The sequence below is a fragment of the Spinacia oleracea genome, chromosome 2 (assembly GCF_020520425.1).
Source record: "Spinacia oleracea cultivar Varoflay chromosome 2, BTI_SOV_V1, whole genome shotgun sequence".
In the NCBI taxonomy this organism is placed as follows: Eukaryota; Viridiplantae; Streptophyta; class Magnoliopsida; order Caryophyllales; family Amaranthaceae; genus Spinacia; species Spinacia oleracea.
Window position 1 is genome coordinate 110375277 of NC_079488.1, and position 135103 is coordinate 110510379.

The window sequence follows — 135103 nt, forward strand, 5'->3', positions numbered from 1 at the left end:
ATAATTAAGTTTATGCTTGACACAAGAGGTGAATAAGAAACAAAATAAATTTATTTGTGTACCCCTTATTTGTTTTAACTATTTTAATAAATAAGACACCGAATGAGAAATGGTAAATTTATCCATCATCAATTCTAATTTGGAGAATACGAAGTAGCTATAAGATCTATTTTGATGATAATTGTCTACCAAATTTCATATGAATTTATGTTTAGATTATAAATCGTGCATCGCACGGGTATTATACTAGTATACATACTATTTTGGTCTGGATTTCATTATAGTCATGCTCTCTTTTAACAACACGACTATCATATTTAGGATATAATGATCTTTTCAATTTCGAGTCCGTCAATTTTTTTTAAACAATTAAAATTTTATCGTTCTATGTGTCACAACATATACGATAATACGAAGATAACATTCAAAATTACTTTTTTGGGTGAAATTTTAAATGGTGTTGTTATGTTATTTCACCAATTAATAATATAGTTATATACTACGTAGGAAATTGTTAAACACAATTCACATAGCTTAGTTCAATAATGATGAAATCGAAAGATCAACAATATTTACATATACGTAATTTTGTACTATGAATTTCAAAATTATAAATTTATTGAGCTATCAAATCTTAGTTGCAAGGCCTAATTTTACTTTTTTTTTGGTAGAGGGACAAATGACAATTGATGTATCCTTCTATCTGTAATTACGAGTACATACCTCCATTAACTTTAACCAAATAAGCCAACTTTTTCTCTCTTCACCCTACCTGAGGTCTGGTCTAATCTGAATGTTTTATGTGGGGGTCTTTTATCTTTTCTAGTCTAGTCCGTTCTAATAAACAATAAAAAATAAGATGAAAAGAATAAAGTCTTTGTCAACATACATTTCGTATTTTACACCACGATAGTAAATTAATACTTTTAACCTCCAAAATTACACTCTTAATCTCCAAAATCAAACTCTTAAACTCCAAAATTAGTGAAGCTGTGAAGGTGTATTATTTTTGAACCGAAAGTAAATTAGCCGTCCGACAAAATGCGATCAAGATATTTTATAATGAATATTCTTATGTGGACGATAGTAATTGGTACAGTTGGCAGAATTGTAGCCTTCTGATGGTGTTGACTATCTATGACTTTTGGTAAATAAATAAACATACTCCTAATTATTGGAGACGTGGCATTATTGTCACCGCATGATTTGGGAAAGAGCAAATCCATTGGTTGGACTAATTTGTACTCCCTCCGTCCCGGAATACTCGACCCGGTTTGACCGGCACAGAGTTTAAGGGACTTGAATTGACTTATTTAATTTAATAGGTAGTAGTTGATAGTGGGGTATTATTTTAATGTAGTTAGTGGGAGGTGGGTTAAGAGGTGGGGTTGGGGGAGAGTAGGGGTTGAATTTTTAATTATTTTTTGTATGGACTAGGGGGTAGGTGGGTTAATAGGGATGGAGTGAGAAATAATATAATATTGTTAGAATATTTCCATTTTTAGAAACAGGTCAAGTATTAAGGGACGACCCGATAAGGAAAACAAGTCAAGTATTCGAGGACGGAGGGAGTATGTATTTGGGGTTATAAAAATAAATAAATAAATAAAAGTGGAAATAATTGAGTCAATGATGAGTTGATAACGGTGTGGCTGCCTTGTACTGTACAGTTGTACTGATAGCCCTTGCCTTGTCCTTTTAAGACACTTTTTTATTTACTAATTCTACTCCATTATTTTCTCTTAGATTTGCATGGATGTGGTTTTTGTTTTCTTAATTTACAGATGGGTTTTTTCACATTTCATTCTCTTTATATTCAGGAATTATTGGGGCTTTGGGCATTCAGCTTTACATGCGGAATCTATGGCTTGTCTGCAGGCTTTACAATGGGCGACAACTTCATCAATGACTGACATAACAGTACATACTGACTCGGCGACCTTGGTCTTTTACTTGCAAGGAAAGGTTATGCCGGATATTCATGTTCGTTGGACAGTGAACGTCATTTTCAATATAGGTAAAAGTTTCAGGAGTTGCGTGATTAATATAAGGTTGATCGAGGTGATATACAGTCTGTGCATGACCTGGCAAGTAAGGCGTCAAAGGAAGGATTGAATTTCTCTTCACCATTTGTAGTTAGGCCTAATGGATAATTCGTTTTTTATCCTTTTCGCTCCTTTTCTTTATCTTTATCCAATGTAAAAAAAAAATATTCAGGAACCGTCTAGTCGATTTAGGTCATGTTCTATTCACCTTAACGCTTGAGTAATACTTCAAGATAAAGTCAACATCATATCATACCATATTAAGAATGATTTTGATACACAGAGCTTTATGCGTTAAATATAAAATATTACTCCGTATAAACTATATAAAGTAGAATTTTTTAGGAAAGACGATGTGATAGTCATATCGAATATTAGTTACTACTATGTACTTCGTAATACGTAGTTAAGTATTAAAAAATTGAACAAAAAAGCGGAGGAAGGAGATTTACTATGACGCTGATATTTTAGATTGTCTAGATTTCAAAATAGACTAACATTAAAGAACGGCGAGAGTATTAGTTTATAAAAATGATACGTATAAAATATTACTTTAGAAATTTACGACAACATGTACCAATTGATCGATGTTATTAACTTCTTGTAGATAATAGCTCGATCTCTTATCATTTTACACATTAAAACATCGGTGTTTTTTTATTGCGGCAATCTTTAAGAAACAGAAGGGTACTATAAAAATAATTTAAAACTTGAAACACACTTATAATAGTACTCCCTCCGTATTTATTTAAGAGATACACTTGCCTTTTCCGGCCGTATTTATTTAAGAGATACACTTGCCATTTTTAATAACTTATCAACCCCACCATCTAATTAAATAATCTATCCCCACCCCCATCCCCTAAAATGACATGGTCCCCACTTGTTTTACTTATTAAAATATCTACCCAACCCCACTTGTTTTATTACTTTATTTCATTCAATTCTTTTTCTTAATACTCGTGCCCTACCAAGTGTATCTCTTAAATAAATAGAGAGGGAGTACTACTTTGATAGCTTAATTCAACCATGCATGTGCTTCGTACGACATAAGAGTTATAAGACGGACACATAGCATTAATAGTCAAATTAAGATATCCTAATTACCCTAAGATTAAACTAATCCATTATTTGTATCGAGAATCGTTCCCAACTGTCAACCGTTAATTGCTTACGCATAAGGTTAAACAAAAGTAATTATGGTTAATTAAGATTAGACTTAATTAGAAAGGTGATTAAAAAAATAAAAAGTGGCATGCTTCATGTTTCGATCGAGAAAGAAAGAGTAGAAACAAAGTGATGTTGTAATTAGGTAATACGGCCGTTAATAATGTTGAAAGATCAATTATAAGTACAAATTAATGACTCAATTTTCAAGTTGCAAATCATTAACTAAAAGTCCCACGAATTTTTCAGAGAGCTTGTCTCTAATTATGAGTAGTTATTAGCTGGCCATTTTTAACCCCTCTTAACAATATAGTCTAATCATTTTTGTTGGCCAAGCATTAGGTGGGGCGATTTCCTTTAATATTTCTTAAAAAACGTCAAATTTTCAAAATGCGTCACTTTCTAACTTAATTCACACCATACCGTCTACGCCAGCATTAAAACTGGTTTTTTGTTTTTAACAAAGCGGCACTAAACCGCTATCTCAGGTAGCGGTTGACATAAGTAAACCGCTATCTCAGATAACGGTTTAGATATTCCCTAAATCAAAACTTACAGTGAGCTTCCAAAACAAAAACTTACCAAAACAAAAACTTACAATACCCCCGTTATGTATTAAAGAAAACCGCCATATGAGATAGCGGTTTTGTTTTAAAGCAAACCGCTATCTCTGCAATCTGAGATGTCGGTTTACTTTAAAACAAAACCGCTATCTCAGATGGCGGTTCAACGCTGAACCGGAAAAAAAAAATTACTTCTCTTTCTCCCTTACTGACGTGGACAGTATGATGAAAATTAACTTTGAAAGTAATGTATTTTGGGAATTATTGGATCTTTATGCAATATTGAAGGAAGTCGCTCGCATTAGGTGTGGTTGATGATATATAGAGTACAAATTTTCATTTTTACGACAAGTCGTGATTAGTGGAAATAACTATGTCACTACCATATCATAACGTAACTTGGCTATTGATTTGACATAAGATAAATATGACCTCGCCAACCGCGGAACATATAAAGTGGTTTATCCACTAATTCATTTTGCGTACACTACAAAAAATTATACCATTAACGATGGGAAACTCTGTCGTAAAGGTCAATAATTGTTGATTAACAACGGGATTTTATGTCGAGAACTCGTCATAAAAGGGGGCCGTCATTAATGGAAAATCCCGTCGCTAACCCCGCTAAACCGTCGTAAAAGACATTTGTGACGGTTGTTTGCGTCTTTGTTTGGTGGTTAGCCCCGTTACATAAGGCTTTTACGACGAAATTTTTGACCCGTCGTTATTAGGTTGTCGTTAAAGATTCAAATTCTTGTAGTGGTAGTAGATAATACTTAATTCAAAGTTTAAATGAATGTAAATCATACATTAAATTAAATATACTATAATAAAAGACTGAAGGAGGAATAACCTGTAATTGCCTTTATGGTTCATTTACAACAACAACAAAAAAAAAAGGAAAAATTGATATTGACAGTTCCAACTATGGCCGTTTAACTTTTAAAGGTCCCAACTTTTGATTATTCTAGAGTGGTCTCAACTTTAAGGTGTGTTTTCCAAGAATGGTCCTTTGGTTTATTAAACTATTAATTAAGTTGATTTAAGCATATCATACTGTTCCATTTACTTCATTTAATTAAAAAATATGATTATTGCACGAGAGATATGAGTGTTAATTAAGTTATTTAGCACTTAATTTTAACTAAGGGACCATTTTTGGAAAACACTCTCTATAGTTGGGACCACCCTAACATAATCAAAAGTTGGGACCTTTTAAAGTAAATCGGCCATAGTTGGGACCGATAATATCAATTTTTCCAAAAAAAAAATAAAAAAAAATAAAAAGGATATCGTTCACAAATCACAACCAACCTATCTTGTATGAATCTAGCTAAACAGCTTATTTAATTAATGTGACATTAAATATTAGTAAGATAATTGAAAAATGATTAAGATTACCTAAAATGTATATAGACATGGGCCGGTGGGGGGGTTGGATGTGTGGGCTTGTGGGCCTATTACGCTATTATAAGTGTTAGTTGTCATCATCATTCATACATATCACATATCAGATCGATCAAAGATAAAGCGATCCGTATATATAAAGTGTTTTCGGATTGTAGTTTCATTTTTCAAGATGTGATTCTTCATATACTTTAATGATTTCAATAAATGATTAAAACTTTGATTAAGATTAGGAGAACGGTCTATGAGGAAATTATTGCAATATATTCACCTACTAAGATCACAATTGTATCTAAAATCTTTTTTAGGGATACCGAAGAATCATTACATGCACCAATAACTGAACATGTATCTCCAACGCGATTTTGAATTTTTTTTAAAAACACTTTGTAGCGAATTTGATTTTTCAAAACACTTATAGCGTTTTTGATTCAGGTGTTGATGTAAAGATACAACTAAATAAGATTGACATCTTCTATTAGTATCGAATTAGATACTATTATGACAAAAATAACGTAAAGTTGAACAATATGCTCACTCTCTACATTAAATACTACAAAGTTAATTCTCTTCCAATAACGCCTCCACTATCATCATACATATTATTCATTAAAGGTACGCTATATGAGATTTCCGTAAAAGTTATAAAAGAAACATTTATACTGTTATGTGTAAAAGCGATAAGATTATATGTCTTAAATTATTGTCAAGTGTCATGTATTCATGTTCAAGAGTATATTAGCTAGGTATATGATGCCTATAGTAGACATTGCATAATCGTTCCAATGAATACTTTTGTTAACCTAACAAGAAGTATAATATTAATACATTCCTAAATGGACTAACACTTTGCAATTATCCAATAATATCATGACAAGTAGAAATGTAGAACTTTAGTTAATAATTAGCCAACTAATTAATAAAGTCGTTGGATTACTTCTCCCACAAGAATAAGGAATAGTTGAAGACCAAGGCTTGGGAAATGAGTTTATTCCATGTTCATACAAGGTTATTTGGCCGCCCTTGCAAAGATTTACGGCTATTGGGAAATCAAGAAAAAGTGGGATTATATTGCCACTCACGCTAGAAGGTTCTATTCACATCATAATTTATCATGCATGGTAAATTGGCCATGGTAATGGATGTACTGTAGTGGATCCATCTAGAAATTATAGGTAGCGAGTTATTAATTTAAATTAATAAAAAAATAACTAAAATTAAGTTCTTTTAATAAAAACTAGTATTTTATGCACGCGATGCGTGCGTGCATTTTAGAAACTTTATTGTGCCTATTATTTCATGCACATAATTCGCAAAGTCCATATTTTGCGACATTGAGGTCATACAATACTCGTAGCCTTACATGACGAATTTAAAGCTATTAAAAAAATGTAACATTATTTTGATACAACTAACATATCCCATTGGAAAACCAAAATTGAAGTACATACAAAATAGTAATTATCACTTTCTTTTTTTGCTCGCAATATATTTGTTTAACCACATGCACTCCTCCGCCCAATCGATATGCAACACATATCCAACCGTATACGAATGTTCAGGATTAAAAGCTTCAATTGGTGAATGTAGCACCCATGAAAAAGCTTTGTTTCCGAAGCATGCAAATACTTTTTCCATCACTCGATTACGTCCATTAGGCTGCATGAACGTTAAAAAATATATTCAAATGTAAAATCAACATGAGTTAATTTTTTTTAAACAATTATGTTGTTAGAGTATTAGATTGAAACCTGTTGAAGTACTGATTTTATTTCAGTAGCTAAACAACCTAAGAGGTGTTGTGCAAGATCGTGTAATATTGTGACTTTCAAATTACCACTTTTATCAAATATGGTAAGTCGAAGAAGCAACCTATAAAACGAAATTAAATCAATTTATTAATATAGATAAAAATCAATATATAATGTGTGTTTAAGTATAAAAAAGATTTAGATAATTACCTTGGGATAGTTACAGTGTTGGTGAGATTGCAGGATTGACATTTTTGTAGTCCTTGAAAAATGACAACCTTTTTAAGACAACGATTGCATGCCTCATATATGATGTTATCAACACTATCAACGCGACATGCATATGCAGCAACTCGACAGTATTGAACCTACCAAAAAAAAAAAGCAAAGTTAGACAATTAAGTACATAATATCGTATTTTGTTGACAACACTTAAACTTCAAGGTTAAAAACGATACCTTTCTCACGCTAGAGAATTGAGATAATCGGATACGGGGAGTGTTAGAAATGTCAATCGAAGACTTTAACGAAAAAGTCGACGAACGAAACCAATCTCTCCTTATATTTGCCAGTTTTTCCGATTTATACCTATACGTGAAAAAAGTTATGAGCATAATACTTAAGGTTATGTTGTACATGTATTTGGCGAAATTGTACATACCATGTAGATAAGGATGTTGTTTTTTCATTAACCGGGTTAACATAAACCCTAGTGTGGTATCCCGTGGAAAGATATGTACCTGTTTGTATTTATCAATTAGAAATATTATCACAGGTGGATATATACTTTAAACTACATATTACAAAGACATCATCTACAAAATAATTTAATTTGGATGATGTACCATAGAAGCTCTTGACATGCAGACCACATGCTACAATGATTGGACAAATGTCAACATGATTAAGATTTTCATCAAGAACGTGCACAAAATCATTCCAAAGTGTTAATTTAATAACAGTCCAGCTGCAAGTAGAAATGAAAACAATATTAAGACAAAATATTCGAAATACAGGTAAATTCGATAAGTAATTAACATTATAATAATTTAGCGGACTTACGTTGTATCCATTATTGCTACGTCTCGCTTGACTGAATCCACACCAATATTCTCAACTGGTGAAACGTATAGGACCAATCCCATTGCATCTAAAACATCATCAATGTTTCAATTAATAAACGACATATGCATGATAACTGAATATTGAAAAAAGGCAAACAAAAGTACCATAAACTCTATTGGTACAGTCGATGTGACAACTTAATCGGTTCAACTGAACCAAATTATAGTGGAATGAAGATATGGAAATGTCATCCTCCTCTTCACGTATCACATTTGTTTCTTCTTTAATGATCATCTGTTTCCAATTGGGGACAATTTTGTTTTTCCCTTCAGCAAATATCACTTGTACAGCAAGGAGTATATAAATGAATCCCTCTTGAAACCGTCCTACAAACTTTTCAATCGCGGGGCCGAAAATATTGCACTGTATGCCCTCACCCTACAAAAGGAAACACATGCAAAGTTATGATATAGTTCAGATTCAATGAAAATTTAAATGAAGCATAAGGTCATTTACCTCAACATCGACAAAAAGCATTTTCCATGTTTGCTTGGTTTTTCCTTTATGGTTGTAGTTGAAAATATCATAATTGCGAATCAGTCGGGCTCGTACATCATATCGTTGTACCCCGCTAGGATATAAATGCTCAAAAGTTGGATAATGGTACTCTGTCATCCTGTAAAGTTAGTTCAGTTCAAAATTAGAATTACATAAACCGAAATTCACAATGTATGAATAGGTATATCACATGAAAAGAAAGCTATGTACATGAATACATTTAATTACTCCGATATATAAAATTCACATCTCTCAATTCGTCTGTAGTTATATCATAAAGCAATTATTATTATAAAAACTACTCAATGTGAGTACAATACCGTTTATTATAAAACTGGGAAATAAAAAACAATACTTTAATTCCGTATCTCTAATCATAAGACAACAAAACTTCTTTGTACACAATATTTTTAGTGAATATGCCTTCACAACCTTGAACCTTTCCCTTTTCTACCACGATCTTTGTCGTGTTCTCAGAAATTCCTCGTGATAATGCCACATATAGCTGGCCGTGGCTAAATACATGATCGGGGAGGTATATCCCAACATGTGGAATAGTTTGTCCCTGAGACTTGTTGATAGTCAAGGCAAAACTCAACTTCACAGGAAATTGCTTTCTGACCATCTCGAATGGCAATTTAATATCTTCAGCAGTTTTCAAGGGAATTCTTGGCAAAAACACTCTGTTCCCCCTAGAATGTCCGGTTAATATCTCAGCATCAATAAAATTGTCCTTTAATGAATGGCAAAGCAGCCGTGTTCCATTGCAAAGACCATGTTTAGGATCAATATTTCTCAAAAGCATTAAGGGTACCCCAGGTTTCAGGGTGAGAGCATGGGGAGGCAATCCCGACGCAGAAATCGAATTCAAAAACTCTTGTTGGTACAAATTTCTCTTATCTTCAGGAACAGAATCAAACGAATAATACGTTTTTCCTTCTCCGAGAAACTTTTCGACAACCTTATTATTTATTCTATCAGCGTCTTCGTTCAGGGGTGTGATGATCGCCCTTTCAACTATAAAATTTCCATCACCAACGTGCTCACTTAAACTTGGAAAGATTTGGTCGATCAAAGCCTCGATCGTACTATCTGCCACTGTTGGCATAATCATGGCAGTTGGTAACCTTATCATCTGATCTGAAACAGTAGGTTCATTACCGTTCCCAACAGAGAGTAAGAAATTAGCAAAGCCGTTATCATCAATTGATCTCATATTTTCTCTCAAACGCAAAATACGAATATGTCTCCACATAGGGGACCTGACAAAAGATGCGTCAATCATTTGAGCTCTAGTTCCGTTTCGAACCACCGGTAAAACCTGTCTGAAATCACCACCGAACACAATAATTTTCCCCCCAAACGGCAAGTCATTCCCCATTAAATCCTTGAGTGATCGATCAACAGCTTCAAATTGATATCTGTGTGTCATTGGGGCCTCATCCCATACGATAATGGCAGAATTTTTTAGGAGAATTGCAGTTTTAGAACGTTTGGTAAATGAGCAAGTTGATGAGCTGTCTGGATTAAGTGGAAGCTGAAAAGTCGAATGTGATGTTCTTCCCTGGTGCAACAACGTTGCTGCAATTCCAGATGTTGCAGTGGGGATAGCTATTTCGCCTCTACTCTTTACAGTAGCAAGAAGGGCTCTGTATAAAAATGTTTTTCCGGTTCCCCCAGGACCATCGACGAAGAAAGAACAGCCAGCCTTTGAAATGACAGCATTCATTATTGTGTCGTATGCAACTTGTTGGTCACTATTGAGAGTGCCAACGCATGCCAAATCCTCATCTGGAACCGGAACAGAAAAGTACTCTTCCATGATAGAAGGAAGCTCGTCAATGTCATCAGTACATTCAGGTAAGCTTGGCAACTCCGTGTAGTCAGAAATCCTTTTTCTAAGTGGTCTTAATAACCTATCTATGTCTTGCAAAAGTTTGTTAGTGAGGAAAACAGAATTACTTGTTGTGTTTGAGGCTGGATAATCCTCAACCATGTAAGGGAAAAACTCATCCCAGAGTGCTCGTAATCCAGTTGGTTGACAGTATACCAATATGGTTGCAAATAACCGACGTAATGCAGATGGCATTCGTACTGAACATGCTTCTAAAAGACATTGACGAATGCTTTCGTCATTTTCGATTAGACCGAGGGCTTCAGCTGCAGCCCTGAATGTAGGGTGTGTGACGCCATTGATCGTTCTTAAATGTTCGAACGATGTACGCTCCCTCACATGATTGAGTAACATTCTCAAATAAAATCGTTCTCCTTCCGATGGTGAAGCTACATACAATCGACCCATAACTCGTTGTGTACTTTTTCTCTTCTGCCATTCACGTGAACTCGTTAACCATCTGTAATGCTCAGGAAATTCTCGATAAAGATATTTCCTTGCATTTGGATCGACTGAATTCATCTTGAAAAATTCAGTGAGCATCGTCTTAGAGTTTCTTGGGTTCGCTAACACGCTTGAGATTTGCTGGTTCCCTTCGAACCTCACTTGATGCATGTTTGGCAAATGAACCTGCAAACGATCTACGGCAGGACAGATTCTAGTCATGGGGAATTTGTAAAGTTTCCACATAGCTTCGGGTGCACAAATCCACCGTGCATCGACATATTGTGCAATCTCATCTCCGTTATGAACTTCCATTGAAACTCTATCTGAACCCTTATGGATGTACTTATACAGATATTTGACACACTTGATGCTGCTGCATATCTCAATATTGATGTGAAAATCGTACTTTAAGAGCAAAAATGGATTATATGGGACTACCCACTGATTATCTACACGAACTCGTGAATTCTCACGCAACGGTACTGCTGGACGATCTTGTGGACGACGGTAAAGAGGATATGAGTCATTGCCTTGCTTTGTATCATTGGAGAATTCCTTAGGGAATCCTTTCTTACAACTTCCTTGTTTCATACACGGGGATTTGTGGTTGAGAACACCACATGGGCCATGAATCATGTGTTTAAGAACTGCCTTATACAATTTTGGTTCTTGTTGTTCATCAGGAATCACTGCTCTCACAATCTTATCAAAGTCATCCGGAGTGGTTAGCTTGTCATTTTGATCAAGAATTAATAACATATGAACATGTGGAAGACCCCTCTTTTGGAATTCAATCACATATACATAAGCAACAACCGTTCCGAGGACGCCCCTTTCTAGAACATCCTTTTTCAACTCTTCAAGTTTAGCATGAAAAACCCGTGTCAGCAGATCTGGACGATCGTTTGGAACTTGTCCGGCCAACAATTCTGATTGTATCTCTGGCCAAGATGGATTGCATGTCATTGTAAGAAATATATCGGGCTTGCCGAACTTATGAACCAATGCCATGGCATCTTGATACCTCTGGTGCATATCTCTTGGACTTCCAACGAATGAAGACGGCAGTATGGTCCGTCGTCCAACATTTTCTGCAAATAGACATTATATAGACAAACTTTATTGCATGTGAAACAATGTATGAATTATTGAGTATAATCGATTAACTTAAATCAATATGGACCTGTGTTATGCTCTCCAGCATGTAAAGAATCCTCTAAACCCTTGTACAAATCAGCACGTATCTTATCTTGGTTGAGTGCAATCCACCTCAAATTATTGGCTTGCATTTTCACACAGTTATCGACAACAAATTGTTGCAGTAGACGACCGCCTCTTAAGATTAGAGAATCAAGATGTTGCCGCATCTATAACACAAAATACTTGTTTTGGTCATAAAGGTCTAAGTATATGATTTTTAGGATAAGGCTTAAAAAAGAGTTATTAGAAATATGCACCTGAAACATGTATGCATAGAATTCCCGGCACGTCAACTTTTTACCAGTGGAACTTCGACTGTTTAAATCCCAGCCGTAAGAACCATAAGGGAACAGTAGAGGATACTGCAGTGGGTCATAATAACCGGCAGTGTCTTTGATATAACTTAGTTGCCCAGTTACTGACTCTACCATGATGTCCCTATCCTTCAAGTTGGAAATGTCATCACCTCCAACGACAACTGCTGCTACTTGCGAAGCTGTCGGCATCGAGTATTGATGTTTATTTGTAGGTTGCTCTTTGATGACAAATTTGCAATCACTTAAGTCACTACGCTGAGCAAGATGGCGGAGATTGTGGACAAAAGGATTGTGAGCATTCAAAATATTCTTGATTCTGTCGATGACATCGAGGCGTAATGATGAATTCTCTGCTGCACGATTTTCATTTTCATGCTCAGTATCATAAATGTAGAGTTGAAGAAATCGAGGACGATCTCCTTCGTTCAAAGGTAAGAAACCTCCAATACGATGGTAAATTGAACCTTGTGCACGGAATGTGTAAACGCCTTGACGTGCATTTGCTAGTTCGTCATCTAAATGAACTCCCATTGAAGTGAATGAAAAGACGTGGTTGTACTTACGGATGTTTTGCCTAAAATGAGCCCCATATTCCGATTGATCAGAATATAAATCAAGCATATCAGAGGATAATGGAAAATCAGGTAAGTTGACCTTCCCACTTAAGCAACATAGTTCAGGAGATTCACAATGGAAAAGTCGTGCTTGGCAATGCGGACATGTTTTCATGGGTGGCAAACTGAATATAGGAACCCCTTGACTCTCTTGGTAATTTCTTGCACAATTTTTATAACCAGTTCTCCCTACTTTCCAGACCCTTATATCATCAGAAATGGGGTTTGATATGTTGTTGGTGTCGATTGCACGACTTTCACCGACATTGAATAATATGCCAGGCATGCGTATTTCATTTTCCGCCTCAACAAAGCGCGGCAATTCCCCATCGTCTGAAGTAGGGTATGGTATACGTGCATTGGTTGTACTGCTCTCGCCAACACAAAAGAATCGATTGGGCATGCCGCTTGAGTTTGATGTTGGGTCTGGGATGGTCACAGTGGTTGCGCTACTTTCACCGACACTAAAAAACCGATTTTCTAGATTTGCCCGAGTATCGAGTAAACGAAGTTCATCAATAGGTTGCACTGCATTATCAAATCATGTTTTTGATTGGTTAGGTAAGTTGTCATGTTTACATACTTAAAATGAATTGATTATGTTCAGATTTCTTACTTTCACGCCTTTCATATCCAGTCGTGACATTATGGGCACGATTTGTGATGTCTGCCATAGCCCTTCTAACTCCCAAAGTGTTGGGAGTATTGGTAACAATCACAGGCCCTTCCGAACTTGGAGTTTGAGGTTGGCTTTCAGGAGTACCTATAACATCTGATTGGTTTTCACATGCATAGCTGAGTCGCCTTTTTGCATTTTGACAATCTCTTTGTTCTGGAGTGAGTGATTTTCTCTGTTGTCTTTTTTTATCCCTCCATATCGACCTTTGATCTTGCATACATTGATCTCCGTTCTCGTCCATTATGAAACTCTAAAACTACACATTAATTTGGTTACTATAAGTTGTTTGTATTGTAATTTTGTTGCAATATAATAGAGATTGATAAATTAAATATTTTATTTTAATGCATTTTTTTTTCCTTTTTTGCTAAAACGAACGTATAATTTTAAAATAAATTGAATATTTTATTTTGTTTCCTTTCGCTTTTCTGTTTTACTTAAAGGAAAATTTATATTTAAATTAAATTAAATATTTTATTTGAATGTTTTTTATTCTATGCTTTTCCACTAAAATGAAAGTCAATTTTAAGTAATCAAACATAATTTGTGTGTTTTTTTTATTTTAATTTTCGTATTAATATTCTTATAATAACTTTAGATGATACTTCTCTCGCCATTTGGTTCCGTTTTTTCGGTTTAGTAAAGCTAAAGCCCATTTTATTCTAAAAGCCCAATCCTTTCTATACTTAAGAACGTAAACCCTATCTGATGTTTGTTGTTATCCGCCGTTCCTCTTTTATGTGGAACCTATTTTCATTTGTCTCCTTACTTTCTCTCTCATCGTTTATCAGATCTCCTTCCTCTCTCAAACGATCTCCTTCCTCTCTCATCGTTTATCAGATCTCCTTCCTTTCTCTCCTTAAAGAATGGCGATAAACCTCAAATTTGGTGAAAATATGCGCTCAAATGCCTATCCTTTCAAATTCCGATCAACATATTGCGAAAATACTCAGATCAAGAAATATAAGGTTAATCTCTCGCCTTACCCTCTCTCATCTTTTCTAATTTAACTAATTCAACTCAGATTAAGGGTTTTATGTAAATTACGCGCAAGTTTTTTTTTCTGATTGGAATGGGTATTTAGGATTTAATTTAGCGATTAATTGTTGATTAACTAACTGATTTTTTTGTTTGCATTTTTTGGTTTGCATGTCGTATCAATGTGGAGGGTAAGGTCGCTGGCGTGGCGGTGGAGAAGCGATGGCGAGGCGAGGCGCGGGGCGAAGCGATGGCGAGGCGCGGGGCGAGGCGATGGCGAGGCGAGGCGATGGACAATGGTCAGGTTCTGTTTAATATAACTTTGTTTTAATTTGGTGAGATTTGTTGTTACTATTCCAAGAGTACAATTATTTGTATGTTTCTTGAATTTAACGTTAATTTAACCATTATTGGGGTTCGTCAAATTTTTTTATCTGTTAATTTGAGAATTTGTTGGGGTTTGAGAATTTGAGAATTTAACCATTGTTGGGGTTTCTTGTTTTAAATTTGAGAAATTGAGAATTAAACCATTATTGGGGTTTTGTCTAATTTGGTGTTACTATTATCGGTGTCTAATTGTTTGTATCTGTTAAAAGTCTTATATGCACGCATATTAGTAATTAAAACTTAACTGTAGATTCGTTTGACGTTTCATGAATGTTCTAGAGCATGTAAAAAGTCTCCTCTCTTCTCCCAAAACACACACATACAAATACGCCTCGTAATGAGCACCAAGCAACCAATTAGTAAACTACTACAGTCCGGTAAGTAAAAATTAAATGTTTTTCTGCTAAAAACGAAAATTATAATTTAAAACAAAAGTAAAAGTTTTAATTAAAAATAAATTAAAAATGTTGTTTTGATGCGTTTCATTTTTATGTCTTTCTGAAATATTCATTTTCGTTTTAGTAGAATTCAGTAGTTGGCCCATTTTTAAGCGGAATATCAAAATTATTGTTGCTTAACCAAATTTTTTTGCAATTTTGGTTTGCATGTAGAGTCCCTCTATTGGTTGGAGAGGAAGGTGCACAGATGTTGGGCAAGACGCGTGATGGGCGATGGGCGAGGCGGGGAAGGCGATGGGCGAGGCGACCGAGGCGCTGGTCAGGTTATAATTTGTTTAAATTGGGTGAGATTTGTTACTACTTTGGGTTCGTCAATTCTTTTAAATTATAAACTGATTTGGTTGTTTGAATTTTATTTTATTTGTGTGATTTGGTGGTATGAATTTATTTAGATTTGGTGGTATGATTTGTTGTTGAGTCTTGATAAGATTGGGACTTTGAGAATTGAACATGTTTCGGCTTTTTTTTTGATGGAATTTGTTTTTTTGTTGCCTTTTGTTTTCTCTTGCTGCAGTATTACTGGCTCAAATTCCTATTCTAAATAATGCTCAGTTATCTTATATTTGTAAGCAATGGTCTATAAATTCAGTTTAGTTGGTTAAATCGTGGGCCATGACAATCAAATGTAACACCTAATATTTTGGGCCATTTATATCTTGGTGTGTACCTAATATTCTGCTCTACCCAAGCAGCATTATGAATTGGTGTTGTTTGTTTGTAGAAATATCCTCATTTTTTTGAGTTGAATGCGGAAATTAAGTACTTTAGTGAAAATCATGATATTATTTTCAGTTAGTGTGATTTGTAGGGGTTTAATTAGGGGTTTGATCCTGTTGTTTAGATAATTTTGTGTGTTTTTCTAGTGGATTGTCTTGATTTTCTTAATGTTATTGTTTATTAAAACACAAATCAAAACTAAATTACCTAAATTGATGTGTTAATCACATATTGAGCTCTAGATCAACCCCGTTATTGAGTACCTTGATGTCGTTGTCACTTTGTTGAGCCGAAACATGTAAATACAACTATTCTTGCGACTCGAACTCCCATTATTCACTCTGTAATTTTGGTTAATTCAAGAAGGGATGAGGGATTAGGTTAGTTCACTATGCATGGGTGAGATCATTGTGCGTGGGTGAGGGGAGGAGGGAGATGATGGGTTTTTAATACTGAATTTTGAAACAATGTGCGTGGGTGAGGGGAGGAGGTGAGATTAATATGCTTGGGTGAGATCATCCTGATGTAATTTTTTTTAGATGTATTTTTATTTATTAATTACTCACTATATTTTAATCGAATAAATGCATTTACTGATGCTCGCTACACAGAGGAATGAACTCCTTAAAACTAAGGCGTTGCAGAAGGATTCGATTATTTCAGGCTTATCTTTTTTGTTCTTGATTTACAATTGATGCCGATTTCTGCTTGAATTCTGATGTTTTTTTTGTTTAATTTAGTTTTGAAATATATTAGGGTTAGTTAGGGTTTAAGACATGTTTTAACGGACTTAATAACATAGCTTGAGTGCATGGGGTTATATTCTGATTTGAATTTGAATTTTATTGATGTTTTATTTGTTCATCTGATTTTGCTGTTTTTCATGAGACTATTGGGTGTTATTGGATCAAATGTGACTGTATGTTGTTATGGTGAGATTTGTTGATTTAGTTAGAATGAAATTTGATGATTTTCTTTTCGTTCCATGTAATTAAAAGCATGATCTAAAATCTGTAATAGTTAATTAAAATTTGTAAACGCATGTATACAACTTATTCAATTAAAATCTTAGATAACTTATTCAATTAAAATCTGTAATAACTTATTCAATTAAATTAAAAGCATGAAAAGTAATCTGTAATAAGTAATTAAAATCAATAAAAAGCATGCATACAAATATTATGTTTAAGAGATTGGTTGGCCACATACCTTATGCCGTTGTTATAGTATGCCTTGATGAACTTAACACCCAACTCAAAATCAAACTAAAAACCGAAATTATAACCTGCAAAAGAACAATTTATTTCAGATTTTTATAGAACACATGTTTAACTGAGTTACTTGATAATTAAAAATGAGAAGGGTATAACAACTTATTCAATTAAATTAAAAGCATGAAAAGTAATCTGTAATAAATAATTAAAATCAATAAAAAGCATGCATATAAATATTATGTTTAAGAGATTGGTTCGCCACATACCTTATGCCGTTGTTATAGTATGCCTTGATGAACTTAACACCCAACTCAGAATCAAACTTAAAACCAAAATTATAACCTGCAAAAGAACAATTGATTTCAGATTTTTGATTTACTTAATGAACAAACCCTACTTCAAACCCCTACTAAATTCTGCATTAAAACAAATGTAAGTCAATTATATTTAAAATCATAATTCTAATAACAAAAAATTATATTATCACAAACCTTCGTTGTTGAAATCTGCAATTAAAAATTAAAAAAATTATGAGAGATTATTTAACCAAATGCATAAATTAAGATATAAAATAATTAATTAAAATCTATAGAAGCAAGAATATAACCTACCTTATATTTTGAAATCTGCAAAATAAATAAGCACCACAATATTAGAAAAGAACATTTATTTTGTGCATACAGTCACAAATTTAATTTCTGTTCTTATTTTTTATAGTCTTGTATAAATAAAAATGATACTGTTATGCGTACAACATTCCTTGTATTTTTATGATATACACAGATTTAAATATGCCCATACAATTAAAGTTTATGATTTATTATTATAGAAAAATGGTTGAATTCTGTTTGTATTTTTTTTACAGAGGATTCATACGAAAAGTGTACTTACATGTGGGAGCGACTTCAAGAAGAAACAATGGTGATGTGGTTCTTTTGAGAACGGATTTCTTCTGGGAATCAGCGCGGTAGTAGATTTGCATTAAGGGAGAGGTTTCTTGTTTTATGGTTTCTGGAATTTTTCTTCTGATTTCTGGTTTAGGATCTGGTTTATGGAGGTTTTTTGTTTTCAGGGCTTCTGCAGTTAATTAGAAAAATTTATTCTTTTAGATTTGTAATATTTTTCGTTTCATTTGGTAACTGCAATAAGTGTAATATTTTATTTTCCTTATCTGTTTTTCGTTTCATTTGGTAACTGCAGTAGTTGTAATATTTTATTTTCCTTATTTTCATTTATTTCCTGATTTAATCAATCAATCAACATCAGCTTTGGTAATTGAGATAAAAAGGATTGATTTTGGGCGTCACTTAAGGTCTGGGGTGCAATTAAACTGTAGAACTGCGTTGGGGTATTTTAGTCTTTTAACTGGGGGACACGAAAAGCCAAATTACAAAATAGACCTCAGCTGTTCCTTTATAGAATAGAGATAAGTAAATTAAGCAAATGTTGAGGCCAAGCGGATCACGTGACTCCACTTACTATGCAGTATATACTCCCTTTGTATTTTATTAGGAGTCACATATTAACCGACATGCGTATTAATGAATAAAAGTTGAATCTAATAAAAATAATAAAGTAAGTGTGGTGGGGGGAGGGGGGAGTAATAAATAGAAAAAAGATGATGAAAAAGTATTTTAATTAAAGTACGTAGAGAGAGTGTATTGTAGTGGTGATCCCTAAAACAATTAGATATATTAAATAATTACTCCCTCCATATTTTAAAAAGATATACACTTTGACCAACACGCAGTTTTAAGAGAATGAGTTGAATTTATTAAAATAAGATGAAAGTGGGGTAGTGGGTGAATTTTTTTATTATAGTAAAAAGATGATGTGAGTAAGTGTGTGGACCACAAGAAAGAGAGAAATATTACTCCGTAATATTTTGGAAGTGGAGACCAAAAAATGTCAAAAAGAAAAGTGTATCTCTTTTTAAAATTCGGTTGTTTAAAGAAATTGTATCTCTTTTTAAAATACGGATGGAGAAGAAGATAGGGTACAAAAATTACTAAAAATGGAATTGTGACACCTATAAAAGTACGAAAGAGTACTAGCTTAGCCATTGTGGATGTAACGATAATTTATTAAGAGGTACTACCTCCGTTTCATAAAATTCTTTACGCTTTGGAAAATGTGTCCAAAGTATAAAAACTTTGACCGTAAATTCTCACCATTATATACATCAAAACGTTACGTGTAAGATCTTGTTAGATCGGTCTCGGGATGTATTTTCATAATATCAAATTTTTATAATTTTTTCACATACGAAATTGAATATATTAGTAGTTAAATATTGCATTGGAGTCCGTGCAAATAGTAACCGTAAAGATCTTTTTGAAACGGAGGTAGTACTAGTATGTGTCAACTATAAATTTTAGGTGTTTCATGTTTTCCTAACCTGTATATTGATATAATATCCGTATATAAACTATATAATTTTGGTCAACGTACCCACGCAATCCCATCCAATTTTCTTATACATAAGAATGGCAAATTTACTACTCCGTACTTAATTACTCCAAATATTTTTGAGGTAATTGTTTAATGGTGTGTAATGGTTGGTTAAAATTTTGCAATGCTTAATTTTGTAGTTTGTAGAATATTGAAAAACTGAAATAAAATTTTCATGCTTCCCTTTTTATTTTGTCACGTTTTCTTTAGCTAGTTTTGCATGATTAATTTAAGAGGTGATTTAATTATTATTTTTTAAAAAAGAAATTGTTGACATTTCATAATTTTGATGGTGGTTTCAATTCACATATATGATTGATTTATGAGTTGATTTATTGTTTTTCTTATAAAGAAAATTTACGACATTTAATTCCTAATATAACCGATTAATGAGAGTTGAGAGTTTGAAGCTCAATTATTTTCCCATCATGTATTCTGCTTTAATAATATCGATAAGTCAAGTTGAATTCGTTATTGTTCTACTAATGTAGAAGTTGCCATCCAAGTACGTTCCCAAACTGATTGTCATAAAAATCTTGCACACGATCTAGTGTAGAGTAGTTTGATTAAATTGTCGAATTAAATTAATGATGAGAAGTACGTACTTTAACACATAATGATTAATGAAGCTACATGTGTGCAGTAAGTTCATCCCCCCAAGACAATGCATGTCTGATCGATCACTAGATATAAGGCATCTAGAAGAAGAAGACGCACAAATTATGCATCATCTGTGATCTTGCATGTTCTACTACGTTCAAGTTCATGCACCTTGCATTAATTTTGTGATATAGTGTCTGTTTTTATTGAGGATAACGCATTTATCTTATATGATAGAATATCGTATGTAGTAGAGTTAGGTTATAACTAAGCTATTCCTATATGATATGAGTAGGACTGTAGGAGATCTAGTTTATATTATAAATAGAGGTGTATGTCCACACATAAACACATAATGCAACATTATATCTTCCCCTCAATACTATTTTAACAGAATATATTTTCGTAGATTTCCTAACTCAATATATAGACTTCTATCTTATAACTTAGTTATAACATAACTCTACTACATATAATATTCTATCATATAGGATAACTGCTGCGTTATCCTCAATATTGTTTTTGAAAGTTCTTAAAATTTTGAAATTTGTGTTTAAAGTTAGAAATTTTTTGATCATAAATTCTCACACTATTATATCCATTCAATATTTCTACTCTGTATGTTATTATGTGTACGCGATCTTATTGGATTTATGAACATAAATTCTAGTATGTTCATGTGTATGTTCATGGATCGTGCTTACTTTTGTGAATATACAATTTTAATTTATTTGTTATTAATGTTTGTGTATCATATATATCACATGTTAGCTGACCAAATTTGTCTCTGAAATAGGCATTATCTTCTTGGAGATGAAATTCGTAAATCAGTCCAGGGACTCTGTACGTTAAGATTTTTGCTTGGCATGCACTAGATTTATGTCGTTTTCTCTTTCTATTATTACTCAACATCTGAGCACCTTACCCCCAAAAATATTTGAGAAAATTAAGTTTTAAGTTATGATTGATTTGTCCTTCTGTTCAATCATGATTCATGAGGATAGCGCCTCTATTTATAACACATGATAAATAACCTACTAGTACGGTTGGAAATAAAAGATTTTGTAGAGATAATCTAAGAGTTAAAATTAAACGGTCTGTTAAGGCCTTATACGAAGTATTTATGCAATTAAGGTTAAAGGAAGTGAAAGAAGGTAGAAATTAAGAAGAAAAATCAAACAGACTTTGGAATTCGTTAAGTGGTGATGAAATCTATTTTCAATTTTTTTTAGGTGGTAAAATTAAAATTAAATGTTAGGTAAAACATACGGAGTACATTGGAACATTTCTAAGTATTACGAACGTAGTAGTACGAGTTATACTTGAATATGAACATTTTTGAAAACGAACCTAAACAATTTGTTCATGAACATTAATGAGTCAGACATGAAGTTGCTCGAGCTTAAATTTCTTATTTAACAGACAAGCTTTGACCGAGTTTACTAACATATATTAGCTCATTTGCACCGCTGAATATGGCTAATATCATAGTTTGTCTTTGAGAATTAAAGGTGTAAGAATATGTTCGTTCACGACTTATAAAACAAATTTTACTCCATATGGAACCCGATTTGACAGACCATATTAACTCGTTTCAACCCAGCCCGATAAGTAAACTCGTCACATGTCAAACTAAAACGGATCAGAAGGTCTAAATCGACACCAATATTTGTAGACATAATCAAAAGGCAGGTCAAACCGCTTCGAGCTCGGTCATAACAAAGAAATTCTCCCTATTATGTCGAGTTGGGCCAAACTTCGAACCAATTTTTTCTACCAAAATCTGTTATTATGGGCCATTTCAAGACTGATTAATTTTATAACTAATCTAATATATATATATAAAGGAGGCATATCTGCTGAAATATTAGAGCGCCACCTAGGATTACTAATGGTTCCGGCCAATGAAAAATAAGATTTCTAATTTATTTTTGAATTAAAAAAATCGATTGCCACGTAGATAATTAATTAGGTGCCACGTAGATATTTTAATTAATTAATTACTAATATGTACAACTCTATCTAAAATCAAACACTATAATAATTAAAAAATACATCTAAAATAAAATTCATCCAAAATTAAACACTAATCTAAAATAAAATAAATAAGATTCAATTTAAAATCAAAAATTAATCCAATATTAGAGCGCCACGTTGGAAATATAATGGTTTCTGCCAATGAAAAATAAGATTTCAAAATTAATTTTGAATTAAAAAAGTGGAGTGCCACGTAGATAAATAATTAATTGCCACGTAGATATATTAATTAATTAATTATTAATTTACGCATATACAATTTCATCCAAAAACAAACACTCTCATAATTAAAAAAATAAATCTAAAATGAAATTCAATGCAAAATCAAAAACTAATCTAATACAATTTAATAGAATCCGTGCATCGCACGGGCTAAAATCTAGTACTCAATATGAGGCCCAAAATCTGGCTAAAGATTTAAAATCGGACCTGGCTTGTAACGGGGCTAAAATTCTGCCCAAAACACGTTATTTTTAGGGCCGGCTTCAAGATGATTTTTTTTTTTTTTGTGTGTACCACCCGATTTTGTTACTCTTAGGGCTAATTGAGATTTGAGGCTAGTTCTGAGTGGATAGGTTTTAATCCTCTCCCAATTATTGTTGTGGGGATCAAATACGGGGTCCTCCATAGTGATTTTAAACTTCCTCCACCCACCAGAAGATCTGCAACTTTGAACTACTAACGCAAACACGAAAGAATTTCACAAGCTGAAATTACAAAAGAATTACGAAAGAAAAAAAGACAAACAATCTCAGGTAGTGTTTGGATACAAGCATTAGATTTCAAATTCTTCATTTGAAATCTAGAAATACAAATTCCAACTTTCAAATCCAAATGAGTTGTTTGGGAAATACCCAGAACGGAAATGATAAAGGTCGCAACATGCGACCTTTAAGCCGTGTCACAGTGGTGACATGTCACACCTATGTGTCATAAATGTATTTGGAAACTAAAATATTTAGATTATGTAACCTATTATACATGTTACAAAAATGTAGGAAAATCTTAATTTTCTAATTTACAAGTTGAATAATGTATACATTATTCAATTTTTATTTCAAAATAATAATTCTAATTTGTATAGGAAATTAGAAATAAATATTTTAAATTGTTTATATGATATAGTAAATTAAAATAAAAAATACATTTACTAATTTATACTTAAAAAATTAAAAGTACAGTAAATTAGAAAATAAAAGATTAGGAAAAGATATAAAAAAAATTAAAAGATTAAGAAACATATTTCGTCTATTGGTTTATTAATTGGGTTTGTTAATTCTTTCACCTTCATTTTTCCTGCATACCCTGACACGCCTCTCCCGCAAAAGAAAAAAAAATTGTTCTTCAATGGGAATTAGAAATTTGTGGATGAATTGGCTTGAAATTTTGGATCTATAATGTTAGATATAATCGAATTGGCTTGAAATTGTGAGACGTTAATGTTACATACGATTCTGCTGTCAAATTAGGAATCGATTTTTAAAATGTTACGGCAGCGTAATGAGTGAAAATCAATTTCCAATCCCTGCTGAAGGAATGGTTAACGGTGCAGGAGCAGTGAGGCTGCCACAGGGCTTGACACCTACCACTTTGACATTCACGCAACCGCAACCGTTAGACGGATTTCCGATGGTGCCGTTAATGCTAACAACCCCATTATCCACATTAATTCACCGGCACTATTTCATGTAATTGGGAATCGATTGTCATCGCATCTTTGTTTCCATGTGATTCTGCTTGTTAATTATTATGTTAATCATTCTTTTAGTTAAATATTAATATGAATATTCAATAGATGTTGCATAAACTATAACCGTATTAGCTTAAAGAAATTTTGTCCAGCTAAAAATCATACTTTCAGTTGCTGAGTCTATAATGTAAAAACAAATTAAGGATTAAAAAAACAAGTCACAGTTAATCGTTAAAATTAAAATAATATTTTAAACTAATGTATAATTATGAATTTATATTACATAAAATATATTATTATATTATAAATTAGTGTATTTTTTAAATTAAATTGATGAATTTTTTTAATTGCACAAAAATATAGTAGATAATAATTTTTATTTTTTTAATTTGTAAATTATAAGGTAAAAGGAAATATATATTTACTATAAATATAATAAATATTTGTTTCCTTTTTTGTATCGAATGCCTTATTTATATATTTTCATAGTAAAAATATTGAATTGATAGTAAAAAAAAATTGATGACGTGTATCCTACATGACACCTATTTGTACCAATGAAATGTAGACACGTAAGATTGCGACAACATAATGTTGTCGCAACTTGCGACCTATATCATCGTCCTACTCAGAATTGGTAATCCATCATTTCAGTTCGATATGTTGTCTGGAAAGAAGATGGAATTTCAATATCGGAGTTGAAAACCTTCAACAGCTTAAAACAAAAAACAAAAAACAAAAAAATCAAAACAAATTTAACAATTTCAATTACTATTAAAGAGTATTATAAACAAAAATTAATAAAGTTAGCCACACTTTTATTGTTCTCAATCCACGAACTCAATAAGCCATACATAAATCATATGATCAAAATTTGGAAAATCAAACCATAACTCTTTAATTAAGACAACAACTGTTTTTCCACTATGATGGAAGCATTACATCAGACCAATCCAACAACGAACAATAATTATACCACTTCAATTCCCATCTCCAGTGAGTTCGCAACACTCATTCACCCTAATTCTCACCCTAACAACAAAAAATAGTCAACTAATTTAAGTTTATACATCTGAAAATTGATTTCTCTTGTTTTTCACTTTGAATTTGATCTCTTCTTTTCCCCATTCCTCAATCTCCTCTTTATGAAATATCTGTTTTTTCTCTTGATTTTCGAGACAAAGGCTTTGAGCAATGTCGCAATTGAAGGAATGTCGGTTGTCGGTTGTCGCTTGTGAGGGTGGCGGTTCTAGAGGTGGTTAAAGAGAAATTTGATCGCAAAAGTGTAGTGAAAGGGTGGTGAAACGGTGGCCAGAATGTAGAGAGCGGGTTGGGACTTGAAAGAGGAGAGAGAAAACGAGTAAACATGGTACAGAGTACTCCCTCCGTCCCGGAATACTCGACCCGGTTTGACCGACACAGAGTTTAAAAGACTTGAATTGACTTATTTAATTTAATAGGTAGTAGTTGATAGTGGGGTATTATTTTAATGGAGTTAGTGGAAAATGTATAAAGGGTGGGGTTGGGTGAGAGTAGGGGTTGAATTTTTAATTATTTTTTATATGGAATAGAAGGTAGGTGGGTTAATAGGGGTGGAATGAGAAATAATATAATATTGTTAGAATATTTTCATTTTTAGAAACATGTCAAGTATTAAGGGACAACCCAATAAGGAAAACAGGTCAAATATTCTGGGACGGAGGGAGTACATGTAAAAAAACAAAAGGTAAAAAGTAAACATGGTGGATTGAGGAGAGAGACGGGTGAGAGACACTAAGAGACCAGGATTGGGCCAAATCCAATTCCAAATACTTTGCATTCCCAAACAGCTGATTTGGCCCAATTCCCGCATTTGAAATGAAAGTCTTCTATCCAAACAGGCCATCAAGTCATTCATGTAAAACATGAAACCTCTGTTTATAACTCTGTTCCCATTTTTCACAACAACTAATTACATACTTACCACCACAAAGTATCAATATCCATCTATGCAATCACAACACCAACTGAACTCGAATTTCTGCACTTTGACCCAGAATTCAAACCCTTCTTCTTACAACACCCCATCTTAATCACACTCTCTTCTTTCTTTTTACCATCACAACACCCAATTTTCTTTACAATTACAGAAGAACTCATCTTCTTACATTCTTCAGTCCCTCGTAAAAGCAACATACTGTTCAATATCACCAGCAAACACGTCCCAACATCTGTCACAACAGCAACTAACAACATAGAATACCCAGCTAAAGCAAATGCTAGAACTAAACCCTTTGTAGAGAATGATATGATTACATTCTCCACGATTTTTCTGGATGCTTTCTTGGATATTTGAATGGCTTCTGGTATTTTTCTGATGTCGTCTGACATGAGAATTACGTGTCCTGTTTCCATTGCGAGTGCAGAACCTGATAACCCCATTGAAATTCCGATGTCTGTTGTAGCTAAAGCGAGTGCGTCGTTGATTCCGTCTCCTACCATGGCTACTACTGATCCGTCTTTCTTTAGTTCTGAGATGATTTTAGCTTTGTCTTCTGGTAGTAGTTGTGCATGGATTGTGTCAAGAGCTTCCCCCAGCTGCATATACAACCATTTAATCTTTGTCATTTGAACGTTATTTGACTAGCTACTTGATATTGTAGTTGTAAGTAGACCTGTCAGACGGGTCGGTAGGGTCGGATTATAAAGAATTACTTTTGGGATGGTCACTTTCGGATTTTGATTTACCAATGCTTGTTTAAGACTTTGGATTTTCGAGTTTGGGTCGTCCCAACGGGTTGAGATATTTTAAAACGCGCTTTATATTTTCATTAATTTGGTTAATAAATACAAAAAATATACGCAAAAATTAACAAATTTTCATACACAAGCTAATATTTAGTCAAATTCAACCCTAAAATGACGTATTATTAAAAATCAAAATCATAATACACTTAACAATAGTCAGGGTCGGTCATGTGCATGTCCAAAGTGGGACACAGAGCAGGCCCCCAAGTTCAAAAGGCCCCAAAATAAGTGAAAACATTGTTTTTTTTTTAAAAAAAGAATCATTTTCTATAAATAGTAGTACAACAAAGTTATGGGCCTAGCTACAACAAGAAGTCTGCAACTCTTTAAGTAAAATAAGCAAAATATAAAAAATTATAGGGGCCCATTTTTGTAATATTGCCAAATTTGGCAAAGGGCCTCTTATTTACTTGGGTCGGGCCTGACAATAGTAACAACGTGTGTATTGTGCTTAGAGTTTCTTATAATCTCATTTATTACCGTAAATACAACGATTTTCAATCGGTCGGGTTTTACTTTTCGATTTGTCCCGGTTCGGATAAAATCAGGTTACGGGTCACAAAATCTTGTTCAATGTCCAGTATTTTCGAGTCGGGTTGATTTTTGACAAGTCTAGTTCTAAGTCTTCTAACAAAAAACTGTTTTTATAATTTGATTAATGTAGTTCTTGATCATACCTGAAACTGCACCTGTTGAGCCGCAGCATGATTATCACCAGTAAGCATAACTGTTCTAATACCTGATTTCTTTAACTCTTTGATTGCTTCCATGGCTCCTGATCTACAATCATCAGAAAGACTAAAAGTTCCAACCAAAGTTTCTCCCATGTATATAAATCCACTCGCTTTTTCTTCCATCTTATGCAACTCAATGTTATGATCTGAATATAATCACCAGAAAAATCGCGATTAAACAACAGTTCTGTAAACAACACTGTCAGGAAAAATGTGTAAACTCACTTTCGTTACATCCTGCTCGTTGAGAAATTCTGTAATTCCCGATGTAGACATGTGCACCCTCAATGTATCCGTGTATCCCTTCTCCTGGGTAATTATGAAAGTCTTCCACCATTTCAGACATTGGATCAATGGAATGTGATGCAGCGTAGTTGACAAGTGCTGATGCCATTGGATGGCTCGATTTACTCTCAATGCTCGAAACCCTGACATTTATCCAAATCTATTAGCAGAGTAAGGGAAGAAATTGAGACCAATTTGTGGACTATGAACAATGGTGCACGATGAGCATGTTGCACCAAAAGAGAACATATGTGCATAAGCAATAGAAAATGACATTGCCACAAAATAACATGCGATATATTATTTCCTTTTTCTGTTATGTAGATATTATTTCACTTTCTATTAAAATATAAATAATAAATACAAACTTTTATATAAGGTGGTCATAAGGTGGTCTTATACAAAAGGTAATTAGTTAAGCAATCAAAGCGGTCTTTTCGATAAGGCGGTCTTAAAGTTGTCGAATAATAAATATACTCATTTTCTTTTTACGTAATTAAGGTAATGTTCTTCTAAATATGTACTTGTATTCTTAAAGTGCACCGTGCTCATTGTGTACCATAGTCCACCGTCTAAATCACGAACTGAAACAGTGAGTAATATTAGGACCATAGGAGCAATTTGTGGACTGTGGACAAGAGTGCACCCAAAAGAACATATGTGCAAATGCAAAAGAACACGAGATATATTATTTCAATTGTTCACGTAAGGTAATGTTCTTTCAGCTATGTACTTGTGTTTTTAAGGTGTACATTGCTCACTGTGCACCGTCTAAATTGTGCAATAGGAGTGTATATGAACTAACCAGAAGAGTAACTTCTCAATGCTGATTATTTCATGCAGGGACTGAAAATGTGTAACAACAAAATCTCCAGTTGTGATTGTCCCAGTTTTATCAAAGGCAACAGTCTTGACTTTAGCAAGAAGCTCAAGGTAATCCCCACCTTTGAAGAGAAGCCCTGCTGTCGCGGCCTTTGAAAGCGCGCAGAAGATTGTGACCGGAGTAGAGATGACTAGTGCACAGGGACACGCACTCACTAGTACAACCAAGGCGAGATGAAACCAATGCGTTTTATCAGCAATTTGTAACACAACAGGAATAACAGCAATACTAGCAGACATCAGAACAACGACTGCAGAAAAATGCAGTAAGAAGTGTTAGAAAAAAGGGAATGAAAAATGGTTAAATAGAGTTGAGTGTTGATGTTTGACTTACTGGGAATGTACCACTTTGCACAGTCCTCAATGAATGTCTGGATTTTAGCTTTTCTGCTTTGAGCTTCTTCTACTAGATTCACCATCCTTGCTACTAAGCAGTTTTCAGCTAACATAGTGGTTCTTGCAGTGATGTAACCTAGAGGGAGAAATTTCAACAAGCAACAAATGTGAGATGCTCGTGTTATAATGGAAGCAAGAAAGATAATTAAGAATGCAAGTAGAGAACATAAAGATTTTGGCAGAGAAGATGAAAGTTTTTATTGATCTTGAAAGTACGGATTACAGTCTAACAGAATACAACTAGGTTGGTTACTTGGTTATGAGTTAAAGAGTTTATATGGTACTCTCTTGACAGATGCAGAAAAATACCGGAAAATAGGCCCAAATGCATAACCATAGTCTAGAATAACATATACTAAGCGAGATTCTCCTTGTGGGCCATTGGAGAAAGAGGATTTGACTGATTCAAGGCATATTCTAACAGCTCAAACAATATATTCATAATGTTGCTTCATAACTGATCAAAGTACATTGTTGTTAGTTATCAGTTTTGAACTCTTTAGGAACCAAGTTTCCTATTCTTGGTTACCAATTCTCAAATGAACGAGGTTGAGTAAAAGTAAAACTCATTTTAAACCAACAACCTGAACTAGAAAAATCAGACCAGATCAAGTGAACAAAGCCTAAGTGAACGATATGCAACCACATGAACATCTCGAGTTATACTGTTTAAAACTGAAACTATTTACTCAATTACTCGAATGATGCTCCAAAAAAGTTTCATACTAACCGTTCAAATTGATAGTGCCAGCCCAAACTGATGAACCAATTTCTTTGAACACAGGGAATGATTCACCTGTCAAAGCCTTCTCATCCACTTCACATTTACCCTCCACAACAACTCCATCAATAGGAATAACTTCACCTGCTTTGACTGCGATAATGGTTCCTAGATTCACAGTTGTGACATCAACTTGTTTACCAGTTTCAGCCATTGTTGCTTTCAGAGGTGTCATACTTGTCAGAGATGACATTACAGACATAGCCTGTATATTCGCAACATGAACAAATATAAGGCGAATCAACAATCAATATATATGATCTGAAATTAAGGTACAAATTGAGCTTTGTAGAGGAATTAAATTGATCATACATACCTTGTAACTAGCTCTTGATTCGAGCCACTGAGCTATATTGTACAGGAAGACGATAATTGCTGCATCTGTGTAGTCTTGCAGAGCTATTGTTCCTCCAACTGTACAATTTCAAACAGTATGAAAATCCAACTTCATTTGTACACTGTTAAAATCCAACTTCAATCCTCAGTCATGGAATCATGGCCTTTAATTAACACATAATGACTAGTACTAATTCATAACTATGACAATTGAAACGCGCTATTAGACCTTGATTAATACGCTGTATGCTTGAGACGAATAACACAATATAAACATCTACTGCCTTTGTTTCAAAATGTTATTACAATTGCTATTTGCACAAATGTTACAAAATAGCGAAAGTGTGTAAAAAGGTGGGTGAATATATAATTTGCACATAGCAGTCAAGTTAAAAGACTAATTTGCACATAACACTTAACTTAAAAAGTTAAAACGCTAATTTTCACATAACACTTCAGTTATAAAATATGGATAAAGTAAAATAGACGTGTAAAAATGAGGGTGGGTGTAAGCGGAGAATTGTAAATGTTGTGGGGTAAGAAGGGTAATATAGTAGATTTTTATGTTAAAAAATAGAATAAAGCACGATATAAATAAATCGAAAATTAACATTATAAAACAGCCTAAAACGGAAAGTGTAAAGATCATTTTAAAATGAAAAGACATTGAGTTAATTACCTGCAATCAGAACAATGACATTGACATTTAATGTGAGATTTCTGATAGATGCAATACTTCTCCAAATAATGTTTGGAATGCCAATGAGGACAACCAAAATGGCAATCCATTGCATAGGTTGGTAAACATATTTCAAAAAGGACAACAGAAGAAGTACACCACAGACAACATCCCACTTCCCTGGCCATTTTCTTGTGTAGCTACTTTCTCCTCTAGGTCGAACACTTGCTTCTAACCTTGCTCGATTCAGTGCTTGAACTGATGCACCCCCAACACCCACAAAAAAAAGTGTTAACCAAAAATTAGTGGATCATAATAATATCTTAGCTTGTTTAACTATCAAATTAATTACTGCGAATTTAACTAGTCTTTCGCCGTATAATGTACTACAGAGTACATGACTAACTCTGTTTCAAAATAATCTTTACATTTTTCGTTTTAGTCTGTTTCATAGTGTTCTTCACATTGTATTTTATACTATTTTGACATGAAAATTTACTATATTACCCTTTTTATCCCATAATATTTTCAATTTTCTACTCAATTTCTCTTACTTTATTCATTTTTTAAAATACACACCCACCTTTTTTCAAATTTCTCTTAAGCTATCAATTTTATTTTCAAAAGGTCTTGTATACACAAGGTGCACGATAAATTTATTATGCACCCAACATAACTTTTACCCAATTTTCTCTAACATTTATATTATTAAAAAAAAGTTAATAGATAAACATTTTAAAAGGTTAAATGATTAATTTTATACATTATTAGTGATTATGAAGAAATATCTTTTATTAAAATGAAACATTTTATTACTAAAAAGTAGATAACTTTTACATATATAAAAGTAACTTTTAAGTATTTTACATCAACTTTAACTTCGGTGTACAATATTTATCGTACATCCAATATAAATAAGAATCTGTGTTTTTTATTTATTCACCCACCTTTTGCACACACCCTTCCTCTTCAGTCTTAATATTTGTGCAAATAGCCAAATAGTAATTATAAAAATCATTTTGAAAGGGAAATAATATATAGGAGCATACCGAATCATAGTATACAAAAACTTAGGAATGAAAAACTACCAATTTGAGAAGGAGAAATGGTGTGAATATCATGAACAACCGTCAACGTCTTGGTCGTAACAACAACCGAAATCTCCTTAACACCCTTTAATGGCTTTACAATTCCTTCAACCAATGGAACTTCTGATGAACAACACAATCCCATTATCTCAAAATAGCTCTTCTCCCATTTCACATCATCTTCCTCTTGCTTTTTGGCATCTTTCTGTAATTAAAATTAATTAAAATCATAATCCACAACTATTAAAATTAAAGTCAACCATTACCCAAAACAACAAAAAAACAATTTTTTGGTTACTAGTTCTACCATACTAAGGTTCATATTATCGAGTTTTGATGTAATCAAGATTCGGTCTCAGGTCTTGAATTTACTAGCAATATTCATAAAATCTCGTGCAATAAAAGTAACATACAAGTTAAACTAAAATGGATCACCCCATGACATTTAAAAAAAACTAATTAGCAAGAACCAATTAAATTAAAGAGATAAAAGGAAAAATTAAGATAAATTACATTTTGCAAGTTTGGAGTTTGATGAAGTTGTGTGCTTGAATTGTTGGTCTGTATCAAAGGTTGCTCCAAATCAGTTGCCATGATTAATTTTTTTTTTTTTATTTTTGGAAACTTTTTGTTAATCTGATTATTTGATTGATAAGAGGGATTTAAATGTTTTGGGCCTTTGCAACATACAAAAACATTCCCAAACTATCTGCTAGGCGTTGACTTTGACTTTCTCTTTTTGGTGAAGAACGGTTCGTTAATTAGCATCTTCTTGTGAAATTCGTTGACTCACTCCTTTTTGTGTACGAGTATTTAATTCCCTCATTAATAATCGATATATTGTCATTTGTACAAATAAAAGTAAGTAAGTAACACAACTACTAGATCATCCTTTCGGTACTCATACTTGTTTGAAAGTTGGTGTTGTTAGGCATGCATTTAGCCTGAGTTATGTACACAAATTAGAACTCATATTGCATTAGAAACTTATAAATATACTATTAATTAACTAGGATTTCGGTTGTTTTGTCGAAAGACACTGGGAAAGCATAACATATTACATGCACTCGGATGCACGGTGCACCTCTCACATTAATTTTATATATAAAGAGAAAATAAACTTAATTTGATACATAAGTAGTATTTCCTCCATTCTTTTATAGTGACACAGTTTACCTTTAACTCTGTTCATATAATCTATTTTGACCATCAATATTGATTTATATTTGGGAGAAAAATATAGTCAGATATTGTTATAATCATCTCATTGTACAGATTTATATTATCAACATTTTATCAATTTATCCATTGATAATGAAATATATTAGTGATTAAAATATAATATTTATAAACGTGATAAAAGAAACGTGTCAATTAAAAAAGATCGATATGAAGTATGATTTGAAAGTAAAGAACATTTTGATGTAAAAGAAAATACACGCCAAAAGAATATAATTATGAAATGAAAATTAGTATTGTTTTACCATTTTGGAATTGCTACATTATTGCTCCGTTCTCTTCGTCTAGTCTGATCTGGTCTGGTATGGTCTAAACTTTTCTAATAATAATAATAATAATAATAATAATAATAATAATAATAATAATAATAATAATAATTATAATAACCCTAATTATATAATTATTATTATTATTATTATTATTATAATAATTATTATTATTATAATTATTATTATTATTGATATTATTATTATTATTATAAGTGTTATTGTTAAAAAGTATTGGTCTTGTCTGATTTAATATATAAAATCTGATCCAATAAGTAACAATGACAAGATTAAAAGAACATGACCTAAGTCTCGTGTCATTCTTGAATATTACTAAATTGTTTACGGAGAATTATCAATTACTCGTAAACAATAATTTATAAATAAAAAATATTTTTAACGAAACATTATTTGTATGTTTTTATGTGCGACTGAGAAATACGAGAGACAAGTGAAAAATAACAACATATCTTGTAGTAAAATTTCATACTTATGTGAAAGATAATTAGTTCAATTTAATCAATTAAATATGGTGTTATATTACGTACATAAATAAATTATTTTTAATATATATAAATGACAATATATAGATTATGATTGTTGGACAAGCTGCTAAATAAATTAGCTAGATAACACTCACAACAGAGCTTCTGCCTCTGATGACATTTTTTTGTTTTTGTTTTTGTTTTTGTTGATTTCAAAACTTACAATCGAACTAATGGAGATATCTGATCACTTTTTTTTTTTTTTTTTTTTTTTGTCATGATCAACTTTATGAGTTTTCTTTTTGAGTAAATGTATCTTGGGAGGACAGAATGTTATATATAAGATTGTATCTTTTTTTTTTTGCAGGGTCGCGATGAATATTTTGCTCTTTATATGAAGTCTTTACCGTTGTTTGAGAAACTACGTGAGATTATCGGTCGTGCTAATGGCTATAGTCAATGATACCGGAGATGAAGTGAAGGGTAACGCGGATGAGAGTGACAGCAATGATAATGACTTGATTATATTAGCTTAACATACTCAAGTTTCTGGTTCCGCACGTAGTAGAGGTAGTAAAACGAAAAAAGAAACAGAGAAAAGAGGAGATTGTAGATTGTCTAAAACACTTGTGTCTCTAATTGATGTTGAGAAAGAATCCATCTCAGTCATGTATAATTTGAAAATGTCTTTTTTGCGTGACGTTGTGATTGGTGAAAAGATAACCCAACTTTTTCAAGCATTGAGTAAAGTTTAATATTTGTCTCCTGGTGATATTTTTGAAGCTACAACGCCTATTGGTTGGATGATAAGGAGATGGATCTGTTTTTTAGCATGTCTGATGAGCTTAAAGTCATGTTCGTCAAATATTAATTAAAAAAGTAGTGGTAATGGAGTTGTTTAAGGTATTTAAACAGTGCTTATTACACTAGACTTTGTCGGTTATGTATGATTTCGATTTTCCCGTTTACGTGTGATCGACTTTAATTTTTCCGTTTATGTATGACTAAGAAGTTTTCGTTTACGCTATGTACGTCATTGACTTATCGGTTGTTAGAAAATTTATAATATTTTTATTACTTCCTCCGTTCCGGAAATATCGCACCATTTGTTTTTTACACTATTCACACTACGACTTTGGCCATTTTTTGTGATTTGTACGTAAGGAAATTTTAGTCATATGGAGCCTTGTTAGATTCGTATAGATATATATTTTCTAAAATATTATTTTTTATAATTTTTACTTGCATACGATTTGGTATATTAAGAGTCAAAGTAATGATTAAATGAGTAAAAGTCAACCATGGTGCGATATTTCCGGAACGGAGGAAGTATTAGATTGGTAGCTCCAACAAATTTAATGAAAGCAAGAGGTGGGAAAGTTAGAAGAATGAACATTCCCATTAGCACATTACTGCATACCAAAGACATTTAAGGAATGAGAATCTCATGTCCATTACCATTCTTTATTAACATATAAAGAAACAAAAGGTCTTGCGCGCATAAGGTGTACACTAAATTTATTGCACACCAAGATAACTTTTATGCATTTTTTTTAAATTTTAACCTAGTTTTTTATAAATTTTATATTATATAAAAAAAAGTTGATAGATAAACATTTTAAAGGGTTAAATGATTAATTTTATACATTATTAGTGATTATAAAGAATTTTTTTTTATTAAAATGAAAAAATTTATCACTAAAAAATAGATAACTTTTACATATATAAAGGTAAATTTTAAGCATTTTGAATCAACTTTTACTCCAGTGTACAATATTTATTATACACCACTTGTAAATAAGAATTTATTAGTACCAAATCTCATGTCTATTGCTTCATTACCATTAACATTACCTAATTTCATTCTCATTACTTTACTACCATGTACCAAACAGGCGGTAAATCTTTATACACTATCAATTCAAGTCAAATTAATACCCTCAATTATGATCCTAATGAACATGTTAATACCTTCAATTATATATATATGACCCTAATGCACCATAAAATAACCAACCCCCATTTATTTATTTTTCCCATTGACATTGATGTTTACTAGGCAGGGATACCAAGCTCTTGAAATTTCGGATTATAGCATAGGAAGAAAGTCATGTTAACAATCCATTCTTTAAACATCAACATTATTAATTAGCAAATTAAATGAAATAACTTAAAATATAAAGTATAGAGAAATATATGGATGGAGTATAACATTGGAAGAAAGTCGATTAATGTTCTGCTTATGTACTTTGTTTATCATAATTTTTTTTAGAAATAATGATGTCAACGAGCCGAGCCGAGCCGAGTATTTGTCTGTTCGAGCTAGGCTTGATAAGAAATTTCCGAATTCGAGCTCGAGCCGAGCTTAACCGAGCTTTCATTTTTCATGTTCGAGCTTGGCTCATTTAATTTTTCGTTGTTCGAGCTTAGCTCACGAGTAGCTTGTTTAAGTTCAACCTCGAGTCGAGCCGAGCTATTAGCAGACGAGGCTTAATAAACGAGCTTTTAACAAACGGGCCTTAATAAACAAACAAGATCGATTTTAAACGATCATATTAATAAGAGAATTATTATTTTTTAAAAATTATAAAACATAAAAACATAAAGTTAAGGGTTTTGAGCTTTAAGAATATTAATATATCCTTGATTGAAGAAATAAGAATAGTAAACATATACGGTTTTGGTAGTTTTGGTAGTATACTAGTATTTAGTCAATTTCTTACCCTTAATTTTAGCATAATTATATGAATAATATCATAATATGTAATTTCTTAATACTTTATTATATTTACTATAGAAACATTTTTTTAGAAATTTAATATAAACACCTTTTAAATGAGCTTATACACGAACACAAACGAGCATGGAAACGAACATAAACGAGTTGTTCGCGAGCCTAAACGAGCCGAACAATAGGTTGTTCGAGCTAGTATCATTTATTAAACGAGCTTAAATTTTTTGTTCAAGCTCGTTTATTTACTAATGAACGAGCTTTGACCGAGCTTTGATCGAGCTTGTTCACGAGCTGTTCGCGAGTGTATCGGCTCATTAACGTCCCTATTTAGAAAGTAAGATCAAGTGTCTTACAGGGCCAGAATCCCTTACAGATTAACCCAGCTCGGGTTAAAATGACTATGTGTATTAGTATATTGCTCTTTAGTTAACTACTACTACTACAACAAAAAAATGGTACTAGCTATATATGGAGATTCAAGTATTTACCTTAATTAGTACGTAGTAATTGAATATGGGCGAATTCCAAGATATGAAACAAAAGAGATGCATCTCTTTTGCCAAGTTCTACGGCTTATACCTACAACAAATGGCTTTGGATCCTCTGGAGTTCTAAAATAACTCTACACGGTAGAGTTTGATCAACAACAAATTAATAGATATAATGAAGGAAGAACACGAAGATAAGAAATTATGCTTTAGGCTAAATATATAAAATCATTTTAAGTATATATTAATTATTTAATTATATAGTAATAATAATCTTTATAAAAACGTACATGCTCCATATAATTAGCTCTATCCGATCCGGTACTAACTATATCTAAGCACAAGGGTAATTAAGGATACACCCAATTCAATCCTATCCTAACACTTTAAAACACACAAACTTCAATTTACTATTGCAGCAATAGTGTGCTGCCGATTTTACCCCCACCTTTCAACCTTAATTACTGAATTTGCCATGATGTTGGATGATGCCACGTGTTCCCATCATGTATCTGCCTTATTTGATCATCTTTGTTTCCCCTTTCTCTTTCCTCGACTCTGGCCTCTGGGATCTTCTTCCTCTTCCATTTTCAACAAACCCTAGCTCTCATCTCTGCAATCTCCTCCTCCCCCTTCACCTCTCTCCTTCCATCATCCTAGATTTCCAGATCGTCAATCTCCGTTCTTCTTCAAGAGGATGTTAGTTTATGGTGATCGAAGCCCACGTTCGAGGATTTTGAGAAGAAGTCCAACTATGGAACCATTGATACATTTGAAGGTGAAAATCGATTGTTTTCGGTAGTTTTGTTCTTGATTTTTCTATTTTAGATCAGTTTAACTCACTGTCTCCTTCCATTTTCAACCCTAGCTATTCGTTCTCATATGACGAATCTGTTGCTTCATAATTCGCCTCTTCAATAACCGGCACCCAGGTTCACTCCTTCTGAATCTCCTCACTATCAGTTCCTCTCTTTCTCCCTGGTATGATTCACCTTTCTCTGGATTTTTTGAATTAGGGTTTTATTTCTTGCTTTTAATTGTTGATTTGCTTTTAATTGTTGATTTTTTTGAATTATGGCTGGTTTAATTAAATTGGAATATTAAATTGGCGCATACTTTAGATTAGGAATTGTAATTTAAATTCATCTGGCAGAATCTCGGATCATACTCGATTTCCCATTTTAATTTAGAGAATAAAATTACTCTTCTTCAATGTCTCCCATCATCACCATAATTCTTGAGGATTTTGGTCACGGGTTTTTGTGAAGGCGGAGATATATGAGTTTGTATGATTGTAATTGGAGTTGCATTTATATGATTGTAATTGGAGTTGCATTTATATGATTGTAATTGGAGTTGCATTTATATGATTGTAATTGGAGTTGAGTTTATATGATTGGTATTGAGATTTCATGAAGTCTGTTACTTCTAAAGATAAGGTAATACATGAAGACAATTGTTCCATACTTACCATAAGATAAATATTGGTGCTTGATTTTATAAGATTCACTTTTATGCCAGATTAACCATTATATGTTGAGAGTTCTAATACAGGACTGTTCTGCCAAACCTTTTCATTAAGTTGGACCGTAGAAAATACTGTTTGCCATAACGGTGGGGGTGGAACTTGCGTTACGGAGTAGATTTTTGTTTTAAGAACCAGAGTTTGTCAAGGCTTATTTTGGGAAGCAGTTGTAAATTGCCAAATTTTATCTGAACTGCATTCTATGATGATTTTATAGTTATCAGAAACAACCTTTTTCTAAATTGACTAGGGTTTATTGCCTACATTATTATCTCCCTTAATTTATTTGAATCTCTGAGTACTCTATTATTGCTTGCAGGTGCTAATTATGAAAATTGTAAGCCATCCCAACATAGTCAATCTTATCGAGGTGATTAAATGATCCAGACACAGATCACTTCTATATGGGTATTTTTCCACCATTTTTTTTCGCATCACACTTCTGAATTTTTTTTTGTTGGAGGCTAAATGGATCTGTTTTTTTTATTTTGGCCTTTTAGTCAATGAAATTGTAATTTTCTTTGTTCAGTTCTTGAGTATGTGGAGGGAAAATGGGATTGTGAGGGTGCTGGACCACCTGGTGGATTAGGGGAAGCTATCACGGGACAATATTTACGAGATATTGTTTCTGGGTTAATGTATCTTCATTCACATGTATGTAAGATCACTTTAGTTCCATTTTAAATTTTGTTGCCCCCAAGGTCCATATTGTCTTATTTGTAATGCGCTTTGCAAAAAAATTCTTTTATGCTTGGTGCTATTTTTTTTCTATTCGTATGGTGTTGGGAATCCAGAAGAGTATATGGGGATTCGGACACTTTGTTTACTGCATTTCCTACATCAAAATCATCTTAAATGTTGTCCAAATGCCTCTAAAAGAGGCTCCTGATCATTCTAGGGTAAAGGAGGGTTGGATGTATGTAGCTTATTTATAAGATGGAAGATAGGTGGTTTACAATTGATCTGTGATACCCTTAAAAAAATTGATCTGTGATTCAGAACAAGAACTGAATTATTGCCTCACTGCCCTACCTTTTTTCTCAGCGCAAAAAAGTGTCTCCTACTTTACATTAAGAAAGAAGTGCAGAGAGTTTGCTAATTTATTTGTAATTTAGCATTAAGATGTGAAGTTTACTGCAGTTAATCTCTTTAGAAGTTAGAATCTTATGTAGTTCTCCTGGTGTTTTTCATTTGCAGTTAATCTAAGTCTATGATAGATTGATAGGTTGTAATAGATGATCAAGCTTAATGTAGTTCTATTTACATTCATAACTTTTTCCACGAAGGTTCAGAATAAGGAGATAAGAGGAATGAACAGGGGATTCTTCATGCCCATTATTAAATCTGTTATTCCAAACTTAGGGCTTTTTCTTTGGGTGGTGGTGTTATTCTGTTTAGGTTTCTTTTGGTTATAACTATTTACTTTTGACTTGTTCATTAATGCATATTATTGCTGAAAGAAACAATGAGTTTATTCTAGGAGTTTTTTTTTTCTTCTTCTTCTAAATTTGGCACTTGAACCATCTGAGTTGTAACTTCATTTTTTCACGTGGCTATTGGCATATATTGAATCTTAACAATTTTCTTTTCTTTTGAGAAACAGAATATAGTGCATATGGACATAAAGCCTCAAAATATTTTGGTTTCGCGTAATGGCACTGTAAAGATTGCAGATTTCAGTGTCAGCCAAGTTTTTGAGGTAACGGAATAGTATCTCATTATATTAAATATCAATTTATTTCTATTCTTGATAACTTTGTGCATGTGATCTTTTCCATTCATTATTTGGTTGAGGATACAATGATTTCATTTGATTCTGTTGCAAATGCAAATATATCATAACATTTCTAGAGACAACATGTTAGTACCTACATGCGGAGGTCAGAAGATATGGGAAGTGAAACTATAGTCAATATTTTTGTTGACAGTTGTAACTGGGAAGATATTTCTCATAACTTCTATGAATGTTATTTTTGTTTTTAAGTGACCATATACTGATATTACACGTTCTTTGTGCGCCTTTCTGTTTATCTATCAAGACTATTGTCAATTTGACATCTTTTTTCTTTTCTTTTAATTGTGTGTGTGTGCCCAATTTGTGGACGGTGGACAGTAGTCCACGTAGAGGTACGTGCACCACTTTCATTTTCGGTTTTTGTGCCTGACATTTTCGGTTTTGTTTCGGATTTGATCATATCTTATTATCTTTTATTGTCTGGGATTGTGTGTGTTTTATCAATTGTTCGTTGCTGGGAAATTGAATCATTGTTGCTTCTTTAGTGTTATTTAGCTTTATTGCTGGGAAATTGAATATTTGGGAGTCAGTGGTTTCAAGTGAGAGAAAGAGTAACAAGAAGAGGTATCAGTGAGAGGGAGTAAACCAGCAGTATGGTAGCCATGAGTAGGGCAACGTATGAAGGTGCAGATTATCTTTTAGACATGGAATTTTGTGTCTTTAAAATCACCGTATGTAGTCTAGCCTTATTTTACTAAAAGAACAAAGACTTTGGATCAAATATGTAGTAGTACTTTGAGATGTACTTTTATATGATCTAGGGAGCTCTATGATCGCTAATTCACCTGCCTCTATCGTTTTCAGGTGAGGGGTATTTTCCTGTTCTAATTTGTTTACAATGGTAATCTATCTTGCTAACTTTTTTGTAAAGGATAAATATGTATAAGAAACTGGTACATTGCAAAAGAAATAGTCTACCCTTTAGCAAATTCAGTTTATATCTGAACTTACTTTGAAGGAGAAAATTTTCCTATCTATGCTTTTGTTGAATGTTAATGTCTACTCTCCTTGGTTTTCTCTCTTTTACATTTTTCTTTGTGCTTGTATGTCTTCATTTTAAATCTATGGTTCTGGTGCAGATGCAACAATTATCAATCTGGAGATTTGATCAATTCAGAACGTGCTATTGATGGATCTTTGGTTTTGGTCAACAGGACTTGTCCGTTGTATCTCAATTTTCTTCCAGGGGAATAACACCTCAACCATTTTCCCATTTTTTGAAAGGAGGAGGAAATGGTGGGGTTATTCTGGTGCTTGTGAGATTTTGGACCCAAGTATTGCGTATGGTCCACTTGTGCCATCATAGTATGTCTCCTAATTCTTTTGAGAACTTCTTGATTGTGGCTTTTGTTTATTAGTTTCTTTCTTTTATTGTTCTTCTTCCTTTGATGTGCTTTACGGTCAATTATTGAACAAGTCTTGTATCCCCATCCCCCCTCTCAAAAGTATTTTTAACCTTTTACTTCAAAAGCTCGATTTTTGTGGGTTAAACCCAACATGTTGTCTACCTTGTACATATGGGCTTTGTCGTAAGTCATTCAGCCTTCACTGTTTGTAAATTTCATTTTTGATTTTATATATGTGAAAGGGTTGTCATCGAAAATCTGTGCCATTTGCTGAAATAGGACGGTGCCGCGCTTTGGTGCATAGGTTTTTAGAAGGTTCAGAAAGGCCCATGAGTTACAATATTAGGAGGTCATTCGCATGTTTATTTTACTATTTTCCATACAAAACTTCCACAGAAGTATATACTTAAATAATACGAAGTATATACTTTAAATGTTCTATGCTGTAATTACTTAGTTAATCCGCGTACTTGGCAAAAGAATTGCGAATTTGGAGTTGGGTGAGTGGTTGGCAGTTTTCATCGAAGAGCGGAAAAGAGTTATGTAGCAGTTGAATACTGATCTATTAATAATAATACCTAGCTATAAAGTACATAATTTATGTAGAAAGCAATCCACTATTGTCTTCTTTATAACTGATCTTATAACTGTGTGAATTCAGTTGCTTTTCTAATTTCCGTTATTTGATATTGCTATTCCACAGGGAGGAGAGGATGCTGCCAGTGTCAGATACATGTACACAAGGATGGCTGAAATCACTAGAGAACTACTAGGAAAGACACTGGAATCACTTCACAGTTAGTGGAACTATTTAGGTAGTGGATGAAGACAGTGCAAATGATGCAAGTGAAGGGACGATGTAACTCTCAGAATCACTGAACTACCAGTTCGGAAGTGGACTCAAGATTATAAGGAGTTTTAAAGAGAGACAGAGATCAAATGATGTAGCGAAATTAAATGATGCGGCGAATATTCGGTGCTAAGGAGTTCTTTGATTTTTTCAAAGATGCTTCTGATCAGGCATTGATGTACATTTCTCTATTTTCACCGATCGTGGAGTCTAGGACTTCTAACAGTCTGTGCCTCTCAATTTTGAGTTTCATAAAAAGGCTATGATTCTTTTTATTCTGTACTTATTGTGCAACTCCTTTAACACCTAAGAAAACTTCAGAAATATTTTCAGCAGTAATGTGTAATGAACATGCCTAATAAAGATGATTTAGTTATTTCACCAGGATTATGTGTGTTTAGTTTTTGCAGTCGTTTAGCCTCTATAGGCATAAGTCACACCTAGCGACATTTATGTTCAACTCTAATATGTAATATCATGTTTGGGGTTATCAGCTTTTCGCTGACAAGAGTCATTAGCAAAGAGGAAAGCTGATTAGAAATTCTTAGCATTGCTTCTATTTCATTATTTAGCAGTATGTGTTGGAAATATAAATGTTGTCATTGAGGATACTCAACATTGTGTCTGTCACATTAGAAAGGAAGGCTGAACTTTGAAGAGATTGCATTTCATCCTAGCGGTTTTAGATTTTGTTTATAGTTCTTGAATAGTGTGAATTTTTTTTAAGTACCTACTTTTCTGTGAGTTTTTACAACTTCCTAGGAAAAGGAAGTTTGTTTTAGTTCAACCCCTGCCTCTCGCTTTGGGTCTACTATGCTGTAAAGTTGAGCGGTTGTGAACTTAAGAAGTTTGTTCGAGTCTATTAGCTTCCTCAGTTCCTCTTTGTTTATATGAGATGATGTGATGTGCTGCATTTAGAAACTTAATTAAATAAACAGGCCATGAAACTTGAAACATAATGCACAACCTCTTGCACAAAAGATCGTGGCTCCCTTGTGGAAAGAGCTTAATCCTGAAGATTGGCATCTCGTGCTATTTTCAGATTTTAACTTGACTTGCACAGTTGTTGATTCGTCTGCAATATTAGCTGAAAATGCAATTGTAACAGCTCTACAAGCCTTATATATCAGGTGATTGAGTATGACATTAGTATGTGTATAATCAATCAATAACTGCAGGATAGACATGTTTCTTGCTTCATCATTGATCAACTAAGTAATCATGGATCTTTTTTTGCAGAGTCATATGTTGCCACAAAGTTAGGCGAGGAACTATCATGACTGTTCTTTCTCATGTTAGGCCGGTCGTTTTTAATTTTCCTAAACTTAGACATGTAAATTTTTTATGCTTAGCCATGAATTCTATATATGTAAACTACATCAAGTAATTAGTCATTTTTCTTATCATCTTCAGAGTACTATATTCATGTCTTCAACTATTTCTATAGAGTAATTTGGTTGTGATTTGTATAGTGTTCTGGGAGATAGTGTTTTATATCTTGGGGGAACGCGCGTTCCAACAACTAGTTTAGATAAGTATACGTTTTAGAATTTCAAAATCTTGATTTAGAAATAAAAAAATAAAAATAAAAATCTCAGGACACACCAAGTAATGACACGTGTCATTCCTGGTGTGTCTTTTAGTATATATAGTAATAGATAGATATCAGATTTAGACCTCCGTATATAAAAGGGCTAGACGTTAGTCCCTTTTTCATCCGAAAAAAAAGTAAGACGTCGAAGAATAAGAGTTAGTCCCTATTATAGCCTAAATAATATAGGGTTTGTTAATTAATTTTCAAAGAAGCCAACCCAAAGTAGGAAACAAAGTCCCCGAATCCCTTATATATATATAAGATATCAGATTTAGACCTCCGATCCGTGTATAAAGGTTAGTCCTTTTTCATCCCAAAAAAACGTAAGCAATATTTGATCGTCTTGAATGGATATGGATAGAAGAGGAATAAGAAGAAAAACAGAGTTGAATGATTTAATGGATGAAACATTGACAGAAATTCTTTTGCGAGTAGATGTGAAAACAGGGCATCGATGCAAGTGTGTGTCGAAGCGTTGGCTTGGCTTGATCTCTACTCGTTACTTCGCGGTGAATTACCGGCGTCGTCATCATCATCATCATCATCTTGTTGGTCGTAATGGTAATAAAGATGTGTTATTTCAACTTGTGGATATATTTATCTCCACGAAGGGATGAGATCTACACTGATGAAGTTGGTAATTGTTATTATTTTAAAGAAAGCAAGGTGCATGCTTTACATAATATTAACCACTTAGGTCTTAGGGCATGCTTGGATTGAGGGTAATGTATTAAAAGGGTAATAAAAGTCAAACTAAGGTAATTGAATGTGATGATGAGGGGATGAAGTGATGGCAAAGGGAACAAGCTAGTGTTGGCAAGAAGAAAAATAAAAGGGAAGGGGGAACAAATACCCTCATCATGGGGGGATTCCGGGGGAATAGTTACCCACCATCCCACTAGGGTGATTATTACCCTCATTTGGGGGTAATTACTTCCCCCTTCCTCCTTTCTTCTCACAACACCACCACTACCACAACTTCTCATCACAATACCACTACACCACCCTCGCAACCACCTCAATTCACCTTCATTGTCATTTTATTATGGTGGTTTGACTTTTATTACCTCCATAATCCATTACACCCAATCCAAGCGTGTCCTTAGAATCAATGGATTTCATTACCCAGCAATGGATTTAGCTATGATAGTATGTAACTATAATGCTATTTATATATGTAACCCGTTAACGAAGCAATCTGTTTACGTTCCCTCGCCTCCGTACGTGAAGAAGGAAATGTATTTGCAGTTCAGAGCCTGCATTTGTAGCGTTGATGATCCAACACTATACAAAGTCATATATATTGGGAGGAACATTGTTCCCAAGTATTATGATTTTAGAGGTCAATACTCGACCACGATAAATGGATCACTTTATTGCTGCACAAACACGATTTTCAGATATAATCCATGGCCTTTCAAAAACGACTACGGCTACGACTTCATTGATATTCCCGAAGATGCCAAGTTTGACTACGAGACTGTATGGGGCCGTACTTTATGCATAACAAATGTTGACCAACGACTTCGACTCTATCATTGCATGATAATGGGGCTTTCTACTCAAACATTCTCAATTACAAAAAAGGTATTTGGACCAAAACCCATTTTGTTAATCTTAATAAAATTAACTGGTCGAGAATTTTTTGCAATCGTCGCTGTTACACGATGTTTATCAAAGGATTCAATCGTTGTGATGGAGATGTCATATATGGTTTAAGTCTTAATCGCCTATTCGCCGTCGACTTGAGAACTAACAAGGTTGAATTACTTTTCGATTTCGAGGACCCTGATTTATCATCTGGAATTCAATTGTTCCCCTATGCCCCACTTCCATGGCCAACCAAAATTGCAACAACTTGAATGTAAAACGTTACGAGTATTAAAAGACGGAGGAAGTATTATTCATGAGGAAAAAATTAAAGCCTTCTTCACGGCGCAAATTTGATGATTCATGAGTTGCTTAGATGTGATAATGATATTGAAGTTGGGGAAGCGATTGTGCGATTGTTTTGATGACAATTAAGGGCGAAGCTATTACTTTGGGGAGTAATCAAAAAATTTCCATTTATTGGGCAAATAATACAAATTCATCTACGTACTGCCTAACCTGTAGTAAATTGCCATGCCACCATTTCCTACTCAGCCAACGACCTGACGTACATGATACATGCCATATGAATTCAATAGAAGCTCCTCCATACATGCCATGAAATCGATAGAAACTCCTCTGAAATGATAGTAATACATAGTTGAATTTATTTTTTATAATTGTTTGACAATTCAATTTGACGGGAGATGTAAAAATCTCAACAAGAACCCACAAAAAGTTATACTCGGTGAATAAAAATATTGCTTGACGTTCCTTATCCATTGCACTATTTAGAGGTTCACTAATGCACAAATTGGATACGTAGTAGTTACCAAGATTAAGGATCAGGATATTTATCGAAGAAAATGCATAAAGAAACAAAATGCATCAACTTGGACAGTATATTTTTTTTAAGCAAATCCAGTGTAGTTATTGATAATAAATGGTGATTGTAACTAGTCTACATAAAAATACATCTATATAAAATTGTTTTTTTTAACGTACTCATCATATATAAACATACGGCCACTTAAGACTTCGCATAAATACAATAAGCACCCTTATAGAATGTAGCAAATTAATTATGCAAGTACTAATCAAGCCGCCGGTGCAACGTCATCACCATCGTCATCATCATCATCGTTCTCATACGATTTCTTCGTTGTTGTTGCAAGGATGCTCAACTTAGTCTGGTTGTCGTCACCATTGATAATGAGACCGAGTTCTTCACTGCAGATGATAGACATCGATAATTATTCCTTCAATTTGAAAATCAAAACTGCTAGAATTAAAGATGAGAATTAATGAAGATGGATGTTGTTGGTGATGAATTATATTTTAAAATTAATTTCATGGTAACATATTTATAACACAAAGAAAGAATATTGAGAAATCTTGTAAATCTCATGGTGTCTTTAATTTAGTGAAGTCCCTATTGATAGAGATATGGTTTTAACTTTAGAGAAGAGTATGTGATGCAAAATGGTTGTATTAGGGCTCATAAAAACACAGGTTTCGATGTTGTATTAACTTTACTACTCAAGTGGCACGTGGGCCATAGGTATTGGTCACCTTATGTTGTGCACAATCTCACTCGTGTTGGCAACAGTCCATGCACACTCTCATGCACCTTTGTTACGTGTTCTTCTTGTGCTTTCACCAATATATTTGTGCTCATCAAAAGTCAAAACATTTCTAACTACTTTCAAGTCTTGGTCAATAGTCACCGTACTGATACTTCCTCCGTCCCAAATTAAATGTTACATTTGAGTTTATATGATCTATAATCTAAGACATATTTTTACCATTAGTTTTTCAAAATGACGTATTAACACAAATTATAAAATTTGATATGAAGTATATTTAGAAATATACATCAAAGTAAATCTATAAAGTTCTCAATTAATAATGTTCAACTTAGTATATTCATTAATTAATAAGCTACGTCGAATTTGACTTAGAAAAATCAAATGTGTTACTTAATTAATTCTATATTTTCAAGGAATATAAATTATTCATTCAAATAGAACTCTTGTTACTTGTCTTTTCGGCTGTTTTTGAGTACTTGCAACACTTCTGATTTTGGTGAGATCACTATTTTTTTTTAATTGTTTCTCCCTCCTACTAACCTCACTAATACAGTTCTTCGTTATGTGTCTTTCAAAAACAATTAAGACCATTAACTTCACCTGCACACTAGCTTATTAATTTTCATTCACAAACTTTATTGCAAACACTAGTGTTGCAAGTATAAAGGAATAGAATGTGGCTTTTTATGTGGCAGAAATAGAATATCATGTTTTACCATATGTGTGGCAACTCGCAAGTATTAAGAAAATGAGAGAATAGCATTTTATATGGTAAATATCATGTATACCATATGTGCAAACTTTTTTAAAATTTTTATGCAAATGAGCCATAAGAAAAATATAAATTACATAACGAAGGAGATGGATATTTGAACTTGTGACATATCATACACATGCCATTAAATACACTGTATTTTCATTTGTTAAGATGGTTCACATGGCATATAAACTTGTTTAGAAACACCTTTTAATGTATAGTATAGATTGTCAACTTATTTTTCTGTGTAGTACTCCGTAACTAGTAAGTGCCAAAGAGGCTATTATACTATATAATAATTGTCAAACTTTCCTACCAATAAAGTGTCAATTACCAGAGTTGTCAAGGTGATTAAATGAACATTGTCAAAGTTAATATGATAAAGCAAGCAATCGGGGTTAAAATGAGCTTTTAAGACATTGGACTTATATACAAGCAAATAGATCATCTATATTGATATTTGCCACAACTAGTCTAATCTGACAGTCTCCACTATTTTTGGACACAAACATTACGCCCTTCTAAATGCTGTTGTATGCCGCTGAAGCTCTTTATACAAAGGCCAATCCAGTTTAATTACACAATCTACTTTCAGAACTCGATCAAATGATTACAGTTACAAACCAACACAATCCTAGGTTGATAAAAATAATAATTATTGTATGTTCTATTTACAAAGATATCCTGTCAACTCAACAGAAAATCGGAGCATTGAGTAACTTTCGATTGCCACTATACTTGATCGGGACAAGGAAAGCAGGATGATTTGATCTGATTTAAGAGTGTTCCACCTAATCTGGATTGAAGGCTAACCCAGAAAAACTTGAGTCATCAGATCACCTGAAAAGGGGCACCTGTACTGTCTTTGCCATCATTTCTTACTCTTCAGCCAGAAGAACACATGAAACTTCAATCATCCTCTAAGCTGAAGCCACTGCATGAAGGTAAGATCAATTATCAATACAACCAGGCATGAAAATATGAAATGTCATGGTTAAGGCTCCGTTTGGTTTGGTGAAAAACGTTTTCATTGTAAAATGATATTCCATGGAAAATATTTTTTAAGGGAAAACACAATTCCAAAGTAGTTTTCCTTTGTTTGGTTTCTACAAAGAAAATGGGAGAAGATGGTGAATATTGAGGGGAAGAAAGGAGAGGGAGCTGAGGAAAGGAGGAAAAGTGGTATCCCTCCCTTTCAAATGGAAAAGGTTTTTCCACCTTTGATGGAGTTATGGAAAATTGTTTTCCATCTCTTGCCCAAACAAACAACGTAAAATGATTGAAAAGGGGAAAATCGTTTTCCATGAAAACGTTTTACGCCCTACCAAACAGAGCCTAAATGGTTACCTTGAACCAATAAACCACAATCTGTATCATCATAAGATCGAGAACTAACCTGATTTATAATATATATATAAAGCTCCTTCAATCAAAGAAAAAGAAAGGGACACGCAGTATAGATCTTCTAGGGTTTTGTTATGACAAGAGTACTTCTTGAGACTCCATCGGAGATGCCCAATATCGGAATAATGATTCTACAGTCAACCTTCTAGATGCACTGAGCATAGAGATGAAAAATCTACAACCATCAATTTTGTATTCCTCCAACGGGTTTCTGTGCCCAAAACTCCTCACATTCACCTGCATGTGGTATGTATAAGCCTTTGTTTAGCAGTAAAGGATAAATTAACAATGACCAGGAAAAGAAAATATGGGTACCGCTGAACTAAGCCTGTTCATGTTGACAAGATGATCCCTCCAGAAACAATCTAAAGTCTTGATTAGTACTGCCCTCTGCATTTGAGATATAAACAGGTATGGTACTCAAACTCCAATAAATGTAGTAACTACTGAAAATCGAAATTATAAAAGCTTTCCACATGTTCAGGCAGTCATGTAGTTCAGGATGATCAGTTCATTTTTTTTTTCTACATAAATAAGAAAATTAGTCTTAGACAGTCCTAGCTACATCGGTCAGCAACCTTATAATGTGAACTTGTGAAGAATAAGAAAAAGGCTAATGATAACAGAAAAAGATATCTTTCTCCAAAACTTTTATCATGTATGATGTATGGCATCCCAAATAATAATATAATCATGTATATGATAACATGGTTGAATATAAAATAGAATGCCATATGTAATCATGTACTATGATAACATGGTTGAACACCTATAAAATAGAGTGCCATATATATTTGTGGTTCATGAACTACAAAGAAGATATAACTCTTTCCAACCAAAAAAAAAAACCCGATAAAGAAGACAGACTAAGAGGAGAATTCATATCAAAGAATTAAAGAAAATAACCATAATTGACCAGGAACCTCAAAACTGATGCAAATACACTTTGGGTAATCACTTATTCAACAATCACATAGACATTGAACAGTAAAGTCTATACAGAATACATAAATACATACCTCGATTTCTTTCACATACGTATCGTCTAAACCTGATTCTTCTATGGCATTAAAATATGAAGCAATTAGGAAATCCCCGAGGTAATGACGCAAGAAATTGATGGTCACTCTGTGTTTTCCATCCCTGTTTTAGCATATCAGAACAAAGTAATCATACTCAGACTAATTAAAATAAAAAGTATGCACTGATATCATAAAACACTCTGCAGATGTACTCACGTAATTGAATCATCAGCGCATATGGTAAGCCATCGCTTGAAGGAAGAAGTCTTCTTTCGTATCCCTTTAAACGCATTTGGAGGTTTTGGCAAGTCTTTAGGCATAAAGCCATTGAAATGTACAGGAGCTGATGCATCTAATTCGGAGAGGGACTCCAATAGGACAACCTCTGTGATTTCTGCAAAGGACTCTGAAAAAATCCCAGCTGTTAGCAACTTAGCTTCAATGGTAAACATGGAAACATTTGTGAACCATTGGCCAAAAGAAAAAAGTTAACACCAGTATATAAACAAGCGCACCATTCAACAGATTTCCCCCAATATTGACCAACTCCTTTAAGATATTTCTCAATTTCCATTCACGGGGATGCTATCCACACATAAATAAAGACAGAAAAGGAAAAGGTTAGATTCCTCAGTCTGGCTCTTCATTCCATCAGACCATCAGTGAGCTCCAAACATCAATAATTATGTCATAAGTTGTATATTTTACAGAAATAAGGGTCATATATATAGTTAAGCATTCAAATAAACTAAATTTGAGCTGAATACATAGACTATTACAGAGGGGGTGGGAGAATTGTTTATATACTAATTACCTTGTGAGAATCAACACTACCAACTATTATTTCGTCTACCACAGCTTGCATGTACCTGTAACCAATTACAAGGAATAAAAAGGGAAGAAATTTAACATATACTTCAATCTGAATTGCGATCACCAACGACAATTATTTAAATTTTTATATTCAATCCGAATCACCTTTCCTCCATCATTAAATCACAGAAAAGTAATAAGGAGTATGAAAGCTTTGCAATCAAACGAAACACATACATCACAACATACAAGCTACACCAATCTTTTTAACACCATCCTTCCTAAATGCCTAATATTCTGACCGATATTACAACCTTTGTCAGACAGAATTTCCCCTTCAACTTTAGAGAAAACCTATGGTTGCACAACATCGAAACGCTGCCACCTTAGTCAGTATCTCAATTCCTTTATAGGACCGACCCAGGGAACTTCAAATACTCACTTAATTGACAAATATTTACCATTTGGTGTTACTATATCCTTGGTTGACTCCCTCCTAGGACTAAGTTGCCATTTCACGTACTTAGTATCTTTCGACGTTCGACTTAGCTAAACCCCTGTTATTCTAAGTTTTGCCTCCATCTCTCTATTTTAGCATTAACCCTACTCCAGTCTCTTTACCTATGCAATATCATCCACAAACAATATACAAAGATGAAGATCAAGGATTTTAAGTAGTTTGGAAGGATCATATCCACCAATAAAATTATATTTTAGGCAAAGTTTCCACCAAATAAAATTATAGGTTGATACGTTATTGGTGGATATGACTCACGGGCTTAATTCTCAATACAACTATATTTAAGTAAAAATTATAAGAAGTTAATATTTCGAAAGTATATAAATGAGACGAATCTAACAAGATCTCACGTGACTATAGTTTCTCTCACGTGTAAATGACAAAAGATGGAGAGAAGACACTGTTAATAACGTAAAAGTCCAAAGGGTGTAATTATAAAAAGAAAAATAAACGGAGAAAGTTTGGTTAGGACTCATGTATAAAAAGGCTCAAGGCGCACTTAGGCGATTTGGAGTTCCCTGTGCGCCTCATTGAAATGAGGCCAACCCAAAAAACAGTAAAAAATGTGAAAAAATGGTGTGCACATCGGGGGTGCGCCTCATCAAAACCGGCCTCACTCAGACCACAAAAGGCGCTGTTGCGCACCTTTTTATATACTGACTAGAACAATTTAAAAAATATCGAAAAATGGAAAGGATAATCACTTGAAAATTGAGGAAGAAAGAAAAAACATCGATGCAAGACAGCAAGAGAGAACCAAAGGATGTATGCACATAATTAAGGAAGTAGATACACAACAATTAGTTCTAAAATTGGCCATTAATTTGAACTTACTGAAATATATGCTGTGAGCAACTTTCAGCATCACCCGCTAAAATCAACTGCCTAAGGTCATAGACATGCTTTCTTTGGACCTGAAAATATATTAAGAGAATGTACTAAGGCCTACTTTATCCAGTTGATTAAAAGATGACACTACCATGGATGCCCTTTTATGTTGACAAATGGACCACAGATTTGGTTTGAAACAAAGAAGTAAATTACCCATATGGCCATATATTTCTAAACTTTTGTCTACTCAAAGGTCAAAGTGAAATAAGGATCAAAGGAGCTATATGAAGATGAAACTATAGGAAGAAGACATCTTTTTCAATTACCAAAGACCACCTTTCTTTCTAGTAATTTTAGCATCTAATTCTTCCGTAATATCGGCATTATTTAAAACTATTACTACGTTGTCCCAAGTAGATATAGATGAGAGGCATAAAGACTCCCAGTATGTTAATCAACTAAACTATGCCCAATGGGATAAAGAAAGCTATGAAAAATAAACAGGATGCTCGAGAAATTTTATTAAGGCCTTATCATTGAAAATTGGTTGTAAAACCCTTTTGAATTTACACATGAGATAAACAACAGACTGCGCATTCCAAGCATGAAAAGTCATATACCTCCAAGACTTCATCAAACTCAACCAGGCTCTTTCGGATGTTAAAGAAATACTTCTCTGCACTTATTTGCAAGGACAGAAGCTTTATCCATGATAGAGAAGCGAGAGAAAGTCAGAAATGTAGAAATCATAAAGGGGGGAAATAAAGAAGATGAAAAAATAGCCTGTAATAACCTGTTTAACTATGGTATCACCTTCAATTGGTAAATCCTCATCGTTTGTGATTCTTGATATCAATTGGACGGCCCATGCCGTGTCAAAATTGAACTTTTGAAATATTTCATCCTGCAAACTGTTACATTGAACAGAAATAAGCTAGTTATTGAAGAATCAAGAAAGGAAGAATTCTAAACCAAGGCGTTGAATTATCCACAACCAAGCTGCATCCATTCAAGCGCTATTAACAGTAAGTCCACCTCTTATAACGAACCTAATTTCTTAAGCAATAATTTAACCCAGGATATAGACATATAGTCTCATAGTAATTCTTAGGTAGTAATTATACATTTACGCTATTAGATCTGTAAATGCATAGTAATTATACCATACGGCATACGATCTGTAAATTACTAGTAAGCAACTAAACAAGTCAACAGATAAGGTGTAATTGCATTACAGAAAATATATAATCATGCCTGAAAGAAATTGTGTAGCATATTCTCATTAAAATTCTTTTCCTTCTAAAATTAAAGGTATCTCAAGAAATTCCCCTATCACACATTCATCAATATCAACCGTCAACCTAATAAGAGGTGTGAGAAGAAAGGGGAGAGGTGAAAGATCAGAAAATTGGTCATTAAGTACCTAATCATGAACCTTGTTGATCCTAGATCTCCTTGCCTTCCAGCTCTACCACGAAGCTGTTAAAAGCAACACACGAGAAAACAAAAATATTGTAAAGGAATAAACAAAAAGTGGAACTTTATTTAATTCCACACCAATAAATTTTGACATAAACGTCATGTCCTGCTAAGAAAATTCTTCCATTACCAGCCCACTGTCATGCAACGTATAAGAACTGAGCGCAACTACAACTAGTTAAGTCAAACTAAGGGAATCAGTATTAACGAGAATACATCTAGCAACACAATGTCAGTCAGTGATCAAATATGTTATAGCTGAATTTGAAGCTTTTCCATGTTAACTTGACGGTCATTTACCCCTCATACTACGTACTGAATACATCCGTATTACGTACTGCGAATTAGTATTGCAGAACACATTGGACTAATTTAACATACGGAGTAGTTTGGTAGCGAATTGTGTACTCGTACGCGTACTGAAGCATACTACGTATTTGGTGACGCTGGACACACACAACGTGAAGTCATTGAAGTAAAAAAAAAATCATGCAAAGGTCGCACATGATATTGTAACTAGAAAATATGGATAATTGACCCAGTGATGTTTCCTAATAGTGAGAAGTGGCTTTCTAGGTACATTTTGATACACTTTTTCAGAGCTTCTAGTGTATTTCAGTATCAGTTCAAACACATTCAAATGATTGTTTTCACTAACAAATGGAAATTAGATGGTGGTTGAGCAAAGGGCTGGATCATATACAAAAGGAAGTGTGTCTGTGTGTCTCTTTGAGGGAAAGGGTTAGTGTTGACTGAACTTAGAACCAGATGGTTGTTTGGTGCAAAACATCACAGAAGACAAAACTCAGAAGCCAAATTATATACAAGAAGGGTGTTTTAGGCAGGAGGGTACGAGCTAGTTTCTGTTTGTTTAATGATGTTTGGCTTTTATTTCTGTTGCGTGTTGCGTCATTGTTGTAGGGAGAGATCTCTAAGGGTAGCTTCTGTTCCAGATCACACAAAAATAACACAAATAATTATTGATCAAAATTGTATTGGTCCAGATCCAATTCCATACTTTCTTACTTATTCACACCCCCCCCCCCCCCCCCCCCCAAGAAAAAGATGGAGTAGTCAGATCCCATGTAGTAACTAACATAAGACAGCTTAAAGAAAATTCAGCAAGATGCACACCTAAGACTTTTAAAGATCCAAAGAAACGGGGAAATCTTGGACAACCTTTACAACAACAACAACAACAAAGCCTTAGTCCCAAAATGATTTGGGGTCGGCTAGCATGAATCGTCGTAGGAGATCGTCATTGTCACCAATCAAACCAGAAAGGAGCAGGAAGTAAAAAGAAAAAAACAAGGAAGAGAAAGTGAAATTAATGAAAGTAGGATAAGAGAAAATGTATATATATATATATAATAGAAGAAATATTGTAAGAAATAAAAATAAGTAAAATTTAAAATAAATGAATAAGTAAAATAAGTGCATTTCAAAATAGCATGTGGAATTAAAAAGATTTGAAAGAATTTTAAAAATAAAATAAAAGTAAAATACAAATAAAGAGAATAAGAAACATTGAAGTTGTGTAAGTCAAATGAAGTCATCAATGTATATTCTCTCCCTCCACTCTGTCCTATCCAACGCCATATTTTCCTCAATCCCAAGAAAGCTCATATCGTGCTCAATCACCTTCCTCCAAGTTTTCTTAGGTCTTCCCCTACCCCTTGCAATTCTATCCCTTTGCCACCCTTCTATCCTCCTAACTGGGGCATCATTTGATCTTCTGCTTACATGTCCAAACCATCTTAAACGATTTTCCATCATCTTAAACTCAATCGGTGCAACCCCTACTTTCTTCCTAATAATCTCATTCCTCAAACGATCCTTTCTTGTATGCCCACACATCCAACGTAACATGCGCAAATCTTGGACAACCTTTATTGGTACAAATTAGTTTGTTATTAGTAGTGATGAGTACCAACAAAGATTTTGTTAGTACCAATAAAGCAAAAGTCTAACTGGTAGTGATTAGTAGTGTATTTGGTAGTACCAATAACATAATAAGTTCGTACCGATGAAGGTTGTTAGCGTTCTTGATTTAGCCAACCCCCAAAGAAACTGTGATCCAAGTAAAATGAGTGAACGAGAAACAAAGCATTCCTCACTTCTCAGAGCACCAGGTGATGGCACCCAAAACCTTTCCTAATTGACAGGCTATCCCACATTCCCACTTTTCTTTTCTTTTTTCTAGGTTCTGCAAATACATATAGATTTCAAAATAAAGAAAACTTTTAAATTGATCACTCACCTGGTTATCGATTCTGCGAGACTCGTGCAAAGATGTTCCAATAACATGAAGCCCACCAAGCCTTTTGACCTCAGTCCCTTCATTCAAGCTGTGTAATACACAATCATTCAGAATCGCTTGGTAGGCTAGAGCCAGCGTAGGACCAAGGGGGTACATCTCAGACTCTTCTTCGGCAAGCCTCTGTAGCTCCCTTGAGTTGACTGACTCACTCATTTGGACAGACTCAGTGATCATAGACTTCACCTGCTGATATGTCCAGCCCTTACCCTCACTTTTCCCAACATACTTGGCTGCACAGTTTTGCAATTCGTTATTGAAGGCATAATTGAAATAAAAACTGAAGAATAAATAAGATAAATATTGCAATATTAGCAACAATGCGATCAGATAGATTCTAACCAATCAAAGACGCCCTCTCAAGCAATGCTGATGTCGACGGACCGATATCCACTTTTGACATTGCCTAAAAAAGTAGGAAAAGCACATTACACATAAGAAACTCAGTTAGCTGTTACGCACTACCAGTCATCAGACCAAACACTACCTTTAGTAAAGTAGATTCACCATCAAAATCAAATTCAGGAATATCACGTGATAACATTGGTAGCAGTTTCTTCTCTATTATTCCCTTTGCAAGCATCTAGACATTAACAAAAATGAATGAAACTGATTAGTATAAAGCTATAAATAGAAACATAATAATCACTTCTAAGAATTAAATTAGAGCTTGTGACACTTGTTATGAGGGTCACAACAGTCCTCTATGTTATATTCTTGATTAGATGAAGACTATTCAATGAAATATTACTACACTTTTGCTTCCGTTATGTTATATGCCCATGGATATCAAAATTCAATGTGTAGTACCACGACTTGACTTGCGGATATTCGTTAATGACCTCTGTAAATAAATTAACACTTACTTTTGGATTCCCCCCTAAAATAATGTCTGTGCCTCTGCCAGCCATATTTGTAGAAATGGTAATAGCATGTTTTCTCCCTGCCTGGGCAACAATTTCAGCTTCCCTAGCAGCATACTGAGAGATAAATCAGCAAGGGGAAAACAAACCTTGAGAAAATATTAAACCAGGACAATACATTTCAATATGAGCAAGTGAAGTTTTAATCAAATCATCTTACCTTGGGTCTTGCATTAAGTACATTGTGTGGGATATTTCGTTCCTTTAGAAGATCAGACAAATGTTCAGAGTTCTCGACACTGCATAAAGTATATATAAGAATATTCGTTCAGAGATGCACAGTGGTTCAACCAAAACATACAATAAAATCACCATCCCCTTTTGGCACTCACCTTACCCAAACTATAAGCAGGATAAGGGATATGCAGAAGTTGCACAACAATTTTCAAAAAAAATAGAGCTCTTAAGAAAAGAATAAGGAATAAAACTATAAAAGCCATACACAACCATGGAATTAAAACTCGGCCGTTCCGTTACGTAACGGCCGTTCTGTAACCTATTTTGGATTTGCCGTTCCGCGAAAACCCGTTACGTTACGGTTTGACAAAAATCACGTCTTTCTCTCCGCGTCGTCCGTTACGTAACGGTGACTCGCCGCGTTAGACGTTTTTTTCTCCGTTACACCGTTCTTTTACATAAATTCATCAAAAATATTTTTTTAATTAGTTATGTAGTTTATAAAACATGATATTTCGAGTGCTTATTTGTTCACAGAATATAATACTCACTCGTATTATGATAGATTTGGTTATATTGTGTTGATATAATACTTTTTAGACTAAAAATGTAATAATTAGGCTTAGAAATGTTATGTGGTTTTTTTCAAAAAATTCACACAGCGTCAGCCGCGATCCGTTCTATTCTTCCGTTACAAGCGGTTCCTGCGATAACGTGACCGTTACCGCGAACGCGACCGCATCCGCGTTTTTTTTCTATGTACACAACATAATAATATCATCAACTACGCCATGTATACAGAGCAGTCGGGAATTTCAGAATTCATTCTTGATCTCCACAGTCCACACAATATCAATGAACAAAATATTCAACAGGAAAACCACACATTGTACTGGAGAAGGGGAGAAAGTTAGAAAAGCAAATAGGACACAATTAGTATGCTTTTTTCCTAATAGGCAATCAAGATATCTGCTGTTACACTAGCTTCTATCTCAAATCATAATTACTTCCCTTACCATTAAGGGTGTTCATGGGTCCAAACCCGGACCGGACCAAAGACCGAAAATTTGATATTCAAGACCTGAAGACCAGACCGATCATGCTTGGACCGGACCCGGACCGGACCGAAAAAATTGGTCCAAAACCTGGACCGGACCGGTTTGGACCGGTTGTAGACCTATTTCAATATATTTTTTATTTTTTCTACAAATTATGGTAAAAAAGATAATATATGTATTAAAAAACCAATTGTTTAAGGCCTTTTTTGTAAGATAAAATAAAATGTATCACAATATAGTAATATTTACAACATAGTAAAGGAGAGAATTAAATTTTTGAATAGTTTATATTATATTTTATTAAGGAAATATCGGTCCGGTCCAAAACCGGACTGGACCAGACCGAAGACCGAAAATTGATATTTCTCGACCCAAAGCCCGGACCAATTGCCTTCCGTCTGGGTCGGTCCGGTCCGGTCCATTTTTTCAGTCCGAACCAATTTTTTCACACCCCTACCACTCAGTGCCAAGTTGCCAACTCTTCCATATCAATATTTCTTACGCATAAAAACCCTTTGGTACCTCAAGGAAGAAACACCTATACGAATGAAGAGATTTGAAAACGGAACCTACATAACAAAAAGAAACACAGTTCCCTGTAATTGGCAAGTTGGCAACGGGGTTCAACATATAGCAACCCACCATTAAGGAAGAAATCAAGTAAATTAGGACCAAGAGTTAATTTAAATCCCATTCTCACGCATTACCATTTCTCCATATCCTTCCAATTTCAGATAACATAATATGTATAATATTTATATTCTTCTCTTTCCACTTACTTGCAGGACAACTGGAACTTGACACCCGTTACTAAAGAATTTTTTTGTTGAAGAAGTGATTTTTGTTTCTCTTTTCCAAAACAAAGCTATGTGCCTCTAGTTCATCAAATTTGACAATTTATTACACATACCCTTAATACGCTTGTTCTGCTCTTTCCATTTTGGTCCATCCCTTCAATTTCGATCTGAATAAGTAAAGAGCATTAACTGGAACAATAATGGGATGAGTATTTTGAAGGAACATGTGATCCAATGCCTACTTCGGCCACTAAAACTACCTTGTTCATGTCTTCTAGCCACAAGAAACAACTAAGTAATACAGTAGGTCCATGGATATTATACCCCAAGTCCAACTGATTTACTACTCCATCAAAACTTCATCCTCCAGTGTCCTTCACATCTGATGTTGCAATTCACAACTGCTCAAAGATTACTTTCCTGCCATGAACTATAGGAATTAGGAAATACTATTAGATAGAAAATCTTCAAGTTCAGGATCTTGACATTTCTACTGCTCTTTTGGAATTTAAGATAAATTACTCCAAGACAGGAATGCTCTCAAAAGGGTCCTTACCATATTTAAGAAATTCTAGAGGGAACTTGGTCATTTGGAAAATACATCTAGGAGCCTCATCAATACCATTATCCTTCCCAACTTTCCAACTTGACTCACAAGTATAGCATCATGTGTATAAAAGACGCACATTAAAGTATATCAGAGGACACGAGTCATTGATATTAAGAATGAGTTTATGATATGAAAAACAGAATAAGAATGCATAATCCTTAACATCACGACTAAACCAACGGTGAGGGAACTAGACTCTTATTACCACCACGCTGAGCAAACTCCAAGGGTCCTAACTTGTGATTTTTGAGTATCTTGCCTAAGATTCAAAAAAGTGATTGAAAAATTCCCAGATAGCGTACCAAACATTTATTTTAACACTTCTTGTGAAAAAAGGAAAAACAACTCAAAGTCGCAAGTTAAAAATCCAACTTCATATTGTCGTGAATCATGAAGTTTGCAAATCCTTTAGGAAATTTTAGGATTTGACCAACTTTATTAACTCCAAAGCTAACTAGAAAAACAAACTATATAAGATTTTAAGATATTTCCCAACGGAAAAACCAAGCCTTAGATAGCAACCATAACTTAGCTAACACAATTACAAAAGAATCTAATTTGCCTTATTACCTTTTCTTTTTCTAACAGAACTACTGCCCTCTAATATAACCAATCAAGCCCCTCGTCCCATAACTCAAGTAACTCAACCCACGCAAATACAAGTTCAAAGTTTCGCAAGAACACAAAAGAAGATTTTCTTCCTTGTCATCTTGATATAAAACTCAAACAAGTTGCTACTTATTCCTGCCTGTAGCGGTTTTCAAACCCATGAATGTACCACATTCCACTTTAATTTGTAATATTAGCCAAACCCAAAAAGTAAGACAATCAATTATATAGTTAATCTGGGTGGAGGGGATGCTTCCGCTTCATATGGTCAGAACTCAGAACTTATGCTGTGCATACTAAAGCAAGGTGTCCAAAGGGTCAAATTAGGCTATTTTCAGGGTTTTTCTTTCTAGATTTTCCTTTTATTTTTTGCCTAATTTCAGCATACACATGCAGTATTTGCATTCTCGTGTCCAAACTCCAGAGTCAGACACAACTAGAAAAGCACTGTGATATGACAAGTAACGTAGCTAATCGCATGAACATAAACTTCAGTAAAGCTAAATCTATGACACTACACAAAGAAACATAGTTAACTGAAGAAGATAAAATGCATTTGTATCATAAAGATGGCGTAAGCAGAGAAATGACGCGATAGCTACTTGAAATCCCAGGGTACCTAGTTGTGCCAACAAGGACTGGCCGCCCCAACATGAACATAGATTCAACCTCCCCGCTGACATGCTCCCATTTTCCACGTGCAGTCTGAAATCATGTATGATAGGAAAAACTGGTATTAAGTATACACAAACTGGTAAATATTTTTTGACAAGGATACAAAAGGCAACTTTCAAATCTTACAGCAAAAGCCTGGATGGGCAAATCTTTTCGAATATTAGGAAGATTCGTCGGGATTTCGATAACAGGCACATGGAACATTTTGAGGAACTCCTTTTCCTGTGAAAGATAGGAACATTTGCACAAGGTAAGAAAGTTTTTTTACACTAAAAATACTCAGTTTAATTTATATGTTTACAGTGATGTATTACTTCAGTTTTTGCAGTTCCAGTCATCCCTGATAATTTTGGGTACAGTTTAAATAGTGACTGGTACGTGATTTGTGCAACAACAACGGAATCAGCCTGCAAGAGTTATTGATAAGGGCAGATGAGGTAATAGAAAAGATTACCAGTAACATAGGAAGAAATATAGAAATTCACCCACAAAGAATAGTAAAATACCTGTATCTTTAAACCTTCCTTTGCTTCTACAGCTTGATGAATTCCCTCAGACCATCTCCTTTTTTCTTCAACTCTACCTGTCAACTGAAACAGTGTAGAAATAAATGCATAACTACCATCACGAAAATGAAAAGTGGAGTCATTACGAAATGGGTGTTTTTACTACAAGAAACTACCACCACAACTTCTGAACTCTATTTGTTAATTAAAGATCATGGTAGCAAATGATGTAGATTTGATTAGCTATGGTCGATATTCAAAGTCTACACAGTTATACGATGAAAAAGAATCATTGGCGTACAAGGAGTCTTCTAGGCTTAATCTTAGTCTAACTAGGAAAAGTCATTTGTTTAGTGTTTTAATAGGAGTCTTAAACAATAATGTATTTTATTTTTATTAGGAGTCCTAAGAGGCTAGTATAATTATAATTAGGTGTTCGTAACTTCGTATTTTACGTAATTTAGCATTCTTATTTTGCCTATATAAAGGGCCTTAGGTTGTTATTTTAGTTACAATGTGAATGTGTGATCGAGATTAATAGAGTTTTGAGTTTTGTGGTAAAACTTATGAGAGTAGGTGAGATGCTTATTCGTCCATACTAGAGTTTCTAGTTTGGTCCATTTGATCAAATTGTTTAATTTAGGTCCATTCGACTCTAAATTAACACCCAGATTTTGTGAAGTCCGTTTGACCGAGCAGAAACGTATTAGCAAAATTTTCCTTATGTTGCAACTAGCAAACAATATAGCATACAAGAGTTGAAGCTAATATAATTACATTGCAAAAAGTAAGCAGCCTTTTGAAATCCATTCCCTGAAGAATTCAGCTGGTACACTTTTTTAGGCATCAGTTTGAAACGGACAAGAATCTGATCTTCAACATATACATTGTATATTATTAAATGTATCATGCAGATGAATGTGTAGCACAATCAGGCCACGTCATGCTATACCATGCATCCGTGGTATTTTCCCACATAGAACACTGCACTCCACTACCACTCAACAAAAGGGGGCAAACCTTTTAAACAAAATCCAACCCCAAAACAGGACCCAGAAATCTGGAATACAGCCTTAATCCTTTCATTTCAAGATACTAACCCATGATACTCTTTAATAATTACTGTTTATCATTCAAGATTAACAAGACAATGCTACAAGTTAATTTTGAAATATTAGCAAACCGAAATAAGCAAATTAACATAAACAAGAGCAACAACATCAATAGTTTACCTCATTGATTATAAGAGCCTTGCCATTCCTGACTATGTACTGAACGTCTTGTCGATAAAATTCTTTGGCCTTCAAACCATTTATAACAAATCTGCAAGATAACCATGAGTGCACATGTTATTTAAAAGGGAAAAAAAAGGAATATCCGAAGTAAAATTTTGAACTGCAGCATAGCTTCCAGTTTAAAGTAAAAAATTAAGACATAATAACATTAACGAGGCTTCATAAACAATTAAATTAAGCATCCACCGTCAAGATTTGAACAACTCAGCTAGATTTTAATATCTTAGGTTATGAATACTATCAAAGGAGGCACTTAACAGGAAGCTGCCAGTTGAGGTACTCAGTATACGGTAAATGTAAAAACAAGTTATACGACTTCAATAGCCACACTGGAGAGAAAACTCAACAAGTGTAAATTTTGTTTGATCAAGAACCAATTATCTTCAATGAAGAAAAATATGAACCATGAAAAGTAGGAGAATGTACATGACACAGAAAAATGTCATTTCATTCAAAAGTTGCCCTCTTAAATAAAATTACTTCGTTTCAAAAGCAAGACAGAACATAATTAATTTCACCTGGCCCATGGATCATTTTCATCCCACAGATCGTTGGTTTCAAGAGCCAGCTCAGCCAGTGAAATACCTTCCTCTGTCAGTTCCACCGAATTATCCTTGAGCTCTACATTATAATGCTGTCACCAAAATGACTTAGTTACATAGATGTCACAATTAAAAGAGAAGGCCAAATCACGAATTCTACTAATTGCTGAAAAGAGGAACATAAAACTTACAATACCCCGCACAAGGAAATCCGCTACTTTGGCAGCAACAGGGTATCGGGCAGCATCTTCATTGGCCTAAATATGTACAGAGAGACACACTTTCAGAGGGATGCTAGTGGACCTCCAATGTAATGACATAGTTATAATTATCATGGAAAATATACTATTATCCCATCCTATACATAGAAAGCAGATTACCTGCCCACTTATCAGTAAAGGGTTTCTGCCTTCATCAATAAGAACAGAATCGACCTCATCAACAATTGCAAAATGAAATGGCTTTGGCCTGTTTACAATTTCTAGATTAAACTCTCATAAGGAAAATAAAGAAAAATCAAACAGAAATTCAATATTATTTGGAGAAGTACCATCTCATCACAAGCTCTCCACTAGTTCCAGCAAGGTTGTCCCGCAAATAATCAAAACCAAGTTCCTAAATTTTGCAAAAATGAGGCGCACATGATTCAGTTCCAAAAAATGGCGATGCGGACAAAACGATAGAATCGAATTACAAGACAGTGTACCAGGTACATCAAGAAGTTGCCACAAGAGGAAGTGACAGCTTCCGAGTTTCCAGCAGAGAAAAAATGAACAATAAGCCAAAAGTAAGAGGAAATGAGCTTAAAGCTACATACTGAATTGTTGGTGTAAGTTATATCGCATCTATAGTTGGATCTCCTCTCCTCAGCCTTCATTCCCTTCTACACTTATAAAAAGGAGAACAAAAATAAAAATGCAGGAAATCACGTAATCATAAAACATCAGTAGACATGACCAAATGTCCAAGATTATGCGGATGTAAATGAAAGACAAGCACAACTCAAATTCACATTTGAAAGACATAAATTTACCTGAATGAGACCAACTGATAGACCAAGGAAATGATGAACACTGCCCATCCATTCAGCATCACGACGAGCAAGATAATCGTTGACAGTTACCACTACAGCAGAAAAAATGACAAGAATTGGAAGCTGATCATATGCTAATAGAGGAAGTGTTCCTCAACCGAATAGAAACAAAACAAAGATAACAATTGGAGTATTGGATCTTTGCTTAAGTAAATCCTTACAACTGAAATAATAAAGTTCATTTGGAAATTTTCGTTCTAACCATAGAATATATTATTATATTATCAGGAAAGGAAGAGATAGTTTGACATCAGAGAGCAGAAAATTGCATTATCAGGAAAACGTGAAATACACAAAAGAAAATACACAAGGGAAAATCAATATTAAAGCTCATTTTGTCATTTTTAGGTTAGATATGGACCCCACTTGACTGAATCAAACAAAAAAAAAACAAGGGGTTTATCGGAGTATTATACATGTATCAGAGAGGATTGATTTAGATTCTACATTGGAACATTTTCCTCTACAAGTCAACAACTATGAGCCTTTCACAAGTACTGATAGCAGAAAAGTAAAGGAGGAAAATTGCAACTTTTTTCCCCTTCGTTATTAGATTTGCAATCTTACCTTTCAAAGCTAAGGGCCACTGACATCCTTGCTTTTCCTTTTTTATTTGTTCACTTAATCAATTGCCTCTTTCCTCCTACCGGTTTCTTTTTGTTTTTGGTAAGACTCCATTAATAAGTTGATGCTCGATGGCACTAGCTGAAGCAATTATTATTTTTTTTAAAAGGAAATTTTGTGAACCACTACCTTTTGGTTTACCACTTTTGTGAATTGCTACCTTTTTATAAAAACAACCTTTATTTGACAAAATGTTTGAATAACACTACCTTTTGACGGCTAAAACGTTGATTTTCTCTGTTTATGGGACCCACTTTAACCGCAACTTTTAAACTATTAGCCCCTTTATAAAGCAAGAAGCTTTATTACACTATAATGGCTATTTCTCACAAAATCATAAAATCAAGACACTTAAAATGAATGTAGTTTTGAAGAATATTTAGAGAAAAAAAGGAAGAGGGTGGTCGAAGTAAACAAGGATAAAAGGTCATTTCCAGCCATAAAAAATAGAAGAAAGGGGAAAAAGTGGGAACTACAAACAGAAAAAATAATGTTTGTTGTTAAAAGGAGTGATACTCAAACATATTGTCAAACAACGTAGTTGTTTTTGAAAAGAATCTTAAACGTAGCAATTCACAAAAGTGGCAAACTAAAAGGTAGTGGTTCACAAAATTTCCAAAAAAAAGTAGTGAATCTCCCAAATGTCCCTACAAAGACCTAGCAGCAGTGCAGCACACACACACACACACACACAACAAAGCTGAAAATCACCCCATCCAAAGACGAACGAAAACTTGTAAACCCCACCATGACGGCGAAGGGATTTCTCTCAAACAATGCAGAGAAGCATAAGAGAGTAGCATGCAAATAGCCAAATCAACTTTGACACTCAGAAGTTTCCTTAAGCAATGTAGCCGGAAAACAATGACTGACAAACATTTAGAAGATACAAGCAGAAGAAATTAAGATATAAGTAGATGTCATAGCTCTCTTGTCTCAATCACACACCACAAAACACATCCAGATATTATTAGATCTCAGCAACAGAAAGCAATTGTGTGTTCATTTTGTTTAAAAAGCTAATGACTCCCACAAATCACAGGAAAGAGTATAGAAACACAGAAAAGACAGTTCACCATATGTTCTCCTGCTTTGGAGGCATGCCGTAAAGTAAATTTTACTTTCAAAAGATTTTATTTTTAATATGGAAAAAGCCATGGATGTTACCGGGCAAGAATCAGTTACTTCTAGTAGAGATAGATGTTTCTTAGAGTAAAATAAAAAGTTGATAGTTTGTGCGAATCACAGAATTCATAAAAGACACTGACATACCATGTACACCTTCTCCTGTCAAGGCATTGAGATATGCTGCTAATGTAGAAACCAACGTCTTCCCTTCACCCGTTTTCATTTCAGCAATTGATCCATCATGAAGCACTGCTCCACCAATAATCTAGAATCAAGCAACATAAATGATACTAAGCTTTATCTAGCAATGAGGGCGCAATGTCAAATGAGAATGGTTTGAACTATGAAGAGACAACGATAAGCAAACAAAAAAATGAAAGAAAACCTGAACATCAAAATGACGCATTCCAAGAGTCCTTTTTGCTGCTTCGCGAACAACAGCAAATGCCTCTACAATAACCAATATCACATAAGCTCAGAACTAAACAAATAATTCAAGCACATAAAACATAGCCCCATTCAAATAGTACACTGACCAGCCTGAATATCAGCTAGGCTCTCCCCTAGTGCCAACCGACGCCTGAACTCCTCAGTCTTAGCCTTCAACTAAAGTTCCCCAAAAACAAATACAACACTCAAATAACGCCGCAGATAAAAATAGTAAAAAACACATTCTTTTTATCTATGTTAACAATCATGTGTACCCACAAACCTGATCATCAGAGAGACTCTGCAACCGAGATTCCTGATCATTAACAGAGTCCACAAGACGGTAATAATCCCTCACAACCCAGTAATTCATACTAGTAACATCATCCAATTTCTTCTTAGCTTGAACAAAACCCTCCTACACCACATAAAACACCAAATTAGGAACAAACAGTTCACTGCGGCATTTTAACAAACACCTGGTGGGCAAACACATAAACACAAAAGAAGGCAATACAAACCTTGAGAAATGCAAGGGGAACTGGTCTAGGACGATGACTAGAGCGTCGAGAATGCGAAAGAAAGCGCGAATTTGATGAAAGAAAGGGAAATGCAGAGATGGGTTGGTTGGTGGTGAGCTTGGTGGAGTAACAAATGGGAAGCGGTGGCTTTGTGGGGTAAGGGGAAGTGAGAACGGCAGTTGGCACGGCGGCCATGAGGAACTTTGTGGGTTTAGCGCCCTTTTGGCCACTGTGGAGTGGTGTCTGAAGCTAAGTACGTCGGAAAATTCAAAGTGCGAAGCCTACTAGTCTCCAAAATTCCCGCCGTCCGAACTACCACGTCTCTAAAAATGGTGGCGTGGCGCCCCTTTAGTTGGGATTTGTTCTGCTTGCCTTTGGAAAAAAAATACCCGTATTCACATAAAAAAAATACTCTACCCACACGGTAACTCTTGAGAATTTTGGCGTTCACGTAAATGTCTATATTTTCCGTATTCATTTGATAGGTAAATATATTGTTTCAAAAAATTCAAAAAAGTGTCAAATAAAGAGTAATAATCATTGCCTAATTTGAAATGTCACACACGCATCGCGTACATTAACACTAGTTGTAAATAACTACCGGGGCACCTTCAAAAAGGAAAAGAATCGATGAATTGTAACTTCTTAGGAAGTGGAATATTGTGGTGTTGTTTGAAAATGGAGGAAGTTGCTTATCTAAATCTTCAAGATAAGTGGAACTTCCCATGTTCAACCAAACAATATTTCCTACTTCCTAGAAAATGTCAATACTGGTGGAAATTTCCTTCCTAGGAACTTTACTTCCTACTGTCAACTATAGCTTAGATATAGTTGACAGATTGCTATTCGGTATTTTTCTAGAGAGAGAGGCTACTCTCTCTAGAAAACTTTAGCCCATTTTCTTTTAGCAAACACAAACCCTAATCAAAAGTTTCAAGCCAGCCGCCATCCCCAATAGCAAACCCAAATCAAATCAAACCCCAACCTAGACTTTCTTCCGCAAATTAGCTTGATTCATGAGCTCTTTCTCATGAATTCGGTCTTTTGTCGGAATTCTCAAGTACAACCATTAATGGTCCATATCTCCTTTCTCTTTGGTTAGCAAACCATGTCACTCTTTCAGCCCGGTGATCTTAGGTGCCTCAGCCGGCTTGAGCCTAAGATCTTGGAGCCCGATATTTCGAATCCGTTTTAGCAAGTTGTTAGTCCTCGAAAGGCGTCATACAAGGTGGTCCCCTATCCACGCCCACCATCCTCGTTGCGTCAAGCTCTGCCCCCCAATGGACTCCTTCACAGTCCATGTTCAGATTTGGTTATTGAGTTCCTTTTCTTGAGAATCGAATTTGATATCTCTTTGTCTTTGAGTTGTAGTTTGGGATCCAATTTTTCTTTCTTTTTCCTTGTAAATATACTTGTATATGTTTATATTTAGTTTTAGTTAGATTTGGTTCCTTTTAGGTGTAGTTCAATAGTGTTAATTGTGCTGGTCTTGGCCTCGGAGCTTTGTTTCAGGACAGATGTGGGAGTAATTTCTTTTGGTGCAGTTTAGTTTGTCTTGCCCCCCTGTGAAGGACTGCGTGAAGATGTCTTCGGTCGGGTCTAGGGAGAGGCGTTTGGTGCCGCGGCGGAACTAGATCTAGGTGTTTCATGATGCTCTCATTTCTTTATTATTGATCCTCCGAAGCTTGTATATCATCCGTTGTGATGATTTAGGTTGTGCTTCTTAAGTAGGCATTACCTGGTTTTCTTTCCTTATAAAAAAAAAAAAAAAAACCAATACCATTTATCATACTTCATTAACACGTCGTACTCCTTATAGAATAACAAGATACAGAGTATAAAAGTTGTCAATGTCTAGTTTACTTTTACTCGCATAATACATTTCTAACATGAATTATTGAAAATTCATTAAAGGGTGTTGTTTTTGCTGGATAAACCTGAACTTATCTGAGTTATTAAACTGATTCACCTAATAGAACATGATCAAACTTGACTGGACCTGATCTATCGTATTACAAGGGAGTAAGAAGTGAGAGAGTGCACTTATAAATCTGATAGAATATGATTGTAACTTATCTAATTTCATTACATGAACTCTTCTTTTTCCAAGATGAAAAGAACACATCTTAAATTTGACGGTTTACTTTCAAAGTAAACTATAAATGATTGAATTATTAAAAGAAAAAACTATTATTATTATTATCAAATTTCTCTTCATGCACGGGGTTATTTTTTTTTTTTTTTAAAATAAGCTCCCGTAGAAAAACAATAAAGGAGCACACTAGTTGCAATTTGCAAATATGTACCATGACTCCCTCGAAAAAAAGCATCGATGAATTGTAACTTCCTAGGAAGTGGAATATTTTGGTGTTAGGTTAACAAATCACGCTTCCTAGGAACTTCCATTTCTCTTAAAATGGAGGAAGTGACTTACCTAGATCCCTAGATAAGTGGAACTTTTCATGTTCAACTAAACGATGTTTCATACTTCTTAGGAAATGTCAATACATGAGAAAATCTCATTCCTATAAACTTTTACTTCCTACAGTTAACCAAACGATACCTTTTATTATACTTCATTAATACTTCGTACTCCTTATAGGATGCTACGTAACAAGATACATAGTATAAAAGGTGTATAAGTCTAGTTTACTTTTAGTTGCATCATACGTTTCTAATAAGAATTATTGCAAGTTCATATAAAGGAAGTTCTCTTCGCTGGATAAACCTGAACGGCTGAACTTATATGGCTTTATTAAACCGATTCACCAAATAGAACATGGTTAAATTTAACTGGACCTGATCTATAGAATTACAAGAGAGTAAAAATTGAAAGAGTTAACTTATACAAAGTATACCTTTGTAGGATCTGATTGCAAATTTGCAATTTATCTAATCTCATTAAACCTAAACTCTTATTTTTCCAAGGTAAAAAAAACACATCTTAAATTTGACAGTTTACTTTAAAGTAAAATATAAATGGTTGAATTATTAAAATCAAAATATTTTCTTTTCATGCACGGGGTTTTAAAAAATAAAAATAAAAATAAGCTCCCGTCAAAAACAATAAAGGAGCAACACAACACGTAAATGACCGACGAAGCGACATCTATCTTTCGGAGGAGCAACCAAGCAACCCAGAAAATCCAGACTCCAGAGGAGAGAGAAAGAGTTCTCCTTCCCATATTTTGCCTTCTTCTTCACAATATTTGGTTTTATTTAATTCAATTTTGAGGTTCTAATCACATAATTCATACCCAATTTCCTTTTTCTCTGATCATCAATTTCTGCACCGACAAAATTGTTCTTTTATTGCATTACCAGTTACTCTACTTTTAGCTCAATCTAACCCGAAATTGGCAACAACCCAGCTGAAAATCCAACAAAAATGGATGATTTTGGTGTTTTAGTTCAAGGGTATGGGATCAAATCCCAAGGAAAATCAGCTCCAATGGCTGCATCCAAAACAACAGCTAAAAAGCCCAATAATTTTACCTCTGTAAATCTAGATCCGTCTTTAGGGACCAAACCCTTTTCAAATTCTACACATACTTCAAATTCAGGGAGTGGGTCTTTTTTCAATGATCAAAATGATGATATTTTCGGGTTTAATTCTAGTAATAAACCCAATAGTTATGCAAATTCGGATGTTTTTGATGATGTGTTTCAAATACCAATTAGCAATTCCGAGTCTTCCACTGGAGGTGGGGGTGGAGGTGGAGGTTTTGATTTTGATGTCGAATCCTTGTTTAAAGGCTCAATGAATTTGAACTCAAACTCGAACTCGAAGCCTACCGATGTTGTTGATGATCTAATTTGGGGATTTTCTGGGAGTGGGAGCAGCTCGAATGTGGTGCTTGAAACTGATGACTTGTTGTCATCTGATCCTGTTGATGATTTCTTGGGTAAATTAGGAAAATTGGGTACGAATCAAAGAGGGCCAGAAAACATAGGTTCGGATGATTTGATACCGGGGTTTGGGATGAGCAATGCTACTAAGAATAATAGGTATGCAACTGCTGAATAATTTAATTTCCAATTACATGTTAATACTTTCCTTCATATTGCATAGTTGATGAGTTGAAGTTGGCTGAAGTCTTGTTTTGTGAGCATTTTTTACTTCTGTTATTGACATTTGACGAATTAAGATATTTCGGTATATGAGTTGCTTGCAATTATCACTAGCATTGCTGAATTGGTTGAACTCTGAGCTCTCTTGTAAGATAATTCGTTGAGTTTAAAATTTGATGACTCCATGTATTGAAAGGTTTCCTTTTGCTTTAATTAGGTTGATTTTATGAAATGTGCTATAGTATGATGATTATTTAGTTCCATATGCGATTTCATGGAGTATTTTTCTTAACAAACACTTGGTTGTTCTATAAAATTGTTGAAAGAGCTCAGGCTGCTTCAACAGAGAAGAGTTCAGGCTCTTCAACTCTTGAAGAATTTGAAGAGTTTGTCACAGGCGGGACCAAAAAGATTGCGAAGGGGCATGTAAATGGAACTTCACTTAAGAAGGAAGGGAAGAAGACAGTTGAGAAAAAACCAGAGGCGGCAAACTTTATTGATATAGAGGGAAGTCTTAATGGTGACAGTGTACAGATGTTTCCAGAGGAAGCATTTGATCTGGATTCATTTTTTCCTGCATATATTAAAAAGAGTGTACCTGTAACTGAAGACACATCTTTGGTAAGATTGACCACCTTAAAAGAAATTGGAACTCATGCTGTCTTTTTATTTTTAGGATATTGCTCTGTTTAATATTTTGAGATGCTAACCGAGTAACCTTTAACACATTTCAGAATGGAAAAACCAATAAAGAACCTGATCTGTTTTCCGGAAACACATTTGGAAAGGAGAAGAAAGTGCCACCAAGAGATTTTCCTGATGATTTCCAATCAATGTTTGGAGGTAGTATCAGTAGCTCTGAGCTGTTAGGAGCTTTCTTGATATCTTTTGTTAATTATTTATGATGATATGAATCATACTTTGTCTCATGATAGGTTCCCCTACGTCTGGAGTGTTTGAGGAGCTGGAAGGAGAAAGTGATGAAAGACGAAAATTACGATTAGAACGTCACCTAAAAGCTGAGGCGCGTATGGTATGTGGACTGGCCCAATAGGCCAGCACTTTTAGTTATGTGCATTGTTTTTCCAGTGGCGGGTGTTTGTCTTAGGTTGCAAGTAATGCCATCCTTTTGTTGTAATTTGTAAAAGTTGATTGATTTTGCATCCTCTTTAATGTGTAATCTGTCATCTGCCTGTGGAGAGACGATATTTTCCTGAGTAAAGTTTAGATTTTAATGATTGGCTGTGAATTATGAAGTTGTCTATCCACCCCTTTGCTAATGGAAGGAGATGAGGTTGCATATCAGTTTCGAGTGGAGATCATGGAATCCCTTTCTTTGGTTGTTAGTTTGTTGCTTTTTCTGCAATATTTTTCTCTGATATTGATGAACCTGAGGAAAAACAGGGGAAGGGGAGACAAGGAGGACTCTCATATCCCACTGTAAATGGATATTATATACTGAGGTTTTCAATCCTTCCCCTTCTTGATGCCGTATCTTGTTTTAGATAAGAATTTGGAACAGCTCATCTATGTGAAGGCACTCTGGTGGACCTAGATGTAGGCTTCTGTTGCTATATTAAGTTCTATGGACCACATTGCTAAATGACATTGGCTGTAATTATGCCATGTACTCCTTCTGCCCCTTAATTTTTTTCACAATAGGGCTTGACACCAATATTAAGGCTATGATATAGGTGCGGCATATCATGTGCAAGTGGAAATATTGAAAAAGGATAGTGGGGCATGTGGCATCCTAGAAATAGAGTGGAAAAAACATCATCTGAGATTTGTATCTATAAGGGTATTTCGGGAATGATATGACGTAGGTGTTTTCTTCATGATAAAGAAATGTAAAGAATATTTGAGACATCCTTAATAAGGAAGTCTCATAGGTATAGAACATTAAAGGAGGGCTGGAGGGGTATTAATTTGATGTTTTTGGATCTCTAATATAGCTAAAATATAGGTGGTTAAAGTATTTATATTGTAGATGATCTAGGTAGGATTTTACACAATTTGTCTACGCATTTGGTTGATGATTAATTTTAGACCCTATGTTGTTGAGTCTTAACACCTGAGGAGATGCTTAACTAAACTTATTTCCACACTGTTAGTTGTGCTGCTGAAAAAACATGCTTCTGGTCATAGTAATCTGATACATCACTTAACTGCAATTCTATTTTTCGTTTAGGAACAAGCATTGGCGGAGTTGAATCAACGTGAGTATCAAGCTCAGCAGGAGCAGGAAGAGAGACATGTGGGTATTTTTTGCATTGTTCGGTTACAGTTTGGTGATCTGCCTTCAGTTTTGGTTTCTTTTTTCCCTTTCCCTTTATTTCTGTCCCCTGTCTTCTTGTTTGAGGTAGGGTGAGGGGGGAAGGAAGGAGGAGAAGGGAAATTGATTGTTTGAGTAAGTGCCAGCTGATGTTGATTTGTTAACTAATTGTCTGTTTGTGTTTTAGAGGATTGCTGAAGCTATGGAAGTGGAAATGAAGCGATGGGGTGCTGGGAAAGAAGGAAATTTGCGTGCACTGCTGTCATCTTTGCAACAGGTAATTTCTGTCGTAGCAAAAAGCCATTAGTACGTGAATCTGATTGCCTTTAGGTGTCTTCCTTTGCTTCTATTTAAATTCTCAAGATTAATCCAATTCGGCAAGAATGATACGGAGTAATTGTTGGACATTCTTGTCAAGATAACATGTTATAGGTTATATAGAATGTGTGCAATGTAGCTGAAAGGATTGAGACATTGAGTCATGGATCCTTTCTTTTTGTCGTTGACCGAACCTGATCTCATTGTTGGTTAGGAAATGCGGGACATGGATGCATGATATTTATTAATATTTCAATTGCAAAACTGAATTTTTAGATTGTATAGTACATGTTTGGGCATAAATTCATGACATGGTGAAATTATACTTGCCCTGTTTCCTTAAAATTTCAACACTTCCCTATTTGACATGTTTCTAAAAAGTTGCAGCACTTCCTTAGATTGTATCTTTCACACATACAATTGCCAATTTTCCCCTCACCTTCTCACATATCAACCCACAATTTACTGTTGCGTTACCATCAAATAACTCCACCTTTATCAGACCACCACTTTCTCCACCACCCACAACCCCAATGGCCACCCATGGCCCATGGCCCATAACCCCCGACCCCAGTACTCCACTATCTCCCGTTAACTCCAACTGCTACTGTCAGCCTCTCCATTATAACACATCGAAAGGGGAAGAACATGGCGGCTTGCTTGGTGGCTTGAACTGGAGGAGAGAAGGCAAGTGTGTAGGTTGGGTACTTAAGGCTTTAGGGTGGTCACATGGGTGGGGGATATTTCCAAAAGCCATTGTATTTGAGAGAGGGTAATTTGGGGTGATTGTGGATATTTTGATTATCTTCCTGTTTTCTTAAAACTTTTAAGGAAATGGAGGATTCTTTGAAGATGTCCCTCACAGAGTCTGTCCCTTTTGACCTTTAACACTAATCTCAATAGTAACGGTAGCAACATATGTTAACCGAATTGGTGATTGCTTACCTATATGCTTCACATCACTATCTTTAGTGTTAGAGATAAACATAGTCTATGATGCATGTTTTGTATCAATAGAGATAAACATTGTTCTTGATGCATGTGCTGTATCAATGAAATACCGGTGGTTAGATTCATCAGGTATATAGATAAAGCTGCTTAATCTGTGGCATTGCTTGAGTTGACCGTCTGTATGCTAAAACTGCGCTCTCTCCAAACCTGTCACCTTGACTGCTGCCACCTAAACCAACATCTCATGACTACAGCCGTCATCATCTTTACACACCCTTCTATCGTGACTGCTGCCACCTAAACTGACATCTAATGACTACATCCATCATCATCTTTACATAATTAGAACTTATATCTACTTGATGAGATGGGCAGAAAATGGCTCAACTGAGTTATTTTTTTATTTTTCTTTTTATTTTGGACCTCCATTAAGGCATAAAATGAAGGCAATAAGAATTGACTTGAGAAGAGCACTTGAATTGGAAACCAAATTTGGATAAAATGTTGCATGTATTCTATTAAAACATAAAAATGAAATTACTTGTAATTTTGCAATATACTGTAAGATTTTGTAATTGGCATTTAATTGAATTAGAAAATATTGCATGCAGCTCTTGGATCAGATTATCAATGTCTAAGATCTTGTCTATGATCCACAGACAATCGTCAACTCTGGAACCTGTATTTGTCATTGCTTATTGTTCTTTAGTGATTTACTGGTGCTTCTCCTGTACCACATAGGCACATAGGCTGATAGACACTAGTGGGAGACTGGGAGTATGTGTCTACCTTTTTGGTACTCTTTACATGTTCTCTGTACTGGGTTAAAAGACTTAAACCGTTTTGGTAAAATTGTGTAACCTCAACTATCTCCATTTGTTTTTGGATAAGCAGGTGCTTGCTCCTGAACTTGGTTGGCGGCCAGTTACTTTAGCAGACTTGATTACTTCTTCCCAAGTAAAAATTGCATACAAAAAGGCTGCATTGTGTGTCCATCCTGATAAAGTACAGCAGAAAGGTGCTAGTCTTCAGCAAAAGTATGTTGCCGAGAAAGCTTTTGATCTACTGAAGGTATATTGCTCTTTTAGTTATAACAATTGTCTTTTCATGCACAGATCCACTGATTTCTGCAATGGAGCCTAGTAGGGAAATAGTACCTTGGTGTCTGTTAGGCGTGTGAGTTTGTCCTTTGGGGGGGGGGGGGGGGGGGTTGTGCGTGTGTCTGTTCACTTGTGTGACCTTCTTTGAGTTTTTCATCTTTCTTTTAGGCTCCGTTTTTTGGTGTAAAACGTTTTCAGTGCAAAATGATTTTCCATGGAAAACACAATTCCAAACTACTTTTCCTTTGTTTGGTTCCTTAAAACACAAAGAGAGAAGATGGTGAAGATTGAGGGGAAAAAGGGAGAGGGAGGGAAAGGAGGAAAGGTGGAAAAGTGGTTTCCCTCCCATTCAAACGGAAAACGTTTTCCACCTTTGAGGGAGTTACAGAAAATTGTTTTCCCCTTGCCAAACCAAACAACGTAAAATGATTGAAAGGGGAAAATTGTTTTCCATGAAAATCGTTTTACACCTTACCAAATGTAACCTTAAACTTGATTGTGATCTTTTATAATTTGTGTATTCATCGCACTACTTTATCATGAGCTTTTCTGTGAAATGTGACAATCACAAAGGGAGAAAATACTCATTGAATTGCCATTTTCTATGTAATCTTCCTTGCATCACAGCTGTGGTATTTTGTGCTAAGTGATTCACTGCATCTGATAATTTTTAAATGTGCAAATCAAATATTAAGATAGCTTTTTCTTTTTCCTAATTTCTTTACGGTCTTGTTTCTTTTTTCGCCATATTGATATCTGCCAGAATGTACGCAATATTTGGGCTGAGTAGCTCTGCAGCTGTTTGAGGGCAAATTTTCACAGTGGTACAGGAGGGACTGTAAAACCGTGTCTCAGATTAAGTACAGAATGCTAAAGAGGCATTATTACCTCTAATAGCTGTATTATCCTTTCTGGTCTTTGTTTCTGGATAATGCTTGTTACAGTTACTAACCCTATTTGTGCTTTTAAGCACTCTGTTTTAAAAAAAAAGCTTACTGTAGAGCTGGTGTCCATTTTCTGTACTAGACTAATCAATTCTATAGTCAAATGTACATTACCCTTCAGACTGTTCCCATTTTCTGTATCGGCCTTGTGCCTTACCAGTGTTGTATTTTTGCAGGAAGCTTGGAACAAGTTCAATATAGAGGAGCTTCGATAGTGGTTTTGTAAGTTCATTGCATCACGTTTTTGTCCTTTGTCGATCAGGTGTGCCGACCTTTGTAAAATTACTGAAATTTTTTGTGGATATTCTATAGGAATAATTTTCTTTTAGTATGTATATGTGTATTTGTGTAGTCGTATCATATTTTTTCTTTTCTAAGAGCGTCTTATCAGTGCCAAATCAATATAACGTTTGGTGATAATTTTCAGCATACATAACCCTATCTTTTTGTTTTTTGTTTGATAATGGAATGTCAGTCGACCCATATCATTTTGGGTAAGGCTTTCTGGTTTGAGGTTGTTTTTTCGCATATCAGATATGTTTGGCAAAACACATATCAACTAAAAGACAAATAGCTAAAAGACAAAAAAGGAAATATCATTTATGTTAAAAAAGTACCATTCTGTAAAAAAAAGTATCATTCTCTAAAAAAAAAAAAGTACCATTTAATTTTTTTTTGTCCTTTTTTCTATTTTGTCTTTTGTTCTGATATGTATTTGTCCATACATATCTGATATGCGCAAATACTTCCTCTTGTTGTTGTAATGGAATTAGTAAAATCAAAATCAATACAAGCATGGTGCATAGATCCGAGTCCAATTTCCAAGTCTACAATGAAGGTAAGAAACTATCGCAACAAAAAATATTCCGCTAACTACATAACCAACAAAAAGAATGAATAGTGAAATGCTCAATGTTCGATTGAACTAATTGAATAAATTGATCCACACTATGAATAGTAAAATGCTGAAAGTGAGTCAAGAACCAAAAGATGTGTTGTGTCGTCTTGAGTTGCTTGGTGACCCATTTTCAGAATCAATAGTATCTTGTTGAATTCTCTTCAAACTGGCTATGAGAAATTCAAACTACTTTATTTCTCTGAAGTATTCAAGATTGAGTTACTCATGGTGTTACCTGGGAATTCATTAGTATTTATCTTCATGTTTGTCTGTACTTCATAATAACTTGTAAAAAATTGAGTATAGGCACCCAAGTTTGTAGAACACTACTCTAGAGTCTAGACTATCCTACAAGCTACCTACAAATCTCCACATACAAGGAGGTATCTTTAACCTCTATATAATATGTACAAGAAAGTTCTAGACTCACCCAAGCTAGAACCTTTTATGGGCAAAACTAAGTTAGAATGCTAAAAACCCCTTTGAAGCATTCTAGAACCTTCTGATGCACCACGGAGAATGTTGTTGCACTAGACAATATTTCCGGACCTCAAACCCAAAATCTAGCCCCCCCCCCCCCCCCCCCCCAACATTTTTATTGACCAAAATGCGTGGAACCCCTAAGTTACAGCCCATTCGGAGTCCAAGACGAACCACTCTAAGGGAGTAAGGGAAGGCTGCCTCATGAAGCCCAAGACGAACCCCATGGCCGATGATGCCACAATGGTGCACGACGATAACGTACTAACCACATGTATGTTGTGTTGTCTACAATGGTGTGGAGAGACGACCCGTGACAAGGAGCTGTAATTATTATATAGTTGATCCTTAAGAAGTGCCACGTAGCACGTGGACTCGCTTTGAAAGACTTTTTGATACGAAAGTACATTATAATATTTTGTATAGACATTTTACGAATTACAAAAGACGGAGAGCACACTGTCCACATTTCAGTTTGGGAACAAACATATTTTCAACAATATTTTGCTTCTCTAAATGTAATTTTCAACAATATTGCTTGATCTCTTCCACATCTTACTATAAACAAAGAACTAAGCAAGCAAATCTTCAAATAAAATACTCATGAAAAAAAAGAATGTTCGACAAGAAAAGACAATTGATTAGCCTTTAATCCCTCTCCTGAGAAATGTACTAATGTTAAACCCCTCCAATTATGGATCAAAGTCAGCATTTCTTTCAAACAAATACAACGGAAAACCGGACTGTACAAATGTAGAGTATCGAGAGAGATTTACACTGTTTTAAGAAGAGTATGGTAAAAAATTCTATGAACAAGTTTGATCAAATTAACCTGTTGAATTCACACACTTCTGAAGTAATTGACAAAGCTATTAACGGCAGCCTCAAACAAAGTCAAAGCATTAGCCTTAAAGTTGGTGGCCTGTTTAAGGTGAGCCAAATGTGCAGACTTCTGCCTTGCAAGATCAACATCAGCATTTATGGAATCAGGCATACTGCAAAGTTCTTGCTCTGCTAAACTGAGTTCTTCTTCCAGTTGAGATTTGATCTTCTTTAACTCGGCAATTTTCGCGTCTGTATCAGCTATTCTTGATCTGATTTGATTTCGGGAAGACATCTTCTTTTGTATATTGTCTTTAAGCCTCATAAGAGTGTTTGAAACTTCAACAGCTTCAGCATGTTTCACAGGAAGAGTAGCCTCTCTCAAAGTCAATTGATTGAGCTGATTTTGGGTAGCCAAAAGACTTTCTTCAAGAGATATGATAACTCTCAGGGAATGGAGAGGTAGTGTGGGGTGGAATTGTGTGAGTAATTGAGATAGTTCCTGGGTTAGTGTTAAATCAATTGGGTTGACCCTGATCTTCTCCAAAAGGTCTATGAATTGATCTTTTGAAGAGGCGATAGAAATGGTATTCAATCTGATTATCTTTGACAAGTCTTCTAGCAGTGCATCAATGTCCTGTAAGATTAAAGATGGAAAAGATTCCTGGACTGTAAACAGGAAACCATGAAAACATGAGTTAAATTAAAGCAAACCATGAAAACATGAGTTAAATTAAAGCAAATTATATATAACAAACATATATATGGAGGGGAGAGTTTAATAGAAATAGTGTCAACCTTTGGTTTGTACTGCACTTGCACCTGCACCTACACCTGCACCTGCACTTTCAGCTGCACCTGCATCTGCAGGTTTCAATTTTAGCAGAGCAAGAACAGCTGCACCTTCATCTTTTGCATCTGCATCTGCACTTGCACTTGCACTTGTACTTGTACTTGCAGCTGCACCTGCACGATTCAATTTTTCATACAATCAGTCTATTATGCAGAAGACCTCAGATCAGGGTTTGACCAAATGGGATAGATAGTCAGTCTCAGCTAGTCAGCTCCTATGATCTGTTCTAAGATAATAAGCTTCCAGTCTCTTTTTTCTGTTCCAATTTACATAAACAAACTAACAGCACTACAGTTGCTTCAAGAAGGAATCACTCAGAGAGAGGGCAGAAATTAAGATGACCGTGGGCCTAAACGGGTCGAGCGGGGCTTGGAATGTTCAAAATAGGGCCCAAGCCCACGGGCTGTCGTGTCGGGCCTCGTGCCTAAACCTAATTTTACTAAATTTAGCATGCTTTGTCGTGCTATTCCAGAAAAACCCGGCCAACGACTTCGTGTCGGGTCGGGCCGGGTCGACCCACAACCATCTTTAGCGCTGTGGTGGTGGGGGGGGGGGGAGTCGCTAGCATCAAGATGTTTTTCACCAATCAGGCAATCACCAGTGCAAAGTTGCAAACAGTGCAGCAAACAAACGGGTGATGGCCTGCCCAACAGCCATATATGGGTAATTTTGAGCATGACAGTAAACATAAAAATATTAAAAGAGATAATTAAACCACCACTCAACATATGGTCTTTTTTTCCCTAAAGGAGTGTATATCAGTATATGCAACTTACCAGGAAGAAGCTCCGTATGAGGAATAGTAGGAGAAACATCAATACCACTCAACATTGAAGCATAAATGGTAGGAGAAACATCAACACCACTCAACATTGAAGCATGAATGGCAGCCCCAAAAGCAACCACTTCCCCAGGGTTGATACCAAAGCGGATCACCTCTTTACTGAAAAACTCTTCCACTATCTTCCGTACCTTCGGAATCCTGCTCGACCCACCAACTAGGACAACGTCATGGATCTCTGTTTTTTTCATATTGGCACTTCTCAAGCATTTCTCAACAAGGGGGATACACTCTTTGAATAAATCTTCATTCAACTTTTCGAATGTTTCACGAGTGATAGTTTTAGGTTTTGAATACACATTGATAACAGCCTCATGGCATGTAGAAAGAGTCCTCTTTCCCTTCTCACAAGAAGCTAACAACTCAAAATGCTCAATGGGGATTTGATTAACTTCATCTGGAACTGTTAACGATTTAATGATGTCCTCAGCCATATTCATATCAAAATTATCTCCACCAAGTTGGGGTCTCCAATGGACTGCTTTATACTCAACCATATCCTTATTAATAGTTAGCACAGAAACATCTAGGATCCTTCCACCAAGGTTGAAAACCAGCACATTTTTACAAAGGCAGCTAGAATTATCAACTTGCTTGTGTAAACCATAAGCTATGGCGATTGCTGTTGGTTCGTTGATAACACAAACAGTCTTGAACCCAGCCATAACTGCAACATCTTTTGTTGCCCTACGTTGAGAATCATTGAAGTAAGCTGGCACAGTGATGACTGCATTCATCACTTTCACACCAAGAGAGGCCTCTGCAATCTCCTTCATCTTCATTAGCAACTTAGAACATATCACCTCTGCAGAAAACTGCTTCTCCTTACCGTTGTATGAAACCACAATTGTAGGCTTATCATTTTCCGCATCACCAATGACTTTAAATGGCAAGAATCTGAGGTCATTTTGAGCTGTTATATCACTGTATGTCTTTCCTATGAACTTATTTGCATCTGTAATTTGTTGATATACATAACACCACCACCAAGTTTGAGAGAACAGATTGAAATATATAATTAATCAAAATGAAGTTAAAGTGGGAGAGAAAGGAAAACAAACCATAGACGGTGTTTGCTGGATTTGTAGCATTTTGGTTCTTGGCAGCATCACCAACAAGGTAGTCAGTATCAGTAAAAGCAACACAAGATGGTGTTTTCCCGCTGCCCTGATCGTTGGTTATAAGCTTAACTCGATCATACTGACAAACTCCCACACTTAAAAATCTAGACCCGAAATCAATTCCAATTGCTGGCCAGCACCAGTTTTCCTCCATTCTTCTACAACAATCTTCAGGAAGCTTAAGCTGAAGATGAACAGAATATCCACAGACATATAATTAATGCACAGATAGTCAGAGGAAGTATGCGTCACAAGACTCGAATCCTTGTTAAAGTAGACAAGTACCATATATAGGGAATATGCAAATTCCACTAGTGCTCAATTCTCATAAGAAAACATGGTTTGACAGCTCAAAATTGGTGAACTATAAATGATGTGATTTATTCAATAATGTTCATGTGAGAGTGATTGATGAGGTTCCATGAAGAACTAGTATTATCTAAGAATTACTTAATAACATCCCTTTTAACCAGGTAACTCTTAACAGCTAAGGTGCTATAAATAGAAAGGTTTCATTTTCTATCACATTTGTTCAAAGCATACTCTTTGATCCACAGTAACTAGATACTGATAGCGAATTAGTAGTGCAGTTTACTTAGTTTACTTAGTCAGATCCCAAGTAATCTACAAGCCTATATCTAGTTCTATACAGCCAATGAAACAAAAGATACCAATTGAATATATGTTTGTATACACTTAAGGATGTGAATGGTTTGGTGTAAAAGATTTTCCGAAATTCGATGGAAAAGAGCTCTTCTAATGGTGAAAAAACAACTCTCTCAAAGGTTGGAAACATTTTCCTTTCGGAATGATGGCCACATTTCCTCCCTTTTCCTTGTAAGGAAAACTACAAAGGAAAACTAGTTTAGAATCGTCTATTTCCTTTAAAAATCATTAGCCTAATTAATCTCGTAATACTTACGGCATGTTGGGTAACCGGTAATAAATTGTGTCAATAGGAATGAATTGAAAAGTAAATTTGTAAGAAAAACCTATGTCTATTCCCATAGTAATGTATGCTAGTTCACTACTAAATTGTCTGTTTTTCTTTGTACATTCTAAGTACCATCCATTACCATTTATGATGAAAAACACAAGTTTGGGATAAGATTTCATTACCATGTAAGTAGTATTTTACAAAGTTACTTTCCTTAATTACCAAAACACACTTAAATTCATTACAATCCCACAATTTATTACAAGCCGATAAATCTTTTCAAGAAAATCTATCTATACATGTTTTAGTTGTGAATTGAACATAATTTACCCCTGTATATGAACTTATCGAAATATATGAACCGATTTCCCCTTAGTTTAGTTGTGAATCGAACTTTACGAAAACAACTTATTCAAAATGAAAAGAACAGCGCCGAAATCAAAAATAGCGCCGAAATCAAGAACAGCGCCGAAATCAAGAACATAAAAGAAAATTAACTAATCAAAATACAATGCACAAAACCTTCTGAAACAAAATCGAGAACTAAAATCATTACTCACAGTTAAGGAATCAAAAGAACAATTTATGAACTTAATTAAACGATAATAGATATGGAAATCGTGATCAAGTGATTAACTGTTAAAATCATTATTAATCATAGTTAATGAATCAAACGAACAATTTACGAACACAATTAAACGATAATAGATATGGAAATTGTGATTAACTGTTAAAATGGGTAGAAATTGAGATACCTGAAAATGAACGAACTTCTGAAATTGGCGAAATGTTGAATATGGACTTTACTTGATACGGAGTAGTTGCTAACTTGCTACTCTTATTTTCTGCCTCTGTATTTATAATCTTTCGTTGGTGGTTCTTTATGTGTAATAGACTTGGAATTTAGCGAATCTCAGCCGTTCGATCACACTTCTACTTCTTTGCGATGCAGACACGTCATCAGTGCGAAGATTCTGATCCCTCATCTTCTTACAATCACGTGACATATAATGTACTCCTATTTGTATTTTGTACTTCGTAGGTGACATTGTCAACTAATTCAATTAAATCTTTAAATTTTAGCCCCAAAACAAATACTGCTTATAAATGCTCTAATGCACAAAAAAATCATTTCCCTTGATGGCTCAAGAGTTCTAGAGCTGTCAAATTTCGACCCGATCCGAAAAATCGATCTGAACCGGCCTGTATTTTTAAGGATTCGGACCCGACTCGAGATCCGATATTTTGTTAAAATAGGAAACCCGTAACCCGACCGTATCCAACCCGTTAAAACTGACGACCGATTTCGACCCGCTAATGCATGACCCGGACCCGAACCTGACTCCCGATCGAAATATAACCGATAATAAAATTGAGTGAGCTTACCCGACCGAATAATGACCCGAACCCGATTCAACACCCAACCCGATGTGCACCCGAAACCAATTATAACCCGGTGAAACTTGTTATTGACTCAATCGTGACAACCCGTTACCTGAATTTACGCGACATGTTGACAACCCAATTTGTCATTGACCTCTGGAGCAAATAACTTAAATTAAGTTAATATTAATTTTTATAATTACCTAATCTAGAACAAGTGAAAAGCGTTAGACCAAATTTAACCAAATTAATTTATAAAAGTTAATGATAAGGTTAAAACTTGACTAGACCTGATAGCTATCTCACCCGGTCTTAACCCGTGCACGATAGTGACTCGACCTGACTTTTAACCGACCCGGTAATTATCCGATCCGAACTTGACCCGACTCGTTAAGACTCGAACCCGTAATTGTACCCGACTAGAAAAAGACACGACATGAACCCGAACCGAACCCGACTTATACCGAAACGGAAAAATAACCCGACAAATTTTCAACCTGACCGAACCCGACCTGAACCCGACCTGCACCCGGTGATAAAATGACCGAACACGACCCGACCAGATCATGACCCGAGACCCGAAATGACCAGACCCGAACTCGACTCGAGTAACCGTTTTAACAGCTATACTCAAGACTCAGTCTCACTACGATAAAGTCCGATCGTCGTTATCATCAAACACTAAATAAGCTGGTATGTGGAGAATTTCAAGGTATGCTCATTAATTACTCTCACACATAATCCTGTAAGATCATTCGTACGTGTATTTACTGTATGACGCATCAGAAAGTCTATACTCGGATCCAACCCTGATGTCAGTTGACGTATTTGTGGGTAGGTACATTCGAGCCCAAAGCACGATTCAAGCAAGGTTTTCTCCAATTCAACGAATAAAGCCTCGTCCGAGGTGATTAACAGGCCCGGGCCTAGGGGTAGGCGAAGGGTGCGTATACCTAGGGCCCAAGGTTGAGAGGGAGCCCAAAATTTGAAAAGTACACAGTTTATTTTATTAACAACATATGTTACGGAATACATGTACTTCCTCCGTCTTTTAATACTCGCAACGTTTGTAAGTTTCACGCATGCCAATGCACAACTTTGATCATTTATATCTTAAACTCTCTTTATGCAAAAATTATAAAAAGTTGATATTTTGAAAATACTCATTGAGACGAATCTAACATGATCTCACATGACTATGTTTTATCTTATATAAAAAACACTATGAATAGTCAAAGTAGATTATATGAATAGTGACAAAAGTCCAAACGTTGCGAGTATTAAAAGACGGAGGAAATATTATATTGTGATCGAGTGGTGCATGCTTGACTGTTTTTTGGGAAGTCAATCATCCTGGGTTCGATGCTTATTGATTCAATATTTTTTTTCCCTTTCTTTTGTTTGTTTATTGGGTAAGGATCTTCTTCTTTAACATACTACATAATGTTATTCATCTTTTTCGATTTTAAAAACTAAGGTTATTATATACCATTGTACTATATAGGAGTAATATTTTCTCTTAACTAAATTATTGATGATTATTTTTGTAGTTTGCTATAACATTGTACTTTGTAAAAATTATATCATTTCTTTTAGTTTACATAGTACTTTTTAATGGAAAATAAAATTTAAGGTAAAATTTCTTATTTATATAAGGGGTCCTGAGATTTTATTTCGTCTAGGGCCCACCAAGTGTTAGGATGGGGGCTGATTATTAGTTTCATATTTGAAACAATTTGACATCATTTGAGGGGAAACACTGTCAGAGCCTTAAACAAAGTTCGATCTTTTCTTATCTAAGACAAACATGAACATTCCGTACTCATAATCCAGACTCATCTACAAGCGGAGCAAAACCATCCGCACGGAACGCACCCATAGATATGGGAGGAATTACAAGTGGAAGCGGGCCAAGCAGCCATGACTATTATGCAAAACAACATTTTGCAAGCTAAGGCGACCAAGGAGATGTCATTCAGCTAATCAATATGAGCCTGACCCGCTGGCTCGGCCCGATCCAATCCGAAAAATGTCGGGTTTTGGACAGAATATCGGACCCAGCCCTAAAAAATTACGGGCTTTGGGCAACATAAAATAACGATTTAAGTTATAAATTTGGCCAGTCCGAAATAGTCCGAAAGCCCGCTATTTTTGGCCAGAAATATCGAATTTGGGAACACAAAATTGGCCCGAAGCTTGGTACGGCCCGGCTTAATATAATGGGCAGAATTTTATTGTCGCGATCCGACCCGCCTTTTGATCAGGTCTAGGAAGTCCTAGGCGACATAGGATGAGACTACTTTGCTTTGATAGATTGATACCTTTAGAAATCGTAAATCCTTCTGTGAAGCTGTACGTACGTACATGAGGAAGTCTTTGTCTACTTGTGTAAAAAATGGACACAAGTGACTCGTATTGGTACTGATTAATTTAGTAATTGGTAATCAATTATATGCTACTAATTAGTAACAATAAGAGTCACTTGTGTTATTGGGCGGTACTTACATACTCAGTTTTGGTACAAAGTGGTTGTATTGGGTAATTGTGTCCATTTTAATCACAAGCCACTTAATGTTTAGAAATCTCTTAGCTAATTTTTATATTATTGGTTTATTGTATACGATTATTTTTATAAATTAGTCAACCATAAAACGTGGATCAAGGGAGACATGACTTTTAGGAGCTTTTCAACATAAAATGAAAAAAATAGAATAAATAATACATCCACCAAGAATAAATAATAGAATTACATAACTTACTACTCAGTCATATTTGTGCAATTGTGCAATTGGCCACGTCTAGTAATTAATACACTAATACTTACAACATACCAAGAAATCAAGAATACCATTAGTATCTAAATGTATATTTAGGAATGGATTTATTATAATAAATTCCTTCGATTCTAAATAGTTGCAGGAGAAAGAACATTATAAAACGAAAAGAGTAATCATTAAGTACCTTACATAGAAAAAAATTGCCTTCAAATTTGAGGTCGTACGTTGCATGAATGAGTCGCCAAATAGACTAGTGCGTCACACCTTAATAAAATGTAATTTTTTTTTTTTTTATATATAGAAGCCTTAATGTTTAGTTATATGTTTCGAACTTGTGACTTCTCATTCGTTAATGACACATTTTAACCATTATGCCACAACTCATCTTTTATTTCTTGTACTTTCAAAATTAATTATATTAAATCAATATAATTAGAAAGTGATCTAAATGATTTCTTAATAGTCTTGCACACTAGTTACTTAGTCACACTACAAGAAATTGTAATATTAACGACGGGAAATCCCGTCGCGAAAGGCCAATAATCGTTGATTAATGACGGGATTTCCTGTCGTGAACCCGTCATAAAAGGGGGCCGTCATTAATAGAAAATCCCGTCGTAAATCCGTCGTAAACCCGTCGTAAAAGACATTTGCGACGGTTATTCCCGTCATTGTTTGGTTGTTAGCCCCGTCGCAAAAGGCTTTTGCGACGGGATTTTTTTACCCGTCATAATTAGGTTGTCGTTAAAGATATAAATTTTTGTAGTGTCATTAACTTTACGAGTTACTAATACTTATATGATAAATTTTATTAAAGCATACTCAAATCTAGATTCATTGTAATCTAACAAATTAAATTTGAATCAAAACGAGTTATATAATAATCTAATTAATTCTTTTTTATACTATCCGCGGCGTCGCCCGGGACACTAATTAGTTTTGATTAATTTATCATTTTCAACTCTAGTCGTTTTCTCAAGGCTTACGTATACCTTGGCAAATTGTTCATTTATTTTTGGTGTCAACAATTTACATATTTGAGGCATAAAAGGCATCCGATGAACTAATTGATCTATTCAAAACTTGAAACTGAAAAGTCAATCAATTCTCTCATATTTTTTGAATCTGGAAATTTTTATCTTAGATTAATTTGTTCAGTAAGGCCGACCGCCGGAAATGGGAGGGAAAGGAGAAGAATGGCCGGTGATCGGAATCGACCTTGGTACAACCTACTCTTGTGTTGCTGTTTGGCACCATGATGAGTTTCAAATTATTCCGAACGACCAGGGTAATCGAACCACGCCATCTTGGGTCGCTTTTTCCGACTCCGAAAGGCTTATCGGTGAAGCTGCGTACAACCAAGTTTCCTTCAACGCCACTAATACCGTATTCGGTTTGTTTCTAATTTCTCCCTTACATTCACGATTTCACGTACTACCTCCGTTCCTGAATTTTTTATACCCATGCCTATTTATACGGCAATGTTTAACCACTAATATATCCATTTTAAAAAATTATAAAAATTTCTAAATACCCAGACAAATTAAACAAGACCCTTATGGTGAAGTATATAAATGTGAAAATTTCCGGTTAATATTTTTCTTACTTTTGAGTTTTGACCCACGTGGATAAATATTTTGAAATGTTATATGGTTACTTTTATGCGTTATGAGTAATTGTAGAAGGATAGTTTTAATTAAATACGGAGTAGATTAATTTATCATTAAAACATTGACTTTTACAATATATGGGAGTAATGAAATTCACACATGCCTTAAAATTAATATTTATTGTATACATGTTGTCTTAATTTTTCACAAATAATAAGACAAAAGAGGAAAAATATGGGGGGATATAATAAAATATGGATAAAGTAAGATAGATGTATAAAAAGGTATTTAGGTGAGTGTAAGAAAAAAGTGAATAAAGTAAGAGAAATTGAGTGAAGAATAGTAAATGTTGTGGGGGTAAGAACGCAATTTGAATTATATATCTGGGTGCATAATGCTCATTGTGCATCTTGATGAACATTTATTGATCACCTAATGAACATGGAGAATGATTTCAATGTATGCGTACAAGTGAAATATTTTAATATATGTTATTTGGATTTGAATTATATATTTCATTTGCTATATGTTTTTTGGGTATAAACAATACTTCCTCCGTCTTTTAATACTCGCGACGTTTGTTAGTTTCACGCATGCCAATGCACAACTTTGATCATTTATATCTTAAATTCTCTTTATGCAAAAATTATAAAAAGTTGAATACACATTGAGACGAATCTAACAAGATCCCACATGACTATGTTTTATCTTATACAAAAAACACTACGAATAGTCAAAGTAGATTATATGAATAGTGGTAAAAGTCCAAACGTTGCGAGTATTAAAAGACGGAGGAAGTATGTTATTTGTTTTTGAACTAAATTAAATGTTCATTTAAAAACATGTGCACCCGGGTAAATAAATCATATTTTGTGTTTAAAGGGATAAGATTGTAAATTTTCATATCTAAAAGTAGAATAAAGAACAATGTAAATAACGTTATGAAATAGACCAAAAAAAAAACAAAAAAATCATTTTAAAACGGAGGTAGTAAGAGTTTGTGTTTGACTTATGACAGATTCAAAAAGGCTGATTGGTAGAAGATTCAATGATGAAACTGTACAAAAAGACATGTTTTTATGGCCATTTAAGGTCAAAGATGGTAGTGGTTCAGGCCAAGAAAATAAGCCGATGATTGTGGCCACCTACAAAGGTGAGAAGACGCAATTCACCCCTGAGGAAATATCTTCATATGTCCTGACAAGGATGAAAGATTCTGCTGAGGCTTTCCTAGGCACCCCTGTGAAAAACGCTGTTGTAACAGTTCCAGCATACTTCAACGATTCCCAACGTCAAGCAACTATAGATGCTGCCACCATTGCAGGGCTTAACGTCATTCGTATCATCAACGAGCCCACGGCTGCAGCCATGGCTTACGGTTTTCAAACAAAGGCTACTAGTTGTAACGGCCCTGCAAAAAACGTTTTAGTTTTCGACCTTGGTGGTGGAACATTTGATGTTTCTTTGGTATCCATTAAAAAGGGTGAATATAAAGTTAAAGCTATTAGTGGTGATAGCCACCTCGGCGGAGGAGACTTTGACAATCGAATGGTAAATTATCTTATCGAGGAGTTTAAGAAAAAACATAAAAAAGATATATCTGGAAATGCTAGGGCTATTGCGAGGTTAAGGGATGCTTCAGAAAAGGCGAAAAGGACACTTTCAACTACTTGTGAAGCTAGTATCAATCTTGAGTACCTTTTTGAAGGGATTGATTTTAGAACAACCATAACTCGTGCCCGATTCGAGAGGATGAACATGGATTTGTTCCAGACATGTGTGGACACTGTTGTGAATTGTTTAAGGGATGCTAAAGTGGAAAAGCATGATGTTGATGATGTGGTTCTTGTAGGCGGGTCAACCCGTATTCCAAAGGTTCAAGAGATGTTACAGAACTTGTTTGATGGAAAGGTGCTCTGTAAAAGCCTGCATCCTGATGAAGCCGTTGCCTTTGGTGCAGCTGTTCATGCTGCTACGTTAAGTGGTGTTGGTACTCATAATAAGAACACTGTTCTCGTTGATGTCATACCTTTATCTCTTAGTATTAGAAATGATGCTGGTGATGTTTTTATCATGTTACCTAGGAATACAACCATACCAGCAAAGAAAAATACAACTCGTGTGACTGTATTGGACGATCAGGTCGCAGCGGCTTTCAATCCCCTCGAAAAGACAATCAATCTCGATACTTGTTTCTGAAGTTAAAGATATCGCCCTTTTCGCTCTATCTACAGAGGTCCTCAGTCTTCCAATACATCTAGCGTTCTCACTAATGTCTTTTCCGTGCTTCCTCTTAAACTCCTCCACCAAATGACTCACTACTCTGTTGTCGAAATCACCCCCGCCAAGGTGTGTGTCACCACCTACCGCCCTCACTCGAATGACATCCCTACTTATAGACACTATCGAGACATCAAAAGTACCCGCACCAAGATCGAAGATCAATGCATTCGAATTGAAGTTACTCGAATTATTCTTGTTGAGACCGAAAGCAATAGCAGCTGCTGTTGGCTCGTTTATAATACGGGCCACGTTGAGCCCGGCAATGGTACCCGCATCTTTAGTTGCTTGACGTTGAGAATCGTTGAAATAGGCAGGTACAGTGACAACTGCGTTATTTACGGTTATGCCAAGATAAGCTTCTGCAGTTTCCTTCATCTTCATAAGGACCATCGATGAAACCTCTTCTATGGAATATTGCTTTTCTTCACCCTTGAATGTTACTGCAATCATTGTCTTTTGTTCGTTGCCGGAACCAGGACCAGCAATGACCTTAAAAGGCCATAGTTTCATGTCTTTTTGTACACTTTCGTCGTTGAATCTTCTACCAATAAGCCTCTTTGCATCTGTCATTAATTACCATAGAATAACGTTGTTACGGATTACTACATTAATAACATTCACATATCACTACAAGAAATTGTACTATTAACGACGGGAAATCCCGTCGCGAAAGGCCAATAATCGTTGATTAACGACAGGATTTTCTGTCGCGAACCCGTCATAAAAGGGGGCCGTCGTTAATAGAAATCCCGTCGTAAATTCGTCGTAAACCCGTCGTAAAAGACATTTGCGACGGTTATTCTCGTCATTGTTTGGTTGTTAGCCCCGTCGCAAAAGGCTTTTGCGACGGGATTTTTGACCCGTCGTAATTATGTTGTCGTTAAAGATACAAATTCTTGTAGTGTATACTTATGTTATTTTTTATTTTATGTTTGCAATGATAACATGAAACTTGTAATAGCTTACTGGTAAAAGTTTTAAAACTCAAGGTTAGGGTTCATACCTTACGCAAACCATATTTGACATATATAACACTACAAGAATTTGTATCTTTAACGACAACCTAATTACGACGGCCAAGTCAAAAATTCCGTCGCAAAAGTCTTTTGGAACGGGGCTAACAACCAAACAATAGATATTTTCAAAATATACATATATTGTAGCTAATCATAGACCTATAGTCCGACCCGCTGACCCAACCTGAAAAAAGTACGAGTTTGGCCGGACGTACAGCCTCAAATACGCATTTTTAGACTAAAGCTCGAACCCGATCCGAAAAGCCTGCATCAAATTTGTGGGTTAGGTATGAGTTTTTGTGTTAAACTCCGACCCCTCCCAAATTTTGATCACCTCTAGCTGACAAGCTAATCATAAAAATATGTTCTACTTACAAAAAAAAATAAGAATCGGATCAGCATTTTAAATCACAAAATATCTTTTTTACTTGTATACGCAGTACTTCGTATATTTAATACTCCGTAAAAATATGTGATCAAACGTAATAATACGGGGTAAATAGTATAAAAAATCAAAATGGTGTAAAATGGGGCAGTACTCCATTCTTCGTATACGACTATGGATTAAAAAAACAATTAAAGAAAGGAAGAGGAACTAACCAAAGATAGTATTGGTGGGATTAGTGGAGCGTTGATTCAACGCGCCATCACCAACAAGCCGACAGGTGTCAGTAAACGCGACCCAAGATGGTGTTATACGATTACCCTGATCATTAGCTATAACTTCAACCCGATTACGATCCCAAACAGCGACGCAAGAATAGGCAGTACCAAGATCAATTCCGATTACCGGCCATTCTACTTCTTCTCCCATTTTAATTTCCAAGCAAGTCCCAGAATAGTAATACAAGAGACAAAAACACAGAAATTTGAAAGAGGGATTATCAATTTAAGGTCTAATTGATTATGGTTTAGTTGCGCAATTTATAGTCTACCCCGTAAAAGTTTCACCATCGGGACCAAAAACTATTGGAATATATTAATGAAAGTTTGTCAAAAACTATCTTATAAAAACTATTTTTATTGAGAAATTACCTTATAAAAAATATATTTTATTACGTTATAAAAAAAAATTGTTGTAAGATATTACCTTTGGCCAGATTATGAAAGTTGAACCAACTTTCGGTGTTGATTTTACCACACGCATTTCACAAGGAGTTATTTATGACACGTAAGAAGTAAGATGCACACGGTAAAGTCAATGCCTGAATTTTAGATCAGCGTACATAATCTAGGCAAATATAATATCTTACACCATAAAGTTTTTTATCAAGTCGTAAATACAATAATTATAAGGTACGTTTTGACAAATTTTCCATATATTAATAATGTTTATATTTCAAAGAACATTTTATTTTGTTTGGTCCTAGTGCGAGAAGTTCCCATCACCTTCGAAAAATGAACTAATCTCCCGCGGAAGTATGCATGAATACCTTGATGGACAACATCCCTCCCATCTGAGGTTTTTTCCATAATAAAAGCTCGAACCCAAAAACTTAGTTAAAAAACAAGAGATCCTTAACCACTCACGTCCACCCCAGTTAGTACTTAGTACATTTCAAAGAACAATTGGTGGTTGAGGTGCTGTGAGTTTCAAATTTGCTAAAAGTATTAAAAGTAAGGAACGAACTTAAAGGAACATTAAAAAAAAAATATCAATATTTTAAGGGCGAAGGGAGTACAAAATATCATACGAGACATCATTAGCTAAAGCTAAGTTGACTTCTAAGAAATGCTAATCTCTCAATTTGCAAAGTGATAGTTTGATACCAAGGTTACTGCACGTCTGCATTTACAGATGACACTTTCACGTCAAAGATTCCAAAGTCCTTTTAATAGTAATCTGTAGCAACTACACAAAAACTAACTAAAATGGAATTTTCAATTTAGGAGAGTTGCCACTTGTGGCAATGGATTCGGGTATTATATATTTGAACCCGTCAAAGTCAAATTCTATGGATAATGGAAATTGGCAAATGTCAGTTACTAGCACGTACTCCGTCCAAGTCATCCACTTGACATTCGATCACTAAACACTTTTCCAAAATCGTTTAACAATAACTTCTGTAAGCATATCACCTACGTGTAGGGGTGAGCAAATATTGGTCCGGACCGGACCCACCTAGACCGGATTGGACGGATCGAAGGCAATCGTCCAGTCTCCGGGTCGAGAAATATCAAGTTTCGGTATTCGGTGCGGTCCGGTCTGAATTTTGGACCGGACCGATTTCCTTAATAAAATATAATATAAACTATTTAAAAATTTAACTCTCTCCTTTAATATGTTGTAAATATTATTATATTGTGATGTATTTTATTTTAGCTTTTAAAAAAGCGTTAAACAATAAACTTTTTTACACATATTTTTTCTTTTTTACCATATATATAAAATAGGTGTACAACCGGTCCAAACCGGTCCGGTTCGGGTTTTAGACCGATTTTTCCGGTCCGATCCGATTCGGTCCAAGCATAATCGGTCCGTTTTTCGGATCTTGAATTATCAAAATTTCAGTCTTCGGTCCGGTCCGGGTGTGGACCGATGAACACCCCTACCTACGTGTGTACAAATCATAGTCAATATCCTTATTAGTGATTTTACACGATATATAACTAACAACTAATAACTACTACGCATTTACCAAATACAATTAGGGGTGTGCACAGGTCCAAAACCGGACTGGACCGGACCGGAACCGGTTGGACTGGTGGACCGGAATTTTCTGAATTCACGGACCAAGGACCGGACTGGAAAGAATCCGGTCCGGACCGGACCCGGGCCGGAAAATTCAGGTCCGGCGGTTTTGGACCGGTTTGGACCGATTTTTTTAATTTTTGATATTTACAATCTTAAACTCAATTTATTTTTACAATTTTATCTTTTTACAACCTATATTTCTCTTTAAGTATCTCATACATCACATCATAAGCTTAATATAAAGGTGATAAAGGCCAATGCATGACTTATAAAAAATATCCAAGATTTTTTTTTTGTGTTGGGGAGATTAATGTACGTGGGCTACAAGTTGAGCTCTTCTATATAAAATTTTTATATATTCCGGGTCACCGGTCCGGATCGGAAAATTCCGGGTTTTGACCGAACCGGACCAGAAAACCGGAATCGTATATTTTCAAGGACCGAGGACCGGACCGGAATCTATTGGTCCGGTCCGGTTTCGGTCCAATTTCCGGTCCGGGCCGTACCGTGCACACCCCTAAATACAATAATCGTTATTGCAACAACTTAGTCAAACCAACCAACATAATCAAATTGTCAAATCAGCTAATTAATACAATAAGATAGTCAAATTAGCTAATGAAACTGGCTAATAGCTCACCACGCTAACAACGCGCGTGTAGCTTCACTGAAGCTTTCAACTTTTGAGGGGTCTAAGAACACTCCCAGCAGTGAGTAATTTTTTTTTTTCCGGCCTCCACTGGTGAGAGTGGTCTAACTTAAAGTTGTGTCACGCCTATGACATTTTCAATTTTGTGTTAACTTGAGAGCTCTTCAATTATTGTACAGAGTAAGAGAGTCAACCAATAAAGGTGGAGAGGGTATAAACAAGTTGCATAGAAGTGTATATATTCGATGTATGAAAGGTCATCCAATGAGCTAGCTAGTTTGAGTTTATATTTTACAATCTGATCAAATACTAATTCAAATAGATTTGGAGACAAATTCATACTCCGTATTCGCAAATACGAAGTAAACTTCTCAAATAGTATCAAATAGATGTAGCTCTTTTTATTTGTAATTTAGAGCGAATAACAAATGACAAATAATATATACGACTTCTACTCTTAAGTTAAATAAGTGTCACCATTGGCAGAGGCAGGTCGCAAGTTCCCCCTACCTAAATTTAGTTGTATTTTTAGTTTGACCTTCCTAAAATTTGAGTATATATAAGTATATTATATTACTATGTATGTTGCTTAATTTTTCTCGATCCCCCTACTAGTTCAAAATCCATCATTGGACACTGGCCAACTAACATTGTTGACATTGTATTTTTTATATTTATGAAATTAGAAAAAGCATTGTTGAACAACCTATCACGAGCATCGTTGACATTGTTTTTTAAAAAATAAATAAATTATGATAATAGTTTTTAGCTATATGTACTAAGGGGTATAAATGAGTCGAGCTGAGTACTACCCTGTTCATGTCTATATTCATTTAATTTAGGCGAGCTCGATGCGATCTCAAGCTTTCAACCGAGCTTGAAAATATGTTTAAGCACAATTTGTTTAAGAGACTTTGTGGTTGTGAACATCCCGTTTATGAATCGAGGCGAGTCATAAACGAGCTTTAAATTATTAATTTTCTTAAAACGAGATTCTTTTTATAAACGACCCTTGCGTTTTAAAATTTAATCATTTGAAAACATAATTTGAAAATTGCAATAGTTCAACAATTTAAATTTAATTTTAAAATATTTTTATTCTATGATACTTCCTCCGTCTTTTAATACTCGCAACGTTTGGACTTTTGCCACTATTCATATAATCTACTTTGACTATTCTTAATGCTTTTTATATAAGATAAAACATAGTCATGTGGGATCTTGTTTGATTCGTCTCAATGTGTATTTTCAAAATATCAACTTTTTATAATTTTTACATAAAGAGGATTTAAGATATAAATTATCAAAGTTGTGCATTGGCATGCGTGAAACTAACAAACGTTGCGAGTATTAAAAGACGGAAGAAGTATTTCTTTGGATGTTAAAAGCAAAAACATTCCGTTTAAAATTTTTAGCTTGACACAAGTTAGCAGCACTACATTTTATAAGCAAGTTGCAAACCGACTAAGTAATAATCGGACTAATTTAATTTAAGGAGAAGTATTAAACGCAAAATGTCAAGGTTTTTACCTTAATTTCTTTCATCCCTTTTTTATGAACTTCAATCTGTGAAATCGAGTTGAATTGAATATGGGAGGAGGAAGTCGAAGTCCTGATTGGCCGGCAATCGGAATCGATCTTGGAACAACATACTCTTGCGTTGCTGTTTGGAAGGAAAGTGGTGTCGAAACCATTCCCAATGATCAGGGTAGCCGAACGACACCGTCTTGGGTTGCTTTTACTGACACACACCGTCTCATTGGTGAAGGTGCTATGAACCAGGTTGCTGGGAATGCCAACAATACCATCTTTGGTAAACTTCATCTTCTTTAATTTAACTTGAAAGTTAGCACATCTATTCTTCATACGTTCTTTTTTAGATGACGCAATTATGTAGGCACCATTAATGTACGATTTTTCAAATATTATTATATTTAATTATGAAATTGGAAAAATATTCATTGAAATGATTCTGCTGAGACTCTACACGACTATGTTTTTTTTAAAGTATAATCACAAAAGAAAGATAAAGGAGCCTGTGTGAATAGTGTCAAAATCAAATTGAGCCAAAATTAAATTGTGTCATCTAATAAAAAAAGGAGGAAGAATATGTGTGCATTTTAGATTTAGGTACTTCCTCCATCCCATAATAATAGTTTTATTTAATTAAGGACACAGGTATTAAGAAAAGTGAAATAGAGTACATAAAAAGAGGAATAGCGTTTATTGGTAATTGGTTCGCATGAGAGATTGGAATGTTACACGTGGGAAAGTGAAATATAGTAAATGAGAAAGTGGTTTATGTAGTACATGTTTTGGTTTCTAATATACTACGTGGGAAATTGGACAATTTAATAGCCAAAAATGGAAACAAGGCTATAATTTTAAGACGTCCGAGTAGAAAAACAGAACTATGATTATAGGAGGGAGTAAGTTTATAAAAAGTATGGCTTGGACTTGGCTATGCTTATGTGTGGATTAGATCGAGATATACAATAATGTTTTCTTGATGACTATATATATATATATATATTTCAAGTTTGTGATCACTCTCCTGTATTTGTGGCAGATGCAAAGAGGCTAATTGGTCGAAAATTCACTGACAAAACAGTACAGAACGACATGAAGGGGTGGCCATTTAAAGTTATTCCCAATCCTGATAATATTGGACCAGATAAAAAGCCTATGATTTCCGTCACTTACAAGAAAGAACAAGTACACTTTGCACCTGAAGAAATTTCTGCAATGATCCTCTCCAAAATGAAAGCCATTGCAGAGAAAAACCTAGGCATCCCAGTTAAAAGTGCTGTTATAACTGTCCCTGCTTACTTCAACGACTCCCAACGTCAAGCCACCAAAGACGCCGGAGTCATAGCCGGACTTAAAGTCCTTCGCATCATCAACGAACCAACAGCTGCTGCAATGGCGTATGGTTTTGACAACAAAGACGTTAATGGAAACATTAGTGAAACAAATGTTTTAATATTCGACCTTGGTGGTGGAACGCTTGATGTTTCATTAGTAAGTATTAACAATGGTGGGTTTGAAGTCAAAGCAGTGTGTGGAAACACTCATTTAGGCGGAGGTGACTTCGACTGTACAATGGTGAGGTATTTCATTGATGAGTTTAAGAGGAAACATGGGAAGGATATTAGTGGTAATCCTAGAGCTCTTGTGAGGTTGAGAAAAGCATGTGAGATTGCAAAGAGGAATCTTTCTTCAACTTCTGTATACACTATCGAGATCGATTGTCTTTCTGGGTTAACTGATTTCCGTTCCTCGATAAGCCGTGCTCGGTTTGAAGCCTTGAATAAGGGACTATTCGAGGCGTGTATGGACCCTGTTAGACGGTGTTTAGCCGATGCAAAGATGAACAGAAGTGACATAGATGATGTTGTTCTTGTTGGGGGTTCGACTAGGATTCCAAAGATTCAAGAAATGATTTCGAACTTCTTTGATGGGAAGAAACTTGGTAAGAACATTATTGCAGATGAGGCTGTTGCTATTGGTGCTGCTCATCAAGCTGCAATCTTGTGTGGAATGGGTGATAACACAAATCATGTACTATTCGATGTGAATCCTCTTTCTTTAGGGATTCTGATTGGTGAAGGGGAAATGGCTGTTATTATTCCTAGAAACACCCGTATCCCTACAAAAAAACAGCGCGAATTCTCAACTAGTTTGGACTACCAAACAGAGGTATCTGTCCCTGTATTTGAAGGTGAGAAACCACAAGCCAAAAACAATCATTATCTAGGTTTGTTTATACTATCAGGCATTCTTCCGGCGCCTAAAGGCGTCCCTACGATTAACAACTGCTTCGAGATTGATAATGATGGTATCCTGCGCTGTTCAGCGCAGGATACCAAGACAGGGAACAAGAGTGTTATCAGAATTACCAACCATAGCGGGAGATTGTCGGAAAATGAAATCGAGAGGATGGTGATTGTTGCTCAGATGTACAAGGATGACGACATGAATTATAAGATTAAGGTCGATGCTAAGATTGAGTTGGAGAAATATGCGGATAGTTTCGAGGAAAATTTGAATGTTTTCGAGGATAATTTTACGAGTCGTGAGAGGGAGGAAATGGAGGGTGCTATTAAGAACACTAATGAGTGGCTTCAATCGGATTTGAAAGATGTAGATGCTTCTTCTATTAAGGAAAAACTTGAAGCGTTGAAGAAGATTTGTAAGCCTATCATTATGATAATGATACGTTTGGGGTTGTTTGTTGGTTTAAATGCACTTTAGGGAGGTTTTGTTTCCAAACATATTGACATTTTTTTTTGGAATAGAACAACCATTCGTTTTTGTATAGTTTGTTTTTCTTCATCTGTTTTATACAATCCCATTGCAAGGTATGACAATTGAGTTCCATGTCAGAGATATCGACGGTTGGTGAACCTTAATACTTAAGTGAATAGGTCTATATATGATCAGTAGCGGATCCAGAAATTATAAATAGTAGGATCAATATGTAAAGAACGATGAAACTAACTAAAATTATGTATGTTCAAAAAAAATTATGGAACTTTTGACTAAAAGTAAGTTTTTTTTTCTCCTTATACACCGCATCGGCCATTGTCTATGGCCTTGCTAGCTTCCCTTTGAGCTAGCTTTTGGAGATGGTTCTCCGACCCCATACACTTGTATCACCAATTCTGTTGGTCAGTCTACTCTACTAGCCTAGTGGATGCTTTCTAATTCTAAAATAGGTAAGGACAAAATAGTAACTTTATGTGATATATTAAGGGCTAAATGGTAAGTTCACGTAATAAATTGTGTTTGGCCCAAGAAAAATAACATTTATCTTTGACGTATGAGTACCAAACTATATTGTTTGGAACCAAATAAAAATGAAACCACGTTACCAAACTACTAGTATATTGCTTGGTACCACATATATGAGAAAATACTACTCTTCTTGTACCAAACCATGTGTTTTGGTACTAACTAAAAATGCAGAATACCGAGTATAGAACAAGACTTCCTCAGCCTAGTGAGCCCCTCCAATTATGATCAAGTTAGCATTTACTACATATTTTCTAGAAAATACAATGGCGAAATGATTTTAGCACACCCACTATGAACGCACAAGAAACTGCACTCTACTCACATAGAGGTTTGCCAATATCAATAAAGTGGTATGCCAAAATCAGTTCCTAGTACAAAGACATATTGCACTATGATTTAAGAACATGGCCAAATTAAGGTTAGGTTCACTTCTTGGAGTTACATATTAATTTCATCAAATTAAACTCTAGGAATTACCACTTTCACACGAAAAAGGAAGCACTTACAAATTCCTGAAGTACTTGGCAAGGCTATCAAGTGAAGCATCCATCGAAATCTTAGCCTTAGCCTTAAAGTTGCTTGCTTCTCGAAGACAAGCCAACTGAACAGACTGCTTCCTTGCGAGATCGAGTTGAGCACCTACGGACCGAGTCAGCTTACAAAGGTCTTCCTCCACAAAATTAAGATCAACTTCCAGTTGAGATTTACGGTCCAATAGCTTGGCTAATTCCTCATCTATCACAGTAATTTTTGATCTGAGTTGATCTTGAGAAAGGGATTTCTGAACCATTTTGTTCTTAATACTAACAAGTTGGTTATGTGTTGTACCAGCTTCTTCTTGTTTCAATGGAATAGCAGCCTCCTTCGAAGCCCATTCCAAGTATTGGTGTTGGGAGACTAAGAGATTCTCTTCGATAGACTTGATAATAGTCAGCCAATGCTTATCAATAGAAGGGTAGAAGTTCTTGAGTGATTGAGATACTTGCCGGGTTAGTTTAGGGTCATCTGGTTTGCGCCTAATTTTCTTCAATAGATTCAAGAATTGAGTTGCAGAAGAGGAGACATATTTGACATCGTTGGATAAATTGAACGACAACTCCTTCAGCAGCGAATCAACGTCTTGTAAGATTAAAGACGGAGAAGGTTCCTGGACTGGAAAGAGGAAAAATTGAAAGCATGAGTTGGAGGAAACAAATGAAAACGAAATATAAAATGAAGGATAAAAGAAAGGTATAGATCAACCCCTGGACTGTACTGCTTTTCTGAGTCTTTTACCAGGAACCAAAAAACTTTCTTCAACAGCTGCACCTACATATTCATTGTAAGTAAAAATTAATCTATTCCATTAGCAAAAGAAAAGAAAAAAAACCATGGATTTTGAACAAATACTAGGTAAGTACACAAATTAGGTCATGGAAACATGTGCATGATGTTCATAATGAAACCAGAGAATACTTGTACATCGGTAAATGAACATGGCATTATGATAATTGAAATTATTTGAACTTAACTGAACTTGTTTTCCCTGAAATAAACTTATTTACTGTATGTGTAAAAATATCTGAAAAAGACTTAATTTTTTCTGAACTTTTATTATTTGAACTTAACTGAACTTATATTGTCTGAAATAGGTAAAAAAAAGTCGAACAGAAAGTCTTGGTACTTTTGACTACAGAAGCATGTATGCACCTTAGTGTCTTACCATGATGAAGCTCAATACGAGGAAAAATAGGAGAACCATAAACACGACTCAACATTGCAGCATGGATGGCAGCTCCATAAGCAAGTTCCTCCTCAGTGTTGATGTCATAGCAATGCTTTGTCGTATGACAAAAAAAATTCTGCAACATGTGCCGCACTTTAGGAATCTTGGTCGATCCACCAACTAGAACAACATAATCAATGTCATATCTTTCCATATTAGCATCCCTCAAACATTTCTCAACAAGGAGCATTAACTCTTTGAATAAGACTTCATTTATCATCTCAAATCTTGCACGAGTGATGGGTGAAGAAAAATAACTGCCCAGAAAATCAGAATACAGATAGATAGCAGTCTCACAACATGTAGAAAGAGTCCTCTTTGCCTTCTCACAAGAGGCTACCAATCCTTCAAGATGCTTTTCACTCACATAATAACCATGTGACCATTTAAACCTTTCAATGAAAATTTCTGCCATATTACTATGGATGCCATCTCCTCCAAGTTGGGAATGCCCGCTAACTGCTTTAAATTCAACTACATCCTTATTAATAGTTAGCACAGAGACATTTAGTGTCCTACCACCCAGGTCAAAGACCAGAACATTCTTAATCAAGGGACTAGAATCAAGTTTTTTGTGGAAACCATAAGCTATAGCGACTGCTGTTGGGTCGTTGATAATACGAACATTGTTGAACCCAGCTAGAATTCCGGCATCTTTTGTTGCCTGACGTTGGGAATCATTAAAGTAAGCTGGAACAGTAATAACTGCATACTTCACTTTCGTGCCTAGATAGGCCTCGGCAGTCTCCTTCATCTTCATTAACACCATAGAAGATATTTCCACAGCAGTAAACTGCTTCTCTTTACCCTTATAGGAGGCTATGATCTTAGGCTTATCACTTTCCGGATCAGCAATAACCTTAAATGGCCAGCTCTTGATGTTACTTTGAACTGTTATGTCACTAAATCTCCTTCCTAAAAGCTTCTTTGCATCTGTAATTTGTTGATATGCACAAACACCGAGAATGAAGAGAACACAAAGAAACATAGGCTTATTCCACAATATGATCATCAACATCAGAGCCTTATTGCACATGGGGTTCAAAAGAAAACAGGGGAGGGGGGAAGAAAAAGCATGAGAATGGGTATGTTTCTCCTAATTAAAAAGTATTTCCATCTCTCTTCCTCATTAGTCATTACCTATTTATAGTCAAAAGTGTGGAGTATGAACCTAATCAGAGTTTGAATAAGTTATCAAATGAAGAAGGAAGAATAGCTTTCTTCTCTGTTTGGAAACCATGGCATTAAGATTAAATTTCAGAGTAAATGCCACTGAGCACGGATGATTATTTAGGAAGTTGGATACACTAATACTAGCTAAAAGCAGAACTGGTACTTAGTGAGATGAAATTTATACAAGTTCATGAGGCCTGTTACAAGCTAAAAAGTAAATTAAAACCTATAGACAACATTCATGCATTAGTAATTTGTACAAGTTCACGAGGCATTGGTGTATTTGTAATGTGAGGTAAGTAATATCATGCTTCTTTTCAAGTTTTCAGAGCAACAATACTTCATGTTATGTGTGTCCAGTTGTCCACCCCATTCACTCTAATGTATGTTGTAGGCCAAGAGGCTATATGGTGCTCTCTTGTATGTAAATATTTATGTCTCCATTAGTGTGATTGAATGAGAAGGTATTTCTACCAAACAGTGCAAAACTATAAGATCATGACATTGTGGCAGAACACTATAACAGTTGAGGTCTACAATTAATCCGGCACTTGCATAATTGGGAAACAAATAGCACATCAAATGAAGCTGAAGTGGGAGAAGAGTAAGAAAAACAAACCAAAGATGGTGTTTGCAGGGTTTCTATCACTTTGATTCTTGGCAGCATCACCAACAAGGCATTGATTTCCAGTAAAAGCAACGTAAGATGGTGTTTTCCGGTTGCCTTGATCATTCATTAGAATCTCAACTTGACCATGCTGCCAAACTGCCACACTTGAGAATCTTGCCCCGAGATCTATTCCGATTGCTGGCCAACCCCATTTTTCCTCCATTCTTTTACTCTTCTACAACAATCTCCAGGAAAATGTGGTTTGACGGCTCAAAGTTTCTGACTTTAAAACATGTGATAGTCAAGGATAAGCTAAGGAGGTAGGATGAAAATTCCTACTCAATTTAGCACGATTAAATTGAACACCCTTCAGTTAAGTATATCTAGAAGACTTAAACTTCACACTTTATTATAATCATATAGAACATATACTCATCCTCAATATGATTTTTAATATCACACTACACCATCAAGGATTCAAGAACAGGTACAAAACAAGTATAGGAGAAGACGAGAAGTCCGGTTTAAGAAAATCATTTTTAGTGTTCATGTGAGAGTGATTGATGAGGTTCCTGTTGAGGTAAACACACCTCCTGAGGAAATATCGAATGACAAAACGAACTCCAAGCAAAATTCTACTGCTAGTTTGTTCAAAGTCACCAACTAAAATGCCCTAACTAATGATCTACCAATATCAACAATTTCCAGCAATATCAACACCCCAATTTCCAACAATCACAGAAGATAATCAATTGAACAAGTTAATAATAAAGCAAGAACACACAATAATTTTAACGTGGAAAACCCCTTTGATGTGAAGAGTAAAAACCACGGGACCGATAAAGGAGTCCACCCAAATTGCTCTTATTATGATAAAGGAAGGTTACACAAACCCAATTCCAAGTCACAAAGTGGGCACTCAAATTACCCAACAATAACCGAGAACAAGAGCTACACAATTGAGGAAAGAATTGAGAAATATCACCAGAAAAACAGAGCTGATTCAAACAGCGATATCTCACAAAAGGAAGCAGCAAAAGACAATCCCTCCGGTGGAGATGAAGCCCAGGATGTCCCAAAGAATCTGGCAAAGTTTGAGCCAAATCGGACGGTGGATGATACTCCGATCAGAGTGATCTTTGAACTTGCTCACTGAAAAACGTGAAAAAAAAAAGGGGCTACTCTTTTTACCACTCTTTTCTCAACTTCCTCACATACCTATGCTCTTTTTTTATTATTATTATTGCCCAGCTGAATGTAATTCAAGATAGCACACCAAAAGTAAAAAAGGATAAACTTCTCAAGGAAGCCTAAGCATTCAACAGTAGCAACACAATTTTGCTACAAATAAAATGGGCTTCTCCACATAGGAAGGGACCCATAAGCCCAACAGTTCCATCAAGAACTGCTGTTAACTAGGCTTTCTGATAACCAGGTCACTCTTAACAGCTAAGGTGCTGTAAATAAAAAGGTTCCACTTTTACACATTTGTTCAAAGCAATACTCTTCAAACCACAGTAGCTAGATATCAATAGCCAATTAGAGGTTCAAATTGCTTATTCGTCTCCCAAGCAAATTACAAGCTAGAAGATAAAGATACCACTTGAATTTTTGTGTTTGGTTTGGTGTAAAAGGTTTTCCATGTAAATGGTGGAAAATAACTCTGTCAAAGTGAAAAACTTATTTTAGAAAAACAAAGGAACAATTTTGACACATTTTCCTACCTCCTCATTACCCCCCTCTTCACTTTTCCTATCTCATCAATCCTCGCCCTTCCATTCCCATTTCCTTTTTCAATGTAACACACGAAAACTAGCTTGGATTTGTTTATTTCCTTCCAATTTTTTGTCCTAGTTAGATCAATTCTCATTCCCATCGTTTACTATTGTTTAATTACCACATAAATCGTTGATTCTCTTTACCTTATTTTTGCCAATCAAAATTTATATGAAGTTATTCAAGCAAACCTATGTGTATTTTTAGTCATCAATTGAACTTAATTAGCCCTATATGGCTGTATACTAACTTATTTATACCTCAGGGGAGTACCTAAACTAAATCCTTGTCTGGACTGCCCTCAGAAAAACCTATTTGACCATTGCCGAAATGAAGAACAGAAAATTAAGTGATCAAAACACAAAAGCACAAAACTTTCTGAAACAAAATTGAGAACTAAAATCATAGTTAAGGAATCAAACAAACAATTTATGAATAAAATTAAACAATAACAGATATTCAAATGTGATTAACTGTTAAAAAGAGGGTAGAAATTGAGATACCTGAAAATGAGCAAAGTTCTGGGAAAGTTTTGAACAAAGACCTCAATTGCTACTCCAGTAGTTTGTATTTATAATATTTCGTTGGTGGCTCTTCATTTCTCTTTTGTATACAGACTTGAAATTTCGCGAATATCAGCCGTTCAACCACAATTCTACTTCTCCATAATGCGGACACGTCACCGATAAGAAGATGCTGATACTTAATATTCTTGCAATTATCGATCACGTGATATTGTACTCCTATTTTGTACTCCCTCCGTCCCGGAATACTCGACCCGGTTTGACCGGCACAGAGTTTAAGAACTTGAATTGACTTATTTAATTTAATAGGTAGTAGTTGATAGTGGGTATTATTTTAATGTGGGAGGTGGGTTAAGATGTGGGTTTGGGGGAGAGTAGGGGTTGAATTTTTAATTATTTTTTGTATGGAATAGGGGATAGGTGGGTTAATAGGGGTGGAGTGAGAAATAATATAATATTGTTAGAATATTTCCATTTTTAGAAACAAGTCAAGTATTAAGGGACGGCCCGATAAGAAAAACAGGTCAAGTATTCCGGGACGGAGGGAGTAATATTCTGAGAGTTTATATATTCTGAGAGAATCAATACTTCAAGTATAACACAAAATCATTCAATAAGCGCACCAGAAAATTCAAGGTGCCTAGAAAATTACTCCCTCCGTCTCTTTTTGTTTTTTACATTTGATATTTTTCACGCGATTTAACGATTATTTAATGTACATTGAGATTCCTCTACTTTTTTTTATTTAAACAAGAAAAAAATTACGTTTATTTATAATGTTTTCACTTTTATCAAAAATATGACATTGGAAAAATGAGAAATATTTAATGTCCAATGGATTTAATTGGTTAAAATAATATTTGGACACAAATTTTGATAGAATATTAATGCATTATGTGACAATATAAAAGGAAATGTAAAGAACAAAATGAAACACCCAAAATGGAATAGTAAAAAACAAAAAGAGACGGAGGGAGTAATAGTTTGCAACTGGTGAAGAAACATCATGAAATCACAAAAATTCAGAATTCAGCATCTCATATTCCCTCTGCTAACGTTTCTATTTCAAGCAAGACATTGAAGCACCTTCATCTAACAATATAGCTTACGAAACACGCTCAAGCACCTTCATCTGTACCGAAACCAAAAAAGTTCATAAACCTAAACATACTAGTCCATCCTCCCAATTGCTTTCTTAACGGAGCTCTCACAGGCTTAACTTCAGGCTTAGATGCTTGATGAATAATAGGCTCACAAATGGCTCGTAGCTCATTCAACTTTTCCTGAAACTTCGAAGCTTCAGCAAGCTGGAAATTCCAATCTAGCCACCTAATTGTCTTCAGAATTGCGTTTTCCATCCTCATCTTATCCTCAACTCCAATCTTGTTTGCATAGTCTCTTGATATCTCCCACATACTGTTAGCATAATTCTCCAAATCATTCTTAGCCTTTACCTTCCTCAAGTATTTCTGATCCTCAGCTCTGTACTCTTCAGCTTCTTTCAATAATCTATCAACGTCCTCCTTCGACAACCTACTCTGATTAGTAATGGTGATCTGGTTCTTGTTTCCAGTTTTCATGTCTTCAGCTGATACTGTAAGTATCCCATCGGCGTCAATCTCAAACCAGACATCCAACTGCGGAACACCAGCAGGTGCAGGAGGAATGTCAGAGAGCTCAAACTTACCAAGCAAATTGTTTTCTTTTGCTATGAGCCTCTCACCCTCATACACTTGAACTAAAATACCGGGTTGGTTGTCGTCAGCTGTAGAAAATATATTATTCTTCCTTGTCGGAATGGTAGTATTACGAGGAACAAGGACTGACATTGCACCAGTGCTAACTTTGATACCAAGAGATAAAGGAGCAACATCAATCAGTACAATATCTGTATTAGTGCTTACACCAGTCAACATAGCAGCATGTACAGCAGCCCCGTAGGCAACTGCTTCATCTGGATTAATGCTTCTACAAAGTTCCTTACCTTCAAAAAAGTCTTGCAATAGCTGCTGGATTTTAGGTATCCGAGTTGAACCACCAACAAGGACGACATCATGAACATCACCTATTTTCATATTTGCATCCTTTAAGCACTGGTCAACAGGATCAATACATTTCTTGAATAAATCCATGTTCAACTTCTCAAATCTAGCACGAGTAATAGTTGATGTAAAATCAAAACCTTCAAAGAGGCAATCAATGTCAACAGTAGTTTCATGAGCAGATGAAAGTGTTCTTTTGGCTCTCTCAGCAGCGGCTCTCAACCTACCAAGAGCTCTTGGGTTGTCAATGATGTCTACATTGTGCTTCTTCTTAAACTCCTCCACAAAATATTTCACCATATTGTTGTCAAAGTCTCCACCACCAAGGTGTGTGTCACCACTTATTGCTTTAACTTCAAAGACACCCTTTTCTACACATACCAAAGAGACGTCAAATGTCCCACCACCAAGATCAAAAACCAATATATGCTTTTTGCAGGTGTCACTCTGATTAACCTTCTTGTCAAGACCATATGCAATAGCAGCAGCAGTTGGCTCATTGATAATACGCAGGACATTAAGTCCAGCAATGACACCAGCATCTTTTGTAGCCTGACGTTGGGAATCATTGAAGTAGGCAGGAACTGTGACAACAGCATTCTTCACAGTTGAGCCAAGATAGGCCTCGGCTATCTCTTTCATCTTCACCAGGACCATTGAAGATATCTCCTCTGGAGCAAATTGCTTCTCTTCATCCTTGTAGGTGACCACTATCTTTGGTTCCTTATCTTTATCAGAATCAGGGGGGGAAATAACCTTAAATGGCCAAAGCTTAATGTCATTTTGCACTGTTTCATCGCTGAATCTCCTGCCTATAAGCCTCTTTGCATCTGCCCATCATCAATATAGAAACCATGAAAACTCCAGATTATTGAAAACATAGATATACTGACATACATAGCATATGGAGATACAATATTCCACAGACACACCAGATATCCATAGAAAATCAAAGTGCAGGGTTCTCTTGATATTAAGAAAACATTTTCTCCCTTATCATCAGATATAATGTCTAGAAATCAACAGATATAATGTTTAGAAACAAGTTATTCCTTCAAAGTTACAGGACATTAGTTGTAAGGATATGTTCTAGAAACAGATGTCAAGCAAATGAAAGGCTATAACTTTTTGTGCAGTAAAGCAAATCTACCTTATCATCAAAACATCTGCAAGTCCATGATAGTATGTTATGTATCAAAAGTTCAGTTCAACATATCTCAGAAAAAACAGAGGGGACAGAGTCAGGAATATGAAGTATCTACATACTTTACCATAGAAATATTTATTTAAATTGCATTTTTTTTAGCATAGCAGTCTATTTGTATCCTATTCCATCTCATAAGTCATAATAAAAAATTTACAATGTTGGTAAGTATTGTATTAGTAAACTATCTCAAAAGCATATATACAACCTCAAGTCTCTAATCTCTATACCAACGGAGAAAACCTTCTAGCTAGGAAAGACTCTGCATACAGTAAGGAACTTTCTTATTAGTAGGTAATCAAGCGGTCAAACTTAAGCTCCATGTCAACAATATAGCCAACTTACTTGGCAATATAGAATGGAATTCGGTAAGAAAAGACCTCCTCTATTAGTATTTACATATCCAAACATGTTTTACATCCCACATGAACAACTAATTGACTCACAACTTTAACCCTAGCCCAAAGTTTAGTTAATTCCTAGCCTGGGAGCATATGCATTGAACCCCCTATAGCATTGAGTACATCAAAATCAACCATCAAGGAAAACAAGGAGAATACATTAACATGGCGACTATCTGTAATTCATTTGAGGCATTCCATTGCAAAATTACATAATTCAAATCCAATATCACACCAGAGTTGTTCACACTACTCAATTTTAACTTCAAAACCCCTTAAAACCCTAATTTCAATTTCCCACAATTTTACTTCATGAGTTTCAAAATTACCCTTCATTCGAATTCAGCTAATTTCAATTCATCTCCATAAACTTGCAGACATCGTGTTACATAATTAGTTTCACGCACACAGTACCCAATTCCACAATAACAGTCACATATTAATCTAGTGTGCAAAAAAAATCAATTCTTAGAACATAAATAGTGAACGAATTGAATTTGAAATTCCCCTATTTTGCAAAATGAATCACGAGGATAGAGAATGGAAGTTCGGAACAAACCGAAGATGGTGTTGGTGGGGTTAACGGCGACTTGATTTTTTGCCGCTTCTCCGATAAGGCGTTGAGTCGGAGTAAATGCAACCCAAGACGGCGTCGTTCTGTTACCCTGGTCGTTGGTGATAATCTCAACACGGTCATGCTGCCAAACCGCGACGCAAGAGTAAGTTGTCCCGAGATCGATTCCTATGGCCGGCGATTCTACTTCCTTTTCCTCCACCGGTTTTTCCATTTCTGTAGAGCTATGTTAAATGAACTGAAGTAAATTTGGAGAGAGAAGGACAGAGGAAGGAGAAGATGGATGGGTAAACTGTAAGTTTGGGTGGTTTATATGGAATTTCGATGTTCTGTTTTGCGCGGATAATTTGAATTTCATGATTGGTGGTAAGATGGAACGAATATTGATTGGAATTTGTATGAGTTCAATGTATTATTTGACCCCGCAGTAAGAACTAAGAACTAGCCACTTGGAAATTGGAATTAGATCCAGACAAAGGTAGTAGAAAGGGTAAGATTGACGTTTCAAATATTTTAATACTAAGGGACTCCTAGCCCATTCTTAAGGAGAGAGAAGTTTTTAGAGCTACTCCCTTTGTCTCTTTTTGTTTTTTACGTTTTTCTTTTTTGGGTGTTACTTAATGCAGAAAAGATTTTCTTTATGCAGAAAACAAAATTACTAAAAGATCTCTAATTAATTAATAAAAATTATTTTAAAAAATACTATCGGGGCGAGGGGTTTAGCAGTCCAGTAGCTTAGTTCTTTAGATTTTATTTGCTTTAGCTTGTTTATTTTCGTTTTTTTTTTCTTTATGGAAGCCCTGCTTCCCCTCCTGCACCAAAAACTAATAATAGAGTAAAGTAATTATCTCAAAAAGAAAAAAGTAATTAGGGGATGCCGACATGCCGTCCTCACACAGATACAGATATATTAATCCAAACTATTTCACCACTTTTTATTTAATAAATTTTTATTTTATTAATTAGGGATATTATGGTAATTTTAATTTCTGCATAAAGAAAATCTTTTCTGCATTTAAAAGCTATGATTTCAAAATGTTCTTTACATTTCCTTTTATATTATTACATAAATGACTTATTATTCTATCAAAATTTGTGTCCAATTATTATTTTAACAAATTAAATTCATTGAGACATTAAATTTTTCACACTTTTCCATTGGGACATTAAATTTTTCTCATTTCCCAATATCAGAATTTTGATAAAAGTCAAAACATTATAAATAAACGTAGTTTATTTTGTTTAAATAAAAAAAAATTGAGAAATCCCGATGCAAATTAATTAATCGTTAAAACGCGTGAAAAATACCAAACGTAAAAAACAAAAAGAGACGGAGGGGGTAGCTCTTAATAAAATTGGGATAGCTCTTAGCCCACTCTTATTTAGAGGTTGATGACTTGATGGTGACATCCTCTAAATAAGAGGTAACAGGGTGAGGTGGAATGTTGATTGGTATTGTGTTTGCCTTTTGTCATTTTTATTACAAAAATAAAATTAAATATGATAAAGTTATCTAAGAGTTAATGTATAAGAGTTAGTGTATTTCTTGTATTTTTTTTTTTTTTTTTGGTACCTAACTCTTATTAAGAGTGATGATGAGGTGGATTAGGAGAGAGACTAGGAGGGGAAAATAAGAGTTATCACTATAATTGATGCTCTAAGTCCCGTATAATATACGGATATTAAAAATTAAAAAGATTTTCTCTACGTTATACCCCTGTAGGTTGTAGACCCGTAGACTGTAGTACATTGATTTTTACGTTGTACCCAAACGTTTTAAGTTTTATACATTGTATCCTCATAATTGTAAAACTTAGGCCCTGTTCTATTCACCTTATTTCCACTTATTTCAGGAAAAATAAGTTCAGATAAGTTCAGTTAAGTTCAGATAAGTTCAGATAAGATAAGTTCAGAAAAAATAAGGGTTGACCAAGTACAACTTATAACTAAAATAAGTTTTGATAAGTTTTAATAAGTTCAGATAAGTTCAGATAAGTTCAGATAAGATAAGTTCAGGAAAAATAAGTGAAAATCAGGTGAATAGAACGCGCGCAACCTTAATCGTTTTTATCCTTGCCCTCCAACCCAATGTTAACAATTTCCGTTATATTTTAAAAAATCAAAATTTTTTACATTAATGTTGGGTTAACAACAAACATAAGGTTGATTATAATATAGAAAAACCTTAGTTTGTTTAAAAAGTAATGAAAATTTTAAATTTTTTTATTAACAACAAGGATAAGGTTGACTAAACATTACAAGTACAAGATACAATGTGGAAATTTTAAAATACATGGGTACAACATAAAAATTAAAAAAATACAGGGGTATACAACGTAGAAAAACCCTAAATAAAATTATCACGGATTTAGAAAAAATATTTAATTTTAAAATAAAATAAGAAAAAGTCTTATTAGATTGTGAACGGGTACTCGTGGTCTTTATTCGTACTCGTAACCGACATTTCGAAATTTTGAATCTAGTATCCGATTGGCTGATTATATCACGTGACTATATTAAATGGGAAAAAATAAAGGCAAATTTGCCAAAAGTACCTTTTATAACTCAAATTTTTCGAGAAAAGACCTTATATAATTTTTTTCCTGAAACACACCCAAAAGGTCTTGCGCGCAAAAGGTTTACAATAAATTTATTGTACACCAATATAACTTTAACCCTTTTTTTTGCAACTTTAACCTAGTTTTTACTAGATAAATATTTTAAAGGGTTAAATGATTAATTTTATACATTTTTCGTTATTTTGAAGAAATAAGTTTTACTAAAATGAAAATTTTTCGTTATTTTGAGTTAACTTTTACTCCGGTGTACAATATTTATTGTACACCCATTGTAAATAAGAATTAAGTAATTTTTTTTCCCGAGAAAGGACCTAAGGGAAGTTTTCGGCATTTACTGAGCTTTTCCGGCCATTAACTTGCACGTGAGCTTTGAAAAATTTACTACAATATATTTTCCTAAACTTGATATTTAATTTAGACCAAGTATATTAACATAATTAGCTTAAAATACAGGTCCCGACATAGATTTAAAATATAATGTACTCCGTATGAAATAACAATAATAAGTATTGACTAATAAATTTTTACCAAAAATAAAACTCTGTCGTATATATTGTGTTAATTTTGGCCAATATTTTCTAACACTCAAGAAATTATATGAGTCATAACTCACATTCAAAAGTTTACTAGATTATATCACGTGCACGCACGTGCGTATGTTCTAAAATTAGTATTTTTACCATAGTTTTTATAAAATATTTCTCCCCATAACGCTAATGCATAATTAATTTTTTAGAATAAATTTGTTTTGCTCTACATAACACTTTTATGTTAAATTGAGCTCTTTAAATAATTTCCCCTACATGAAAATGTATGAATGCAAACAGGCTTATTGGTAGAAGATTCAGTGATGATACCGTACAGAAAGACATGAAGCCGTGGCCATTCAAGGTTGTAGATTCTACTGATCCAGGAAACGAAGGTAAGCTTATGATTGTGGTCACTTAGGGTCTGTGTTGGTCCCTGAGTTTTGATGATGACAAGCTTAAATGGTGCTTACGTTTTACATCCTAGAATTGGCAGATCAGAATAAAGCTGATTACCTTAAGCTAGTACAAATGCAAGTGAGGAAGCTTCGAAGGAAGGAATTCAAGTCAAACATCTCCTGGACGCAGCATCAAATAAATGCAACAAGACAAGAAGATTCAAGTATGGAAGAAAGGTCTAAGCTTCTATGAAGGCTTAGGAAGTAGTTGATTAAATACGCAAAGGTATAAGACTATTATCTCGATCATACTGCTAAGTATGAGAACAGTGGTTTTAAAGAGTCATCTCCTAAGTTCTTAGAGTTAGCATAATTCACTAGGTTTAAGACCAAATGATTATCCGTATTAAAAGAAGTTTTAATATGATTAAATTAATTCGGTAATAATTAAAGATAATCTTTGGAAAGAGTTCGAGGAGGATTAAAATCTTTAGGTATATGGTAAGTAGAATCCGAATAGGTGTAAAACCTGTTTAAAGATTAAATAGTTTCCTAATGGAATTCTATCTTTAAGAGAGTCCTAATTTGATTAGAATTGGGAGTCTAGGATTCTAGGGTAAATCACAGAATCACTATAAATATACCAAAAGATCATCTCGTACTTTTTTATCAGACTCATAAGCATCAACCGGAGCTTTCAGGTATCACCTTTAAAGTGTTTATTTTTAAGAGTCTGTTCCTGTTCCCAGTTAGAGCAGTATTGGTTGGTAGGTCTTGTATCTTCGTATTTGCTTTAGTGTTATTTATTCTGTATTTCATTAAAGTTGAATTAATGTATGTTAAGCCTGAGTCAGGCTTACTAGAGCAAGAGTGAAAGATCTCAAGAGAGATCTGTGAGTTGGAACAATTGAGGGATTGTTTCATAGGGAGAAGGGAACAACGTGGGGTTGTTCCTAGTCATCTGTAATCTGAGGTGATTTACAGATTGTGGCCCGAGTATATTAGGCTTGTAAAGAAACTGAGTTGTTTTGCCTAATTAGTAGAAGTGTTTAAGTCCCCAAAGGGGCCGTGGTTTTTTCCTCTCTATTGGGCCTAGAGAGTTTTCCACGCTAAATTGTGCTTGCTCTATTTTGCTGTTTCTGTTCCTTATCGCGTATAATTTATAAAACTGCAAAAAATCAATTCACCCCCCCTCTTATGGAACTCCACGAAACTAACAGTCTGTTTGGTAAGCTATTTCAGTCACCTTAAATCATTAGGTGCTAATATGATAAGTCACCCTAAACAATTAGGAGTGTTTGGCAGATAGCTGAAATAAAATATAAGGTGGAAAAAGTGACTGATATTGAAACGTTAATCTGACTAACGTTTGAGTTTCAGCTCCTGAAATTATTATTTTCTTTATAAAAAAAAATTGATAATAAAATCCTAAATAATTGATAAACCCCTAATAAAAGGTTATATTTTGTATTTACTAGATTTTAGCCCGTGCGATGCACGGTTTCTATTAAATTGTTACATTAAAATAAAATTCCTATATATATCATCTGCTATACTTTATATATTAGATTAGATTGGTTTTTTTTATTTTGGATTGAATTTCATTTTAGATTTATTTTTTAATTATTATAGTGTTTGATTTTGGATGAAATTGTATATAAAAAATATTAATAATTAATTAATAAAAATATTTACATGGCACCGAATTACTTATCTACGTGGCATTCGACTTTTTGATTCAAAAATAATTTTGAAGTCTTATTTTTCATTGGCCGAAACCATTAGATTTCCTACGTGGCGCTCTCATATTGGATTAATATTTGATTTTGGGTTGAATTTTATTTTAGATTAGTGTTTGATTATGGATGAATTTTATTTTAGATTTATTTTTTAATTATTAGAGCGTTTGATTTTGGATGGAATTGTATATATTAGTAATTAATTAAGTAATTTAAATATCTATGTGGCACCTAATTAATTATCTACATGGCACTCGATTTTTTTAATTCAAAAATAAATTAGAAATCTTATTTTTCATTGGCCGAAACCATTAGTAATCCTAGGTGACGCTTTAATATTTCAGCAAATATGCCTCCTTTATATATATATATATATATATATATATATATATATATATATATATATATATATATATATATATATATATATATATATATATATATATATTAGATTTGGGTAAATAATCTAGGCAGACTCTGCAACTAAAAGAACAAAGGGTAAAATTTTGCAATTATTTGATTACTCCCTGCAATTAGGAAACCATTGTCGAACATTTGACGCAAGAACCTTAAGAAAATTGAGTACTCCTTGCAACTGGGCAAACTTAAAAGGTTAAAGTGTTTTACAGCTTTTGGATTAATTCTTGGTATAATTGATTTGTTTGTTGGTGGAAATTGAGTAAGAGGCAATGGATATTTGATTTGTTTGTCGTGACACTAGTGGCTTCCGGAAGGTTTGTAACTGACATAAATAATTTGACAAAGGTAATATGAAGTTTATGAGATCTAAATTCATATCCCTCCGATAATCGTAAAGAGTACGTATACTACTCTATATATTGTATTTTGGACAAAAGGAAGTAAGTTAAAAGTGCTGATTGTATACAAAATAACAATTTTGTGATTCTCTCGCTGCCTACGTACATAACGCTAGTCAAAATCAATCATTATAGATGTCAAAATATATATATTGTCAATTAAACTAATAAAATATCAGGTACTTACAAAACTACTTCTACCAAACAGACAATATAAACAACTACCTTATCAGTTTCAGCACCTTATCAGTGTCAGGTACTACCTTATCAGTTTCAGCTCAATTTCAGCTAGTGTTGCCAAACATAGCCTTATAGGGGTGAGGAAAAGATATTCAATCCCGAGGAGGTATCTACAATGGTCCTGATGAAGATGAAAGATATTAATCTGTTAAAAAGCTGTAATAATTTTATTATCGCAAACATACTCTTGTTGAAGTGTTCTAAAGAAAATAAAAATTCAAATTATTATGGAGTAGTACTTTTTCTAAAAATAAAATTGGTAACTAGAAATAATTTGAATGAGATTTTTGGAAATTGTAAAATAATTCAACGGGCAGAAGTACTTCAATTAACTTTTGTTATGGAGTAGTACTTTTTCTAAAAATAAAATTGGTAACTAGAAGTAATTTGAATGAGACTTTTGGAAATTGTAAAATAATTCAACCGGCAGAAGTACTTTTTTTTTTTTTTTTGAGGTAAAAAAAAATAAAAAAAAAGTACTTCAATTAACTTTTGTTTACGAAGAGACCCTCGTCCTTTTCCATATATTTGGAAAATGAGATTTTTTGAAGTGGAATTTAAACCGTCATAAACGTAAAACTACTATATTTAATGCACGGGTTAAATTTATTTTTTTATAAGATATTTTTTTCAATATTAAGCGATAGTTATAATATTGATTGTTTTTATAATCAATGAAAAACGGGTCTTTATTTATCTAATAAATTTTTTTAAAATTTATCTCTTATTATCTTTTACCGGGTCTTTATTTATCTTTTTTTATTTTTCTCTTATTATCTTTTACTGAGTTTTATTTATCTTATACTTCCTAGCAAAATTTATCTTTTATTAGCCGTATCTTAATTTATATATTTTTATCTCTCTTATTTTCTTTTACTGAGTTTTATTTATCTTTATCTCTTATTATCCTTTTACTGGCTGCGTTTTATTTTTCTTTATCTCTTATTATCTTTTACCGGGTCTTTATTTTTATCTTCATCTCTCGTTATCTTTTACCGGTCTTTATTTATCTATTTTTATTTTTTTAATAAACCTAAAATAATATTATTGTTTGACGACATTGAAATCCCACGCGGCGTTCCAAATGCTCTCCAAAAAAAAATCTCCTTTATATATATAACTATAAAGCGGGAACTTAACCATTATGGGATTCAGAACTTAAACGTCATTCAACTTGTTTGTTCTCTGCTTTTCTGCCTAGGGGAAGATGGGAGGAAAAGTAGGAGAATGGCCGGTGATTGGAATCGATCTTGGTACAACTTACTCTTGTGTAGCAGTTTGGCGCCATGATCGTGTTGAAATCATAGTGTTCCGGGTGTGGAACTGGGAGGACGTTCCGGAGTGCCTTGGCCCTGTCAAGCAGAGCAAACGTGAGCTAACCTCGGGGGTTTAACCGAGGAAACCCCCTCCGATGCCTAAGTCAGCAAGTAGATAAGAAGTCTTTAGAGAGAGAGTATAGAGAGAAGGTGGAGCAAGTACCGTGTGTAAGAATCTGTCCCATCATGAATGATGTGGGTGCTATTTATAGGCGTACTATTCTGTACTTTGGCCTACTCAGATGCCGCCACGTGTATGACGGCGATGTACTTTATTCCTTGTCGTTGTCGTTTAGCCTGCAGGTCCCTTCTTGGACTGATGCAGCTTTGCCTAGCTCTGCTCTGTATCTTTACACGTGATCTGGGGAGGTTTGATCTGCCTGGGCTGCATATACTTGGCTTGGGGTTTAGAGTCTTTCTTTGACTTGGGTGTGCCCTGGGAAACAGGGTTTGCTCTGTCATTTATGTTCTGCCCTCTCTGGATATGATCCCGTACAACTAGTCCCTCAAGAGTAGAGCTGACCTTTTAAGTCAGGTCTGCTCTTCTGTCCTTGATCCGGATATGACCCCGTACAACTAGTCCCTCAAGAGTAGAGCTGACCTTTTAAGTCAGGTCTGCTCTTCTGTCCTTGATCTGGATATGACCCCGTACAACTAGTCCCTCAAGAGTAGAGTTGACCTTTTAAGTCAGGTCTGCTCTTCTGTCCTTGATCTGGACTCTTTGGGGCTGCAATGCTTGTTTTGTTGGTTTTTTTTGCTTTTGTCCTGGCTGTGTATTTTCTTCCTACCAGTCCCTCCAGAGTAGATCTATTTTTTTTTTTTTTTTTTTTTTTTTTTTTTTTTTTTTTTTTTTTTTTTTTTTTTTTTTTTTTGGGCGGGCTTTCTGAATGGTAAGAAATTTTGGGGATTTTAACCGGCTTTTCCTCGTGCCACGCGTTGCCCATCTGAAGAGTCAATTGGAATCGTCGCTCAATCTGGACCGTCCTTCATCATGATTAAGTTTGGTTGTATTGAGGTCTACACGTGTCCTTCATCCTGCTTGTGCAACTGTATCGTTGCTCGCATCCTAGCCGTTCTTCTTTGGCTTTTAAAGAGAAAAAAGTAACTTCCTTCCTTCTTCATCTTCATTTCTTACCTTCTCTCTCCTTGGTGTTTCTGAGAAAAACATTCGAGTGCTCTCATTTTCCGTTGCTTGTTATTTGCAAAAGTCTTCTCAAAATTCGATCTTTTACACATTTTTGTGTTTGCCGTCACTTTTCCGGTCGATTGCTAGTGTTCTTGTTGCTTGTGGTGGTCATTTGCCCCTCGTGTTTTCGTTTGCCATTTCGCGAAGGGAGGTTTTCGTTGCTGTGTTTCTTTTGATTCTAACTCTATCTTCTTTTTCCGGTAAGTTTCTATTTTTTGCTGTTTTTTCGATTCTTTTGCACGACTTTTGTTTGTTGTTCGCTTGATTTTAGTGTCTTTCTTTGGGGTTTCAATTTCTGGTATTTTTCGCCATTGTTAAGTCGTTTTTGAACTTCCGCCATTGTTGAGTAGCTTTTCCCCTTTTTCTTTTTTTTTTTTTTTTTTTTTTTTTTTTGTTATTTACTTTTGTGCCCTTTTCCCTTGTCCTGTGACTTTCAGTTCATAATGTCTGATGCATCTGATAGCCAAAACCTTAGTAGCTCGGGCGCTAAAAGCGTTTCCTCTGCTTCCTATGTTACCTCTTCTCCCTCCTCTGTCTCTTTATCTTCTGATGAGGAGACTCGGGCTTCTGCTGAGCACAGAACCAAATCAATGCATGATGTTTTGTCTCGCTCTGTGCCTGTTGTGATTCCTTTGTCCTCTGACGATGAATCCTCTGGGGAGGAGCCGCCCCCCCCAGATGCGGGTGATTCTGGGTGTCCTGACTCTACGGCCGACCTGTCCCCATCTTTACGTCAAACTCTTAGGGAGATGCGCCATGATTATCTGTCGCGGATAGTTAGGATAAATCCGCCGTCCAATGTCCCCCCAGGGCTTGATGTTCAGCCTCTGTCTGAACAGGCCTGGTTAGATGATTTTGAACAGCTTGCTGGAGCTAATGAGTCTGAACTGTCTTTGCGTGTTTACAGACGCCGGGAATCTATTTTTCGTTCTATGATGGCCAACCATGTCACTATTTCCGTGGGTGGGCAAGCTGGTGGGGAGGATATTTTGGCCCAGGTGAATGAGATGAGGCCTTTTCCCAACTACGTGGAAGAGAATGTCGTTCCTGGGGATTCGACACCCTACCTTTCTGAAGCCTCTGCTTTTGGTCCCTTACACGCGAAGCTGAACACTAAGTGGACTGATGATGCGCGAAAAGAGAATCACGCTGTTGTTGGTAAAGAGTTTTATGGTCTGCCTGATGGTTATCGACTCATCGTGCCAGACGATGATGCTCGGATTACTCATCCACCAGAGGGGTGCATAGGTGTTTATGCCTATAGTCTGGATTTTGGTCTGCGCTTTCCTCTGGATCCTACCCTGGTGAAGATTCTTCGTGCCTTCAACGTTTGCTTAGCTCAGCTCCATCCCTTCGCTGTTCGTACTTTGATCAGCTATATTTGGGTCTGCCGGTTTTTGGAGTTTCCTGAGACCCTTTCTCTCTGCAAGCGAGTCCATCATCTGCGCAACAGCGGTACTGGGAACAAGATTGGCTGGTTTTCCATCTATTGCAATCGTGGAAGATTGACCTGCCATGGGATGCCTACTGGCCAAAAAGAGTGGAAGGATAGGTTTTACTGGCTCGCTGTCCCTGCTGACTTTCCTGTTGCTCGGGGCTTTGTTAGACCTCGGACCCGGCTAGAGGGAGTCGAGATTTTGGATGGTGCTGTCTTGGAGGAGAGGGCTTTTGAGCATTTTTCATCTGAGCCCAAGTTCAATGCTGCTGGTAAAGAGGTTGGGCGGTTGCCTCGTGTTTGGCTTCCGCATTCAAGTTATGTTCTGCGGAATGACGTGCTGTCCGCTATGTTTCTTTGTTCCACTCACCCTCAAGGTTAGTTCTGTGTTACTTTTTCACTTCACGTTTTCTTTTCCCTTTGTGCGAGTTTTTTTTTTTTTTTTTTTTTTTTTTTTTTTTTTTTTTTTTTTTTTTTTCTTTTTTTTTTTTTTTTTTTTTTTTTTTTTTTTTTTTTTTTTTTTTTTTTTTTTTTTTTTTAGGTCGTCAATTCTTGAATCTTGAGGAATTGGGTGTTCGGGCTGATGGCTCTTTCATCTGCGCTGCTCCCCCCGATCCTGCTGCGAATGGGTATCAAATTTTGGCTGACCAAATAGAGGGCAGCAGGAGAAGTTCTACACGCCGTTCTGGTCGGGGTGGCGGTTCTGGGATCGTTCCCAGAGTGTCTCGAGTGGTTTCCTCTACAAACACTGTTTCTGCGAGCACTCCTGTTCGTCGAGGGCAGACCTCTCGCGGAGCTTCCCATCGTGGTGCTCTGTCAGGCTCTCGTCGTGACCGAGCCGATTTCGAGGCTGGGCTCGCAGCTCCGACAGAGGATGCAGGCCATGATTTTGGGGAGGTGGCTGGTGAGGTATGTGACCAGCCAGGTTGTTCGGGCTCTGCGTCGGAGCCTGTGGATATCGAAGCTGAGGAGCCACCTTTTGTTCAGCGTCCTGGGAAACAACCTAGGTTTGATAGCGGAGCTGAGCAACTTCGAGCCTCCCCTTCTGCGGCTGATCCCCATCGTAGCAACACTTCTGGTAGCTCTCTTCGACAGTTTTTGGAGCACGAGCTTCAAGGAAGTGATCTGGCTGCTGATGATCTTGACCTGCATATCACGGGTCGGCATAAGGAGTTTGTTGAGAAAGAATTTCTCGACATTCGCCCCCAGGCCGACCCCGAGTTGGCTGCTATCTTCTCTGGTCCTGCTGCTTTGGATCGTACTTTTGTCCCGCGCTGGGATGTGTCCGAGTCAGAAAGCTTATATGGGAACTACCCTGAGAAAGGCGGGACGCTTGCCCTGAGGATGTTAAGAGGTCTGCAGTTGCCCAGCGACCTGCCGAAAGAGCGTTTGTATACTCCTGGGGCGAATGCCTGCCAGAAGGTTATGGAGGTATACTTGGTTTACTTCTCTTCTCCTTTGGTACATTGGTTTGTTTCTTTTGTTATGCACCAACTTATAATGCTTGTTTCTTTTTCTGCGTTCTTAGTGTGGCAACGCTGTTCGTGAGTTGACAGAAGTCTTCATAGTCTACCAAAAACGACTTGCTGCCAACGTTGCTCACATAGAAGGCCAAAAGAAGAGAATTGAGGAGCTCACTGCTGATCTGGAGTTATCTTCGACTTGTCTTACTTCGGCTAATGATCAATTGAAGCTTGTTACTGAAGAGCGTGATCAGCTGCAGGCTAGCTTTTCTCAGGCCCAAATTGACCTGGTCACCGGACAGCAGAAAATTGAGGCTCTCCAGCAAGACTTTCTCTCTGTTGAGCAGTCTCATGACAATGAGATGGCCCAACTGCAGAACTCCATCGAAGATCAGCTTGCGGCTGCCGTTCGCGACTTCCGTCGGTCAGATGAGCAGTATGCTCTGCGCACTCAGAGCTATGATGGCGGGTGGAAGGCTGCTTCGCTGATAGTGCAAGAGAAGCATCCTGATCTTGACTGGTCTCCAATCGAAGCTGCTTGGTTGGCTGGGCTCCATGTTGAGCTTTTGAGAAAGAAGAGGGAGGCCGAGCAAGCGTCTCTAGCTGCGGGCGGTGCGGTGCCAGAAGATGATGGTGAAGGAAATAATGCCCTTGGTCCAAGTATGCATTCTATGTTAAGTCTAATAAATGCGGTTCAGTATTAATTAACAAGTTAATAATTCAGTGAGATCAAGTGAGCTGAATGCCTAGCTAGAGGCCGCTTCAGTTCAAGTGGAATTAATGATATTAATCCACAGCTTACTCTTGACTGAACCCGTAGGGTCACACAAATAGTACGTAAACGGATCAAGTATTTAATGGCATTAAATACTCCATCTATGAATATTCGGAACCGACGGATCTTGGTTTCAGTGGGAGCTAAGATCGTCACAGGCAAGAAATGAATACTCCGGAAACGATGATATTGCCGGAAACGGAAATATGGATCGTATCGGAAATATGAATATTATCCAAGTCGTAGATGTTACCGGAAACGGAAACATGGTACGTATCGGAAAATATTATTGGAAATGGAAATATTACCAGAATCGGAAATATTGCCGGAAACGGAAATATTGTCAGAATCGGAAATATTACCGGAATCGGAAAATAATTCCGGAAACGGAAATATTAAATATTTGTTCGAAACGGAAATTAATTCCGGAATCGGAAATATTAAATATTGTTCGTATCGGAAATAGATTCCGGAAATGGAAATTTAATCGGAAGCGTATCGTACGAATTAGCATCGGACGAGGCCTGCCGGACGAAGGCCCAGCACGAAGCCAGGCCATCGCCCAGCAAGCACGCACGCCACAGCCCAGCGCGCACAAGGCCGCGCATGCGTGGGCCGCGCTGCGTGGGCTGCTGCTCGCATGCATGGGCAGCCCTTGTGGCTGCCGTGTGTGTGTGAGTTTCAGCTCATGCGAGATTCCTGAATCTGCAAGAGTCAGTGTATGATTAAATGTCTATTCCTATTGGATAAATTGATTAAGTAGAATTCATGTAGAATTCTAATTCCAATTAATTCGCATCCTACTAGGATTACGATTCCTTTTCCATAACTCTATAAATAAAGGCCTAGGGGTCATAATTTATACACAAGTTTTTAAGTATTCAAAAGTGAGTTTTTGAGAGAAAATCAAACACACATCTTGCTCAAAAGTGCCGAATTTTCTGTGTACCTTAAGGGCGATTCTAGTTGGTCAATCTTAAGGCGGATCCGGACGTGCTGTGGACTTTCTACGGAGGGACGACACTTGGAGTCCTAAAAGACTTGTTCTTGTTCGGTTCGGGCGCAGCTAGGGAAGGCACGCAACAAAGAGTATGCATCTAATTATGCTATATGATTATGTGTAAATAATATGTTTCCTGGGTTAATGGTTGTTTCCGCATGATCTATGTAAATGTCATATGTATCATAACCTAACAGTGGTATCACGAGCCCCTTATTATTTTCATAATCTAAATTGCATGAACATGGTTAAATATTACAAATTTGCAAGAATTAAAAGGGGTGATTAATTTTCGTAATTGTTAATTAATTGCAAATTGCGTTTATTTAATTATATGTACGCAGTTTTTCGGCAGTTTCTTCATTACTCATCCGAATTGAGTGATTTTTGTGTCAATTCCGCATGTAAAAGGCATTCTAAAATTTTGACAAAAAATAGTATTTTTCTGCCGAACCCAGAATTCTCAAATTCGAAGCCTAACTATGACTTTTCGAAGGTTTTAGTTTTTCGGATGCAAAATTTCGTAAATTTAAGATGTTAAATTAAATATTTGCGATTCCTGTTGATAAATCTTGAATTTTTGATTGACCTACTGCATATGTTTAACAAGTTTGAATGCCTAGTCTTGTTAATTATGCAATCTAATTTGTAATTATGATTAATTTGTTGAAAATTAGAATAATTTAGAATTAATTTGATTTTCATAATTAATTGTAATTTAATTAGAAACCTATGATTAAAAACCACCATAAAAATTGTAAATTTACGATAAATTTTAAATTTTTATGACCTAGACTTGAATCCATATCAATCGGAAATCAATTGGATAATAAATTTTCGATTTTTTCGCCCTAAAATTATGAAATTAATAATATTTATTAATTTGTCATTAATTTTAAATATAAATTTTAAATTTTTATGCGATTCGTTCAAATAACTTGCACGCACGAAGCAGTGGACGCTTCGTGTTACCCTTAAGGGGTGTTGTATAATGCGGGCATGCGACGACGAGCAAGGGAGCTCGTCGCCCGTGCGGCACGAATGCAATGAGCAAGGGCGTAGTGCACGAGCACAAGGCAGCAGCCCTGCCTTGTGTCGTGTGCCACGAGCAATGAACGAATGGGCATGGGCGAAGGGCGAGCCAAGGCAGTCGCGTGTGGGCAGCAAGCGAGCTGCGCCACAACGCGCGCTGCCTCGCACAAGTGCGCGCAGCCTCGCGCGCAGCGAGCGCAAGCTCGCGTGCCACGAGCGCTGCGCCCAGCACTGCTCGCGCGCGCAGCGCGCGATGTCGCTCGCCCAGCGAGCGATGTCGCGCACCAGCGAGCGATGGCTCGCGCGCGCGCAGCGAGCGATCTCGCGCGCCAGCGAGCGATGACTCGCGCGCCAGCGAGCGATGGCTCGCGCGCACCAGCGAGCGATGCAGCGCCCCAGCGAGCGATGGCTCGCGCGCACCAGCGAGCGATCTCGCGCACCAGCGAGCGCGGTAACGCGCGCGCGCTGCGAGCGATAGCTCGCGTGCGGTGGGTGCTGTGCGGAGGCTTGCGTATGGGACAGCAGCAGCTATGCAACGAGCGCATGGGCTGCGCGCACATGGCCAGCAATGGCTGTGTGCGTACGGCCCATGGGCGTGCAACGCATAGGGTGTTTGCGTTTCGACTAGATCGTTTTGAATGTTTAATTTGAAAATTTCAGTTCAAGTAATTTTAATTAATTTTTTAAAATTAATAATTTAAATTAATTTCTTGGATTTTAATTTTGAATATTATAATTATAATAAATGGAATTTATTCTAATTATTTTACTAAAATTAAAATCATGAATTAATTTAAATGCGACTGAAATTAAATTAAATTTTGGATTCAATTATAAATTTATATGAGCTTTAAATTTTAATTAAATTTGTATGTTTCCGGTTAGACTAGAAATACAATTTTATGTTTAAAATTAGTAAAGCATATGAATTTATTGGTTTGAGTGGGAGCACTTTTTAGTCATAAACTCTTGATTAGGTCTACAAATCCTTAAGGTTAAAACAACTCGATTAGAATTAATAAGGACTGAATAATTGGTAGATTATTGGTGCCCTTGATTAATTGCTGCAAATGTTTACGTGATGCATAATGTGTTTTACTAACCAGCTATGTGGGCCATTCATGATAATGAATGGGTGAATGGTATATATTGTATATGTACTGTTTTGCAGGTTATGAAGTGACTAGTATGGCCCAAATAGGATAGAAAATATGGTCTGCGTACCATTAATTTGAATGTAATTGGTCTAAAGTACCAAAGTTGTTTTTCAATTCAAATATGGTCTGCGTACCATCAAATAGTTGTAATTAGTTATAACTTATCCTATTTGAAGAAAATGGTGCCTCCCACGGAGATTTTCAAGACGGACTTTGAAGTCAAAGCTTCAAGATGAAGTCGGGCCATACTAGATCACAAATATCTTATGCATGTTTTAAGTTATTTATTGCTTTAAATATGTCTTAAAATGCATGAGATCAAAAGCTTGATTATGTTGCATGATTAAGGATTTTAGTTCACTTAAAATCTAACCAACATAGTAAGAGCCTTAAGTTCCAAACTTAAAAATTGAGTTAAAAGGTGCCATGCCAAAATATACACTTGCTTGGATATCCTTTACATCAATCTAGTAATAGTTTTCGCTCAGCGAGGTGTTACTTATTGGTCCTAAAGGGGCAAGGTACACAAATAATTGTGAGTACATGTTAGTTTTGGTGAAACTCAACGATATAAGTAAGGAGTCCTTTTATGTCGTGGCAAATTCGATAGGTTTACCTAATAAGTTCTTAGACGTACCTATCAACCAAGAATAGTTTCTAGACTATTAGCAAAAGGCTTTTGCTTACCTAAGATGTTCTAGGATTAAGTCGACAAACTGTGCTTAGTTCTTCAATGATTTTAGGATCTTGGAATCATTTTATTCACACCTGCCGGAACACATAACTTGAATAAAATGCTTAATAAACATTGAATTATGCATGAATGCTAGAATTTAAGTTTATTAAGAGAAACTGTGAATGGTTATTTATTTGTTTATTCTTTTCAATTGTAGTTTTAATATGGCAAACAACAATTCATTCAACATTCGATCAATTCTCGAAAAGGAGAAGTTGAACGGGAAAAACTTCCTTGACTGGCAAAGGAACTTGCAAATAGTTCTTATGCAGGAAGAAAAGGAGTATGTCCTAGATGAGGCGATGCCCGAAGCTCCAGGCGACGGGATCACTCAGGCAGCCCTCAATCGTTGGATTGATGCCAACAAGGATGTGAAATGTCTAATGCTCGCCACCATGAGTGCGGATCTGCAGAAAACGTTCATCAACTCAGATGCTTTCACAATCATCAGTGAGTTGAAGAACATGTTCCAAGATCTGGCTCGAGTCGAAAGATTCGAGACTCATAGGCAAATTCTTGAGACCAAGCTTAAGAAAGGCGAGCCCGTAAGTCCACATGTTCTCAAAATGATTGGACTCATTGAGAATATGAGTCGGCTGGATCAGCAATTTTCTCAGGAAATGGCTATAGACACCATCCTCCATTCTCTTCATAGCGGGTATGATCAGTTCAAACTGAACTACAGTATGAATAGTCTGGACAAAACGCTCACTGAGCTTCACGGTATGCTGAAAACCGCTGAAAAGACGCTCAAAAGTGATAAGCAGGATGTGCTTATGGTGCGTGGGGGCAAGTTCAAGAAATCTGGAAAGAAGAGGAATGCTAAGAAAGGTGGCAGCAAAGCCAGCCCAACTAAGCAAACTGGCGCCAAATCTGCAAAGAGGAAGGTCAGTCAACCCACTTCTGAATCCGAATGCTTCTACTGCAAGAAGAAGGGGCATTGGAAGAGAGATTGCTTGAAGCTAAAGGAAGATCAGAAGAACGGAACAGTCGTTCCATCTTCAGGTATTTTCGTTATAGACTGTATACTTGCTAATTCAACTTCTTGGGTATTAGATACAGGTTGTGGCTCACACTTATGTTCCAATCCACAGGGACTAAGAAGAAGTAGAAAGTTAAGCAAGGGTGAAGTCGACCTACGAGTGGGAAATGGAGCACGGATTGCTGCATTAGCCGTAGGAACTTACTATTTGTCGTTGCCCTCCGGGCTAGTTTTGGAACTGGAAGAATGTTTCCATGTTCCAAGTCTTACTAAAAACATCATTTCAGTTTCTTGCTTAGATGCTAAGGGATTTTCCTTTATAATAAAAGACAATAGTTGTTCGTTTTATTTTAAAGAGATGTTTTATGGATCTGCTAGATTAGTCAATGGACTTTATTTATTAGATCACGACAAACAAGTATATAACATAAATACCAAAAAGGCCAAAAAGGATGATTCAGATCTCACCTATCTGTGGCATTGTCGATTAGGCCATATAAACTTGAAACGCTTAGAAAGACTTCAAAGGGAAGGAATTCTAGAACCATTTGACTTAGAGGATTATGGTAAATGCGAATCATGTTTACTTGGCAAAATGACAAAGCAACCTTTCTCTAAAGTTGGAGAAAGAGCAAATGAACTATTGGGTTTAATCCATACAGATGTATGTGGACCAATGAGTACAAATGCTAGAGGTGGTTTCAGCTACTTTATCACTTTCACTGATGACTTCAGTAGGTATGGTTATGTCTACCTAATGAAGCATAAGTCTGAATCCTTTGACAAATTCAAGGAATTTCAGAGTGAAGTAGAGAATCAATTAGGCAAGAAGATTAAGGCACTGCGGTCTGATAGAGGCGGTGAATATCTGAGCTATGAATTTGATGACCATCTGAAAGAATGTGGAATTCTATCAGAATTGACTCCTCCTGGAACACCACAATGGAACGGTGTGTCAGAACGGAGGAACAGAACCTTGCTAGACATGGTCAGGTCAATGATGGGTCAGGCCGAACTTCCATTAGAATTTTGGGGACATGCACTAAATACAGCTGCACTCACTATAAATAGAGCTCCGTCTAAAGCTGTCGAAAAGACTCCATACGAATTATGGTTTGGAAAGCCTCCAAATGTGTCTTTTCTTAAGATTTGGGGATGTGAAGTATACGTCAAACGATTAATTTCAGACAAACTTCATCCAAAATCTGACAAATGTATCCTTGTGGGCTATCCAAAGGAAACAAAGGGGTATTACTTCTACAATACATCTGAGAACAAAGTGTTTGTTGCTCGAGATGGTGTCTTTTTGGAGAAAGATCACATTTCCAAAATGACAAGTGGGAGAAAAGTAGACCTCGAATAAATTCGAGTCGAACAACAAACTCTAGAGAATGCTCAAGATGACATTCAGGATGAAACTCAGAGACCTTTAGAAGAATCTGGTGAGAATCATGGTCAATCTAGAAATGTTACCCCGCGTAGATCGCAAAGATATAGATCTCAACCGGAAAGGTACTTAGGTATTTTGACGAACGAGAGCTATGACGTTCTATTACTTGAAAGTGATGAACCTGCGACTTACAAGCAAGCTATGACGAGCCCTAGCTCCAAGCAATGGCAAGAAGCCATGCAATCTGAATTAGACTCCATGTCTGAAAACCAAGTATGGGATTTGGTCGATTTGCCAGATGGCTACCAAGCCATTGGAAGCAAATGGGTTTTCAAACTGAAAAAGGACAAGGATGGGAAACTTGAAGTTTTCAAAGCTAGATTGGTTGCGAAAGGTTACAGGCAAGTCCACGGTGTGGATTACGATGAAACCTTTTCACCAGTTGCAATGCTAAAGTCTATTCGAATAATGTTAGCAATCGCTGCATATTACGATTACGAAATATGGCAGATGGATGTCAAAACTGCTTTCTTAAACGGCGTTTTAACAGAAACTGTGTTTATGACACAGCCTGAAGGTTTTGAGGATCCAAAGAATGCTAAAAAGGTATGCAAGCTAAAGAAGTCAATCTACGGATTGAAGCAGGCATCCAGGAGCTGGAATATACGTTTTGATGAAGCGGTCAGTGACTTTGGTTTCATCAAGAACGCGGACGAATCTTGTGTATACAAGAAGGTCAGTGGGAGCAAAATTGCTTTCCTAGTATTATATGTCGACGACATATTGCTTATCGGAAATGACATTCCTATGTTGAACTCTGTCAAGATTTGGCTTGGGAAATGTTTTTCGATGAAGGATCTAGGGGAAGCACAGTACATATTGGGCATCAAGATTTACAGAGATAGATCTAAAAAGATGATTGGACTTAGTCAAAGCACTTATATCAATAAGGTGCTTGATAGGTTCAAGATGGCGGACTCCAAGCGAGGCTACCTACCCATGTCTCATGGAATGACTCTAAGCAAGACTCAGTGCCCAAAAACACTTGATGAGCGTAGACGAATGAATGGGATTCCATATGCATCATTGATTGGTTCAATAATGTATGCTATGATATGTACACGCCCGGATGTTGCGTACGCACTCAGTGCTACGAGCAGATACCAGTCAGACCCAGGAGAGGCGCATTGGACTGCTGCCAAGAATATTCTGAAGTACCTGAAAAGGCACAAAGATGACTTCCTGGTCTATGGTGGAGATGATGAATTAATTGTTAAAGGCTATACGGACGCAAGTTTCCAAACCGACAAAGATGATTTCAGATCACAGTCTGGGTTTGTCTTCTGCCTCAACGGAGGAGCAGTAAGCTGGAAAAGTGCTAAGCAAAGCACCATTGCGGATTCTACAACTGAAGCGGAGTACATTGCTGCACATGAAGCAGCAAAGGAAGCTATATGGCTAAGGAAGTTCATAGGAGAACTTGGTGTAGTCCCCTCCATTAAAGGACCAATAGCCCTGTATTGTGATAATAACGGAGCTATTGCACAGGCAAAAGAGCCTAGACACCACCAGAGAGTCAAGCATGTACTTCGTAGATTTCACCTTCTACGAGAGTTCGTTGAAAGAAAAGAAGTCGAGATAAGCAAAATTGGAACTGATGACAACATATCAGATCCATTAACTAAACCTCTGCCGCAAGCGAAGCACAACTCGCACACTGCAGCTATGGGAATCAAGCATATTGGAGAATGGCCTTGATGTCTCTGTTTAATGTTTTAAAGTTTTAGAGTTTAAATCTTTGTAAAACATTATTGGTTAATCATTCACAATAAATGAAAGGAATTCATTTTTCCATTTAATTTGTGGTTTATTAAATGATGAGTCCCTTCAACTTGACGATATATTCAAGATAGACTGTCAGGACCAGTCCTGTGACTAAGAAATGTCTATCAAGTGAACTTGAATGTCAAAGGTTGAAAATGGTCCCTAGTCGGAGTTTTCTATAAAATTGGACGCATAGAAAACGTTAGACGATTAGAATGCAAGATGACTAGTAGTTCTGTTTCTTGAACTATGTGGACATGGCAATGTCATAATCATTTGCATAGATACTTACTTTGGGAAGACTAGTATCGGACAAGACCTATGAAACTTTACTGTAAGAGATGAAAGTCTGTCATAAGTAAATTTCATTAAATTATTAGACACTAAATCCTCAATACCTGAGTGATTTGAGATTACTTGTTTGAGAACTGGTTGCTTTGACGTTGACCAACCGTCGCACCGTAAAAGGAGGCTATAAAGGCAACGCTCAGGTAATCACCTATCAAACGAAGTCTAATCTCAAGATCGCAAGATTGGGATTGTCCTCCCATAAATCGGGATGAGATGCTTAAAAGTTGTACAAGGCCACTCGGAGAGCTAGAAACTGTGAAATGCATGGCCGTGCTCGGATGAATCATAGGCTATGATTATCTGTTTATTTGATCAGTTGAACTCTGAAACCGAGGAACACCTCTGGACATAATAAGGATGACAACTCTTACCTTATGTTCAAGAGCAAGCATCGAGCGACAAAGGAATTAGGAAATGCACACTTGTCCCTAAGGACAAGTGGGAGACTGAAGGAAATAATGCCCTTGGTCCAAGTATGCATTCTATGTTAAGTCTAATAAATGCGGTTCAGTATTAATTAACAAGTTAATAATTCAGTGAGATCAAGTGAGCTGAATGCCTAGCTAGAGGCCGCTTCAGTTCAAGTGGAATTAATGATATTAATCCACAGCTTACTCTTGACTGAACCCGTAGGGTCACACAAATAGTACGTAAACGGATCAAGTATTTAATGGCATTAAATACTCCATCTATGAATATTCGGAACCGACGGATCTTGGTTTCAGTGGGAGCTAAGATCGTCACAGGCAAGAAATGAATACTCCGGAAACGATGATATTGCCGGAAACGGAAATATGGATCGTATCGGAAATATGAATATTATCCAAGTCGTAGATGTTACCGGAAACGGAAACATGGTACGTATCGGAAAATATTATTGGAAATGGAAATATTACCAGAATCGGAAATATTGCCGGAAACGGAAATATTGTCAGAATCGGAAATATTACCGGAATCGGAAAATAATTCCGGAAACGGAAATATTAAATATTTGTTCGAAACGGAAATTAATTCCGGAATCGGAAATATTAAATATTGTTCGTATCGGAAATAGATTCCGGAAATGGAAATTTAATCGGAAGCGTATCGTACGAATTAGCATCGGACGAGGCCTGCCGGACGAAGGCCCAGCACGAAGCCAGGCCATCGCCCAGCAAGCACGCACGCCACAGCCCAGCGCGCACAAGGCCGCGCATGCGTGGGCCGCGCTGCGTGGGCTGCTGCTCGCATGCATGGGCAGCCCTTGTGGCTGCCGTGTGTGTGTGAGTTTCAGCTCATGCGAGATTCCTGAATCTGCAAGAGTCAGTGTATGATTAAATGTCTATTCCTATTGGATAAATTGATTAAGTAGAATTCATGTAGAATTCTAATTCCAATTAATTCGCATCCTACTAGGATTACGATTCCTTTTCCATAACTCTATAAATAAAGGCCTAGGGGTCATAATTTATACACAAGTTTTTAAGTATTCAAAAGTGAGTTTTTGAGAGAAAATCAAACACACATCTTGCTCAAAAGTGCCGAATTTTCTGTGTACCTTAAGGGCGATTCTAGTTGGTCAATCTTAAGGCGGATCCGGACGTGCTGTGGACTTTCTACGGAGGGACGACACTTGGAGTCCTAAAAGACTTGTTCTTGTTCGGTTCGGGCGCAGCTAGGGAAGGCACGCAACAAAGAGTATGCATCTAATTATGCTATATGATTATGTGTAAATAATATGTTTCCTGGGTTAATGGTTGTTTCCGCATGATCTATGTAAATGTCATATGTATCATAACCTAACAGATGGGGTGCCTGATCATTGTGTTGAGAATATTCACCCTGGGGAATTGCCTCTGTCTGATGCTGAAGATGATGTTGGGCAATAATGGCACAGGCGGCTGTCCCCATGTTCATCTTGCACTACCTCAGCCAATGCGTAGTTTATTTTCTGGTTGTTTTTGTCCTCCCTGCGTGGAGAGTAAGAATTTGTTTCTGGGATAATTTTTATCGTTTTTAGTTTTGATCAACAGTGGCCATTTTTGTAGGGCTGTACATTGCATAAGTTTTTGAGGTATAGCCGCCGGTCCCGTTGTTTGTTAACTCGTCGTGCTTATGTTGTCTTTTACCTTGTTGCTTTTTGCTTGCAAAATTTCTTTTTATTGTTTTGTTTCCCCCATATTTCCATTTGGCCCACTTTGCATGCTTGATTGTCCTGGCTTTGGCCAGGACAAAATTCAAAAAGTATTTCTATATTCGTCTCGACCTGTTTTGGACTGTGTATTATTGAGTTGTCCTGGCTTTGGCCGGGACAAAAACTGAGAAGTGTTTTCGCATTTGCTTCAGCCTATTTTGGCTGTGCCTTATTGAATTGTCCTGGCTTTGGCCAGGACAAAACTCGAGAAGTGTTTTCGTATTTACTTCAGCCTTCTTTGGGCTGAGTATGATTGAATTGTCCTGGCTTTGGTCAGGACAAAACTCACAAGGTATCTTCATATTTATTCCAGCCTACTTTGGCTGCGTATAATTGGATTGTCCTGGCTTTGGCCAGGACAAAACTCAGAAATTGCTCTGCGGTATTCTAACTAGCCTTTTGGGCTGTTTCCAATTTTGAATTGTCTTGGTTCTAGCCAAGGCAAAACTCAGAAATTGCTCTGCGATATTCTAACTTAGAAATTCATCATGACACTGTTCTTCAGCTGACTTGAGTGATCAAGTCAAGTCATCTGTTGAATGTGTGTATCATGACGTATTTCTAAGTTACGTCGTGCTTTGCTTATTACTTTATCTTTTCTTGGAACCGCCAAGCTCATTTTATTATATGTATTCTGTAAGAAGGAGTACAAAGAGGGATAATTTTGGCTTATCCTGCCTTATCATTATATAGGTCATCTGTACTAAACATAGTATTTTTTGAGCATGTTGGCGTTCCAACTATTCTTTAGCTCTTTTCCATCCATTGTCATAAGATGATATGAGCCAGGGGCTATCTCCCTTGTGATCTGGTATGGTCCTTCCCAATTTGCAGTGAATTTCCCCTCTGCCTTGCCCTTTCCTGTAGCTGCTGTTCGTCTAAGTACCAGGTCTCCCACATGCATAGGTCTGTGCTTGACTCTTTTATTGTAAGCTCTGCTCATTCTCTCTTTGTTTGCTGTGAGCCTCAGCTCTGCTAGCAACCTTACCTCTGGCAGAAGGTCTAACGATTCCCTCATGAGTTGTTCATTAGTGCTTTCATCATAGTACTGCACTCTGAAACTGGGCAGGCCAACCTCCACCGGTAATACTGCTTCTGTTCCAAAGGCTAACTTGTAGGGACTTTCTCCTGTCGCCTCCTTCTCAGTTGTTCTATTGGACCACAAAATTTCTGGTATGAGGTCTGCCCATGCACCCTTAAAATCCTCTATTTTCTTTCGCAGAGCTCCAAGGATCTGTTTGTTCGCCGCCTCGG

General features: G+C 35.6%; 9 protein-coding genes, 2 long non-coding RNA genes and 1 pseudogene across 16 annotated transcripts; 4 read left to right on the top strand and 8 right to left on the bottom strand.

Annotated features, from left to right (window-relative positions):
• Positions 1–6787: 6787 nt before the first annotated feature.
• On the bottom strand, positions 6788–8213 carry LOC130468107 (replication protein A 70 kDa DNA-binding subunit B-like). Its single transcript, XM_056837817.1, has 3 exons — positions 7996–8213; positions 7779–7900; positions 6788–7673 (listed from the first exon to the last, which is right to left on the bottom strand). Exons 1-3 carry the CDS (start codon positions 8076–8078, stop codon positions 7522–7524), a joined length of 357 nt encoding a protein of 118 aa, XP_056693795.1. The 5' UTR covers positions 8079–8213; the 3' UTR covers positions 6788–7521.
• A 43-nt stretch (positions 8214–8256) lies between these two features.
• Positions 8257–13948, bottom strand: LOC110780345 (uncharacterized). The gene is made up of 5 exons (XM_056836312.1): positions 13645–13948; positions 12355–13556; positions 12081–12264; positions 8515–11988; positions 8257–8436 (listed from the first exon to the last, which is right to left on the bottom strand). Exons 1-4 carry the CDS (start codon positions 13946–13948, stop codon positions 8927–8929), a joined length of 4752 nt encoding a protein of 1583 aa, XP_056692290.1. The 3' UTR covers positions 8257–8436; positions 8515–8926.
• A 583-nt stretch (positions 13949–14531) lies between these two features.
• Positions 14532–18845, top strand: LOC130468108 (uncharacterized). Its single transcript, XR_008928507.1, has 3 exons — positions 14532–14984; positions 15684–15814; positions 18327–18845. It is a non-coding gene; the product is annotated as an uncharacterized lncRNA (long non-coding RNA).
• Positions 18846–26153: 7308 nt separating this feature from the next.
• On the bottom strand, positions 26154–32933 carry LOC110781939 (putative inactive cadmium/zinc-transporting ATPase HMA3). The gene is made up of 10 exons (XM_021985987.2): positions 32721–32933; positions 32208–32412; positions 31120–31377; positions 30421–30518; positions 30054–30309; positions 29262–29399; positions 28851–29178; positions 27986–28188; positions 27704–27906; positions 26154–26816 (listed from the first exon to the last, which is right to left on the bottom strand). The coding sequence occupies exons 1-10, from the start codon at positions 32799–32801 to the stop codon at positions 26226–26228; spliced, it is 2361 nt and encodes a 786-aa protein (XP_021841679.1). The 5' UTR covers positions 32802–32933; the 3' UTR covers positions 26154–26225.
• A 4867-nt stretch (positions 32934–37800) lies between these two features.
• Positions 37801–43558, top strand: LOC130467175 (uncharacterized). The gene is made up of 7 exons (XR_008927332.1): positions 37801–38197; positions 38288–38400; positions 39264–39352; positions 39474–39598; positions 40548–40643; positions 41819–42044; positions 42789–43558. It is a non-coding gene; the product is annotated as an uncharacterized lncRNA (long non-coding RNA).
• Positions 43559–48845: 5287 nt separating this feature from the next.
• On the bottom strand, positions 48846–68214 carry LOC110781992 (protein translocase subunit SECA2, chloroplastic). Of its 2 annotated transcripts, XM_021986035.2 has the most exons (32): positions 67839–68213; positions 67601–67735; positions 67425–67494; positions 67274–67338; positions 67033–67153; positions 65077–65168; positions 64861–64926; positions 64594–64658; positions 64424–64511; positions 64235–64300; positions 64020–64135; positions 63439–63529; positions 62207–62290; positions 62015–62107; positions 61827–61922; positions 61645–61730; positions 57935–58013; positions 57718–57831; positions 57339–57434; positions 57194–57257; positions 56795–57084; positions 54479–54534; positions 53849–53966; positions 53676–53756; positions 53059–53138; positions 51706–51760; positions 51407–51476; positions 51108–51297; positions 50889–51012; positions 50185–50259; positions 49862–50106; positions 48846–49399 (listed from the first exon to the last, which is right to left on the bottom strand). In XM_021986035.2, the coding sequence occupies exons 1-31, from the start codon at positions 68031–68033 to the stop codon at positions 49942–49944; spliced, it is 3186 nt and encodes a 1061-aa protein (XP_021841727.1). In that variant the 5' UTR covers positions 68034–68213; the 3' UTR covers positions 48846–49399; positions 49862–49941. The 2 variants fall into 2 exon arrangements, with proteins under 2 accessions (XP_021841727.1, XP_056693796.1); XM_056837818.1 differs by lacking the exons at positions 48846–49399; positions 49862–50106; positions 50185–50259; positions 50889–51012; positions 51407–51476 and having other exon boundaries at positions 51112–51297; positions 67839–68214.
• Positions 68215–70905: 2691 nt separating this feature from the next.
• LOC110781993 (auxilin-related protein 1) lies at positions 70906–78007 on the top strand. Its single transcript, XM_021986036.2, has 8 exons — positions 70906–71846; positions 72236–72530; positions 72644–72752; positions 72845–72942; positions 74101–74166; positions 74372–74461; positions 76348–76524; positions 77674–78007. The coding sequence occupies exons 1-8, from the start codon at positions 71227–71229 to the stop codon at positions 77710–77712; spliced, it is 1494 nt and encodes a 497-aa protein (XP_021841728.1). The 5' UTR covers positions 70906–71226; the 3' UTR covers positions 77713–78007.
• Positions 78008–79494: 1487 nt separating this feature from the next.
• LOC110781987 (uncharacterized) lies at positions 79495–84321 on the bottom strand. The gene is made up of 5 exons (XM_056837819.1): positions 84205–84321; positions 82453–82696; positions 81327–82346; positions 80496–80663; positions 79495–80366 (listed from the first exon to the last, which is right to left on the bottom strand). Exons 2-5 carry the CDS (start codon positions 82664–82666, stop codon positions 79717–79719), a joined length of 2052 nt encoding a protein of 683 aa, XP_056693797.1. The 5' UTR covers positions 82667–82696; positions 84205–84321; the 3' UTR covers positions 79495–79716.
• Positions 84322–88680: 4359 nt separating this feature from the next.
• LOC110781991 (heat shock cognate 70 kDa protein-like) lies at positions 88681–100296 on the top strand (annotated as a pseudogene).
• Positions 91157–93491, bottom strand: LOC110781990 (heat shock cognate 70 kDa protein-like). The gene is made up of 2 exons (XM_021986034.2): positions 93119–93491; positions 91157–92065 (listed from the first exon to the last, which is right to left on the bottom strand). The coding sequence occupies exons 1-2, from the start codon at positions 93330–93332 to the stop codon at positions 91296–91298; spliced, it is 984 nt and encodes a 327-aa protein (XP_021841726.1). The 5' UTR covers positions 93333–93491; the 3' UTR covers positions 91157–91295.
• Positions 100297–100841: 545 nt separating the features above from the next.
• Positions 100842–106644, bottom strand: LOC110781989 (heat shock 70 kDa protein 18-like). 5 transcript variants are annotated; one of them, XM_056837824.1, is made up of 6 exons: positions 106487–106597; positions 105193–105359; positions 104217–104490; positions 102362–103357; positions 101902–101967; positions 100842–101811 (listed from the first exon to the last, which is right to left on the bottom strand). In XM_056837824.1, the coding sequence occupies exons 3-6, from the start codon at positions 104428–104430 to the stop codon at positions 101162–101164; spliced, it is 1926 nt and encodes a 641-aa protein (XP_056693802.1). In that variant the 5' UTR covers positions 104431–104490; positions 105193–105359; positions 106487–106597; the 3' UTR covers positions 100842–101161. The 5 variants fall into 5 exon arrangements, with proteins under 5 accessions (XP_056693802.1, XP_056693800.1, XP_056693803.1 ...); XM_056837822.1 differs by lacking the exon at positions 105193–105359 and having other exon boundaries at positions 106487–106644; XM_056837825.1 differs by lacking the exon at positions 105193–105359 and having other exon boundaries at positions 104217–104486; positions 106487–106631.
• A 734-nt stretch (positions 106645–107378) lies between these two features.
• Positions 107379–111209, bottom strand: LOC110781988 (heat shock cognate 70 kDa protein-like). The gene is made up of 2 exons (XM_021986032.2): positions 110714–111209; positions 107379–109379 (listed from the first exon to the last, which is right to left on the bottom strand). Exons 1-2 carry the CDS (start codon positions 110940–110942, stop codon positions 107626–107628), a joined length of 1983 nt encoding a protein of 660 aa, XP_021841724.1. The 5' UTR covers positions 110943–111209; the 3' UTR covers positions 107379–107625.
• Positions 111210–135103: the final 23894 nt, after the last annotated feature.

Excerpts from the sequence above, each read along its gene's own strand:
- LOC110781992 (XM_021986035.2), bottom strand. The coding sequence starts at position 68,033 with ATGGCCGCCGTGCCAACTGCCGTTCTCACTTCCCCTTACCCCACAAAG. Across the intron at positions 53,967-54,478 it reads TCAACAAGGTTCATGATTAG|TTTGCAGGATGAAATATTTC; the intron begins GTACTTAATGAC and ends TCAATGTAACAG. Across the intron at positions 51,298-51,406 it reads TGGGGGAAATCTGTTGAATG|AGTCCTTTGCAGAAATCACA; the intron begins GTGCGCTTGTTT and ends GGATTTTTTCAG.
- LOC110781939 (XM_021985987.2), bottom strand. The coding sequence starts at position 32,801 with ATGGCAACTGATTTGGAGCAACCTTTGATACAGACCAACAATTCAAGC. Across the intron at positions 30,310-30,420 it reads AATCAAGAGCTAGTTACAAG|GCTATGTCTGTAATGTCATC; the intron begins GTATGTATGATC and ends GCGAATATACAG. Across the intron at positions 29,179-29,261 it reads TGCAAAGTGGTACATTCCCA|TCGTTGTTCTGATGTCTGCT; the intron begins GTAAGTCAAACA and ends ATTTTTCTGCAG.
- LOC110781993 (XM_021986036.2), top strand. The coding sequence starts at position 71,227 with ATGGATGATTTTGGTGTTTTAGTTCAAGGGTATGGGATCAAATCCCAA. Across the intron at positions 72,753-72,844 it reads TTTCCAATCAATGTTTGGAG|GTTCCCCTACGTCTGGAGTG; the intron begins GTAGTATCAGTA and ends GTCTCATGATAG. Across the intron at positions 74,462-76,347 it reads TGCTGTCATCTTTGCAACAG|GTGCTTGCTCCTGAACTTGG; the intron begins GTAATTTCTGTC and ends TTGGATAAGCAG.
- LOC110780345 (XM_056836312.1), bottom strand. The coding sequence starts at position 13,948 with ATGGACGAGAACGGAGATCAATGTATGCAAGATCAAAGGTCGATATGG. Across the intron at positions 12,265-12,354 it reads TCTATGCATACATGTTTCAG|ATGCGGCAACATCTTGATTC; the intron begins GTGCATATTTCT and ends TTTGTGTTATAG. Across the intron at positions 11,989-12,080 it reads TGCTGGAGAGCATAACACAG|AAAATGTTGGACGACGGACC; the intron begins GTCCATATTGAT and ends GTCTATTTGCAG.
- LOC130468107 (XM_056837817.1), bottom strand. The coding sequence starts at position 8,078 with ATGGGATTGGTCCTATACGTTTCACCAGTTGAGAATATTGGTGTGGAT. Across the intron at positions 7,901-7,995 it reads GTAGCAATAATGGATACAAC|CTGGACTGTTATTAAATTAA; the intron begins GTAAGTCCGCTA and ends TTCTACTTGCAG. Across the intron at positions 7,674-7,778 it reads GCATGTCAAGAGCTTCTATG|GTACATATCTTTCCACGGGA; the intron begins GTACATCATCCA and ends AAATACAAACAG.
- LOC110781990 (XM_021986034.2), bottom strand. The coding sequence starts at position 93,332 with ATGGGAGAAGAAGTAGAATGGCCGGTAATCGGAATTGATCTTGGTACT. Across the intron at positions 92,066-93,118 it reads TCCCACCAATACTATCTTTG|ATGCAAAGAGGCTTATTGGT; the intron begins GTTAGTTCCTCT and ends AATTAATGACAG.
- LOC110781987 (XM_056837819.1), bottom strand. The coding sequence starts at position 82,666 with ATGGAGGAAAACTGGTGCTGGCCAGCAATTGGAATTGATTTCGGGTCT. Across the intron at positions 82,347-82,452 it reads TCCAGCAAACACCGTCTATG|ATGCAAATAAGTTCATAGGA; the intron begins GTTTGTTTTCCT and ends AACAAATTACAG. Across the intron at positions 80,664-81,326 it reads TCATACGGAGCTTCTTCCTG|GTGCAGCTGCAAGTACAAGT; the intron begins GTAAGTTGCATA and ends TGAATCGTGCAG.
- LOC110781989 (XM_056837822.1), bottom strand. The coding sequence starts at position 104,430 with ATGGAGGAAAAATGGGGTTGGCCAGCAATCGGAATAGATCTCGGGGCA. Across the intron at positions 101,968-102,361 it reads TCGTATTGAGCTTCATCATG|GTGCAGCTGTTGAAGAAAGT; the intron begins GTAAGACACTAA and ends ATGAATATGTAG. Across the intron at positions 101,812-101,901 it reads AAAAGCAGTACAGTCCAGGG|TCCAGGAACCTTCTCCGTCT; the intron begins GTTGATCTATAC and ends TCCTCTTTCCAG.
- LOC110781988 (XM_021986032.2), bottom strand. The coding sequence starts at position 110,942 with ATGGAAAAACCGGTGGAGGAAAAGGAAGTAGAATCGCCGGCCATAGGA. Across the intron at positions 109,380-110,713 it reads CCCCACCAACACCATCTTCG|ATGCAAAGAGGCTTATAGGC; the intron begins GTTTGTTCCGAA and ends GATGATGGGCAG.